The sequence below is a fragment of the Mustela erminea genome, chromosome 3 (assembly GCF_009829155.1).
Source record: "Mustela erminea isolate mMusErm1 chromosome 3, mMusErm1.Pri, whole genome shotgun sequence".
Lineage (NCBI taxonomy): Eukaryota > Metazoa > Chordata > Mammalia > Carnivora > Mustelidae > Mustela > Mustela erminea.
In genome coordinates, this window is record NC_045616.1 from 60,191,844 (window position 1) to 60,329,663 (window position 137,820).

The window sequence follows — 137,820 nt, forward strand, 5'->3', positions numbered from 1 at the left end:
TGGAACTGGTGGTGCTCTTACTTGGGGACTGAGCAGCACCTGGGATCTGCCCTTAAATGTATGCCTCTTGCATGTTGGGAGCTGTATCAAGTCAGCACTGGATAAGGGTATCGCTGCGTTCCGGTTAAGTTAGTCCTATGCTTAAGTGTAGAGCCAATAATCTCAAATTTAAATAGTCACAGATGGCTTGCTAAAATGAAAGGCATTTAAAGACCTTCCAAATTTTGAAAGTCAACATTGCCAAACTACGTGGATAGCTACACAGACAACATGTATAAGGCTTTTATTAGCATAAATTCGCAACCGTTAAACTACTTCATTATAAATAGCAGTCAGGAAGAGGCCGAAGTACAGGGGTAGAAGAGTCTCTGAAGCCTGTTCATCATGTTAGAGCAAATTCACAACTTGCTGTGCTCCTTCTCTTTGAAATGAAGTGACAATATCTACCACGAGTGCTATTTTAAACAAACAAAATGAAGTTTAACTCAATAAATATCTTTTATTAAAGAAAAAAAGGAATATTGTTAAGCACCAAAACTGCATGTTGTTACATTGCATGTACAAGAAGAGAAGGTGATTGCAGTACTTGCTGTACAAGTACTTACCTCTGAAGTCATGAGTGTAAAAAACATGAAAATACAAAGCAATACAATAATTACAACGCAGAAAAGTTGCACTAAAGAGCAAAAGGCAACAGTCAAAACAATTATTGGAGATTTCAGAGTATTGCTATAAATGCCTGCTTAGTTTTTTCTTTGTACTTTTAATACTTTAGAATATTAATGGAGCATATTTAAGTATTGTAAATTTGCAAGAGTTGGCATTTACAATACACTGTGCACACTTCCGTTTAATGTACAGTGGTAAAGCCATCTTTAAAAGCCAAGCACAATGTGCTAGTGTTTTGCTTCTACCATTATAATATTGCACAAAGCTAGTAAATGGTGAATTGGTTTGCCATTGTAGTTTTCATTTAACCAGAAAGGCTAAAAAACATGTCAGTTTCAGTAGCCCTAATGGGCTTTAATCATGCAAAATTATCTGTAGCCTTCAATTTTTCACAAACTATATATTGTGGTTTCACACTTGGCAAGACATACAGTACGAGAAACTCAATGAGACAGTGGGGATTCTGTCCAAGTCAAAGAAGTTGAAGTCACTGTCTGGGTGGTGTTGTCTATCCCTCTGGGTTCATAATTGAAGAGAAAATGCCATCTTGTGATCATGAAGACTTCTTAAAACCAATATAATTAGTACTGGGAAAAGCTAGAATAACTTGTTACACTCTTGGATAGTTAACCATAGAACATGCAAGTTTAAAAAAAAAAAACAAAAAACCCAAAACTTCCCTTGTTAAAATTCACCTCTATAACCAACACCCATATCTTTGTGTATACATCTAAAAATCACTTCTCACTGTCTTTCTTTCCTCTCCACCCTTAATTCCCCCAAATTGAGCCACCCTTAGTTATAAATGATTTTTTAAAAAACTAACAAAAAACTTTTCCTTAACTCTCAAAACAAATGACTGCTTTGAGTTTCAATATGAAATAGCCTTGATGAAGTATTTATTATATGTCAACCTCCGAGGTATTTTCTGTACATGCACCTTACAGTGGCATAATAAAAGTGGGGAAGGGGAGAAACACTTATAAATTTGAATTCAATCAATTAAACCCCTCATATACCAAGCTGTACATTTATGCTTGTGGGCAAAACAGAACATTTTAGAATGAACATATCTTCCAAATAACCCAATGGGCAAACACACCACATGTGCGCGTGCACATGCACACACAGGACCCCGATTTCTTCTCACCCTTAAAAAAAAAAAAAACCCTCTGTTTACATACATGATAGCTTAGGCAGCAATATAAACTCATTTTGTAGGAAAAACTTTTAAATTAGACTATTTATAGAATAAAAACCACCATTGCTTCAATTTACAAAGCAATTAGGCAGAGATCCCTCTCTATGTGCTTTAACTAAAGAGCACTTTGCAGCAAAGTTCAGAAGTAACTACTGAATTGTTCAGCAGCACTAACTAAACGCAACATGCTTCAACAGTAAGGTGCTTCCATTCTCTTACCTCTTCCATCTGGAATATATCTTGCCTGTCAGTCCTCTAACACTAAGCATAGCTTTTCTCATATGCTAAGCTAGAAATGTGAAATAAAATCTGCTTAAAATGCACATTTAACTTTATATTATCATTTAAATTCAGTGCAAGAATTAGGTAAAACTTGTTAAGGTTTCTGCTCTTATTATCAAACGGCTGCAAGTTAACAATGCATCTGCCACAGTTTTTAAATGTTTTTACAGCTGTTCAAAATGCTTTCTTACAAATAGCCTGGAAATAATGTTATGCAATCTGAGCTCCCTGATAAGGCCTTTAAGGAACCTCTTACTATAGAACTTGACAGATTGGTATCTGGTATTATTATGTGCATAATAATTAAATTATAAAGGTTATTAAAAAAAAAAAACAACAGAAAACAAAAACACCGACCACCCCAAGACCTTATATTTAGTGGAAGAAAAAACTTTCCTTAGGCTAAGACTAAACTGACTTAGGCATTATCTTAAATTTATACACAAATTCAATGAATGCAATTAAAAAATGGAATCTTAAGGAATGTATAAAATTAACTTTTGTTAATTGTACACTGGTCCCATTCCAAACAGAGGATGCTGCCCGTTCATTTTTGTTCCACTGATAGGAGTTTTAATTCTTAGTGCCTTCTATGGCCGAAGTATGCCTCAGAATTTAACACATTTTATGGCAAAGTGGTCATGCCATATGTTACCAAAAACTGCTGTACAGTTCAGCTTTGTAGAAACAAGGATTTTTGCCCCATTTTTACAGAGTAAATCAAAGTGCTGAAAATTCCCCGTGGTTTCACACAATGAGGAAAATCCCATATTCAGACTGTGTTAACTACTACACCTGATCAACATCATTTACAATTGCATCTAAATTTGTTAAAATGAACAACTAGGACAACTAGTGAATGATTGTTCTTAGGCTGCTCATAAACTCAAAATCTATAGATATACATCAGGTAAGGAAGCTAACTGCTCATCTTTAAAAAATCTTCTTTAGCCAGGTGTTTCATCACAAAGCTACATCACAGTACCACCCAGGTCTGAGATTAGGAATAACTTCCTTCTAAGTACCACACTGGTTATAGACACAGCACTGTGACTAAGTGGGAGAACAATTTAAAAATGGCATTCAAGTGAGCAGTAACCTTAACTTTAAAATATCCTCAAGTTATCTATTTGTTTTCCTATTTAAAATATATTACTGTCCAGGACTAGATTGGTAAACGGACTTCTAAAGGGATTCGGCACAAGCAAGCAGCTGTTTGTGGATTCTTTTGACAGAAAGGATACATTGAGATAAACTCTCAAATATTTTAAACCACAGAAATAGTATGTGGGCAAGTTTGGAACTTAAAACATGTGGTCATCTATAAATACTATCCTAATTAAATATATTAAAATTTAATATTAAGGGCAAAGACACTGTTTTTTTTAAGGGTGGGGTGGTGGTGGTGGTGGGAATTATGCTTACAAAACCGTTGGGTTCCAAAACTGCTTTAAAATTAACATGAGGAAAAAAAAATTAACTTGAGGATTCAACTGGTAATCTCATCTTGGACAACTGGACTGTAGTTATCTGAAATTTAAACATTGTGAGATCTCCCAAGGTGGATGATCTGCAGTAACTTGTAATTCTGTGGAGGCAGGAATTTGAATCTTAAGGATGGAAAATAGGTGTAGTAGAGAAAGTTTATTTAGCAGAGAATAAGCAGAGCTGGTTGTTAACGAGGCTTTGCTTTAACCTACTCATCATTTTCAAGAGAGATAATCTTCATGAAGTGCCACAGTGGGATGTACACAGAGTTTCAGATGCACCCCTAAAGGATTCACAAGGGTCTGTACCCACTCCAGAGTACTGGAGACTTAGCAGAACATGGTTCTGGAAGACAAATTACAGTATCCATTTGTAAGCGAGCCTGTCTTCTGATGGAATCCCAGCTGTAACTGGGGAGCAAATTCCTAACAGATAAAAGTTCTAGTGCTTTTGCTGTTAATTTAAAATGTTAAGTTCTGTATTTTTCTAAATATCAATGAATGAAAAAACTTATTCATATGCATCCAAAGGCTTAAAATTGATACATGATTTTTTTAAGGTTTGTAAATTTGCTTAAACATTTTTTTTCCACCAAATTATATTAATCAAACCAATCATTCTTTTGGTTGAAAAGCACTCTTCAATGTTTTACTGAAGGAAATGAGGAAAATTCCTCATCCACCTCTCCCACTGTGGGATAAAGATTGAGTCTCTATATTAGATATATATTTTAATCTTTCAAGATATAGGAATAACTTAAGAATAAAACTAATGTATTGTGAAAAAAATTGTGCAAAAGTTCCTACTCTTGTCAATAAACAGAAATTTTTCTCCATAATTATTTTAAAGGAAATACATCTTAAAGTGACAAAGGTGTAAGCATTTTTTTCTCTCTTCTGAAAAACCAATTCATATACATTGGAAGGCTTTTACTCCGGGACTGCTTTCTGGGTCTAGGACAGAGAAATGCCTCAGAAGAAATAAAAGTTCTTTTTGGTACATCAGTCCTTACTTAACTCCCTTCATATAAAGTCCAAAATCTGTCTGATGCAGAATTACACTCTACAGAATACTGTAGACTGGGTCCAACATATCTACCTTCATTCAAGCCCACAACACTCCTGCTGAGAATTCATAATGGCTCCATTCATATAAATGCGTCCTTCAGGACTCCTTATAGCAAAATCAGCACCTAGAACTACATACATAGGTTTTAAAAGGTCTACTGACAATAACAAAGGTCCTCTCCCCAAGTTCCACTCAAAACATGTTTAGATAGTGAAATGCCAGCCAAGGAGGCTTTTCTGTCTGTCTACTTTCTGCATATCTGTAGAGTGCACTTCACTGTGGAGCATAAAAAGAAAAACTTAAATGGTGCATGTTAAACAGACGAGATCTGCATCCCTATTACTGAATCCTCATTTCTGATTCTCAATAGGAAAGTCACGTTGAATTACACTAATCAAGCAATCGTTCAAACAAAAGGACTAAAAATAATCTGAATTATCAAGTTACAAAGTATTGCTTTTCATAAACAAAGCTGCACATGAAATTCAAACTATTATAAATTCACAATTATGAAGAGCTATTTAAAAGCATGGAAATTTTTACTTCAAAACCTTACAAAGTGAGTATGTGGTCTTTTAAAAATATGCATGTTTAATGTATCATGTTGTGATAAACACATTAAGTGTATCTCCATGGTTATGTATCTTTTCAGATGTTGAACATCTTTATGAAAACTCCTTTGGAGATGAGTAATGTGGAAATTTTCAGTGCATTTCCATCTGATTCTTTCCAATTCCTGTCCTATAGCTATCATGATAAACTTCTTTTTCAGAGTGTCGCACTATTTATACAAGCTGATACAGAAGAAGCTCTGTGTTTTCAAGCAGAGGACTATTCAGTGCACTTAAAGATGGATTTCAAAGCAGTCCCGACACAGCTCACAGTAGATCTCTGTCAACCCAGTGTTTTTCCAACTTGGAGCGACCCCTAGCTTGACTGGCCACTACAAGGATGAACATGGGTGGACAGGAGGGGAAGGTGCTTAAAAAACCAGGCATCTCTGGAAGGCCTTTTCTTCATTGCATCGGGAGCACTGCACATCTAAAACTCATGTTACCCACCAAATACTGGACTGACTGCAAAAGTGGTAACTTGCCAATTGTGCTTCCATTTTTTTCATACCACTGAGCCAACACACTTTGCATCTTGTGGAATCCAGCTGGGGAAATCACACATTAAACTTTTGTTTTCCAAAAACAAATCTTTGATCTTTAACTGTAGGTGTTTTTTTCTTTCTGTTGAGTCACCTGTTCACAAATAAAAAAAAATAGTGTATTAAAAAATATTGACTTATTAAAGACAGTGTGGCCTTTTATTATTTTTTTATTTTTAAAGATTTATTTATTTGACAGAAAGAGATCATAAGCAGGCAGAGAGAGAGGAAGGGAAGCAGGTTCCCTGCTGAGCAGAGAGCCCAATGCGGGGCTCGATCCCAGAGCCCTGGGATCATGACCTGAGCCGAAGGCACAGGCTTTAACCCACTGAACCCACCCAGGCGCCCCCAGTGTGGTCTTTTAAAAATATGCCATGTTAAATGTAACATGTTGTTGTAAAGACGTATGTGTTCCTGCACAACTTTTGCCGTACCTGACATGATTTTTCTTACATTCGTAAAGGTAGTATATAAGAAACATGTTTTTAAAAAAAATGCATTTGTAAAAGCAATAAAAATAAAAACAAAATAATTAGAATACAACTTTGAACACTTTAAAGGTTGTTAGATTCACTTTTATTCCTTTTACTCTAACACTTTGTCAGAACTATACAATAAAAAGGACCAAATACAGTCTAAAATATCCGCCTCATAAACTGCCAGTATATTAAGCATTAAATGAAACTTCAAAAATTCACTAGAAAGTGAGTTTTTGTTATAATGGCATTTGGAGGACAGGTTTAGTACCGATCTTCAAAGAGATGTTTTAGCTAAGTTTCAGCATAGTTGTGCTCAAGATCTATGGCTTACACACAGCACAGGAGCACTTACATGAAAAAGTTCCTTGTTAGATAAAAAGGAACACGCACATAAATCAAGTCCTAGCTTATTTTATTAGAGTTCTGCATTATCTAACACTATAGCTACATGTGGCTTTGGAGCATTTGAAATGTGGTACTATGAGAAAATGAATTTTTAATTTGATTTAAATTAAAATCTGAAGCTGTATAAAATATGTCTCCATTAAATACCATTTTACTGTTCTGCTAGGACATTTCAACTTTAACCACTGAATACTTAGCATCCAAATTGAGGTGTGCTACTAGTATAAAATGTAAAATACAAACTGGATTTTGAAGACTCGTTAAAAAAAAGTAAACTACAGCATTAATTTTTTATATTGATAGCATGTTGAAATATACTATTTTTGGATCCATTATATAAAATAAAGCATTACTGAAGTCAATTTCATGTTTCCTTTTACCTTTTCAATGTGACTATGAGAACTGTTTACATTGTATCTGTGGATTGTATTGTAGTCCTATCAGACAGTGTTATAGTTACTTCTTAAAGGAGGAACCTGCAGTAAACTAATTAGAAACTCAATATAAAGCCTATATAATTGTATTTCCTTATATAGAAATTTCCTTCAAGGACACTATTACCTACAGCTATTGCTGAGATGAATTTTATTATTTTTTTGAAAGATTTTATTTATTTGAGAGAGGGAGAGTATGCACAAACAGGGTAAAGGAGCAGAGGGAAAGGGAGAAGCAGGCTCCCCACCAAGCCCTGGGAGCCTGACGCAGGGCTCAATCCACAGACCCCAACCTGAGATCATGACCTGGGCCAAAGGCAGAGGCTTCACTAACTGAGCCACTGGGTGCCCTACTGAGAAGAGTTTTAAAGCAAGCTGTACAAGGCAGAACAGGAGATATTCACTTTTTATTTCAAGAAGTTTTGAGAAATTTTTTTCCCGAAGAGCTAATTAATGATTTAAAAACTTCAAGAAACTGATTTTTAACAGGAAATATGAATTACAGACTTTTAGCCATCTGTAGACGAGCATCTAAAAGTTTAGTCTTTATAAACAATTTGCCAAGACCCCATACAAGGCAGTGAAAATAGCTCCTTTATCATTGCCTGCTCAAATTGGTGGGGATTGCAACTAGAATATGGTTTGCTTCTCGTATAGGATACACAGTTTTATCCTAAGTAATTTTGCAGATATCTGAGCTCATGTGTTTTCTGAGAGTATTTCACTGTTTCTCTGACCATTATAATATATAAACCAGCCATAAGTAATAATCAATCAGCCAAAAAAAAAAATTTTGGGCAATTTTCAAAATGGTATTCATTGTGGATATATTAACATTGACTCTAAGGGTAAATTAGTAGCCAAAAGCTAAAAATAACCACCCAAGCACTTGAACATATGAAATGCTGTTGCCACATCTACATGCTGGGCAGGATCTGGTGGGAAGGGTGAAAACAAATGGAGATGATGGGCTGGTATGAGCAACTGCTGATGGGCCATGTACCCCACCTGGGCTACTGTGGGCAGCAGCTGTAATCCAAAGACGAAAACACTTTTTTTTTTTTTTTTTTTTTTTTTCCAAAAAAAAATTTTTTTTTTAAATTTGACTGAGATCACAAATAGGCAGAGAGGCAGGCAGAGAGAGAGAGGGAGAGGGAGAGGGGAAGGGAAGCAGGCTCCCTGCAGAGCAGAGAACCCAATGCGGGGCTCGATCCCAGGACCCGGGATCATGACCTGAGCCGAAGGCAGAGGCTTTAACCTACTGAGCCACCCAGGCGCCCCGAAAACACTCATTTCTTAAAGGCCCAACTGTGCAGTTAACTAATCAGTGCCTATAATGGTAGTTTTAGGCATAGGAGCAGCTCACTGAGAAGCTCCAAGCAAGAGACAAGGGGATAGGTAGCACTGTGAAGTGGTAGAAAATCTACAAATACCCAGTTAGACACCCTGAATTCCTAGACATAGTCACACAGTGAGTAGATGTGTGACTTCTACAAAGCACAGTGTAGATACTTAGGGCCTCTATAAATAGAGGATAGAGGGATACTAACAGCCCAATACCCAAGGCAGGATAGTGGTGCTACTATTGAATGCTGGCTGGAGCACACTAAAAAAGGTAATATACAACCACTTATCGAGGGGAATGCGATTTTTCACGACCTTTTTTGTTAAGCCTACTGATCAGTGCAGACACTGATGGGGAGAGGTAGGGATGGGAGCATAGCAGAAGAACATCTACATTTTCCTGATGGAGCCATGCCCAGAAGGTGCAGGTAAAATTGCTTTTGGTAGTATTTTATTCGACATATCCCAAACAGTATCTTTCAATATGTTAGTAATATTAAAAAACTAATGACATAATTTACCTTTTTTTGTATTAAGTCTTCAAAATCCAGATGTATGCCTGCATGTACATCAGATCTATTCAGTCAGAGTCCATGGGAGTAAAAGCCAAGAATGTGCATTTTTAATAAGCTCCCAGGTAGTTCTTATGATCAGGCATATTTCAGAATCACTTCGATAACAAGTTAAGTTTATTATTCCTTCACCTACTTCCTTTCCAGGACTATGAATCCCCCCACCCCGCCCCATGGTGAATGTTGTAAAGCCCACAGAAACACAGTCAGTCAAGAGAGCATAAGATACTTAAAAGAATATATGTGCATATTTGCATTACAGTTTGCAGAAGTTACATTTCAGTTAGGACTACTGTTAGATTCTATCTTTACTGACTCTATATTTAGCATAATTTGTGCCACAGAACTATATAATTAGCTTACTAAAATGTGTTCAAGTCAAAACTCTATTACTTTAAGAGAACCCCAAATCTGTTACCAGTACCACAGGGGTACTCAATAAGACACGCATACACTTATTAGGTATTTACTGTATTAGCTGCAATTTTATCTGCATCATGCAGTAACTAGGATAGGTCTTAAAATGATAAATCTTCATTTTATAAGCTTAGAAAGCTAAATAATCAGTGCAATAATTTTTCTAAACTGATCTTAGAAAATTCCTTTGTAGGCAGCTAAGAAGACATCAAAATTCAATATACATAATTTGTACCTGAAATACTTTAGTCAGAAAAGGCCTTTTATGTATGTATGTATGTATTCATTCATTCATTCATTTTAAAGATGTTTTTTATTTATTTGTCAGAGAAAGAAAGAAAGCACAGGCTGGAGAGCGGCAGGCACAGGGAGAAGCAGGCGCTCTGCTGAGCAGGGAGCCTGATGCAGGGCTCAATCCCAGGACGCTGGGATCATGACCTGAGGCGAAGGCAGATGCATAACTGACTGAGCCATCCAGGTATCCTGCCTTCTCTCTCTTTTTTTTTTTTAAGATTTTATTTGTCAGAGAGAGAGAGAGAGAGCGAGTGAGCACAGGCAGACAGAGTGGCAGGCAGAGGCAGAGGGAGAAGCAGGCTCCCTGCTGAACAAGCAGCCTGATGTGGGACTCGATCCCAGGACGCTGGGATCATGACCTGAGCCAAAGGCAGCCGCCCAACCAACTGAGCCACCCAGGCGTCCCACCTGCCTTCTCTGTTTTTAAAACAAGAAGTAAGACTGTCACTTTACTGGAATAAGACTGTCCTCTTTATTTGGGCTATAGCTATACTGTAGAAATTTTAATTTCTTTATATTTTTAAAGATTTTATTTATTTATTTGAGAGAGTGTGTGAACGAACAAGACAGCACAAGCAGGGTAAAGAACAGAGGGAGAAGCAGGCTTCCCACTGAGCAGAGGACCCTCCCACCTCATCCCCACCAAAAATGTTCTGGGATCATGAACTGGGCCAAAGGCAGACATTTAACCGAGTAAGCCACCCAGGCACCCCTACTGTAGAAATTTTTAACAAGCAGGATATAAACACAGCATTTATGTAACAGTATCTTTGAAAAGCATTTTATTGTAGGTTCCCAGAAACTACACAAAACCTGAAGTTCATAAATCTATGGTCCATGCTATAACTGAGCTGTATAATAATAAACCTCATGAATAAAATAGAACAGACTTCACCATTTAATATAAAAGCTGTATCACTGAATGCTACAAAAAGAATATAAGACCATTTACCTGTTAATTTTCCCAATCTGTGCAAGGCAAAGCTTCCTCTTCATCCTCTGACTCAGGGGACGCTTCTTTGATTCTTCTAAGAGCTTCATGGATGCTCCGTGTTAGAGGGTCTGTGTCAGGCAGAAGTGTGAAGGATTCTCTCAGCACTTCCTTCTGTACCTTCTTCAATTTTACCCCTTTCCTGATTTGTGCCAAGATATTATTACTATCATCTTCATCAGGAAAAGGAGGCAGAGTTCGCTGTTCAACCTTTTTCAGATGAAAACTACCACGCTTCAAGGAAGCTAGCACCTCATCCATGGGTGAGCTCACTTAACAAATGAAAGAGAATAATTACAGTTAGGATCATAATTACAGTGCAATTAGAAACCTCTAGACTTTAGGACTGTGCTAGCCAAGGACACTGAAAACAACACAGACCACGAAATGTGGACTGAAGGTTTCCCAGAAACAGATGGGATCCCAATTGTGCTTGTTTAAACAAACAAAGCCACAACACCCAGATTCCAATTCCAAGTTATTATCTCTATTATTTCCCATGTAAGAGAAGCAAGCAGATTGGGAGCTGGAAGGTGGTCTTTGGGAATATAATGGGTGAGACTCCCAAAGGATTTCCATAATGCAACAGCTCAATCTAAATTCAGACAACATCTGAGTTACAAATATAATTTTAAAGAACTAAGTTTTGGGCACCTGGGTGGCTCAGTGGGTTAAGCCGCTGCCTTCGGCTCAGGTCATGATCTCAGGGTCCTGGGATCGAGTCCCACATCAGGCTCTCTGCTCAGCAGGGAGCCTGCTTCCTCCTCTCTCTCTCTCTCTGCCTGCCTCTCTGCCTACTTGTGATCTCTGTCTGTCAAAAAAATAAAATAAAATCTTAAAAAAAAAAAAAAAGAACTAAGTTTTGATTCACTATGGTGATTTTTAAATTTTTTTCAAGAGATTTTTAAATTATTATTATTAAATAAACTCTATCCCCCATGCGGGGTTCGAACTCATGCCCCTGAGGATCAAGAGTTGCATGCTTTACTGACTGAGCCAACCAGGTGCCCGGACTACAGTGACTTCTGTTTTTTCCACTTAGCTGTTTTACATATAAAATTCTACTCCAGTTATGGTAAAAATATTTAATGTATGATCTCTCGGATTAAAATTTAATATACAAATTATTTAATATAATGTTCTCCCAATGAAAGCCATGGACCAGGATTATAACAGTTTTATTAAGGCATATATGGCATGCAGTAAATTATGTATGCTACTCCCCATTCTTCCTTGCTTTTTTATACAAAGAGTATACCAAGGCCCTCAATAAATTTGTGACCAAATGTTACATGGTCCTGCCAACGTCATCCTAGTGTGACAGTCCTGCCCAGCTAGCTTACATTTTCTGGTGTGAATACCTTACTTGTTATTTCCTAGGTTTAAAATCAGATTTTCTTTTTAACACAGAAGGAGTCACTTACTATGTATTACCAGATAGACCAAATATCACTTCAAAATATTTTTAGAACATCCCTAAGAGCTCAAGAAGGTGCACATTTCTGTGTCTGTACACATTTGCTGATGCGGACTGGGAGAATTTGTGCCAAGCTGTGACTCTGCAGACCTCTTTACTATCAAATAATGTCCAAAAAGACAATGTTTTAAGCTCTGTAGGGTGCTATGAAATATAATGTCCTTTGATTATGTCTTAACTTATTCAACACATGAATATGAACATGTCTGTTTAACTTACCTCTTCTCCTCTGTAAACCTTCAGCAGTCTTTTTCAGCTTCTTCCTGGCACTGACCAGCTGGCTGCTGTCAAAGAGATGTGCTGAGGGTGCACTCGCAGACTTTGGGATCCTCTTCTCATTCCCCTCTGTTCTAGGCAGACCTTTCTCCAGTATCTCTAGGGAGCTGTCCTTAGCAACAGGCAAAGGGGGTGGTGGAGGGGGAGGGGGAGGCGGGGGTGGGGGAGGTGGTGTTGGGGGAAGAGGTGGGGGGAGTGGAGCTGTGGTAATAGAACCTGGTTCGAGGTCAATATTATTCAAAACTGGAAGAGATACAGTGGGCGGCAGTTCAGAGGTAACACCACTGAGAGGTAATGAAGTGGCTTCAAGTTGTGCTAATGAAGTATCTTCAAGTTGTGAGAGGCTTTGGGCTTCTGTTTTCTGTGATGACCCAAGCTTCCCTCTTCCTTCCTCCACCTTTTCACTTTTCTCTTCTGGCTGGAGCGCTCCTGGCAGAGGGTCACACTGGTCTTCACAGGGCACAGGACTGGCTGTGCTTCTTCTTCTGGCATGAGCCAGTCGCAATCTGGTTGATTTAAGTATGACTTGGCCAGGGTACCTCTAAAAAATCAGAAGTTATAACTGGTCAAATTACAGTAAAACAATTTATGAACAAATGGCTATTTTCTCCTGATGCAAAATGTTATTCTGGAGCTTTTGTGATTTTTCAGGGAAAGTGCTTTTAAACAGTTAAACAGAAGACTAGAATACCAAAGCATAATACCTTTCAACAATTATCACTGAGCCCTATTTGCTTACCAACTCCTTTATCAAGGCCCTATCCCCTCTTACCCACTTAAGAAGCCAACTGTTCAGAATTATTAGAGGATTTGAAGATTTTTAATGACTGAAAGTAGTAATTTAAATGGCAAAATAGCAAGATAAAAATACGAGACATAAATGATATTGGTATATAGAAAGCTATGAAACTATTAGCTTCTTACATGTATTTTCACAAGCTTACAGTTCAAAACGTTAATTTTTCATTTTTTAAAACATTTCCTGGTATTCAAAAAACTCTCAAAACAGTATGTACATTTTTATGATGGAAGAAGAGGAAATACAATTTTAAGTACTAACATACAGAACTCTTATTCTATCTTTTACTGTAGTAAAACCTAGCATTAATGGATTTGGTGAACAACATTTACTTAACACAAGGTTTATCCTTGTCAGCACAGATAGGAAGTTAGACTCCTGAGCACTTACATAACTAGAACCATTCAGCTTCAACACAGCTCCAAGGAAATGTTTGGCCACTGTGTACTAGCATCCAGCATCCTGGATTAGCCTGGCAAGAGAACTGCCAAACCACTTCTCATGTAAGCTGATCCACTCTCTAATTCTGCCAGGGTCATTTCCATAGATTGTTACCATAGGTTACTGTATGTGCTATTAATAACAAGTCGATGCCTAAAATGGATAGTCAGTTGTGAACTAATTAATTTTATAAAACAACAACAAAAATCCAGGTTTGCCAAAGGCTGTGATGATCCTTTCATACTACTGAAATGATAGGCCAACACCACGAGGTTGCTGTTGCTGTACACAAATGGAAGAAAGGTATGGGGTGCTTGGGTGGCACAGTCACTTACATGACCAACTCTTGGTTTCAGTTCAGGTCATAATCTCAGGGTTGTGAAATCGAGCCCTGTGTCAGGCTCCACGCTCACTGCTGAAGACTCTCTCTCCTTCTCCTTCTGCCCCTGCCCCCACTCATTCTTCCTCTCAAATGATAAATCTTTAATACCTACACTAATGAATGGGAGAAAGGTAGTCCTGTAATCACACATTAATTTAAAAAAAATATTTTATTTGTTATTGTTTATTTGAGAGAAGAGAGGGGGTGGAGAATCTGGAGTATACCCTGCCAAGCGCAGAGATGGACGTGGAGCTTGATCTTTCAATCCTGAAATCATGACCTGAGAGAAAATCAAGAGTCAGACACTTTAACCAACCTACTCACCCAGGAACCCCTAAAGTAACTGTCTTTTTTTGATTTTGTTCAAATTCAAGTTTGTTAACAAATAGTGTATTATCATTTTTAGGGTAGAATTGTGGTTCATCAGTTGCATATAATATTCAGTGCTCATAACAACAAGTGTCCTCCTTATTGTCCATCACCCCATTAACCCATCCCCCCAAAATTACATTTTCTAAATTATAAAGGAAAAATTAAGGTTTTTTCTCATTATCTTCCAATAGGAGTATATATATAGCTGTTTAAAAAAAATGAAAAACAATCAATTGATCATACTTTTATTACCTGTTTAAAAGTTCGAAGTCTATCCAGTGTTCTCTGTCTCTCCTGGCTAACCCAAGCACTTTTTCTTTCTTCTTCATCATGTAATTTTTCTCTCTTCTGATAAAAAATTAATAGTAATTTCATTATGACATGTCCTGTTCATTTTTATTATTAACGGGGGGAGGGATACCTCTCAATGAGTAAAAAAGTAAAATGGGTAACTCAAAGAATGATTCATTCATTAAATAAAGTGTTTCATGGAATGAAACTACCAATTTTTAACAGAAATCATAGTTTTAAAATTCACAGTGATATGCTGACAAAACAATACCATTTCTTTTTTTGCATTTACCCACAATTAAAGATGTTTACTCTGAAAAGTAAAATCAAATCTTCTCTAGACCAAAAAATGTTCCATTTTGCGTTTCTGGCTTAGACAATTTAAGTATAAAATACTTGTAGCTGCTCTATTCTGCAAAATCAAATAGTTACCTTAAAAATAAAAATAAATAAGATCAGCAACCACCTGGCCAATAACTTAGATACCAATATAACCAGCAATTAGGAAAAAAAGTATTTCTTGAATTATACATGAATCATTTGGTTTAATATCACACCTTGAAGCTGGGAGTTATCTGCAGAGAAATTTAGAAGTTTCCCTATGTTAACGCTAACTGGTAGTAACTGTGGAAAACAGTTTGTATGGTATATGGAGACTCCTCAAAAAATTAAAAACAGCATTACCTTATGATCCAGTAATTTCACTACTAGGTGTTTACCTAAAGATTATGGAAACACTAATTGGGAAATATATATGCACCCCTATGTTTACTGCAGCATTATTTACCACAGCCAAATTATGGAAGCAGCCCAAGTGCCCATCCATGGAGAAATGAATAAAGAAGCTTTGGCATATATAAAACAGAATATTGCTCAGCCATAAAAATAATCAAAACGTGCCATGTGCAACAACATGGATGGACCTAGGGAGTATAATGCTAAGTTAAGTAAGCCAGAGAAAGACAAATACCATATGATTTCACTCACATGTGGAAATTAAGAAACAAATGAGCAAAGGAAAAAAGAGAGAGAGACAAACCAAGGAACAAATTCATAACTATAGAGAACAAACAGATTGTTGCCAGAGTGGATGTGGGTGGGAGGAATGGGTAAAAGAAGTGATGGGAATCAACAATAAACTTATCATGATATGTACTGAGTAATGTAAAGAATTGTTAAACGATCACACTGTACACCTCAAACAAACAGAATACTGTTGTTTACGATACTGAAATTAAAAAAAAAAAATTCCTTATGTTGCTGAATCACCTAAAGGTTATCTAATTAAATCTGATTTTCACAGAACAAGTATTAAATGAAAAGGCATTTTAAGCTTTGCAAATAGGCTATGACTTTATTTCCTGCTTTGTTTTAAAAACTTGGAGATACCTCCTATAAGATCAGTTAATTCCATGTGAAGAGGACAGTGGTCTCCAGTGTGTCACTAACTTGTCTTACTTCCATTTGTCCTTTTCAAAGTCAATCTTCAATTATTCCCTTACTCTATTACGTCTTTTCTTTCCCACCACCAGCTTTTTCCTGAACCATTTCTACTGACAGTTACTGCTTCATTTGTCTTGGATGATTACACTGAAATCCAAAGGGTGACTTCAATCTTCAGGCTGAAAGTGAAAGGGTTTCAGAAATCATCACCTACAATCATCACCTGGTAGTTACTAGACTTCCACAACCAACAAGAACTCATAATACTTATGAGTATCTGAACAGAAAAATCAAGTCTCATGGAGGATGGGTGGAAGGAGGGGAGACCTCAGGCCTCACACTGCAACATTCAAAGCTATAAGAAAGTGTAACAGTCTCTATACAATTTTAATAGAGAGAAAATATGACAGTATGACCTAGACAAACTGTCTCTTAGGAAACAAGCACCCCCAAAACATGCCAGAACACAGAATATATGGTAACCATGAAACCTTCCTGAAATGGCACCTCAACGAAACCTAACTCTAAGATGAAATAAACTCAGGAAGAGGAGTTGTGATAATCTATTTTAGTGGTTTTTTCTTCATAATTTTTTTCTGTATTGCTTTAATCTTTCATAAAATCACATGTCTTTTTATAAACACAGTAAGGTTTTTAAAAATGTAAGAATGGTTGAGAAGCATCTTTGCAAGCCACTAATTTTAAAATTGCTTATAATAAGAATTTTTAAAGAAGCAGTTAAAAAAAAAAAAAAGGAGTTTAGAATATGCTTTTTTAAAATCAAAATCGAGGGGCGCCTGAATGACTCAGTGGGTTAAGGCCTCTGCCTTCGGCTTAGGTCGTGATCCCAGGGTGCTGGGATCGAGCCTCGCATCGGGCTCTCTGCTCACCAGGGAGCCTGCTCCCCCCCACCCCCCGCCTGCCTCTCTGACTACTTGTGATCTCTGTCAAATAAATGAATAAAATCTTAAAAAAAAAATCAAAATTTATACACATATCAAGATACTCAATTATTCAGGAAGAAACTCACCTTGCTTATAGATAAGACAAAATTAGAAAATATTAAGACAAGGAAACTTTTTAAGATCAGAAAATAAAGAAGGATAGCATGTTAAAATACCATCTAAGAGAGTAATATGTTAGGGGGAAAGCAGCTGAAGATAAAGAAATTCTATTCTTCCATCAGACACTTGTCAATTACCTGTCAGCCAGGCCCTATATTAAGCCCTAGAAAAGCAGCAGGGATGTGTAAGTGGTGGTGACAAAGAACAGGCATGTTAAATAGACCCAGAGGTTTAGTTGTCAAGTACCAAGGGAGAAATGGACCCTGCTGGAGGTAGAGGTGGTAAAAAAGAGAAAACTCCCAGAAGAGAGCACAGGCAGCTCTTGGACAACAGCCTTAGCAACTTTTTTTTTAGATAGGTCTCCTCAGGCAAAGGAAACAAAAGCAAAAATCAAATACTGGGACTATACCAATATAAAAAACTTTGGCACAGTGAAGGAAACCATCAATAGAATGAAAAGGCAACCTACTGAATGGAAGATACCTGCAAATGATATGTCCGGTAAGGAGTTAAAATCCAAAACATATAAAGAACTTCTACAACTCAATACCAAAGAAAATCATCATCATCATCATCACCATCATCATCATCATCATCATCATGTTTTTAAGTAATAATACTTACTGCTAAAAATGGGATTTTTTCCAAAGATATGCAAATGGCCAAAAGACTAATGAAAAAACACTCAACATCACTACTCATTGGGGAAATGCAAATCAAAACTACAATGACATATCACCTTACACCTGTCAGAACGGCTAGAACAAAAAAGACAAGAGATAACAATTGTTGGACGCCTGGGTGGCTCAGTTGGTTAAGGGGCTGCCTTCAGCTCAGGTCATAATCCCAGGGTCCTGGGATCAAGTCCCACATCGGGCTCCTTGCTCGGCAGGGAGCCGGCTTCTCCCTCTGCCTCTGCCTGCCTCTCTGTCTGCCTGTGCTCGCTCGTTCTCTCTCCCTCTGTCTCTGACAAATAAATAAATAAAATCTTTAAAAAAAAAAAAGAAATAACAAGTGTTGGTGAGGATGGTGAGGATATGGACAAAAGGAAGCCTTGTGCACTGTTGGTGGGAGGGTAAAGTAGTGCAGCCACTGTAGACAACAGTATGAAGGTTCCTCAAAGAAACTAAAAATATAAATATCCTGAGGCGCCTGGGTGACTCAGATGGTTAAGCATCAGCCTTTGGCTCAGGTCATGATGTCCAGGTCCTGGGATCGAGCCCCATGTTTGGCTCCCTATTCAGCAGGAAGCCTGCTTCTCCCTCTCCCCCTGCCTGCCTCTCCGCCTGCTTGTGCTCTCTCTGTCTCTCTCATATAATGAATAAAAAATTAAAAAAATATATGTATATATCTCCTATGATACAGTAATTCCACTTATGGGTATTTATCCAAAGACTATGATAACAGTAATTAAAAAAGATATATGCACCCCCATGTTTGTTACAGCATTATTCACAATAGCCAAAATATGTAAGTGACCAAAGTGTCCATCGAAAGATGAGTAGATGAAGATGGATATGTACAACTGAATATTACTCAGCCATAAAAAGAATGATTATTTTGCCATCTGCAACAACATGGATGGACCTAGGGGTTATTATGCTAAATGAAGTAAGTCAGACAAATACTGTATGACTTCACTTATATGTGGCATTTAAAAAAACCAAAATGAACGAGCAAACAAAAAAGGCATAAACAGAGCCATCAGCAACAAAGAACAAACTTGTGGTTTCCAGAGGGGAGGGAGGTGGGCAGGTGGGAAAAGGGCGTGGAGGGCAATGAAGGTACCGGCTTCCAGTTACAGAATGACTAACTCATGGGGATAAAAGGTACAGCACAGGGAATATAGTCAGTGGTACTGTGACAGTGCTGTGTGGTGACGGGGGTACTGTACTTGTGGAAAGGACAGCATGATATATGGAACTGTCCTATCAGTATGTTGTATACCCCAAACTAACGTAACTACACTTCAATTTTAAAATATCCTCTGTTAGAAAAAAGAAACCTATTATGAACACCAAACTACCTAAGTGAGTACACCTTAACTGTTCAACACAACAAGGGACTGTAATTATGTGATGCCACAGAGATTTCAGCAATGGCAATCATACTGCAAAAGGAATATTATCAACTCAATATGCTACATCTTAAATTTACACAATGTTACATCTCAATTAAAAAAAAAAACCTGCCAGGGCGCCTGGGTTGCTCAGTGGGTTAAGCCTCTGCCTTCGGCTCAGGTCATGATCTCAGGGTCCTGGGATGGAGCCCCACTTTGCGTTCTCTACTCAGCGGGGAGCCTGCTTCCCCCCCACCCCCCCGCCTGCCTCTCTGCTTACTTGTGATCTCTCTCTGTCAAATAAATAAATAAAATCTTTTTTTTTTTTTAAAAGATTTTATTTATTTATTTGACAGAGAGAGAGATCACAAATAGGCAGAGAGACAGACAGAGAGAGAGATGAGGAGAAGCAGGCTCCCTGCTGAGCAGAGAGCCCAATGCGGGACTCGATCCCAGGCCCCTAGGATCATGACCTGAGCCGAAGGCAGAGGCTTAACCCACTGAGCCACCCAGGCGCCCCTAAATAAATAAAATCTTTTAAAAAAAACCCAAAATTGCCAAGAAATGGTTTTTAAAAAAACATTGTAACCAAAATAATCTTAAAACTTCTGATCAGTTTTCATAAACTACAGCTTAAATTATTCTGCATGTACTTTCTTGAAGTGAAACCCGTCAATTAAGAGAGTGTGGTTAATAAAACAAGAATGCACTTTTTAATGGGAAAACTGACTTGTTTCCCCACCACCATTTCCTTCTCTTACTCAATCTGTCTCTCAGCTTTAAAAAAGAGTAAGTAGCTTTACACTTTCTTTATTCTGTTTCAGAGAGTTTACTATCAAATATTAAAATAAACTTCCGGGGCGCCTGGGTGGTTCAGTTGGTTAAGCGACCGCCTTCAGCTCAGGTCATGATCCCGAGTCCAGGGATGGAGTCCCTCATCAGGCTCCCAGCTCCATGGGGAGTCTGCTTCTCTGACTTTCGCCCTTCTTATGTTCTCTCTCATTCTCTCTCCCTCAAATAAATAAATAAAATAAAATAAACTTCCTTAGTCTTAAATATTTAATTTGCAAGGATTTCCAGAAGAAATTTTTGAGACACTAACGTTAACATCTAGGAATGTGCATTTTAAACCACCCAAGTGGTTTAAGTAAAGGTGGCTTAAAACCAACTTTGAAAAACAATGATTTATTTTCATGTAAGCCAACTTGCCATTTACTACAGTTATGCATGTTAAAGATAAGGAGATGGCTAGTGGGCTCATTCTCCCACACTTAGCATTCCGCCCAAAGCTTATATTAGGCAGAAATTACAAGGCAGATGACATCTATTTTGAGATCCCCTCAAGTATCAGTTTTCTCATTTTTACTCTTCTTTGCCCTAAGAAACTCTTGAAGAAAGGATTTAATACTCATTCTAAAAAAATAATTAGGGGCACTTGAGTGGCTCTGTTAACAGTGTCTGCTAGGAGTACTGGGCTTCCTGCTCTATGGTGAACCTGCTTCTCCCATTTCCTCTGCCTGCTGCACCCCTTGACTGTGCTGTCAAATAAACAAAAATCTTAAAAAAAATTAGTTACTACATCTACCAAAGTAGTGGCATTTCACCAAAGCCAAAATCTTCATAAAATAAGTAACAATGTCTAAGCAAGGATCTCAACAGCAATCTGAGAGCACAGGTGCAGATGCTGATAGAAGGAATTCTTTTTTTTTTTTTTTAAACGATTTTATTCATTTATTTGACAGAGAGAGAGAGAGAGAGAGAGAGAACACAAGCAGGGGGAGTTGGAGAGGGAGAAGCAGGATCCCCATTGAGCAGGAAGCCGGATGGAGATGCTGAAGGACTGTGCCATCCATGCACTCCTGATAAGAGGAATTTTATTTGCCTGTTCCGCTGGCCCATTATCTACCCTTTACAAGGCAGCTTCTGATCTATGAAAAGCACAATGCAAAATAAAAATGCAAGAATTAATTTTGCTATTTCTAGCTTCATGGAGAATGATGAATCTTACAGTTTAGTTTGGCTACTTTTACATGTTTAAAATCAAGAGTAAGGGGCAACTTTAACATATGCCAAAATGAGCTTAAGAGATTAATGCAGACAAATTTAAGCCATCTGGCCTTTAGGGTGACAAAAATTACATGAGCATATATAGTGACATGGTCCTGTCAGCATTTCCACTATTTAATGAAATTTAGAATCAGTGGTTGAGGAATCTATGACACGTATGTCTGAAAAGACTGAGAGGATAATACAATGCAGACATGAGGTATAGCAATGCTGGGAGTAGATTTCTAATGCAATTTTTAAAAAGTGACCTAATGAGCTCAGTAAATGATAAAAAGAGAGTAAGTTCCTCAACTTCATAAGGAACATCTACTGAAATCCTATAGCTAAGCATGGTAGTTAATGGCTAAGAAACTAGAAGCTTTCTTGTTAAGATCAGGAAAAGACAGAATGCCCCCTCTCACCATTCCTTCTCAGTTCGCATCATACTGAAGTTGTAACTAATGGAAAAAGAGGAATAAGTAAAATGTGTATAGATTGGGATATAAGAAAAAAACCTGTTTTCATTTGCAGATGACAAGAGTGTTCCTGTAGAAAACCTGAAAGAACCAACAGAAAAAGAAAACTGGAAGTAATGAATGGATTATAGCTTGGCTGCAAGGTTGACATATAAAAGTCAAATGTTTTCTAATGTACCAGCAATGAACATATCAAGTTTAATATTAAAAACTATTTACATTACCACCCCAGAAAAGAAAGATTTAGGAACAAATCTAATAAAATATGTATAAGCTCTATATGAGGCCAACTATAAAATTAATATATTAAATAAAAAGGATCGAAGTAAATGGAGAGCTAATTCCCTGTTTATAGATAGGAAAACACAGTATCAAGGTGCTCCAAAGGTGCTCCATTACTCCAAAATTTAACCTATAAACATGATGTAATCCTAGTCAAAATCTCATTTGCATACTTTGTGGTTACTGACTAGCTTTGGAGAGGCAAAAGACCTAGATAAAAATAATAGAACTGATCTTTAACAAAAGAGCCAAGACAATCCAAAGGAGAAATGACAGGTTTTTTTTTTTTCCTTAAAGAAATGGTGTTGGAACAACTAGACATTCACATTTAAAAAGAAGTTTAGCTACAGACCCTAAACCCTTCACATACATTAACTCAACACAGATCACAAACTTAAATGCCAAATAAACTATAAAGCTCCCAAAATATAACACAGGAGAAAATATAGATGACCTTGGGTTTGAAGAGAACTTTTTAGAAACAGCACCAAAAGTACAACTCATGAAAGAAAGAAGTGGTGAGCTGGACTTCAGTAACATTGAAATTAAAAATATTCTGTTCTGCAAGAGATGCTGACAAGAGAATGAAAAGACAAGCCGCAAATTTGAAGATATTTGCAAAAACCCTATCTAATAAAGGACTGTTCTCTAGAATAAAGAATTCTTAAAACTCTATAAAAAGAAAACAAAAAACCCAATTAAAAAACCAGCAAAAGACCTGTACATAACCTCAGCAAAGAAGGTATAAAGATGACAGGAAAGCATTATGAAAGGATGCTCATTATCATACACCACCAGGGAAATGCAAACACTCATCAGATACCACCACATTCCTAATTAGAATGGCTAAAATACCAACGCTGTTAGGAATGTGGAGCAATAGAAACTTATTCATTGCTTGTAGCAATGCAAAATGCTACAGCCACTCTGGTAAACAATTCACAGTATCATACAAAATTAAGTCAGTTCTTACCTTATGATCCAGCAATCGTGCGCCTTGGTATTTACCCAAGATATGAAAACTTATGTGCACACAAAAACCTGTATGAATGTTTACAGCAACTTTATTCATAAGTGCCAAAACTTGGGCGCAACCAACATGTCTCGTTAGGTAAATCAGAAAATAAACTGTGGTACATCCAGCACTTTTTAAAAAGAAATAAACTATCAAGCCATGAAAATGCATGGAGAGAAAGAAATAAAGAAAATAAATGGAGGAATCTTAAATGCATATTACTAAGTTATGTCAATCTGAAAAGGCTACATATTGTATGAGTCCAATTAGATATTCTAGAAACGGCAAAACTGTGGAGAGAGTAAAAAGATCAATGGTTGCCGGGAATGTAAGAGAGGTTGGGATGAATACATAGAACATAGGACATTCTCAGGGTGGTGAAAATGTTCTATATGACATTACAATGGTGGATTCATGCCACTATATATTTGTCAAAACCAACAGAACACACAGTACCAAGAATGAACTTACACTATGTACTTTGGGTGATAACGATGTATCAGTGTTGATTCACTGAATGTAACAAAGGTACTACACTCTTTGGCTGGAAGGAGAAGCTCTGCATGTATGGAAATATATGGGAACTGTCTACATCATGTACTTAATTTGTCTAAAACTGTTCTAAGTAATAATATATGTATGTATATGCATACATATTAAACTACATACATTCCTATATACAGATATATGTAATTAATGCTAACATCTAGTTACTCACATTTTCTTATTCTCTATAAATCTTATTCACTTTGAGATATGTAAATATCAAAGTTTTCTTCTAAGTCTCCATAAGTTCAAACTTACTAGTTGTACTGTGTGATGGGTTCTATATTCATCTTCACTCCGAAGGCGCTGTTGGAACTTTTCATTGTGTTTTGCAATACAAATTTCCTATAAATACATAAAATATGTTTTAATATAAGTGAAACCTGGAAGACTTGGAAAACCACACCAGAGTTTATTTTATTGGGTTTAATTTTTAATCTTAACATGCACCTACATGGCAAAGCACCAAGTAGGCCATGTCTTTTCTCATCTGGAGTACTGAAGCAGCAGAAACCAAATCAGTAGGAACTGAAAAAACTACTAACTTCTCTAAAGATTCTAAGTCTTATTATACTCTTCAAACTGGTCTGAGTTTACAGACTCTTGGCTGAAAGTACATACAACTCGTGGCTCAAAGTTTGTATTCTAAACTCTTATGGGTTAAAGAACATGATTTTGCCTGGAGTGTTTAAATAGTATTATGAAGTCTGTACCTTATGGTCAGAGACTGAGTGAAAAGACCTTAAAGATAAAAAGTCAGAATGACAAAGAAAATATAGGAATGCTTATTCTAATCACATGAAAATAAAAACATAAGTGTAAACTAGGAAACACATGCCTCTTTACAAAATAATGCACTACCAACTGGCAACATTTAATGATACCATGCTATGTCTTCATTTTCCCTCAGTATTCCTAGAGAAGACCTCCAGGTAAAAAGATGGCCATTGGTTTCCAACACTCTCAAAACTATACCAAAAGATCACTCTTCTAACTGATAAAGTGATACAATGAATGGCCTTTTAAGCCAGTAAACTACATTGTAAAGCAACTGTACTGTCTTTTCCACTAACACTGGGTTGACTCTACTACCTAACAAGTACAGATCCTGAAATTAAATTCTTCAGGGCAGTCTCCAGAGGAATAACAAAGGTAGTATTATGTAAGTAACATGCTACAGTGATACAACGACTCAGGTTTCGAAATCACACAGACCTAAGACAGAATCCTACCTTTGTACCATAACTAGCTGCTTTTCCCTGGGTGATTTATTTAACTACCAGGAGCCTTAGTTCCCTTGATTACAAAATGAGAATAAAGGTCCCAAGTCCTTTATTTTTCAGATTTAGAAAGGTGGGATGTTGTATACACACTACCCAGTAACTCCAGCAGGATCTGAAATAGCACCTTATAAGAAATACTAACATTGCACAGTGAAATATATGAACAGTCAAAGTAAGTGGAGATGGACAACCTCCTCTCAGCTCAGCTCCGGGTTTGTCACCAACTATGAGAATGCTTTTGATTTCTAGAGCTTTCTTGACTTAGGCAAAAGATTATTCTCATTTGACTAGGCGTATCATTAAAGAAGATAAAAAAGCATAAAGAATAATGTTGTTTCTATTCTTCTTAAAAAGCACAATCACAAAGTATAGACTTCAAGTCCTCACGACCTGGCCAGACACCCAGTCTTTGTTTTTTCAAGAGGAGAGGCAGGACACGATTTACATACAGTCAGAACTACCCTTGGGTATGGAATTCTATTGAGGATATTAGATAAACCAAGCACCCTGTGACTGTGGGCATGCTGACACAGAGAAAAGGATTACAACAATGTTACATGGAGAGGTGGGTTTTTATCTTTTGTATGATACAGTTGATCTCATTATCTTTTTTTTTTTTTTTTAGGATATAGTGTTTCTAGTTTCCTCTCTTTCCAGCCATCTTTTGTCATTACTTCTTCCCCCTGCAGACCTACCACTCCAGGTGACAGGCTTGGAGGGATGGGGATAAGGATGGTAGGGACAAGACCACTGAGAGCCCCTGACTCCATGTGAGGGGATGGGTTGCAGCAGAGATGAGGCTGCAGGTTCTTGGGGGGTAACCTCCCCTACCTCAGATTTAGATTAATATATATAATTCCTTCAAGATTGAGGTCAGAACCAAGATTTCACTAAAGAACAGCACTGGCCTCCTTAATAATGAGCCAGGAATTGCATTACATGGGCTCCTACAGTCATGCCATTCAGCAGAGTCATGTTCAGGGTGCCATATGTAAACAGGACATCATCACTGGCTGTTCTAATGTGATTAACAGGGCTGCTCTCGGAAAACCAAAAATGTTAATATAATGATCTGAGTGTTGCGAAGAGGTAACTCTCACTTAGTTTTAAAACATGCAACTATTAGTGACAAACCAGGTTAGAATTATCAGATATGGGTCAAGGATTAAGTAATGCCTAAAAGCAAGATTTACAATTAAGGCTGTCTATTCAATAAATACCTATTATATACCTTTTTATTTCTGAGGTAGGCTTTCTTGGCTGACACCCGACCACGTCTTGCTTCCAGCTGGCGTGCTTTCTGCTGAAGTTTCTGTAGCTCTTCTCTCTGTAAGTGCATAGACGCTGCCATCTCTTCCTTCTCCAGCATGGCCTCCATGCTTTCGTAAGTGTCATAGTAAACCACTTCATCTCTCTTTTCTATAACAAAACAGCAACAAGGGGTAGTGGCTAAGAGCATAGGCTATGGAGCCAGAGAGAACAATGTTCTTATCCACTTATTGGCTCTGTAACCTCAGGCAATCCTTTTTTGTTGTTGTTGTTGTTGTTCATTAAGACTCAGTTTGATCCTAGTATATCTATTTTTTCTTTTAGTAAACTCTATACCCAGCACAGGGCTTGAAGTCATGACCTCTTCAACTTCTTTGTAGAATAGTGATTATTGGAAAATAATACCTTCTAGGGTGTGTGTGTGTGTGTGTGTGTGTGTGCGCGCGCGCGCAGTGTGCAGGAAGTGCTTAACAGTGTCTGACATGCAGTTAGACGCTCAATAAATGTTAGGTATCATCCCCAGAACTCAAAACTTTTCTGGCTAAAACAACCTAACAAAAGTGAGCATTTTGCATAGTAATAACATAATGACATTGCTAAGTATAGTTAATGACTTGAGTTTAGAAGTTCCTCTAAAAGGTTTTATGTTAGGATTTTTTTAGTCTCAACAGTTTCAAGAACCATAGCTGACATATATACGTGTGTGTGTGTGTGTGTGTGTGTGTGTATATATATATATGTATTTTTTTTCCTCTATGTATTCCATTTTTTTTTGGATTTATGTGGTTGAATGCATACCATACCCGATATAAGTCTTTTGATGCTTTCTAGTTGGGCTGTCAATAATAACTCTTCACACTTCAGGATTTCAAACTGTACTTCATACAACTGAAGTTGCAGATCATAATAATCAGCTTCTAACTGATCCAATCGTGCTATGGCTTCTGTACCACCCTGCAAACTCTGCATCTGTGTGAAAATAAAATAAAAATATTTCTAGCTGGTGGGGACAAGAAAAAAAAAATCAAGCTATGATTAGAAATGAATATTAGTAATATGGCATAAATCCATGAATCAACTGTTCCAAGAAAAAAACTTGAAGGCAAGAACTAAGATTTTTTAAAAGATAGAAAGATAGTTAATAATCAAAACATAATACAGTTTTGGAAATAACTAGGCAAGTATAGTAAATTAATTCATATTACAACTCATGTTTAGAATCTATTATTCTAATTATTATGATATAAATATTAAAAGTGTCCTTTCCTTTCAAAAGTGGATGTGCTAGGATATTCAGTTTTCTTTTCCAAATACGAATGAGATTATGTATGAATGAATAAGATTAAGCCATACTGGCATAGTTACAACCACAGGATAAAAGTCTGGTTTCCCTACACACTGGAACTATGTTTTGCTCCATGGCCACAACCTGGCTAGGCTCTGGAATCTGGTGAGTGGGGAGCAAGGTAAGTGGGTGTGAGGAAAACAATATGACAGAATTGATTTTCTAGAAATCCCTGCAATCTACTAATAATGGTAACTATTAATATCTTTAAGTAAATGCACTCAGGATCCTATATCCAACTCAGATTTCTAAGCATGTCTTATGAAGTGGTGGTTGGTCTTACATGAGGTTTGCTTGGTTGGTTGATTGGGTTTTGGTCCTGAAAAGACAGGGCGGAAGAGACTTTGCCAGGCATCAGAAGGAAATTACTCTCAGCAAAGTATGCTTCAGATGCTAGTCCCTAACCCCATTATTTCCATGGATTCCTTCTTGGCTCTATGGAGAAAGGTGGCAGTAAGAAGGGGCTGACAGAATGGCTTTTTGGGATTCTGTGAAGTACAAGCATGTTAGAGAGTAAAGCATTCCTCCCAGAACATTTCTTCTAAGAATATAGTTCTACCACTTTGGCAGTTGAAAGGTTCATGCTTAGAAAGTCCAGGATACCCCTGGCACATGTACCAGTGTGCCTTGGGTGAACTAGCAGCATTGGTGAGGAGGCCCTGGCCTCAACTGAAACCCCAGTTTAAGTGACCACCAAAGGGGTAGAGGAGGAACAGAGAAAAATGAGAGAAATGTTTTGTGACCTCATGTGAGGGGTCATCTGCAGCTTCCAGAATACTGAGGAGATACTTGGCTGGTTCTCTTAGGACAGCTGTGGCAGCAAAGATGTTCTTTTTTTTTTTTTTTTTTTTTTTAAGATTTTATTTATTTATTTGACAGAGAGCGATCACAAGTAGGCAGAGAGGCAGGCAGAGAGAGAGGAGGAAGCAGGCTCCCTGCTGAGCAGAGAGCCCAAAGCGGGACTTGATCCCAGGACCCTGAGATCATGACCTGAGCCGAAGGCAGCGGCTCAACCCACTGAGCCACCCAGGCGCCCCAGCAAAGATGTTCTTATTGCTGCAAAATATTCCTTTCAGTCTGGTGAGGTTGGTGAAACATGTTAGCACATGGAATACATTTTAAACAAGAGTCCAGCCTTTCTTGGAGTACCTGTGTGGTTCAGTTGGTTAAGCCGCTACCTTCAGTCCTGGGATCAAGCCCTGCATTGGGCTCCTTGCTTAGCAGGGAGCCTGCTTTAATCCTCTCCTCCCCAGTCGTGCTCTCTCTCGCAAATAAATCAATAAAGTCTTTCAAAAAAAAAAAAAAAAAGAGTCCAGTCTTTCCTTTACATTCTAGATACCCAACACAGTCTTACCGAAGAACATAGTATTTTTTTAAGCACGTAATTTAAAGTTCCTTTTAAAATGCAAAGCAACATAGGGTGCCTGGGTGGCTTGGGGTCCTAAGAGTAAGCCCCAAGTCAGGCTCTCCACTCAGCAGAGAATCTGTTTCTCTCTCTCCCCCAAAGTCATGAGCATGCATATGCGCTCTTTCTCTCTCAAATAAAATCTTTTAAAAAATCTCTGCAAAGCATGGGAAGAACCTAGATGTCCATCAACAGATGAATGGATAAAGAAGATGTGGTATATATACACAATGGAATACTATGCAGCCATCAAAAGAAATGAAATCTTGCCATTTGCGATGACGTGGATGGAACTAGAGGGTATCATGCTTAGCGAAATAAGTCAATCAGAGAAAGACAACTATCATATGATCTCCCTGATATGAAGAAGTGGAGATGCAATGGGGGGGGGGCTGGGGGGTAGGAAAAGAAAAAAATGAAAGAAGGTGGGACTGGGAAGGAGACAAACCATAAAAGACTCAATCTCAAAAAACAGACTGAGGGTTGCTGGGGGAAGGGGGGACGGGAGAGGGTGGTGGGGATATGGACATTGGGGAGGGTATGTGCTATGAGGAGTGTTGTGAAATGTGTGAACCTGGCGATTCACAGACCTGTACCCCTGGGGATAAAAATACATTATGTTTATTAAAAAAAAAAAATTAATTAAAAAAAAATCCCTGCAAAGCAACAGCTGGGCTATGATCTAAATGTCCGATGGTATACATTTAAAAATAATCTGGTTAATTAAATACAATGTTATTTAATAAATGTTATAAAAATATTATAAATATTTAATGAATTTATAAGCCAGAGATCCTATTGCATTAGGAAGTATTTTATGATTGACGAACAATAAATATAGAACCACAAAAGGGTTTCATTATAGTGGCTTATAGAGAAAGCTGACAAAATGAAATCCTGCTATTTTTGTCCTAAGTCATAAAATAGGAATCTACATGTGATTTCTTTCCTCAGACTCCCAGTCTCACTTTAAATTATAAACATCCCTTTGCATAATGTCTTGGGTCTCTTACCCAGCTGTGGAGACTATAATTCCAGAATCCATAATCCTCTGTTATCAGCACCAAACTTTCTGTGAGCACAGCATACAAACAAGTGAAATATGTAATGTTAGAAGCTTTATTCCCTAGGGAACTATAATTAGTTAAGATAAAACCTCAGTATAATTAGTTAAGATAAAAACCTCCTCGTGAGATCAGTTCCAGTGACAATGTTTGGACAGAAACCTGGGCTGTTAGTACCACCTTTACTATCTTTAGCTCTCTCTAGCTGGAAAGAACCATGTATGTGCCATGTCTGTAACACTGTAAAAAGGCTTCCCCTTGCACACTCTTAAGTCTGACTCTCTTGTCTACTACTTTGGGTAAGGAAAAAAGTTGGGAGCCCCCTGCTGACATACCTTTACATTGTCGGCCAATATCAAATACCAAACCAAGAAAGGATCGGTTGTTTCCTTACCAGAAGTGACCTCACCCCCAACTTTCTGGTTTACTGAGTTCTATTCAAAACAAGGGAGTCCAGAGGTGGATCTGCCATGGTGAGTTTCAGGATAAGATAAAGAGAAAGGGATAAGATACAAATCAGGGAAACCTGGAAAAGCAAAACTATCCTCTGAGGTTTATTTAAACTTTAACAGTGATGCAAAATCCTCAGTGAAAGACATGCAGAGATGTGGGAAGGCTATGCTGCAACAAATCTCGTCCCTATATTATCTGTAATTTCCAGACTGATTTTTCTCCTGGTACCTACTTCAGGTGACGGCCACAGAACTAAGGGAATAGGAATCCAGAGTGAAAGGAGTACTATTTCTGGACAATGGAGCAAGTAGGTGCCACAATTAGGGTACCTTTTTTATGCCTGAGGACACTGTTTCCCTGGCAAGAAGGAAGCCTAGAAAGTAGGTTAAGCACTCAAAGGAGACAACTGAATGCCAATGAAAACTTTGTTACCTTGAAATTTTACTTAGCTCAACGTTTACCTTCTAACAAAACAAACTTTTTTAAGAAAAAGATCTATTTATGATTTGAGAGAGTGCACCTGTGCATGCAAGAGGGCAAGAGCACATGCACCAGGGGAGGAGCTGAGGGGAAGAGAGAGAGAGAGAGAGAGAGAGAGAATCCCAGGCTGACTCCCCATTGAGTGTGAGACTGACAATCGGCTTGGTCCCAAAAACCAAAGATCACAACCCAAGCCAAAAACAAAAGTCAGATGCTCAACTGACTCAGTTACCCAGGCGCCCCCTGAATAAACAAAACTTCTGATATCAAGACCCCAAAACAAACTGCTTTCCCACTGTGACCCAAGTAATACTAGCAACATTGGAGCCTGACCCAATTCCTACAAGAAAGGCCTTTCCACTAGACAAAAGTAGGGAGTAGCATTCTAATAAGTATGGAAAAGGAAACCAAGCACAATGTTTTACAGTAAATCTGGCAAGAAAACTTAAGTACCAATGAATATCCATACATCCACATAAGTACATCATGTACAACTGAGCCCACTGATCATTCCCACCAGGCACATTAACAAAAATGGTTTTCTTGTGTACCTATTTTGACTACAGAAAATCATGAAACCAGACATAAAGCAATTTATACAAACTAATGCCCCTGTGCTGCCTTTCACCTTGCTGTGCTAGAAAAACTTTATGACATGTGAGGGGCTATGAAAATAAAGGTTTCAGCGTATCTGTGGGCAGAGTCATTCATTCAAGAAATATTCACTGGGCACCTGGTGCTGTCTGAGTTACAGAGTATGGCAGTTAGCAATAAATGAAGTGAAGGGTCAAAGAGTTGTCATGAAAACCATACATAGCACAATAGAAATAACATTAAAGACAAGTTCAGCAAGCTCTTAATCAAGCCTAGTTCTTTTATTGTGTGGCAAAGACAGTTCATAAGAAATGGTATCAGATAAACCTGAGTATACAGTTTGCACCAATAACAGCTACACAAATATGGAGAATACATATAAACAGAAGGAATTATCTGGAATTCCACATTTCAGATCTTAAAAAACTGAAACTAGCCATAATTTCTTTAATGTCAAAACCTAATCTCACAATCCATTTGTAGGAAGATAACGATCTGACCTGATGTGAATCCCTATTTATTCCATTTAATAGAAGAATGTTTCATAATTGGAATATTAACACTTGTCTGAAAGTTATATATCCTAACTTAACTGTCTAAAAAATATGAAAAGGCTAGAATTCTAAACAGATCTGGGGGCACCTGCATGGTTCTGTTGGTTAAACATCTGCCTTTGGCTCAGGTCATGTTCCCAGGGTCCTGCCAACATTCAGAAAGCCTACTTCTCCCTAACAGGTGCCCCACTCATGCTCTATCACTATGTCTCTCTCAAATATATAAAAATCTTTTAAATAAATAAATAAATAAATAGATTTGGCCTCAGGGGTTTCAGACAGTGGCTTACAGGCTTGGAGTATAAAGGGTTATGCTTGAAAGTTAAATGAGGTAATACATAAAGCACTAAATATAGGCCTAAAACATTTAAAACTTTCTGTTTACTTTTTTGTAACCAATATCAAAATATATTTAGATGGCTAAAACAGAATTTGATAAGTAATATAAATTAAAACTTTTAGAGTGGATCCCAGCTTTTTGTACTTAGGAGACTCTGAAATTTCTAGCATGCAGATATGGAACAGACTTTAAACATTTTATTAATATATAATTTATTATTTGTTTCAGGGATATAGGTCTGTGATTCATCAATCTTACACAGTTCACAGCACTCACCACAGCTCATACCCTCCCCAGTGTCCATCACCCAGTTACCCCATCCCTTCCACCCCCCTCCCCTCCAGCAACCTTCAGTTTGTTTCATGAGATTAATAGTCTCTTATGGTTTGTCTCCCTCTCTGGTTTCATTTTCTTAAAAAAATATTTTATTTATTTATTTGACAGACAGAGATCACAAGTAGGCAGAGAGAGAGGGGGAGGCAGGCTCCCGGCTAAGCAGAGAGCCCGATGCGGGGCTCGATTCCAGGACCCTGGGACCATGACCTGAGCCCAAGGCAGAGACTTAACCCACTGAGCCACCCAGGCACCCCTCTGGTTTTGTTTTGTTTCATTTTTCCCCCCCTTCCCCTATAATCCTCTGTCTTGTTTCTCAAATTCCTCGTATCAGTGAGATCATAGGATAATTGTCTCTGATTGACTTAATTCACTTACCATAACACCCTCTAGTAGAACACTTTATTAATAAACTAAAAATAAAAGAGCAGCCTGTCTGCCTGGACAAGCACCCCAGCTGCCCTCTGTTCAGACTGTGTCTACCACATCAAAGCTCCTTATGTTGAAACTTTTTGGCCCATCTGAGATGCAACTGTCTTATGCATGGGAATTAAATTTTCCCATCTTTGTATTCCCTTCCTTGATACTTGCCTAATAATGTCTAGTTTATTGCACTCTTACTCTGCATGCCAGGCATTATGCTAAATGCTTTATATACATTAGCCAGTGGAAACATAACTTTCCTAAAAGGTATACACTAATCATATTTTATAGAGAGGTTATCTAATTTACCCAAGGTTACATAAGTTAATGTTTGCAGAATCATGATCTACATTATTCTTTCTAATACAGTAGCCATAAGATGCAGATGGCTATTTTTTACAGATTAAATTAAGATTCTGTTCCTCCTGTCACATAAATCACATTAAGAGCTCAACAGATACCTGGTTAGTAGGTATACTACAAGAAAGTGCAAATATAAAACATTTCCATTGTCATAGGAACTTCTATTGAATAGCACCATCTAGAGCCTAAGCTTATGTCCCCTAGGGTATACTATAAATGTTCAATATATACTTGATGACTTATGTAAAACTGACATGGGGTAATATAACCTTAATCATACTTTAACTATATGCTTTCAGGAGAAAGACAAGAAGGGACACCTGGGTGGCTCAGTCAGTTAAGTGTCTGCCTTTGGCTCAGATCATGATTCCAGGGTCCTGGGATGGAGTTCGGCATCAGACTCCTTGCTCAGTGGGAAGCCTCCTTCTCCTCTTGCCTCTGCCTGCCTCCCACACTGTTTGTGCTCTCTCTCTTTCTCAGACAAATAAATGCAAAAATCAAAAATAAAAAAAAAGAAGACAAAAGTATGGATTGTAAGGCAGTATCCTCAAGATTGTTATATATTCAGCTCAATATTCTAGCTATTTATGTATGTTCATAAAGATGACCTCAAGGAATGAAAGTTTTTTAAAAACGTGGGGAGTGCCTGGGCAAATCGACTGGTTAAATGTCTGACTCTTGATCTCAGTTCACGGGTCGTGAGTTCAAGCCCGACGTTGGGCTACACGCTAGGTATGAAGAGTACTTTAAAAAAAAAAAAAAAAAAAAAAAAGGATGGGTAAATTCTCTGCCAAGACAAGAAGGACACGGATATATTTTTAGAACCTTCAAGAAGGACTGTCATCCAAAGAGTTACCTGGTTAATTCCCAGTTAACCAGAGAACATGGTTAATCAGAAGATAAGAGCAAACATTAAATGAGACGTGATTATATTTTCTAATTTGTTTCATTCTAGCATCTTAATTTGGTATCTCCTATTTCAATTAATAACCACAAACAAAATCCTCTTACTCCATTAATAATCCTTATTTTAATAACACTTCTAACATATATGCTACTCTAACCATGTGTGATTTTACATATTCTCATCTTGCTCCATGTTTTAGGATTTTTTTTTTTTTATTTGACAGAGGGAGAGAGAGATCACAAGCAGGCAGAGCAGCAGGCAAAGAGAAAGAGGGGGAAGCAGGTTCCCTGCTGAGCAGAGAGCCCGATGCGGGGCTTGATCCCAGGACCCTGAGATCAAGACCTGAGCCGAAGGCAGAGGCCTTAACCCACTGAGCCACCCAGGTGCCCCATCTTGTTCAATGTTTTAAAATATATGACATAATCTGTAAATAATACAGATCTGAAAGTCCAACTGTACTTGCAGAACCAGACTGTGCTATTATTTTTGAACACGGATTGGAGGGGAGGGAGTATACTATTCAAAGAATGGAGTGAAGGAGCTATAACTAGTTAAGCTTACCCTGGGTTCTTTCTAAGGTATTAAGTCAAAAAGACACTGATATTTTCAGGAGTTTGATGGGAAAATTTCAACATCAGTGGCAATCTGGGATCAGTGGTTCAGGTATAAATGATGTAGGAACCTACAAAATTTGTGTGCAGAGCTGTGTGTACATGCATATTTATCTTAGTACAGGGCTCCTACTTTTCAAATTCTTAATGGGGCAGGAGTCTGTGACCTAAAAAGGGTAAAAGACCCAGGAACATTTAAGAAGAAAACATATTAAAAGGAATGGTACATACTCTTAAAGAAATTTAAATAATTTTTTTTTAAAGCTTTATTTACTTGAGAAAGAGAGTGCATGCGTTCGTGTGTGTGTGTAGTTTGGGAGGGGCAGAAGGAAAGGGAGAAAGAATCTTAAGCAGGCAGACTCTGCACTGAGTATGGAGCCCCATGGAGGGCTCAATCTCACGACCCTGAAACCATGACCTAAGCTGAAACCAAGAGTCAGACATTTAACCGACTGTGCTACCCAAGTGCCCCACAGAAGTTAAGAAATTTAAAGGACAAAGAGAATTTTGCTTAGGTAGGTGAAATTTGTCAGAGTTCATCTGAAAGTTGGTTTCAAGTTCATCACTACACTCGTGGCAAATATTACTAAATATTTAAAAATTTAAAGTATTTTATATTATCATATCAGAAAGAAGTTTTCTATTTAAAAAAAAAACAACACCTCAAGACATAACATACTGACATTTTTTTAAAGAACAAAGTTTTCCCATAATTTAAATCATAGAGTAGTACTGTATTATAAAACCTTCACTGGGAAATCATTTTTTGGGATGGGCTTAATAATGCATATTTGCTGTTTCTCATGAGTAATGTGGTCACCTTAAATTAATGCTAATAAAACTGGTACAGTACATCACAGATATACATAAAACACAATGCGTACATTATATACACTCAAGCATTAACCTGGTAAGAATGACGGACAGGTTTACCAAACCCTTGAATTCAAACACAGTCCACAACATTAAGAAGCAGACTATTAAGGTAATGGGGTGGTCCCAGGTAAAATGACCCCACAGATTCTCATCCCATACTCTTGGGGCCCATTTTAGCCCAGCCCTTCTTCTACCACCCTAGACCAACTCCAGTAAGAACAATGTTCTTACATTAGCAAATAATCAGAATTCTTACCCTCAAGCAGTTCTTTTAGGTACCCTGTAACTCAGTGTCAGCTGGCTAGAACAACAAAGCTAGTACATGTGAGGAAGACGAAAATGCTACTCTATTCCACAGGCAATAAAATGCTAGGATTTAAAAACAAAAACCTAACAAGAATGCTAGGATTTTAAGTTCTAAAACTTCTGGAACTTGAAATTCACATACCTAGTCATATAAGGGAGAAAGCTAATCAGGAACACAAGTGGGAACACAAGTGGGACTGAAATCCTTGCCAAGAGATGCCGTATATAGTGTGAAAAAGTTCTAGGACATGACAAGTTACAATTTTACCTTTAACACTAGTAGCAAATGAAACCTAAGGGTAAAATCACAATTTAAATCATTAACAAAAGGCTTCTTTCTAGGACTAATTATAGCCATAATTGTAAGTTACCTCATACTGTTTTTTAAACAAGAGTTGATAAGCATATGCACTTTTAAAATGTCAATAAAGACTAAAAAAATCTTCACATAGTGAAGAAGAGGAGGCAGTTTGTTTTCCCCTACAGACTGCAGTACACTACTCTCAGATATAGCCAGTGTTCTAAAAACCAATATGATCAATCCACAGAATGGCAGCTAATACTTTCAAAGCATGTATCCCACACAAGAGTTCTACCTAGTATTTATAAAGAACTCTTTCAACTTAGCAATAATAATAAAAAAAACCCACCCAATTTTAAAATGGGTACAAGATCTGAGTATACATTTCTCCAAAGAAGAGGCCAGTAAGCAAAAGGAAAGATACTTAATACCATGAAGGAAATGCAAATCAAAAACCCCAATGAGATAAACACTTCAAACTCACCAGCGCGCCATAATTTAAAAGAGACAAATTTTAAGTATTAATGATGAGATGAACGATGTGGAGAAATTTTAACTGCTGTACACGGCTTGTGGGAATGTAAATGTAGAGCTGCTCAGGAAAACAGTCTGGTAGTTTCCTCAAAAAGTTAAACAGCAGTTTGGCTCTTACATATATACCAAGATAAGTGAAAACCCTGGGCATGAATGTTTACAGGAGCATTGTTCATTATACCTCCCAAAGTAGAAAGAACCCAAATGTTCATCAACTGACGGAGGATGCACAAAATGTGGTATTAATCATAGAATACAGTATCATTCTACAAAAACCTAACCTAAACACTCATGCATGCTATAGCAGGGATGAACTGTGAAAGCACTGTGCTGAGTATAAATGTTAAAAAAACAACAACAACATATATTTTATGATTCTGTTTATATGAAATATTTCCATTTATATGAAATATAGCAGATTTATAAAAGATTAATGGTCAGGTAAGAAAGTTTAGAGAGGAGATGGGGAATCACTGTTAATGGGGTCAGGTTTATTTCCAGGGTGATGAAAATGTTCTAAGGTTGCTTGTGGCGACACGCGTAATTCTGTTAGTATACTGAACAGCACTGAACCTATATACTTTAAATGAGTGAACGGTATATTTTAATTGAAGCAGAGTTTAATGAATTTTTAAAATTGTATAGTGAAATTTTTTTTTAACTTAAGTATAGCTGGCAATGTTACATTAGTTTCAGGTGTACACAAGTCATGTCTTAATGCGGTTTTAAAAAACCACTCTGGTCTACAAAGTATAATATGGGCTACATTCCAAGACCCCCAGTGGATGCCTAACACCACAGATAGTACTGAAACCTATATATACTGTTTCTCCTATACATACACACCTACCATGAAGTATAATTTACAAATGATCACAGTATGAGATTAACAGCAATAAAATAAAACAATTACAGCAGTATATTGTAATAAAAGTTATGTGAATGTGGTCTCTCTCTCAAAATATCTTCTTGTACTGTGCTCACTCTTCACCATTCAACTGTGAGGCAAATGGAGGCATTGTGATGCAGCATTGGCTACTACTGATCTTCTGGTAATATATCAGAAGGAGGATCATTTACTTCAGGACTATGGTTGACTGTGGAAAGGAAAACCATGGATAAAAAGGAAGTGTACAATAAATCTAATCAATCAAATTATTTTATTCCAACCTTTCTGAGGTATAACTGCTTTTTTAAAAATAACACAAAGTCAGATGCCTCAACAGTTCATTCTCCTTTGTCCAATAAAAAGCCACACTTCTTGCCTCCTCTAACCAGCTGTTTCAAGATGACTGGAGTACTATTTGAACAAAGGCACAACCCATGCATGTACCCTCAGGAGCCCGGGCGTGTGCAGTCTGGATCTGACCATCACCAACTTGCCTTTAATCAGTTCTTAACTACCCAGGAATGCTGTGCAAACCTGAGTAGGTTTTAAAGGAACAATTTCAGATTTCCAAAACATAAATACAGATTAAACTTTCCCCAACTCCCTACTGCCTTCAATTTAAACCTCTTTTGTTACTGAGTGAAGGGTCTACATTCCTGGTATTTACAGTCATTTTTGAGAAATGCCTTGCTTTCTACTATCAGCAATGAAACAATTAGAAACTGACTAGATTTAAGAATGACTCTCCAGTCAATTCTCTATGAACTGGTCAGAGTCATTATTTCATAAAAATAAATGTGGTTGTGCTGCTCCTTGATGAAAACATTATGGTGACTCCATACTGCTTTTAGGGTGAAATTCAAACTCCTTGGTAGGAGGCAGAAGGACAGCCCCAAATTTTGCTTAATTTTTCAACTTATCTCTCATGACTCCTGGTCTAGGTAACAAGGCTGACTCTTCCTCCCTGCCCGCTAGGGCTCCTGGAACATACTGTTCTCTTCACCTAGGACGCTCTGGTCACAGCTGAGTGCTCCTGCATTGGTCCCCTTTATATATAATGATACCTGCTTATCTCACAGCTTATTTCCACACTGTACATGTCTTGCCCCACCACAAAGAACTCTAAACATTATAGCTACGGCTTATTTAGGCTTTAAAAAGTGTTGGGGGGAAGATGGGGAGACAAGGGGTATTAATCATGTCTTTATCCCCATCACCCATTAAAATTGTTGGCCAAAAAAACCCCCAAATAAAAAACACTCCACTTAATAAATGTTTGTTTCATAAATAACTGAGTAGGGACATTTCAGTTGGGGAGAATTCCAAAAGGCAAAAAGATACAAATGAAAGGGAAGAGTTGAAGTTTTGAGCCTGGAGTATCTTGAAGAACTGTGGCTTTAACAGAAAGGAAGATTTAAGAAGATCTAGTAAGAGGAAATGAAGTGGTTTGGTTTTAGAAATACTTCACGCATACTGTATCAGCCAAAGAAAATGACTTCATATTGTTTCAAAACTTCCTTAATAAAATAAGGCAATAAATTGCCTTATAATAAATTATCAATTATCTCAAATGAAAATAATGGGAAATAATTCAAAATTTATATAATGATTGAAATATTTTTCATCTCTGAAAAAAAAATTTTTTTTTTGGATAGAGAGAACAGGAGCAAGGGGAGATAAGAAGCAGGCTTCCTGCCAGGCAGGGAGCCCGATGCAGGACTTGATCCCAGGACCCTGGGAATATGACCCAAGCCAAAGGCAGATGCCCAACCAAGTGAGCCACCCAGGCACCCTGAAATATGTTTTAATTCTTGGTACAAAACTGAACAGTCATGCCTAAACCATAAAGTCTTACTACACATTATATACAATCTAGAACACCCTCTTAGGTTCATCCTTAACACCAGCTTTAATCTTTAGTCACTTTTAAAACTACACTTGACCCTTGAACAAGATGGAGATTTGTTGCTTCCCATACTTAGAAAACGATCAGCAAAAGACCAATGTAGATATTTGAGTACTCTCTCGTAAAAAGCAATCTGTTCTGGCCCAACTTAATAATAAAACATAACATGTTTAATAGCATTTAAAAATAATGGCCTGGAGGTAATGAAAACTAGTATACCTCTAATGGTTTTAATATTTTCACCAAGAGCTGGGCATCAATGGTATATTCCATGTTGCACTGGACAGTATGAGTAAGAATACTAAAATCACTGGTGAACAGGATGACCATGAAAAAAAGTAATTAGGTTTTTTTTTTTTTTTTTTAAGATTTTATTTATTTGAGAGAGAGAGAGAGAGACAGTGGGGGGAGGGAGAGGGAGGATCCCATGCAAATTTTATGCTGAACTCAATGTGAGGCTCGATCCCATGACCACGAGACCACCAGTCAAAATCAAGAGCCTGATGATCAACTCACTGAGCTATCCAGACACCCAAAAGCAGTTAATTTTTAAAAAATCATTTTAGATACATTTTAAATATGAGCAATCTTCTCAAGGACTTCTAAAACTATTCCTTTCTGCAGGGGTATTCATGAAGAGGTTTTAATGAGTGTAGTCAAGAAAACTGGACCTCTGCTGCAGACCTTTCCTGTTTTTTGTTCCAGCAGGAATAAAATGGGAAGCTCCAAAAGGAAAGGGTTTGAATATAATATAACCAATTCTAACAAAATTCTACTGCCTTAAAATTTTTCTATATTTCTCTGGGTGCTGAAATTTTCTTAATAAAGCACTGAACCTTACAGTACAAAAAAATTTAAAAACAACAAGAAAATTCTAATGTCAACCTCCTTTTTGTTTTAATAGTGTACTGCAGCCTACAACCACACTGTGATGCTGCTAGAGTACCTCATATGTCTAACTACTCTATTAGGAGGATAACTCCTGTTACCATCTCATGGAGACAATGCAAAATTAACAACTGCCTGCAGTGTCAGAAAAACGCTACTCTTGTACAAAGATAAAAAACAAATCACAAATCTTTTTAAATTTTATGTGTATTTTTTTTTTACCTCTTCTTTTAGTGCATGTTTCCTCTGCTCCAAACAGATCTCCTTCGCTCTCATCATCTGCAGAGTCTCCTTAGAAACCGCGTATTGGAGTTTTTCCATACGTTCTGCAGCTGCTGCCCATGATGCTTTACCAAATTTCTTCTGATCTGCTCGCATTCGATCGTACACAGCTATTAATAATAATTTTTAGAGACATTAAGACACAAGACAACTTGATATTAAAAATTTCAAAGTTTTAGATCTCACTGACCGTACACATAAACATATAAATCCTACTCCCTTAAGTTACCTGTTAGCAGTTCTAAAATATAACAACATATCTTAGAGTCTATTATCTTCAATAAGAATACTAAATAATTGGGGTGCTTGGGTGGCTCAGTGGGTTAAGCCTCTGCCTTCGGCTCAGGTCATGATCTCAGGGTCCTGGGATGGAGCCCTGCATCAGGCTCTCTGCTCAGTAGGGAGCCTGCTTCCTCCTCTCTCTCTGCCTGCCTCTCTGCCTACTTGTGATCTGCCAAATAAATAAATAAAATCTTAAAAAACAAAAGAATCCTAAATAATCATCCTCAGAAATAACTTGTGAAGATAAGGAACTGAGTTGTCAGATTTTAAAACTTTCCTTTTTATTTATTTAGTTTTTGAAGATGTTATTTATTTGACAGAGCACAAGCAGGTGGAGCAGCAAGCAGAGGGAGAGGGAGCAGACTTCCCAACAAGCAGAACCCAACGTGGGGCTTAATCCTAGGATCCGGGGATCATGACCTGAGGCAAAGAAGGATGCTTAACAGACTGAGTCACTCAGACACCCAGATTCTAAAAACTTTAAAAATGTTCTTACACATGTTTAGTGTTATTAAATTTCAAAGGTTTTTTGTTTTTTTTTTTTACTTTTTTAGATTTTATTCGTTCATTTGTCAGAGAGAAAGGGAGAGAGAGAGAGAGAGCACATACATGTGAAAACAAGACAGAGGAATGGCACACAGAGGGAGAACATGCTCCCCTGCCTGATGCAGGGCTCCATCCCAGGACTCTGGGATCATGACTGGAGCTGAAGGCAGATGCTTAATCAAATGAGCCACCCAGGCATCCCTCAAAGGTTTTATACATACTTTATAAAGGTTTATATTTCTTATTGGGTACATTAACTAAAATGAGAATCTTAACTATTCAAGATTATTTGAAATTATTTAAATTCACATGTTAATCTTATTCTGAGTTCCTCCAAAAATACTATAATGATCTGATGAAGGAAAAAATAAATCCTAGGTGTTAGCATGGAGCTTATTCTGAGGTTAGAGTTGGAGCAGTACAACCAACACCCAACTTCCTCTCCCACAGCCCCCAAAAAGGAAAAGAAAAAAGTAACTTTTTATTTGCCACAACAGAGCCCTATCTCAAGAGATACTTTTTGAGAATCAAAGAGATAGTATTTTCTCCAGTTAAAGATTTATCACTGATTGTACAGTCGTGGCTTATCCTGGGTCCTATACAATTAAACCAACCACCCTTATGCCTAACCACTTTAACAGGTCAGAGACACATTTATTACAAAAGAGGGAGCAGTCTGTTTAGCACTGAACTAGTCTGGCTCTTTAAGTTACTACACATTCACTAGTGGTATCTTTTATATGTAAGTGGTAATTCTGTACTGCTACTAAGTCCTAACCATCTTTTGCAAGGAAGTATATCTCATTAAATCTCTGTCTCTGAGTTTTATGAAATCTTAATTTTTTTTTACAATAATACATTTACATACATAAAAATTAAAACTGTATAGGCAGTCTTTTAAAGAAAAAGAGCAGTTTCTCAGGCTCAGCTCTCCCTAACCCCTTAATCTCAATGACCGGATATAAACAATTTTTAATTATTTCTGGTGGTTACTTCCATATAGAAATAGGTTTTATAAACCAGTATTTTTCCCTAAAAATTGACTGCTTCTCAATTTAGTCTTTAAAAACTACCTGTTGAGTTCCTATTATAACAGATGAGGAACTGTGCTTAGATTCTCATTCTCCTCTCAATATAGTTAAATCGGTTCTTTTGGTTTCAGATTTTCTGTAGCCTTCAAGTGCTGACATCAAAGGGATTTTTCCAATGCATAGTCTTGCTCTGAATCTCAATTTTAGGCTTTCTAACAAAATCTACTCATTGGCTGAATATCAAATGATTTTGCCATTTTTAATTTCTACCTATCTTTTAAAACTGTATTATACTATTTTTGCAACCATAAGATCAATATAGTAGTATAATGTAGGAAAACAAAAATCAGAGGATTTGGAATGAAATAATAAATTCCCAAATTCACTTGTAATTGACATGTAACTTTTGGCAAGAAACTTCATTGTTCTGGGGCTCAATTCCCCTGCTAATGACAAAAGGAAATATAGTATCTAGTCCAAAAGTTTTTGTGGAAAGTACATGAGATAATGACAGTTATTCAAACATTTCTTTCACTTCACATGACACCATCACTCTCTTATTCTCCATTTTAGTGTCAGGAGCAGCTTCCTGTCCTAATTCAGTCTCATGTTGTTACCACAGGAGCTAATCAAGATACTTTGTCCTCTAATACCTTGGCTAGAACATATTCTTACATCTCACTGTTATTCTCTTCACTTGAAATTATTTTCCCCAAAAGTTCAGAAATACTAAGAGTAACAGAGAAAAACTGTTTGTGACTGTAAAATGCTTGGAATACTCCTAGAACACTATTGGGATATCTCTAAAACAGATTCTTCTCTCCCTCTGCTGGCAGTCATAAAGATTTTTGCTAAGTGGACCTTTCACATTTTCAGAGAAACAACTCTCTAATAATAGTGTATGATAATCTGTATGTGTAAAAAAAAGCTCTGAAGGCAACGCAGTTCTGGTGTTCACAAAATAAGTTATGTTTATTTTTAAAAAGTTTAACATGATAACATGTATACCTGTCAGAAATGAGCCCATTTAAGATAGTTTTAAAAGCTAAGGATTAGGGGCGCCTGGGTGGCTCAGTTGTTAAGCCCCTGCCTTCAACTCGGGTCATTATCCCACGGTCCTAGGATCGAGCCCCACATTGGGCTCCCTACTCAGTGGGGAGTCTGCTTCTCTCCCTCCCACTCCCCATGCTTCCGTTCCTTTCTGTGTCTTTCTCTGCCAAATAAATAAATAAAATCTTAAAAAAAAAAAAAAAGCTAAGCAGTAATAGGGGCAACTGGGTGGCACAATTAAGCGTCTGACTCTTGATTTCAGCTCAGGTCATAATCCCAGGATCTTGACATTGGGCCCCACCTCCAGCTCTGTGCTCAACACAAGGTCTGCTGAATATTCTCTTTCCTTTTCCCCTTGCCCTTCCTACTCACACACTCACTCCCTCCTTCCCCCCCTCTAAAATAAATAAATCAATCTTCAGAATAAAAGCTAACAATAATACATGAAATTAGGTGGACATCTGCCTCTGCAAATGAAAAAAAGTAAAATAAAAGGGCATGTTTTACTCTTCCTCTAAAATGAGAAATTAGAAAGTTACCTTCTGATTGGAAATATAAAGGACAGCTATTACTATCAGCAGCATAAAGCCACAGAGAGTTCATTCTGTTTCCCGACATGGGAAGAAGGAAACACACTCAGAAAAGGAAAATAAAGGAAAATTAAATGGCCAAGCAAATATATCTCTGTTTGGGTTCAAAAGCTTCCTGCCAGGATAAAGTCAACAGAATTGAGACATAAAGAAGTTTACAGTGACTCTAATGAAGAATTTGGAACCCTATAATGATGGCAGTCATAGACAGAAATGTTTTGCTTAAAATTGGAGAAGTATAAAATAAGAGCAATCATCAAAATTGTATAGAGCCAGAAATACAAATCATATATAAAAAATACATATGGAATCACTGCAATTCTGTAATAAGTCATATATAGGAAAAAAACAGGACAGAACCACAAAGCGGTTGCACAGGCAGAAGAATTACAAATTACTAATTACTAATATTCTAAATTTTCTATAATTCATACATATTTTCTATAATGCTTACATATTTTAAATTTTATTTATTTGAGAAAGAGAGAAGGGAAGGGGCAGAGAGAGAGAGGGAATTTTACTTTTTTTTCACTTTTAAAAAATTGACATAATTTATTATTTGTTTCAGGGATACAGGTCTGTGATTCATCAGTCTTACACAATTCATAGCACTCACCATTTAGCACATACCCTCCCCAATCACCCAGCCACCCCATCCCTCCCACCCCCTCCACTCCAAGAACCCTCAGTTTGTTTCCTGAGATTAAGAGTCTCTTCTGGTTTGTCTCCCTCTCTGGTTTCATCTTGTTTCATTTTTCCCTCCCTCCCCCTATGATCCTCTGTCTTGTTTCTCAAATTCCTCATATCAGTGAGATTATATGGTAATTACCTTCTCTGACTGACCTATTTCACTTAGCGTAACATCCTCTAGTTTCATCCAGGTCATTGCAAATGCCAAGATTTCAATTTTTGATGGCTGCATAATATTCCACTACATACATACATATATACACACACACACACACATACTACCTCTTCTTTATCCATTCATCTGTTGATGGACATCTAGGCTCTTTCCATAGTTTAGCTATTGTGGACACTGCTGCTTTAAAGATTGGGGTGCACATGCCCTTTCAGATCACTGCATTTGTACTGTTAGGGTAAATACCCAGTAGTGCAATTGCTGGATTGTAGGGTAGCTGTTTTCAGTTTTCTGAGGGAACTCCATACTGTTTTCTAGAGTGGCTACACCAGGCTGTATTCCCACCAACAGTGTAGGAGGGTTCCCCTTTCTCTGCATTCTTTTTTTTTTTTTTTCTTAAGATTTTATTTATTTATTTTGACAAAGAGAGAGAGATCACACAAATAGGCAGAGAGGCAGGCAGAGGGGTTGGGGGGAAGCAGGTCCCCTGCCGAGCAGAGAGCCCCCAATACGGGGCTTGATCCCGGGACTGTAAGAGCATGACCTGAGCCGAAGGTAGAGGCTCAACCCACTGAGCCACCCAGGAGTACCCCCCCACCCCGCTTCTCTGCATTCTTGCCAACACCTGTCATTTCCTGACTTGTTAATTTTAGCCATTCTGACTGATGTGAGGTGGTATCTCACTGTGGTTTTTATTTGTATTTCTCTGATGTCAAGTGATGTTGAACACTTTTTCATGTGTCTCTTGGCTGTTTGGATGTCTTCTTTGCAGAAATGTCTGTTCATGTCTTCTGCCCAGGTCGTGATCTTGATTGGAGTCTTTGTTCTTCCAATGTTGAGTTTGCTAAGTTCTTTATAGATTCTGGACACTAGCCCTTTATCTGATATGTCATTTGCAAATATCTTCTCCCATTCTGTCTGTTGCCTTTTGGTTTTGTTGACTGTTTCCTTTGCTGTGCAAAAGCTTTTTATCTTGATGAAGTCCATCAGTTCATTTTTGCCCTTGCTTCCCTTGCCTTTTGCGATGCATCTAGGAAGAAGTTGCTGTGGCTGAGGTCAAAGAGATTGCTGCCTGTGTTCTCCTCTAGGATTTTGATGGATTCCTGTCTCACAGTGAGGTCTTTCATCCATTCTGAGTCTATTTTTGTGTTTGGTGTAAGGAAATTGTCCAATTTCATTCTTCTGCATGTGGCTGTCCAATCTTCCCAATGCCATCTGTTGAAGAGATTGTCTTTTTTCCACTGGACATTCTTTCCTGCTTTGTCAAAGATTCACTGGCCATAGAGTTGAGGGTCCATTTCTGGGTTCTCTATTCTGTTCCATTATCTATGTGTCTGTTTTTGTGCCAGTACCATACTGTCTTGATGACAGCTTTGTAATAGAGCTTGAAGTCTGGAATTGTGATGCTGCCAGTTTTGGTTTTCTTTTTCAACACTCCTCTGGTTATTTGGGGTCTTTTCTAGTTCCATAAACATTTTAGAACTATTTGTTCCATTTCTTTGAAAAAAGTTGATAGTATTTTGAAAGGGATTGCATTAAATGTGTAGATTGCTCTAAGTAGCATAGACATTTTCATAATATTTGTTCTTCCAATCCATGAGCATGGAACGTTTTTCCATTTTTTTGTGCCTTCCTCAATTTCTTTCATGAGTATTCCATAGTTCTCTGAGTACAGATTCTTTGGAGAGGGAGAGAATTTTAATCAGACTCCCCACTGAGCAAGGAGCCCAACATGGGGCTGGATCCCAGGAGCCTGAGATCCTGATCTGAGCCGAAATTAAGAGTCAGAAGCTTAACCAACTGAACAACCCAGGTGCCCCTATAATGGTTATATATTTTTAACCATAATGCAAACTTTCTCTTTTAAACAATAATGTACCTAAAAACACAGAAAGCAGACTCTAAACCAAATTTACTGAAAATTATTTCATAAATTCAGTGTACAGTAAGAAAAGACATCTTTAAACCTTAAAATGAACTATTATTAACATTTTTTTTTAAAGATTTTATTTACTACCTGACAGACAGAGATCACAAGGAGGCAGAGAGGCAGGCAGAGAGAGGGGAAGGGAAGCAGGCCCCCGGCCGAGCAGAGAGCCTGACACGGGGCTGGATCCCAGGACCCTGGGATCATGACCTGAGCTGAAGGCAGAGGCTTTAACCTACTAAGTCACCCAGGTGCCCCTATTACTAACATTTTAATGTACTGTAGTTATCATTTATTTTTTAAATTGTCATTATGCTCTAAGGTGAATACCCACAAATGCGATTCTTAGTTCATACAGTAAGCACATCTTTAACTTAGCAAGAAATTGCACCAACCTGGGTGGCTCAGTTAGTTAAGCATCTACCTTGGGCTTGGGTCACGATCCCACAGTCCTGGTATTAAGCCCCACATCAGGGAGTCTGCTTTTCTCTCTCCCTCTGCATGTGCTCTCTTTCACTCTATCTACCTCAAATAAATAAATATTTTAAATACTGCATTCATTTTCCAGAGACTGTACAATTTTACATTACAGCCAGCAATAGAGGAAGGGCTCTTTAGTTATTCTACATCCTTGTCTACCCTTGATATTGTTAGTATTTTTTTTTATTTTAGCCATTCTAACAGGCATGTGTCGCTACCTCATTGTGATTTTAATTTGCATACTAATGACTGATGGCCTTGAACATCTTTTCTGGCGCTAATTTGCAGAGTAAATGACCATGTGTTGTGAGTTTATTATTCTCTATTCTATCCCAATGATTCACAGTCTATCCCTTCCATTATACCATGTCACAGTGGCTCTATAATTTATAAAGTCAGGTAACATGTCTCTAGTTTTCTATTTTTCTAAACTGTTTTAGGTATTTTAGTTTCTTTGCTTTTCCATGTAAATTGGAATCAGCCTGTTTATGTTTATAGGAAAAAGTCCTGCTTTTTGGCAGGTACTGTGCTGAGTCTATAGATTGCTTTGGAGAGAACAGACATCATTACTATGTTGGATGTTCCAATACATGAACACAACATGTCTATCCATTTACTTAGATCTGTGATTTCTTCCTCATGTTATCTAATTGCAAGCACTATGAATCCTGTACATGTTTTGTCGGACTTTTATAAATGGAATTTTTTAAAAAATTTCTATTTCCAACTATTCATTGCCTATATAAATAGGATGCATTTCTGGGTGCTGACCATATTTTCTGTTACCCTGAGAAAGTCACTTGGTAGTCTGAAGTTTTTAAAAATAGATTCCAGGGGGGGCGCCTGGGTGGCTCAGTGGGTTAAGCCGCTGCCTTCGGCTCAGGTCGTGATCTCAGGGTCCTGGGATAGAGTCCCGCATCGGGCTCTCTGCTCGGCGGGGAGCCTGCTTCTCTCTCTCTCTCTCTCTCTGCCTGCCTCTCCATCTACTTGTGATTCCTCTCTGTCAAATAAATAAAATCTTTAAAAAAAAAAAAAAAAAAAGATTCCAGGGGGGCCTGGGTGGCTCAGTGGTTAAGCGTCTGCCTTTGGCTCAGGTCATGATCCCAGGGTCCTGAGATCGAGCCCTGAGCATCGGGCTCTCCGCTCAGCGGGAAGCCTGCTTCTCCCTCTCCCACTCCCCCTGCTTGTATTCTTCCTCTCACTGTGTTTCTCTCCATCAAATAAATAAACAAAATCTTTTAATAAATTAATAAATAAATAGATACATATTCCATACAATTTTCAACATGAACAGTATTATCTAAAATAGGAACCACTTTATTTCTTCCTTTCCAACTGGAAGCTGATTTCTTTTTCTTGCCTTATTATAACTAAGATTTATTATATTACGCTGAATAAGAAAGAGGGGTCAAGAGTAAACATCCTAGACTTTGTACCTATTTTGGGGGGAAGCATTCAGTCTTCCACATTAAATGCAATGTTGGCTATAGGGTTTTTGCAGATGTGCTTTATCAGACTTAAAGAAGTTCTTTTCTATTCCTAGTTTGCTGAGTGTTTTCATCACACACAGCATGCTGTATTTCGTCAAATGATTTTTCAGCATTAACTGATATGATTAACCATACTTTTTTTTTTTTTTAAAGAAGACTAAAGCTTCTCAAACTCAGCACTTTAGACCTTCTGAGCCAGAAAATTCTTTGTCATAGACTGGGCTGTCCTATGTAACATAAGATGTTTCACATAATCCATGGCTCTACTAAATGCTAGTAACACTCTTAGTAGTTGTGACAACCAAAATGTCAGAGACTGACCAGAGACTTTAATCCAGAGACTGTTAAATGTCCTTTTGCATGGCGCAATCACCTTTAGTTAAAAACCACTGCAGTGGGGTGCTCGGGTGGCTTAGTTATTTGAGTGTCTGCCTTCAGCTCAGGTCACAATCACGGGGTCCTGGGACCCCTGCAACGGGTCCCCTGCTCAGCAGGGAGTCTGCTTCTCCTTTCTTTCTCTCTCAAAATAAATAAAATCTTTAAAAAGAAAAAAAGAAAATAAAGCATTTACTCTTCCCATGAATATGAAAATCCTCTTGTCAAAGTCTACAATATTGCAGTTCTGATAAGAATTACATTAGTCTGGGAAGAAATGATTTTTCAAAAAGGATGATAGTATTATCTTAGAGAAGAGTAACTGACTGGGGCGCCTGGGTGGCTCAGTGGGTTAAGCCGCTGCCTTCGGCTCAGGTCATGATCTCAGAGCCCTGGGATCGAGTCCCACATCGGGCTCTCTGCTCAGCAGGGAGCCTGCTTCCTCCTCTCTCTCTGCCTGCCTCTCTGCCTACTTGTGATCTCTCTCTGTCAAATAAATAAATAAAAATCTTTAAAAAAAATAAAAAAAAAAAAATAAAAAAAAAAAGAGTAACTGACTATACACCCAAAAGATTTCTGAATAATAATGAGGGTTAATTGATAAATGTAGGTAATAAATTTTATTATGAAGCTATTATCATTAATCAGAGCATAAGAAAAGGCTTATCATTGGAAAAGAGAGTCCAGAAAGAAATCCAACTACATAAAAGAATTTTACTAGGTTTTGACTATTTGGAAGAGTACAGAAACTAACTTCAGGTATAAATAACAATTCAAAGATTAAACTGCTATTGAAGGATTTTCGTGGCCACCCATGGAAGGAAGTTGAAAGGAATGGACCTTCAAAGACCTTGCCCTATGACTCTCTTCATTTGGCTTGTCTTGATTTTTATCATTTATAAACTGTAATTCTAAGCATGTACTTTCCTGAGTTCTGTGAGTCATTGTAGCAAATGATCAAACCTAAAAAGGCCGTGCAAACCCCCAAGTTTGTCATCAGTTGGTGAGAAGTGCAGAAGGCCCAGGGACCCTCTAAGGTTCCAAGTAGTGTCTTAAATGTGGGCAGTTTCATCGCATAAGCTGTGGGGTAACAGGTTAGTGTCAGAATTGACTTATGCTACACTAATACCCAATTACTAATTTTTAAAGGTGGAGTATGTGTAAACACATGCCCAGAAAAGACTGAAAGGATCTACCATAATTTACTAATAGTGATCTTTTTTATCTACTAGGACTATGAGTAGTCTTAATACATTTTTCTATAGAACTCCTGCAAACATGAAATATTTCAGTCATTTTCAAAAATATCTAACAAGAATAACTTTACTAGGAAACTCACCTTTTTGTGCTTTCGCTGTGATTTCAAAATACTTGACAGTAAGATCTTGAATAGACAGCACAGCCATGTGAGCTTTTCGCTGCCAATCAGCATCTTCTTTTTGTAGACTTTCAATTCTTCGGGGACCCAGATAATCATTCTCCATGGAAATCTTTAGACAGAAAAAAGGAAAATTAAGAGGGCCATTTCTTTCTTTTCTTCTTCCTCTCTTTTTGAAAGATTTTATTTGACAGAAACAATGAGAGAGGGAACACAAGCAGGGGGAGTGGAAGAGGGAGAAGCAGGCTTCCCGCTGAACAGGGAGCCCCATGCGGGGCTGGATCCCAGGACCCTGGGACTACGACCTGAGCCCAAGGCAGATGCTTAAGGGCTGAGCCACCCAGGAGCCCCTTTCTTTTTCTTTCTTCATTCCTTAAACATTTACTGAATGTTCACAATCAGGCAGGCATTGTGTCTCAGGCTAAAACAAACAATACTTGTTTTCTCTTGCCCTAGAGTATAAGCCATTAACTTATTAAAAAAAAAATTAATTAATAATGTTAAAGACCTGACACAGAAATTTGTTCGCCATTCCTTTCTCTATCTTCTTTTTCACCCTTCCCCTCCTCCATATATAAATAAAGTACATACAGCAAAATCTAAAGATGTTATTTTGGGGTGCTGAGATAACAAGAAATATATTTCCTACTTTATGATAATTATATTTTCAGGTTAAAAATTATTTGTATCACTAAATACTTATTTTATAGCTGACATAAATAATTGAAAACTCAGATTTTTAAGACTGATAATTTATAAAAATCAGCCCATCTATGCACTAAAGATCTCTGGACAAAAGTAACAGACAAAATTAATGATTACTTGCAAGAGTTACAAATAAAACAAAAGAACAAAGCAGAGCTAAAAATCGAATGATGGACAGGGAGGTACTAGATGAATGCTAAAGTAAAATTCACAGACCTGACAGTATTAATATAAAAACATATAAAAACACTACACAGCTATGTTTAACATGGAAGAAAGGTGAAATACAGGAAGACTAGGAATGGATCCTCTGTGCACTCCATCCTGCTTTATCATATAGTGTGAAAAGACTGCTTAAAAAATTAAATGAGAACATCTTCTTAGGATGATAAAAAAAAACAGAGAGAAAGGTATTAATCCACCCTGGCATATTTCTAAAAAACTAATCAACTATCATGAGCCACCAAAAAAGTTGTAAAAAAAATTTTAAGAGGTAGAAATAATACAGGCCATATTCTCTAAATGGTGCAATTAACAAATTAAAAGAACAGTCTGAACCCAAAATAAAATTTTAATCACCAGGAAATATAACCTAGAGGAAGATAACATTTGGTTTTGATCTTGAAAATATACAAAAATATACAAATATACAAAAATATACAAAAAACAGTATACTGCTCCTTAAGCAAATGAAGAGGTTTCCAGATAGAGGGGGAAATACACTAGGTGCAAGCGCACCTGGTTCAGAAGCCAGCACACAATGAGCAATTTCTAATAAGCAGTGTTATGAACGGACAATAGCAAGGCACAAGAAGGGATCAAGAATGACTAGAGGGGCATCTGGGTAGCTCAATTAGACTAAGCTTCTGACTTTGGTTCAGGTCATGATCTGGGACAGAGCCCCACGGGGGCTCTGCTTCTCCCTCTACCACTCCACCTGCTTGTGTGTGCTCGGTATGTGTACGCTCTCTTTCTCTCTCCCAAATAAAAATCTTTAAAAAAGAAAGAAAAAAAATGACTAGAAAAAAATTGGGGGGTGCCTAACTGGCTCAGTTGGTGGAGCATGAGACCTCATCTCGGGTTGGAAGATGGAGTCCTACACTGGGTGTAGAGATTAATTAAAAAAATAAATACAATCTTAAAGAAATATCTGTATATAGAACTGCCATTTCCTCAAGAATTAAACAATGAAGGAGTAGTTGGTTTCATTAAGTTTGATTCTGCAAAAGCCAAGGCTAGAGATATAAATTTAGGTGGCTTGCCATATAGATGACATTTACAGCCATCAGAGTGAATGAGGTTATCTAAGGAAGTCATGAGAAAAAGGAATACTGACTGTAAAGCTGGGTCAACAGCCCACAGAAATAAAGCCAGAGGAAGTGGGTACACCAGTCAAGTGTGGAATCACATAAGGAGCAAGAGTCAAAGGAGGAGAAATTGAACCTGTCCAACACTGCTTAGGGGTTAAGCAGGATGACAACCAGTACCAACAGATATAACAGCAATAAGATCACTGAACTTAGCAACAACTTAGTTCTAGAGTATAAGCAAATTTTCTTTGCCTATTAACACCCATGACATCTTCAGATCTCAGTTCAATTACTAGTTCATGGAAGTCTTCCCAGACTTCCTGTTACAATCTCTTCAGTGCAACACATACCACTTTCCTGCAAAGCGCTTATAAGATTTTGTGAATTTTAACTATTAACTGTTTGCCCCCTTTAAAGTTCTATGAGGACACAGGCATTTTTTGAGTGTGTGGCTTATTTATTTATTTGCTTCTCACTAGCATACTGCCTGGCATGAAATATGCAATCTAAAATATTTCCTAAATGAGTAATTAAAAATTCACTCTGCACCTGTTTTTAATGAGAGGTGAGAGATGTAGACATGTGTATAAATAAATATTCTTTTGAGGGATCTGAATAGAGAAAAAAGGGTGGTGGTAGGAGAGGACAAACCTCAATGGGTTTTAAATTTTATATTTTATTTCAATGGGAGATCATAGAACAGTCTGAGAAGTGAGGGGTAAGAAGTATCTAGCAAAAGGAAAACAGAAAGATGCCAGGGGAAAATAGGGCAAATTATAGTAGAAAGGTCCTTAAGAAGAACATGGGAAGGAACTGGAGTACTGGTGTAGGGAATCTGCTCTTGGCAAATGTAGGGAAAGTTCTTCCGTGGGCATAAAGAAAGTCAAGTTTTGGATTTGGTAGGATGAGGGGAATTTCTTTTTGATAATCTCCATTTTCCCCTGTGAAGAAAAACGTCCAGATAAGAAAATGTAGTACAGGAGAATGGAGGAAAGATGACACAAAATAGCTGTTTTTACATAGTAGGATAAGAAACCATTTAGAAAAACTCATTAAGTAAATATTTTTTTAAAAAAGTAACCAGAGTTATTGTGGTCATGGTGAAACGGGCACAAACTCATACACTGCTGGTAGAACTATAAATTGATGAAAAACTTTTCATAAAGAGTATGATACCATACTCTTTAAAGGCATTTTCTTATATACATATCTTTTTAAGATTTTATTTTTTTATTATTATTTTTTAAAGATTTTATTTATTTGTTAGAGAGAGAGAGAGAGGGAGAGAGAGAGCGTGAGCACAGGCAGACAGAATGGTAGGCAGAAGCAGGCTCCCCGCCAAGCAAGGAGCCCGATGTGGGACTCTATCCCAGGACGCTGGGATCATGACCTGAGCCGAAGGCAGCTGCTTAACCAACTGAGCCACCCAGATGTCCCTATACATATCTTCTTACCTTAAGAAAATACCTTCAAAGAATAATAACCAAAGATGTTCACTACAATGCTACTCAAAATAGAAGAAAAAAAACGTGTCACAAATATCTAGTAATAGAGAATGATAATACTTATATAATTCTGTGCAAAAATAATGCTTATGAAGTTTCTAGTAACAAAGAACAATCACTTTTATAAGATTAAGTAAAGACACATCAAATCCTAGACATAATTTCAACTATATAATGTCCAGAAAAAAGGAGAAAATATATAGAATATATTACTGAGGTCATCTTTTGTTAGATTGTGGGTGATCATTTTTCTTCCTGTTTGAAATCTGTACTTTCCAAATCTTCTTTAGAGTGTGTGTGTGTGTATACATACCTACTGCTTTTATAATCATGAACCAAAAAAATGCTTTATCTCTTCATTTCACAAACCATACCAACCAGACAAGATGAGGACACATTACCCCAGAGGCTTCCTGTTTCTAGTCAAGCAAACAATGAACTCCTGTTTCCATATAGGAGGAACAGCAAGAGGCAAAATTATGAGACTTACTTTTTTTTCCAGTGTGTGTGGGAGGGAGGGGAAATGGAGATATGATCAAAACCTAAATGTCTTCCTTAATAGCTGGAAAACAGAATTATGTTGAGCTCCATTTCTGGGACCATAAAAATAGTGCCAAGTAAGGGCAATTAAATCAGTAGGAGAAGCTTAGATGCTTGATACCAGATTCTGTACTAACCAAGACTGGAATTTCTTAATTCTCAGAAGACAATTACTGTATCTCCAGTCACATACTGCAGGAGTTAAACTTACATGATGCTACTGGATATGGTTGCTTTTTTCTCCCTTTTAGACTTTACCATGGCTAATATCTGGAATCATTCAATTATGTAACTTGAATAAAGATCCCATTGTACTGGGTACTTCAGGGGATGTAACGTAAGACACACATTCTCCGCCTAAGAAATTTATGATCTAATTGGAGGGTGGGGTAAGCAAAGATAAAAGTGCTGCAGAAATGTCTTCAAATTAGGAGAACTGGCTGTGCTACTATTAAGTGTGAGAGCTTTGACACAATCACTTAACATTCAATTATTCACTCAAAATGATGATGTATTATTATTATTATAGTATTTTCTCACCATCACTATTGTACTAGGCAGCAGGCACAGAAAGATACTCAGTCTAGTGGAAGACACAGACACTAAAATAAAGAATTACAATAGAGTATAAAAATCTATCAAGACAGAGAATGCCTAGGATACTCGGGTAAGCACCAGCCATAGAGGTTGCAGTACTGAGTCTGGGAAGAAAATTTCTAATGGGAATGATGAGTAACTAAATTCTTAAGAAATTTAAACTGGTGGCCCCACCAGTTTAGTGTCTGCCTTTGGCTCAGGTCATGATCTCAGGGATCTGGTATGAGCTTGTGTTGGGTTCTCTGCTCAGTGGGGAGTCTCTTTTCCCTCAGGAGGTCCCTGTCAACCCCTCTCCACCATGTGTGAGCCTCTCTCTCTCTCCCTCAAATAAATAAAACTTTCAGGGGAAAAAAAATAGAGAACAAGTAGAATTCTTAATTAATCCAGGTATTAATAATGGTGAAGGGTGTCTCTGTGTAAAAAGAATAAAGGTATTTTAAGACCTTTAAGGTAAATGAAACGTTTGGTAAGAAGAGAACTCATTTAGCTGTTCAGATCAGGATTTACTTTACTGAGGTTGAAAACTGCAGAGGGATCTAAAGGAGGGGTATGATTTTGAGAGATACATGGTATATGGAGAAAGAGAACCACCCAAAAGGTCTGCTGGAGGCAAGAATTAACCTGAGCCTTTTGCAGTTACGTTCAGTGTCTTAGAAGACAGAATAGTCCAGCATGGCTGGAGTTTAGGTAAAACAGATAAAGGCAATGTGAGATAAGACTAGAAAAGGAGGTTGTGGTCACTATTAGGAGGACTTAAAACATCAGGCTGAAATTATACTTAGTTTGAGAGGCACCAGGAAGCCACTGTGGGACTCTTAGCAGTAAGTGGCATATTTAGACTTCAGCTCAGATAGAAGGACTCAGAAGACTCGTTTGTATCTAACAAAACCATCATAGTTTGTGCTTTGTTGTGATTACCTCTGATTTTTAAACACTCAAAAAGTATAAGATTAATATTCACAAATATGGACCAAAGATTTAGAAAATTTAACACTGCAGCCAAATTTTAAACTCTTACTCAGCACGTTAGGAGAGAACGTCTTTTCAATGACATGATTAAACTTTATACCCTTTCAAGGACTTGGTATATTGTACCTAAAACCATAAGCTAGGTTCCTAGGGTTTTTTTCCCCCAACTTTGAAATTTTAAAGATATATGTAAATTCTTGTCCATCAGTTTCCAAGTTCACCTTATGCCTTGTGATGCTAGAGTTGGAGCTTGTGAACCACGTCTAGCCTTTGCCAATAGAAAGGTCTGGGGGAGGGAGAAGAGATTTGCTTCTTCCTATGTGTATCACTGGACTTTCTTGTTTGCTGTTCCTATGGGTATCAGCAGAGACTCACTTCATCCCAGCATCTGCAGTTCCTTCCTGAAGCAGTTCACAGAATCCAGTTCGCAGTTTGTCAGCCTTAGCAGAACTAGCCTCACTTTCTGCCCACCCTCTCGGCAAGAGGAACCAACACTGGGCTGCTCTATTCCCAGTAATCTGAGTCTCTCCTTCCAGCTGAGACATACCAGCCCTGATTACACTATGCTGCCTTCCCCAGAATTCAGCTCCACACAGAGTCCACCCTCCATACTAAAACATTAATAACTGCCACCAATCCCAGGGGTGGTGGCTGTTTTTACAATTGTTAGTTCTGATATCTTAGCTGCCTTCTTAACCATCTGGTTAACAACTTTATGCCAAGTTAACAATTCTTTGTATTAAATTCTCCCCAGCTATTTCAGCTGGTTTACTTTTCCGATCAAACTCCTATAGACACAACTATGGAACAGAAATCTAATAAATAGAACAAGCAATGTTCAAAATTAAAAAATCTTAACTCAGATCATTAACCAAATCCTTTTCACTTGGAAGCCTAAACACTATACAGAAGTAAGAAACTTACACTATGGCTTATTCAAAAGAGAAAACTTTTAAAAATCTGCTGGTAATTATTTGAAGATAACTTGTCCTTTGTTGGACCATCTTTACCTTCACTGTACAGGTATATTCAAATATACGCAACACAAACATGTTATGCATGTTTTCTAAGTGCTGTTTAAATGGTTTCTAAAACTCAGTAGTTAACACTGCAACTACCTTTTTAAAAAATGTTATTATGGTTTCCTGTACCTAAGACATTAAGTCAGGATACTAAGTTCTTTTCCTATCTCGGCAAGTCTGAAAAATGTACAGCACTGGTCAGCTGGATCATGAGCTTAAAAACAATGACATCTCTGTTTTCAATTTCAGGGCTAGACGGAAAACAGTGCCTGCTTTTGAAATGGAAAAAAGTATGTGTCAGTTTAGGTGGCTATAGTGAGACTAATTTATAAATACAAATTTCTTGGCATCAATTACTTATTATGAAGTACATCACTTCCTTGGATACTGGGTTTTATATAAGAAACCTTAAGTGTAACTCCTGTCTACTGCTGGGTTAGCAGGTGAAGAAGAGAAAAATAAAACAAAACAAAACCTCCAATTCTCATGTGAAAAAGATGCCAAGATAAATCTGTATATATACTGACGTTGTAGTACCTTTAATACAAATTTTCTGGGCCCAGGAGTCACCTGAAGGTGACTAAGATTAACAAAATAACATGATCACATTTGGAAGTATTTAGTCATGCATTTTTCTGGATTCAAAGTAAATCAATATTCTCAAGAAGTGTGATCTGATAATTTTTTTTTAAAGATGAGAGAAATCTGGGGCACCCTGGTGGCTCAGTGGGTTGGACATCTGACTCTTGATTTCAGCTCTGGTCATGACTTCAGGGTCATGAAATCAAGCCCAGTGTCAGGCTCCATACTCAGCAGGGAGTCTGCTTGAAATTCTCTCCTTTTGCCGGTCCCCACCACTCTCCTGCATGTTCTCACTCTAAAAATAAATAAATCTTAAAAAAAAAAAAAAAAAAGCAGAGAGAGAAATCTAAAAGGCAAGGAAACCAAAGAAAAAATAGCTCAGGTAAGAGGTAAGTGATGGCACTATACAGTTCACAGTTGATATGTGATAGTATATAGTGATCCAACAGTGTAAAAACCACCCTGTACAAAGTGCCCCACAAAGTGGGCAGAGTGGAGACTGAAAACCAGCCCATCTTTTGCCAAGCTATGTATACTGCTGCATCTGCCCAGATGAAAACCCTCTTCTAATTTGTCCACTGGAACAAGGGCTGGGGAGTGTGTATCTTTCTATCTCACACAATGATACTTACAGATTTGCTTGGTCCTGGGGAACAGGAAGGGTGGAAGAGCACATTTAAGATGCAGTGGGACGATAATTGGCAAAACGAGGTGCCTGGCTATGAAGGGGAGAAAAGAGCTGAGGCTGCCTACTAGATCCTTGCTTATTTCTTTCAGCAAGTATAAAAAGTCAGCCAATGTGCCTGAAGTGCTTTTAGCTACGCAAAGACAAATCAGTGGGCCAACTCAGTAACCAACCCTGACTCATTAATATGCTGGATTTAAAAATCTAGACAGAGGGGGCACCTGGCTGGCTCAGTGGGTTAAAGCCTCTGCCTTTGGCTTGGGTCATGATTCCAGGATCCTGGGATAGAGCCCCACATCAGGCTCTCTGCTCAGCAGGGAGCCTGCTTCCCTTCCTCTATCTCTGCCTGCCTCTCTGCCTACTTGTGATTTCTGTCAAATAAATAAATAACATCTTAAAAAAAAATCTAGATAGAGGCGTGCTCATTCGGTGTGGACCTAGCACCTCTTTTGTGAAGTGGCAGCTGAGGATACTCTAGTGCTCGCCATGGCCGACAAAAAGCCCAAGGAAGGAGTCAAGACTGAGAACAACGATCATATTAATTTGAAAGTGGCGGGGTGGGATGGTTCTGTGGTGCAGTTTAAGATTAAGAGGCACACATCACTTAGTAAACTAATGAAAGCCTACTGTGAACGACAGGGTTTGTCAATGAGGCAGATCAGATTCCAATTTGATGGGCAGCCAATTAATGAAACAGACACACCTACACAGGCGGAAATGAAGAATGAAGATACAATTGATGTGTTCCTGCAGCAGACAGGTGTCATCTACTAAAAAGGGAACCTGCTACTTTACTCCAGAACTCTGTTCCTCCAGACCAAGCAGACATTCTCAACTAGAAAGCCGCAATTTGGTTCCACCACATCCCGACTACTACAGTATAGTTTTCTCTATTCTTTCATTTTCCCCTTCCCCATTCCTTTATTGTACATAAAGTAACTGTGTATGTGTACAAGCATATTGCATTTTTTTAAACTAAATGGCCAGTGGTATGTTTTGATCGACAACAAATGGAGATGGGATGGGGGAAAATACTACTTCTGTGAAAATACCCCCTCTCTCCATTAGTGGCATTCTCAGTCAGCTCTTAACCTTTATATTCCAATAAGTTATTTTGCTCTCACTGTTTAACAAAAAAACGAACAACATAAAAATCCTTGCATACCTTTTTCAATTGGAGAATTTTAATGTTTTTCATTTATCATTGTAAAACCAAGGACAATTTTATAACTTTTTTGTATGTAGTGTTACATGTACAGCAATCTGTCTTTAAGTAGAGATAAATTACTCTAAAAGAAATGAATCCTAGATACTTTTCCCTTCAAGTCAAGCATCTTGTTGTTTAAATAAACTTCTTGTTTAAAAAATAATAATAATCTAGATAGAATCATCTAGTTTGAATCTCACTCTGTGGATGCCAAAACTGAGTCCCAGAGAGACTATAACTTTGGAGTTCAGTGTGTTCCATCCATGAGTGGTTTCAAGTTCTTCTGAACTTGGGGTTCTTAAACTTAAGTATCATAATCACCTGGGAAGGTTGTTTCAATGAAGACTGCAGAGCCCCTCCCCCTAGTTTCAGTAGATATCTGAGGTATGGACCAGGAATCTGTATTGGTAACAAGGTCCCAGATGATACTGAGGCTGCCAGTCGGGGGTTACTTTTTTTTTTTTTAAGATTTTGTTTATTTATTTGACAGAGAGAGAGATCACAAGTAGGCAGAAGAGGCAGGCAGAGAGAGAGGGAACCAGGTTTCCCGCCGACCAGAGAACCCGACATGGCACTCGATCCTAGGACACCGAGATCATGGCCCAAGCTGAAGGCAGAGGCTTAAACCACTGAGCCACCCAGGTGCCCCTGGGGGTTACATTTTTGAGTGCCAATATATTAGACATAGAGTCTGGTAACTCTGTCAAGGGGTGTGGGTCTTAGAACAACCTTTAGGCCAAAAATTCTGGGTAGGGAGGAATTGCTTAATGCTTATAGATGAGACAGAGGATTAGTGAAAAATCTTTATTAATTACCATTTACAGGGATGCCTGGCTGGCTCAGTTGGCTAAGTATCTGTCTGTGGCTCAGGTGGTGATTCTAGGGTGGAGCCCCACATCAGACTTCCTGCTCAAGAGGGAGTCTGCTTCTCCCTCTCCCCCTCTCTCTGCTCATGCTCCCTCAAATACATAAATAAAATTTAAAAAATCAGATACCTGTATGAGGCATTAAAACTAGGAGACAGAGCAATATTACTTTCTGCCTTGAGACAAAGCTGGATCTGAACAATGAGTAAAGCTGTATGGTTGAAAGATCAAAGGCTTTCCATAAGTAATAAAGGATGCTTTTAAGAATACCAAATTTAAAAAGTTTTTAATTACCATTTATATAAATATAATTAAGACTAAAGTATATTTAATATAAAATATAAAATATATAGTAACTCTATTATAATAAAATGCTAATATATAAATATTTAAGAAAATATCAAGGTATATTAAATATGTATCTTATAAATATTTTATAATACAAATATAAATATACATTCAGGGTACCAAGTTAACTTATTTTCTTTTTTTCTATCATGTTTTAGTATCTAGTTTAAAAGCACTGGAAATTAAGTTCTTTCTAAAGAATCCAGAATACAGGTCAAACTCCACAGGATGCGACAGTGTTCTAGCCCTGGACCACCTTTCCTCTCATTTCCTACAAATCCTTAAACGAGAGACATACCAACAGTTTACACCATGTGGTTTAATTAAAACAGCAAGCTTTGCAGTCAAACTGATATGTGTTTTAATCCCGGCCATGCTATACTGGCATCAACAATGGTGCCATGTAGGAGCGAAGATTTTATAATTTATTCAATATTTTGACGAAAAGCACAAGCACATGCCTATTCACAGTACCATTCCGGATTGTATCTGTATCTGGGGTACTGTCTATTCCAATCTCCAGTGCAGACATATGTACCCACTTTCTATTGAATTGGTATTGATTCTTTCAATATAAGATAATTGATTTCCCTATTTTTCCATCTATCCTTAGGCAGTGTTGATCACTCCAGTTTGTGTGCCTCTACATCAACTTTTACATAATACATTTTTAAAAATTACCTTAAGTTATAATTTACATACAGCAGAATATTCCTGACATAAGTGTAAATTTTGATGAATTCTGACAAGTTTACATATCTATGTAAAAACCACTACAACCAAAATTTAGAGTGTATCCATCACCCAAAGGATTCTGTTACACCTGTTCCCTCTCAATCTCCATTGGCCAACCCGAGGCAAGAAGTGCTAAGCTTTGTCAATATAGATCAAAACCATCAACTCCAAAATTTCACATTAATGGATTCATATAGTTTACACTGTGTCTGTTGCCTTTTGTTCAGCATACTTTTTGTAAACTATTAATAAAAGTTTAATTTACATAAAAATTAATCCATTTAAAGTCAATTTTTGATGAGTTTTAATAGCTGTATACACCCAAGCAACAACCACTACAATCAAGACATAAAACATTTCTATCACCTCCAAAAAGATTCCTCATGCCATCCATCCCTTCACACATGAATATATGCTTTTGTACTTGGTTTCTTTGACTTAGCAAGATTTCAGATTTATCCATGTTGTTGTGACTATCAAAGGTAAATTCCTTTGCATAGTGACTATTCTGTAACATGGAAATACCCCATTTTGCCTATCCATTCACCCACTGATAGTTATTTGGGCTATTCCAGTTAGGCGCTACTGTGAAGAAAAGTGGCATGAGTATTCCTGTACCTGTCGTACGAGCAGATGTTTTCATTTCTCTCTTTTTGTTTTTTATTTTAAAGATTTTATTTATTTTATTTGACAGAGAGAGATCACAAGTAGGCAGAGAGGCAGGCAGAGACAGAGGGGGAAGGAGGCTCCCTGCTGAGCAGAGAGCCCGATGCGGGACTCGATCCCAGGACATTGAGATCATGACCTGAGCCGAAGGCAGTGGCTTAATCCACTGAGCCACCCAGGCGCCCCTCATTTCTCTTTTATAACCAGGATTTGAATAGCTGAGTACTGAAGTATGTCTATATCTAACTCCTCAAGTAACAGCCAAACTGTTTACCAAAATGGGTTACACCACTACAAAATATGCTAGGAATATTTGAGAATTATAGTTACTCTATAACCTCAACAGCCCTTGGGAATGCCACAGCTTTATTTTTTAAGATTTTATTTATTCATTTGACAAACAGAGAGACTAGATGGGGGGTGGGGAGAAGCAGATTCCTCACTAAGCAGAGAACCTGATGTGGGGCGGGATCCCAGGACCACAGGATCACACCCTGAGCCAAAGGCAGATGCCTTAGCAACTGAGCCACCCAGGCATCCTAGTGCCAGAATTTTAAATGATACTCACTCTAATGGGTGTGTGTCTTATTATGGTTTTAATCTGAATTTCCAAGATGACAATTTTAAGCTTCTCTGCATGTGCTCATTAGCCATTTCTTTAAGGTCTTTTAAGAATTTAGCCAATTTTAAAATTTTTTGGTTGTCATTGAGCTGTATAATTTCTTTTTCAGATGTATTACAAGTATTTTCTCCCATTCTGTGAGCTTGCCTTCTTTTTCTTAACGATCTTTCAAAAGTAAGTGTTTAACTTTGGTGAAGTCCAATTTATCAACAAATTTTTTTAAGTTTATGGTTCATGGGAACGTCTGGGTAGCTCAGTTAGTTAGGCGGATGCCTTCGGCTCAGGTCATGCTCAGCCAGGAGCCTGCTTCTCTCTCTCCCCCTCTGCCTGCTGCTCCCCCTGCTTGTGCTCTCTCTCTCTCTCTCTGTATCAAATAAATAAATAAAATCTTCTAAAAAATTTTTTAAAAAAATAAAGTTTATGGCTTAACTTTTCTGCATCCTAAAAAGTCTTTACCTTTTCTTTCCCAAAATTGTCAAAACTTTCTACATTTTCTTACATTAAATTTTTTTTTTTTTTTTTTTAAAGAGAGAAGTAGGGGAGTGGTGGCAGGGAGAGGAAGAGAGGTAAAGATCTTAAACAGGCTCTACATCTAGCACTGAGCCAAAACAGGGCTTGACCTCATGACCTTGAGATCATGACCTGAGTCAAAATAAAGAGTTGACACTTACCGAGCCACCCAGGCACCCCTCTTAAACACATTTGAGAACATGAGAGTCTGTTTAGGTCTAAAATGGATTTGAAGTTAATTTTTCCATATGGTATAAGAACTGAGATCAATTTTTTTAAATGTGGGTATGCAGTTGTTCTGGTACCATTTCGTGGAAAGATTATTCCTTCCCCCACTTAACTGCTCTGTCACCTTCATGAAGAACTTACTATATAACCATGTATCTGTTTCTGGATTTGACTAGTTTTCCAAAAGTTTTCAAGTCAGGTAATAAGCCCTCCAATTTTATCTTTTTCAAAATTGTTAAAGCCATACTCTGCCTTTCCATAAAAATTTGTAATTCGTTTGTCAGTTTCTGGGGGGAGAAACTTACTAGAATTTTAATTTGAATCTAGATCAACTGAAAACTGACATCTAAACATTACTGAGTCTTCCAAACTATTAACATGATCTTCCCATTTCTTACGGTACACTTAGTGTCCCTCAGCAAAGCTTTACAATTTTCAGAAGACAGAACTTTCATATATTTTGTAAAATACATTCCTGAAGAGTTCATGTCCAGAGATGCTTATAATGGTATTTTAAAGTTTCTGTAATTTTCTTTTCTAAAGACTTTTATTTATTTGACAAAGATCACAAGTAAGCAGAGAGGCAGGCAGAGAGAGAGGATGAAGCAGGCTCCCTGCCGAGCAGAGAGCCCAATGCGGGGCTCGATCCCAGGACCCTGGGATCCTGACCTGAGCAGAAGGTAGAGGCTTTAACCCACTGAGCCACCCAGGCACCTCTGTAATTTTCATTTCTAAAAGATTAGAAAATGCAATTGAATTTTTAACATTAACCTTGTAACTAAATTTACATATTATTTCAACAGGTTTTTTGGTTAAAGGTCCCTTAGGAGAGGGACAGCTGAGTGGCTCCCCATGCTTGTGTTCTCTCTCTCTCTTTCCCTGTCAAACAGAGAAATGGAATTTTTTTTTGGGGGAAGATTTTATTTATTTATTTATTTGAGATAAAGCAAGAAAGAGAGCACAAGCATGGGGTGGGGTGGTGGGCAGGGGTAGAGGGAGAGGGAGAAGCAGGCTCTCAGCTGAGCAGGGAGCTTGATGTGTGGCTTGATTCTGGGACCATAGGATTATGACCTGAGCCAAAAGTAGACGTTTAACTGACTGAGCCACCCAAGCACCCCATAAATGGAATCTTAAAAAAAAAAAACCCTTCGTACATTTTATATACATGATTACATTATCTGTAAGTACAGATAGCTTTATTTTGTTCTTCTAATTTATATGCCTTTTACTTTTTCTGGCTATGAACTCCAGAAAAATACTGAATTAAAGTGGTGAGAGTAAACAATCTTGCCTTGTTCCCAATCACAGGTCTAAGAATTTAGTCATTCACCATCATATATGATGTTAGGTAGGCTTTTCATACACACCCTGTCAGGTCAAGGAAATCCCTTTTCTTCCTAGTGTGCTGGGTTTTTACCATGAATGGATACTGAATTTTGTTAATTGCTTTTCTGCACCCATAGAAATATACTGGTTTTTTCCCTTTAGTCTAATATGGTAAATTATACTGGTTTATTTCTGAATGTTAAAACAACCTTGCATTTGAGATAAACCCTATTCATATATACTGTATTATTTTTATAGATTACTAGATCTTATTTTTTAAAAGATTTATTTATTTCAGAGAGAGTGAGGTAGGGAGGAGCAGAGCAAGGAGAAGCAAACTCCCTGCTAAGCAGGGAGCCCTACACAGGGCTCGATCCTCAGGACCCTGGGATCATGACCTAAACTGAAGGCACATGCTCAATGACTGAGTACCCAGATGTCCCTATTAGACCCTATTTTTTAAGATCATGTTAAGAATTACTGCATCTATATTCATGAGGGTCATCTATCTCTAGTTCTCTTTTTTCTGTAACATCATTTGATTTTGGTATCAGGGTAATGCTGGCCTAAAAAATTAGTTGGGAAGTATTCCCTCCCTTGTTTTCTGAGTTTGTGCAGATTTTGCATTATTTCTTCTTTACATGTTTCATAAATTCTCCAATGTGTTCTGGACTTGTCGATTTCTTTATAGGAATGTTCTGAATTATGAACTCAACTCTGTTAATACAGTGCTCCCTATATTCTTCTATTTCTCCTTGAAATTATTTTGATAACTTTCATTTTTTCTAAGAAATGTATCCATTTCATCTAAATCAGACCATGTATTGGTACCAATCTGTTCATATTTCTTTATTAACTTTAACATTTATAGAATCTGTAATTATATCTGTACTTTCAGTCCTAACAGATAATGTGGGGCTTTAAAAAAAAAAAAAATTCAGCTAGGTTTATAAAATATAGAGTTCCCTGCCCCCCGCCCCAGACAACCAGGTTTTGGTTTCAGTGATCTTTTCTTCAATCTATCATTTCTTTTTTTCACGGACCCCACTCTTAGTTTTTTGGGTTTAACTTGCTCTCTTTTTCTAGCTTCTTAGGGTGAAAGTTTGGATGACTGATTTTAGAACTTTCTTCTCTAATAACTAAAAATTTCTCTATAAATACAGCTTAAGCTTCATCCCTTGGTATCTTGCCAAAGGTTCAGGATAAAACTTTACACAGCTAAGGCTGTATCTCTGTAATTTCAACAAAAACATAGATTAAAAAAAAGAGAAGCTAAAAGAACACCATGCAAAGAAAAACATCAGAACACCTGCCTCAAAAATGTAAAGCACACTTTACCCATGAAAACTAAATCTCATAGATTATTTTTTTAAAAAGATTTTATTTATTTTACAGAGAGAGACACCAAGAGAGGGAACACAAGCATTATTTGACAGAGAGAGACACCAAGAGAGGGAACACAAGCAGGGGCAGTGGGAGAAGGAAAAGCAGGCCTCGCAAGAGTAGGGAGCCTGATGTGGGGCTTGATCCCAGGACCGACCTGGGCTGAAGAAAGACGCTTAACAATTGAGCCATCCAGGTGCCTCTTAAGTATCTAATGGGTTGCCCTGGTAGCTAAGTAGGTTTAGCAGCCCAGTCTTGGTTTTGGCTCATGATCTCAGAGTCCTGGGATGGAGCCTTCCGTCAGGCTCCACCCTTAGCACAGGGTATGCTTAAGATTCTGTCTCCCTCTTCCTTTGCCCACTTTAAAATAAATAAAACTTATAAAAACATTTTTGGAAACTCTGACATTAAATTCTTATAACTTTTTTTTCTTTAAGATATTTTTAAAGATTTTTTTCTTTAAGATTTTATTTATTTATTTGACACAGAGAACACAAGAAGGGGGAGTGTCAAGCAGAGGAAGAGAGAGAAGCAGGCTTTCTGCTGGGTAGGGAGCCCAATGTGGGGCTCAATCCCAGGACCCGGGGATCATGACCTGAGCCAAAGTCAGATGTTTAACTGACTGAGCCACCTAGGCATCCCTTTATTGTAACTTTCAAAATAAGGCCTTCCCAGAAGAAATGTTCCCAAAACTTCTGGTAAAGAAATATAAGGCCACACCGTCCCCAAAACACTGTATGGGAGGAACAGAGAAGAAAAGTACAGGATAAAGGGGGAAGATGGGGATTTCTCAATACATCCACAACTTCACTTTCTAGGCTCTTCTCATTCCTGGTTACTCAACAGAATCACCATTGAGATACTCTAAAATGAGGGGCGCAGGTTCTATATAATTTGAATCGACCAAAATAGAATCTTTGGGGACAAAGGATCAGCCATCTGCATTTTTAAAAAGCTCCTCTATGGCCAGCCAGTCTGAGAACTATGAAACAGGCAGGGAATCATGTAGGTCTAAAAAAAAAAAAAAAGATACCTTGATCTGTTGTCTCCGTAGCATGGCAAGCTCTCTCATGTCTCGGAATGGCTGTAGTAAATACTGATATAATTCAGTTGTGGCTTCTGCAAGGCTGCTATAGGCTTCATCCTCCATCTGATACAAGTCCAGAAGCTCCACCATGCTTTCTGTATTCTTGTGCTTATCCAAGAGCTGTGGAACGAGAAGGTTTTATTATAAAGAATCTGATTATAATAGCCTATAAATACTTCTTTTTAACTCCCTCCTTTATTTTGGGATGTTGGAATACTGAAACACAGAAGAAATGAAAAGCACTGAATGCTTTTCATCACTCGTCTCCATGTGGAGACATCTTACTACTCAAGACTGCCTGAATCATCCTTTTCAAACTGCTCTCATCAGATATGATACTCTGTTCAAATATCCTGTTCTGTGTATTTTCTGGGTCTCCATACTATCTAACCGCCTAGACTTAAGTCTTTAAAAATATATTTCCACATATCCTATAGCCTTTCTGTATTTATAAAAAAACTTTTTCATTGCTAATATACAAAGTAGTTATCAACTCTTACCAGTATTATTCTACTAATTTTCCCAAATCTTCTTGCCACTCCACTCCTCCTCCCAATTTGGAACTGTCCTACATTAACTTTCAACTCACGCCTATGACATCCCTCAAATCTAGGTTAATAAAAACCTCAACTGTACTAAAGAGTTTTAGACTGACTATAACAGATTTTTGTAACTCTTACTTGTACTCCTTGGTACTCTGTGTGTGTGTTTGCACACACATGTGCACACATGCGTGTACTTGTTTTCATTCATTCCTCAACAAATATGGACATCTAACATGTGTCAGGCACTGGGCCAAGAGCTGGGCATACAAAAACATGGTATCTCTCTTCATGAAGCTTACAGTATAGTAAATAAACAGAAACTAAGTTTTTAAAAACTACAAACTGTGATGATATGAAAATTATTTTTTAAAGCTTTAAAAAAGTGAAGAATAAAAATAATACAGTGAAACAAGCAGATGTTGACACTGTGTGACCTAATTTATAAAAAGAGAGAGTAGGCAATCTTTTCCCAAGGATCCAAGGAAGCTTACACTAAAATTTAGGGGCACCTGGGTGGCTCAGTGGGTTAAAGCCTCTGCCTTTGGCTCAGGGCATGATCTCAAGGTCCTGGGATCGAATCCCACATGGGCTCTCTGCTCAGCAGGGAGCCTGCTTCCTCCCTTCTTTCTCTGCCTGCCTCTGTGCCTACTTGTTATCTCTGTCTGTCAAATAAATAAATAAAATCTTAAAAAAAAAAAAAAAAGGTAGAGAGAGTAGGCAATCCTTTTCCAAGGATCCAAGGAAGCTTACACTAAAATTTAAAGAAACATGTAGACAAGACAGTTTATGTATTTATTCTTGGTGCCCATTTACCTGCTGACAGTCTCATCTCAAAGGCACAAAATTCTGCTTTTCATTCCATATCTAAAGTTTTCACTACTACCTTCCTCCCCAACTTTTTGCTTTAGTTACCATATCCGAATACACATCTTAAATTCAATTTAGAATCCAAATTCACTTCCTGCCCAGATTCTTAGCACTAAATGTAGTAGCACATACGCATTGGTCTTTTGCCTACTATATTATTAACAATCATGATGGATCAGATAATCTACCTTAAGCTCTTTTTATGACAAGGAAGTACTATATAAATACTAGTTATTTTAAGGCTACTGTAATTCCAACTTCCACTGCTACCATGGAGAACTTCCACTATCCAGTATCAGCTGAATAGTTCCTCTTAGATCATTTCTCCCACTGATGGAACTATAAATCCTGGGCAAAATATTACAACACTACTACCCGAATACACTGTAAAGTGACCACAAGTAACTAAAAACTGGAGAGAACATCAATACTTAGAAGACAGAAGACCCTAAACTTTTTATTTACAGCACTTGGCCTGCAGGGAGGCCCCAGTGGCTGCCAGAGGAGAGAAGTTTGGCTAAACAGAGAACTACAGTCTTGGTGCTTGAAGAATCAGAGGACAGAGTTAAGACAACCACAGCATATAGAAAAGGGGAGAAGTGCAGAAAAGGAGAAAGCCAAAGGAGGAAATCTCGGACTGGTATATACACTCTACTCTCCTCAAGGGGCACCTAGGAGGCTCAGTTGGTTAAGCGTCTGCCTTTGGCTCAGGGCATGATCCCAGGGTCCTGAGATAGAGCCCCACATCAGGTTCCCTGCTCAGCAGGGAGACTGCTTCTCCCTCTCTCCCTCTGCCTGCTGCTCCACCTACTTGTGCTGTCAAATTAAAAAAAAAAAAAAAAATCTTAAAAAAAAAAAATCAACAATCTCTGGAGGAACATAACACAGACAGGCTCTGTTAGGTACCACTTATAGTGTCCAGAATATAATCCAAATTTCACAGACCTGTAAAGAAATAGGAAAGCAAAACAATGTTCAAAAGGGAATCAAATGTAGGCAACTTTAAGATGAAATACTTTTGATGTAGCACAGATTTTAATTTTTTCTTTTTTAAGATTTTATTTATTTGAGAAAGAGAAAGTGAGCACACAAGCAGGGGTAGGAACAGAGGGAGAGAGAGAATCAGGCTGTCCTCTGAGCAGGGAGCCCAATGCAGGGCTCAATCCCAGAACCCTGAGATCATAACCTGAGCTGAAGGCAGATGCTCAACTGGCTAAAACCACCCAGGTGCCTCTCAATTTAGCACAGATTTTAAAGCAATTATTTTAAATGCTAATGGACACAATTTGCTCATGAAGAATAAACAAAATCTCAAAGAATAAATAGCATTTTAAAGATTTTATTTATTTGAAAGCGAGCAAATGAGTGAGCATAGGGGAGGTGGGCGTGGGTACTAAAGGGACAAGCCAAATCCCCACTGGATGAGGGCAGTGGGTGAGGGGGATATGGGGGTGCCTTGATCCCAGGGCTCCAAGATGACCTGAGCCAAAGTCAGATGATTAACCGAGAGAACCACCCAGGCACCCCTAAAGGACATTCTAGAACAAAAAATATAGTGTCTACAATAGTCCGGGGCACAGACACAGTAAAAGGTTAAAAGATTAAAAAGCAATCATCTATGATTAGCACTTCCTATTCCCCTAATTCCTTACTGTTGCATCAGTAGAGCTCTTATGAAACTGAAAAAAACTTCATTTTTTAAAAGATTTTAAGTAGTAACTAGGGAAACCCAAAACACCACAGGAGACAAAACTGAAGACACCAGAGTAAATCTTAGCCTCTGACACCTACAGCAACTGCCTAGAATAACACAGTCGAGCCTTTTCTAGGTGGATAAACAAAATCTCACTCTAAAGGCATATTTATCTCAGCTCCTTTTGCCTAGTACCATCATGTCCAGCTTTCAAAAAAAAAAAAAAAAATTACAGGGCATATTAAAAGCGTAGTCTGAAGAGACAGAGCAAGCATGAGAACCATACTCAGGTATAGCAAGGATACGGAATTATCAGACTAGGAATTTAAACTATGATTAAAATGCTAAGTAATCATGGAGTGCCTTGGTGCCTCAGTAGGTTGAGCAGCCAACTTGGGTTTTGGCTCAGGTCAGGGTCTCATGGGTCGCAGTATAAAGCTCCTTGCTCAATGGGGGAGTCAGCTTGAAGGTTCTCACCCTCTGCCCTTTTCCCACTCCTGCGTGTGCCCTCTCTGTCACACACTCTCTCTCAAATACACAAACAAATCTTTTTAAAAATATGCTAAGGAGGGTGCCTGGGTGGCTCCGTTGGTTAAGTGGCTGCCTTCGGCTCTGGTCATGATCTTGGAGTCCCGGGATGGAGTCCCACACTGGGCTCCCTGCTCAGCAGGGAGTCTGCTTCTCCCTCAGACCCTCTCCCTTCTTGTGCTCTCTCTCTCACTCTGAAGTAAATAAAATAAATAAATCTTTAAAAAATATATGCTAAGGAATCTAATGGAAAAAGCAGACAACATCCAAGAACTTATGTATATAACATAAACAGAGGGTTGGAAATACTAGGAATCAAAAGGAAATGCTATAAATCAAAATCGCTAAAATGCAAAAATGCCGTCAATGGGCTTATTTTTAGACTGGACGCAACAACAACAACAAAACAAACTAACAAATGGGCTTGAAGAAATGTCAGTAGAAACTTCCAAAACTGAAATGCAAAAACAAAAACAAAAAAATTTCAAAGAACAAAATATCCAAGAAGCAAGGGACAATTACTTATAAAAGAGTAAGGAAAAATTCTATCAGAATTCTCTTCAGAAACTATGCAAACAAGAGAAGTAGAGCGAAATAATTAAGAGTTGGCTGGCTGGCTGGCTGAATCAGAAGAGCATACCACTCTTGATCTTGGAGTTGTGAGTTCAAGTCTCACACTGTGTAGAGATTAGTTAAAGAAAAAAAAGAAAGAAAGAAAGAAAAAGTAAACCTTAAAAAAAGTTAAAAATCCATATACTTAGAATTCTGTATTCAGTGAAATTACCTTCAAAACTGAATGAGAAATAAGAGATCCTCAAGCAAATATAAACTGAGGAAACCTATCTTGCAAGAAATACTAAAAGATTATTTGTCAGAAAGGAGGAAATTTATATAGGTCAGAAACTTGGATCTAGATAAAGAAAGGAAGAATATTAGACAAGAAATTAATAAAAGTTAAATAACACCTTTCCCTATTATTCTTTAAAAAAAAAAAGATTGATTGATTGATTGATTTGACAGACAGAGATCACAAGTAGGCAGAGAGAGACTGGGGAAGCAGGCTCCCCGCTGAGCAGAGAGCTTGATCCCAAGACCCTGAGATCATGACCTGAGCTGAAGGCAGAGGCTTAACCCATTGAGCCAACCAGGCACACCTCCCTATTACTATCCTTAACAGATCTAACATAATAGTTTCCTCAAAATAGGTGCCACAATATATCCAGTGATTACACCTTGCAGATTAATAAAATAATTAACAGGTCAAAAGGGACAGGACTAAAGAATGGAAATACCTTGTTATAAGGTACTTGTACTATATGTAAAGTACAACAATATTTGAAAGAAAGCTTGGTTAGTATTGCAAACGTTATTATTGCAAACTTCAATGTAACCACTAAAGAAAGTTTTAAAAAGTATCACAGACATGCTAATTGAGGATATACTGAGAAAAAAAAAAAAAAAAACTAACAGAATATAATACCAGAAGTTAATACCAGAAGTCCAAAAGAGTGGAAAACAAAAAAAGGACAAAAACTGGACAATAAACAGAATTCAGTAACAGATATGGTAGATATTACTCCAACTGTTTCAATCACTCTGTAAAAAAATCCAAAGGAACAGACAAAAGAAAAGAAAAGAGAAAAAAAGAAGCCTTCCAAAAATAACTTATGTTAGTACACAAAAACTGAAATACTTTGGTATAAATCAATGCACAAGATCTAAATGAAGAAAACTACACAACTCTGATGAAAGACATCAAAGATCTAAACAAATGGAGAAATATTCCATATACATGGATTGGAAGACTTAACTACTGTCAAGATGTCAGTTCTTTCCATCTTAATCTATAGACTCAACACAATGCCAATCAAAGTATCAGCAAGTTATTTTGAGGCCATCAACAAACCACTTCTAAAGTTTACATGGAAAGGTAAAAGTCTCAGAATGGCCAACACAATATTGAAAAACAAAGTCAGAGTACTGACACTATCCAACTTGACTACTACAGTAGTCAAGACAGAGGGGTTACTGATAAAAGAACGGATCAACAGAACAGGGTCCAAAACAAACCCACACAAATACAGCCCAGTGATCTTTTGACAAAGGAGCAAAGGCAATTCAACGAATAGTCTTTTTTTTTTTTCTGAGATTTAATTTTATTTACTTGACAGAGAGAGAGAGTGACAGTGAGAGAGGGCACAGAAGCAGGGGGAGTCGGAGAGGGAGAAGCAGGCCCCTGACTGAGCAGGAAGTCTGATGTGGGGCTCGATCCCAGGATGCAGGGATCATGACCTGAGCCAATCACAACTCAGCCACCCAGGCGCCCCTGAATACTCTTTTCAATAAATGGGCATCCATATGAAGGAAGGAAAGGAGGGATGGAGAGAGGGAAATCCAGACCTTACAAAAAGATTAACTCAAAACTGATCATGGACCCACACGTAAAAATACAAAACTATAAAACTCCCAGAAAATAACTAAGAGAAAATCTTAGTGACCATGTGTTTGATAGATGTTTTAGACACAACACCCCACACACAATCCATGAAGAAAAACATTGGTAAGCTGGACTTTGTTATAATACTTACCGGAAGACACTCAAGGAGCACCTGGGTGGCTCAGTCAGTTAAGTGTCTGCCTTTGGCTCAGGTCATGATCCCAGGGTCCTGGGACAGTGCCTGGCATTGGGCTCTCTGCTCAGTGGGGAGTCTGCTTCTCCCTCTGCCCCTCCCCCTTGCTTAAGCTCTCTTTCTCAAAAAAATAAAATCTTAAAAAAAAAAATGAAAAAAGAGAAATTACAGAGAAAACACTTGGAAAATACATTTCTGACAAAGGGCTGTTATGCAAAATATACAAAAAACTCCCAAAACTCAACGTTAAGGAAACAACCCAATTTAAAAGTGGGCAAAAGATCTGAAGAGACCTCACCAAATAAGCTATACAGATACCAAGTAAGCATATGAGGAGATGATCAACATCACACCATCATCTGGGGACTGCAGATTGAAACAATGAGATGCGATTACACACCTGACAATACCAAATGCTGGCAAGGATATGGCACAACCAGAATTCCCATTTATTGTTGGTGGCAATGTATTCTTATGATCTGTTGTTGGGCACATGCACATCAATGATTATTAGGTCTTCTTAGAGAATTAACCCTTCTATTATATAATTATCCTCTTTACCCTTAATAATTTCTCTTGGTCGAAAGTCTGCTTTATCTCAAATTAATACAAGCTACTCCAACTTTCTTTTGATTAGTGTTAGCATGGTGTCTCTTTCTTACAAAACTAAATATTCTCACCATAAAATCCAGCAATCATGTTCCTTGATATTTACCTAAATGAAGTGAAAATCTAATCCAAACAAAACTTGCACATAAAAGTTATAGGAGCTTTATTCATAAATGCCAAGACTTAGAAGCAATAGAGATGTCCTCCAATAAGTAAATGAATAAACAAACTGTGTATATTCACACAATGGAATATTCATTCAGCACTAAAAAAAAGAAAGAGCTGTCAATCCACCAAAAAAAGGCGGGGGAGGGGGGACCTTAGATGCATATTCAAAAGTGAAAAGCAGCCAATCTGAAAAGGTTACATATTTTAGGAAACCAATTCCATAACATTCTGGAAAAAACAAAATACAGAGAAAGGCCAGAAAAAAAAAAAATCACTAGTTGCCAGAGGCTAGAGAGATGTGGCACACTCCAGTGAATGAATAAGGGAACCACGAGATTTTTAGAGCAGTGTTTACTGCTATGTATGATACTGTAATGATGGATACAGACATTCTCCTTTCGTCAGAGAATCGCACAACCCAAAGAATGATCACTTATATAAAGTATGCTCTTTAATATTAGGGGAGACTGTAGGCAGGAGGGGAATAAATGGGAACTCTATGTATTTTCCGCTCAGTTTTTCTGTAAACCTAAAATTCATATAAAACCAAAACTACCGGGGTGTCTGAGTGGCTCAGTCAGTTAAGCATATGACTCTTGACCTCAGTTCAGGTCTTGATCTCAGGGTCTTGAGTTCAAGCCCCACCCCAGGCTCCTCACTAGATATGAAATCTACTGAATGAATGAATGAATGAATGAATGAATAACTAAAACAAAGTCAATTAATTTTTATATAATACAAACCGACTTAAAGACAACATTGTATTTCACAGTACATGCGCTTATTTTCATTTTTTTTTTAAAGATTTGGTTTATTTGTTAGAAATCAGGAAGAGTGGCAAGCAGAGGGAGAAGCAGGCTCCCCACTGAGCAAGCAGTCAGAGGGAGAAGCAGGCTGCCAGCTGAGCAAGAAGCCCCATGCAGGACTCAATCCCAGGACCCTGAGCCAAAGGCATATGCTTAACCATCTGAGCCCACCCAGGCATCCCTGTATCCCTATTTTTAAAGAAAAACAAAAAAAGATTAAAACATAATAACCAATTAATATCAATTATTGTCTCTGCTAAGCCCTTATTATTTTATAGGGTGATCAGATTAATATCTTTTGGCTTTGTTAACAAGTGGTTTTTGTTTAGGTTTTTAAAATTTATTTATTTATTTATTTATTTATTTATTTATTTATTTATTTATTTATTTGACAGGGCACAAGCATGGGGAGCAGCAGGCAGAAAGACAATTCTAGAGACTTACTAAGAGACCCTGCTGACTCTGAATTATATACTACAGTGATGAGAAAAGCTTGGAAGGGTATCAGAGTGCATGCAGAGAGATCAGTTCACAGGCTCCCAGGTGTGTCTATGAAACTTGGTAGAAGTTTATACTGGGGGACAGAACAAAGATTCAAGAAATGTTCTGGAGATAAAAATCAGTGGTACTTAGTGAAAGACCAGATTTTAAGACAGAGAGAATTAAGGATGACTACTAGGGTTCTGGCATTAACTGAGACAAAAAACAAAGGAACAGAGACAGGTTTTTAGTGGCAAAGATTAACAGACTCGGAGACACCATCCAAATTGCTTTTTAGATACCCAACAGGAGAGTCATGTAGGGGATACAAAATGTCCAATGTTCTTATCCTTAAGAATTCTAAAATCTAACTAGGGAAGCAAACTAACAGACATAAAAATAAAACACTAATTATAAAAGAAGTAAAATGTTACCGAAAAGGTGGATCAGAGTAGGCTAATGCAGCTGGAAAAGGTGTTCTAAAGCCAGGATTTGAACTGGGTTTTGAAGGATGAGAAGTGCTGCATAGGTGAAGGAGGGTAAGCCAGACTTGGGAAATCACATGAATAGAAGCATCCTGGATAAGGAATCTGGGTGGGATGAGGGGTAGCTAAGTTATCATGTTCCCTTAAGTCTGGAGGGTACACGCTAGGGAACAGGGCATCACACTGAGTTTGTAAATGCAGCACATTCTCATAAGCAGTGAAAATACCTATGGAGAAGGAAAAAAGACGACGTATGTGGCCAACCTGCCATCTTTAATTTAGTTGGCTATGTTCAACTCAACTAAATAACCAAATCAAATAGATGGTCATTTAGTGTCTGGTTACTCAAAACATGGTCTGTGACCAGCAACACCAACATCATGTTCGGAACCTGTTATAAATATGGAACCTGAAGGCCCACTCCAGAAGCACAAAATCAGAATCTGAATTTTAGTAAGATTGCCATTTAAAAGCACACACGCCAAAGTTTGAGACACTCTATTTTAGGAACACCTTAATATACCCTTATTAACAATGAAGTGAGGCAAAAGTCTCTCTAAAGTTATAGAAATTATGGCAGGTGACTTTTCTTTAATCAGAAACAATATTTCCCTCTCACTCTCTCACTACATTTATTGTTAGATCAATTAGCACTACAGGCACACCTCGTTTTATTGTGCTTCACTTTACTGCACTTCAGATACTCTTTTTAACAAACTGAAGGTTCGTGGCAATCCTGTCTGTGTCAAGCAAGTCTATCAGTGCCATTCTTACAACAGCATTTGCTCCGTCTTATCTGTGTCACATTTTGGTAGTTTTCACAGTATTTCAAGCTTTTTCATTAGTATCTTTGTTAGGTGATCTGTGATCAGTACTCTCAGATGTTGCTATTCTAATAATTTTGGGGACCATGGACCTTGCCCATATAACACAATGAGCTCAACTGATCAATGTTGTATGTTCTGAGGGCTCAACTATCCAATCCCCCATCTCTCTGCCTCTTCTGTGGCCTTCCTACTCCCTGAAATACATTAACATGAAGATTAGCCTAACTGATAACCTTACAATGGCCTCAAAGTGTTTAGGTTAAAGTGAACTTTAAATCAAACACTAGAAATGATTAAGCTTGGTGAAGTCATATCAAAAGCTGAGAGTGGCTTCTTGCATCAGGTAGCCAAGTTGTAAATGCAAAGGAAGACTTCATAAAGGTAATTAAGAGTGCTACTCTAATGAACACACAAATGATAAAGAAAGTGACAGAGCCTTATTGTTGATAAACAAAGCTTCTAGTGGCCTGAGTGGTTCAAACCAGTCACAATATTCCCTTAAGCCACAGCCTAAATCCAGAGAAAGACCTAACTCTTTTCAATTCTATGAAGGCTCAAAGAGGTGAAGAAGCTTCAGAAGACAAGTCTGAAGCTAGCAGAGGGTGGTTCAAGAGATTTAAGGGGAGAAGATGTCTCCATAAGGTAAAAGTGCAAAGTGAAGCAGAAAGTGCTGATATAGAAACTATAGTCAGTTACCCAAGAAAGATCCAGCTCAAGCAATTCATGAAGGTGGCTATATTAAATACCAAATTTTCAATGCAAATGAAACAGTCTTACATCATTACAGTGGAAGAAGACGCGTCTACAACTTTCACAGCTAGACAGAATTCAGGGCCAGGCTTCAAAGCTTCAAAGGATAGAGACTAACTCCCTTGTTAGGGGCTAATGCAGTTGGTGACTCTAAACTGGAGCCAATGCTCATTTACCATTCCCCAAATCCCCAAATCCCCAAATCCTAGGACCCTTAAGAATTATGCTAAATCTACTCTGTCTATGTTCTACAAATGCCAAATGCCTGGATGACCGCACATCTATTCACAATATGGTTTACTGAATATTTTAACCTCACTGCTTAAAGTATCTACTGCTCAGAAAAAAAAATTCCCTTCAAAATCTTACTGTACACTGACAATACGCCTAATTACCCAAGAGCTCTCACAGAGATGAAGAGTGAGGGTGGTTTTCAGGCCTGCTAACACTAGAACTATTCCGCAACCCATGGATCAAGGAGTAATTTTGACTCTCAAGTCTTATTCTTTAGGAAATACATTTCGTAAGGTTTTATCTGCCATAGTGATTCCTCTGATAGATCTGGACAAAGTTAACTGAAAACCTCTGGAAAGGATTCACCATTCTAGACACCATTAAAAATACTCAGGATTCATGGAAAAGGTCAAAGTATCAACAGGAGCAGGAATTTCAAAGCAGTTGAGTCCAACCTTCATGAATGATTTTGAAGGGTTCAAGACTTTAATGGAGGAAGGAACTGCGGATGTGGTGGAGCAAATAAAGTGGTTTCTTGAGACAAAATATACTCTTGGTGAAGATGCTGTGATGACTGCTGAAATGACAACAGAAGATTCATAATATCACATAAACTTAGTTGATAAAGTAGGGCAAGGTCTGAAAGGACAGACTCCCAATTATGCTAGAAGTTCTATTGTGGGTAAAATGCTGTCAATCAGCATCACATGCTATAGAGATATTGTTCATAAAAGGAAGAGTCAATCAATGCAGCAAACTTCACTGTTGTCTCATTTTAAAAAATTACCACAGCCACCTCAACCTTCAACAACCATTACCTTGATCAGTCTGTAGCCATCAGCATTGAGGCAAGACCCTTCATCTCCAAGAAGATTACAACTCACAGAAAGCTCAGAAGATTACCATTTTTCAGCAGTAAGGTATTTTTTTTTAAAGATTTATTTATTTATTGGGGGAGGGGGAGCAGAGGGAGAACAAGAGAGAATCTTAAGTAGACTCCACACTGAGTGCAAAGCCTGACATGGGGGTTGATGTCACAACTCTGAGATCATGACCTGAGCTGAAACCAACAGTAAGGCACTAACTGACTGCACAGCCCAGTGGCCTGAAGTTATTTGTAAATTAAGGTATGTACATTGTTTTCTGTTTTTGGTTTTTAGATAAAACACTATTACACACTCAACAGACTACAGCATAGTGGAAACAACATTTATATGCACTTGAAAACCAAAATATTCATTTCATTTAACTTCTTTTATTGTGACATCTGCTTTATTGTGGTGGTCTGAAACCGAACCCACAGTATCTCTAAAGTATGCCCATGTTTAAACTAAAACTGAGCCAAACCCCTCATTTCTCATGGTTCAGTTTTCTATTAAAGCACTTTTAGTGGATGGAGGCCAGTGGGGGGGCGCGTTTTTAACTATTCTAAGGGGAAAAAAACCACAAAGTTATGACTGAAGTCAATCACAGGATGATCTTTATTAAGACGGGTACAGAATAACAAAAATCAGCCTGATCTTATCTCCAGCACCAGCAGAGATGATATATCCAGTATGTAAGCCATTCCATGAAAGTGGATGTTGAAAGGCAATGGCCACTGAGGAGCCTGGGTGGCTCAGTTGGTTAAGCACCTGACTTGGTTTTGGCTTAGGTCATGATCTCAAGGGTCCTGAGATTGAGCTTTGCTCAGCTCCCCCACTCAGAAGGGAGTATGCTTGAAGATTTCTTTCTGCCCTCCCCTGACTCACACAGGAGTGTGCACATGGGCACGCTCTCAAATAAATAAATCTTTAAAATATAAGTAAATTAAAATAAAGGCAATGACCACTGGTTTGAAATCATCCAATTAACTCTTTTCATTCTGATGAAATGCTTTACTTTAAAAAAAATAATAATTTGGCTTTTTTATTCTTACAAAGACACAATAAAATGATGATAAAGATATTCTGGTTCTGGGGTGCCTGGGTGCCTCAGTCAGTTAAACACATGCCTTTGGCTCAGGTCATGATACCGGAGTCCTGGGATCAAGCCCCACATCCGGCTCCCTGTTTAGCAGAGAGCCTGCTTCTCCCTCTCCCTCTGCTGCTTACCCTGCTTGTGCTTCCTTTCTCTCTCTGTCAAAAAATAAATAAAATCTTAAAAAAAAAAAAGATATTCTGGTTCTGTTGACAGATATCTGCCTATTAATTATAAAAATGGCCATTTAAGAATCCAATTTAGAATAAACTGAACAACTGCAATAGAAAAAGAATTCAATAAGCTTAGTTATAATTTATATGCAGAAACCAACAGCCCTGTTATAGTAAAAACAACTAGGAAGGATTCCATTTACAATAGAAACAAAAACAACAAAATACTTTGTACTATTAACAGCCACATAAATAAAATGTTTAAAAGTACCAAAAGAGGGCATAGCTCAGTCGGTTAAACCTCTGCCTTCAGCTCAAGTCATAACCCCAAGGGTCTGGGATTGAGTCCTGCCTTAGCCTGCTTCTCCCTCTCCCTCTGCCATTCCCCCCTGCTTGTGCTCTGTCAAATAAATAGATGAAATCTTAAAAAAAAAAAAAAAAAAAAAAAAAAAAAAAGGTACCAAAAGATGATATAAATAAACGGAAGACTAATAATAAAAATATCAATTCTTACTAAATTAATCTATAAATTTCACATGGTAATAGCTTCTTTATATATTTATGGCATAAGAAAAGGACGATTTTAAAGTTCACATGGGAAAATAAGAGGACAAAGTATCAATAAAATAATTTATAAAGAGTAATTGTGGAGAAGTAAAGCAAAGGCTTTACTATATATTATAAGTATCTGATAAAAGCATCAACTACAATGTAGTATTACTAAAGAGTTTAGATACACAGACATTTACTGCAGAGTAAGTATCAATCACTCAAGAAATCATGTCATAACTGTCATTTAATCAGGAAATAAAACAGGTTGGATCCCTACACCAAAATAAATCCCAGGGGCATCAAGAAACTTAAAATGGGAATAATAATACCATAAAAGTAGATGATGTGAGGGGGGTTTTGTTTGTTTTGCTCTAAATAATCTCATCATGGGGTACTTTTAAAAGCATGACTCAAAATCCAAAACTATCAAAACAGACTAATAACTTGTGCACAAAGTTTTAAACTGGCTACAAAGGCAGACAAAATAATATCAAGAAGTAAATTATAAAGGGAAAAATACTTTCAACACAGACAATTTCCACAAATACAGTAAAAATATAGGGGAAGAAAGTAAGGGGTTCAAAGAAATGACTCCTGAACAAATGAAGATTCACTCATAAAAATAAATTAAACTGAAACTTTTCACAGGTAAGACCAAAAAGGTTTTGAAAATACAGTCTTGTGGGGGTGCCTGGGTAGTCAGTTAAGCCTCTGCCTTCAGCTCTCGTCATGTCCCAGGGTCCTGGAATGGAGCCCCAAATGGGCTCCCTGCTGAGCAGCCTCTCCCTCTCTCCCTTTGCCCCTCCCCCTGCTTGTGCTCTGTCAAATAAATAAAATTTTAAATTAAAAACAAAAAAGAAAATAGTCTTGGGGTGAAAAGGATATAGAAACAAAAGGCAATCTCCTTGAGTTTGAGAGCCAGTAAACTGGTATATCTCTCCAGAAAACAACTGTATTAAAATGCATATTCTTGTTACCTGGAAATTCCTCTTACAGAAATTTACCTACAGATATACTTGCATATATGGGAAAAGATCTGCTACTTTACCAGGAACAGTGTAAGATCAAGGTGGGGGAGGGGGAGCTATGTACCAAAACAAATCCATTCAGTGTAGTTTATTTAGCCATTAAAAGAAATACAGCCTGTTACGAGAAAAAACAAACAAACAAAAACAAACCACTAGACATGTCTCTGGAGGCAAGGGAAACAAAAGCAAAAAGGAATTATTGGGACTTCATCAAGATAAAAAGCTTTTGCACAGCAAAGGAAACAATCAACAGAATTAGATGATCTACAGAATGGGAAAAGATACTGGCAAATGACATATCTGATAAAGGGTTAGTATCCAAAATCTATAAAGAACTTACCAAACTCACTAAAAAATATATAATAATAATATTATTAATAATAATCCAGTTAAGAAATGCACAGAAGACATGAACAGACATTTTTCCTAAGACAGATGGCTAACAGACACATAAAAAGACACTCAACATCATTTATCATCAGGAAAATACAGATCAAAACCATGATGAGATATCACCTCACTCCCATCTGTCAGAATGGCTAAAATAACAACATGGGAAACAGAGGTTGGCAAGGATATGGACATAGGGGAACCCTCTTTTATACTGTTGGTGGGAACGCCAACTGGTGCAGACACTCTGGAAGTATGGAGGTTCCTCAAAAAGTTAAAAATAGAACTACCCTATGATTCAGCAATTGTACTACTAGGTATTTGACCAAAGGATACAAAAATACTAATTTGAAAGAGTACATGCACCCTGATGTTCAGAGAGCAGCATTATCAACAATAGCCAAATTAAGGAAAACAGTCCAGATGTCCATCGACAGATGAGTGGATAATGAAGATGTGGTGCACACACAATCGAATATTAGTCAGCCATAAAAAAAGAATGAAATCTTGCCATTTGCAGCAATGTGCATGGAGCTGGAGTGTATTATGCTAAGCAAAGTAAGTTTGTCAGAGAAAGACAAATACTATGTAACTTTTTTACTCACATAAGGAATTTAGGAAACAAAACAGATGAACATAAAGGGAGAAAAAAGTGAGAGAGACCACTAATTATAGCAACTCTTGACTACAGAGAACAAAGGGCGTTGATGGAGGGAGATGGGTGGGGCATGGGCTGAACGGGTGACGGGTATTAGGAAGGGCACTTGTGATAGCACTGAGGGTTAAGTGATGGGTCACTAAATTATACACCTGAAGCCCATTTTACCATATGTGTTAACTAAATAGAATTTAAATTTAAAAAATGGAAATTAAAAAAAGGAAAAAACCCAAGATATAGAACAGAGTATGTATATGCTACCATTTGAGTTGTTAAAAAAGTAGAGAATATCTATGTCCTATGTTTCTTTTATATGTACTGAACCTGAAAGACACACAAGAAACTCAGGGGTGGTTGCCTCGGAGAATGACAACCGTAGATCAGGAAACAGATGTAAGTAAGGAGCAGATGTATATTCCACTTACATTTTTTTCTTTTTAAGATTTTACTTATTTATCTGACAGAAACAGAGAGAGAGAAGAGAGAGATCACAAGCAGGCAGACAGAGAGGGGAAGCAGACTCCCTGCTGAGCAGAGAGCCTGATATGGGGCTTGATTCCAAGACCCTGAGATCATGACCTGAGCCGAAGGTAGAGACTTAGCCCACGGAGCCACCCAAGCACCCCAACTTACACTTTTTTTTTCAATCATGATCTATCAAATAAATACATGCACTTTGTTTTTAAAGATTTTTATTTATTTGAGACAGAGAGTGAGTAAGAGAGCGAGCGAGCGCATGAGCAGGGGGTAGAAGTAGAAGGAGAGGGAGAAGCAGATTCCCCACTGAGCTGGGAGCCCCATGTGGGACTTGATCCCAGGACCCTGTGATCATGACCTGAGTGGAAGGCAGATGCTTAATCAAATGAGCCACCCAAGTGCCCCATATACTTGTTTTTTTTAAAGGAAGGTTTTATATTCATTTCTTCTCTATTTCCACCTCTAAGGTACTCTGGCTTATACATCAAAAAGGAAAATTAAATTATCCCCTTTGGCAAAATATCCAAAATATATGTGTACATGTAACTTTTCAAAGGATGAGGCATGAGAAATATGAAAATGGGTTGCCTCGTTGGCTCAGTCAGTTAAGTGGTTGCCTTCAGCTCAGGTCATGATCCCAGGGTTCTAGGATGAGTCCTGCATCGGGCTCCTTGCTCAGCAGGGAGCCTGCTTCTCCCCTGCCTGTACTTGCTCTCTCTCATTCTGTGTCAAATAAATAAATAAAATCTCTCTAAAAAAAAAAAAAAAAAGGAAGTGTGATAATGATACATGCTTCTCTTCTTGTGCCTACCTACCTATTATTCAGAAGTAGCTAAACCCTATGTTGAGCCATCTATTTTAAGCTATATCTACTTTAAGTAGAATTATGAAAGTGGCAGGAGCTGATCAATTTCTAATTACAGCACTGAAGTCCAAGAATTCAGTTCTAACTGGTGGCAAAGGTGCTCACCTCCATCACAGCTTACCACCTCAAAGCTGCAGGCATATTAGTAATAACCAGTGTAAGGAAGGATAGATAAGATAACTAGGGGGAAAAAGTGAATGTATAATAGCAACAAAACAGTGAATTAAAATGAGTTTTTAAAATGAATTATAAACTACCTTTATAATTTTAAAGGCAGTCATTCTCTCCTTGCCAGAAAATGTATATTTAAAGCCCTTTATCTTTTATTCCACTTGAAAATGGGAGATTTTTCAAGGCGCCTTAGTGGCTAAGTTTGTTAAACATCTGACTTTTGATTTTGGCTCAAGTCATGATCTCAAGGTCACAAGACTGAGCCCTGAGCTGGGCTCCACGCTGGCCTTGGAGCTTGCTTAAGATTCTCTGTCTCTCTTCCTCTCCCTCTGTCCCTATCCTGCAGCTTGCACATGCATGCGCATGTTCTTCCTGTCTCTTAAAAAAAAAAAAAAAAAGGAAAAATTTTCAAGATAATGATTTTCTATCAAGTTTTAGGAATGTGAAACTACTAAAAGAATAAGAAAACAAAAGTGCAGAACATCTCTCAATAACAAAGTTCCTGGAGTCATTTACCAGTGATCAAATGCCACCATTCAACAGTAAGACAATCCTCAGACGCTAGGCTTCTTTGAGCTCTTCTTACAGAGACACTAAAGTAAATGTAATACACCAAACAGATACTATTTTCTGCCAACACAAAAATATCAGGTCATTATATACTTATTAAATAAATCACAATACCATTCTACACAGATATGTGCAATTGACAAGACAGAAAATAAGTCATTCTGTTCACGTTAATATATTTATATATTATTTCCCACATGCTTTTTATCCTCAAACAGAACAGTATGTTACAAAGGTATTGTGCAGGCAACTAAACTTAATACTCTTGCAGAGAAGCCCAAGACATCTCACCTAACACTGCTAATTTATTAATCTATCCTCTTTGCTATAAAGTTTCATGTTTTTCCAACATTAGATTACCTTAAAACCAATTATAACTTCAACTGGCAATCTATTTTAATCTGTATATATGAAAATAATCTTAAAGCAAATGCATTTTAAACCTTCAAAAGATGCAATTTACTATAAGCATTAGACTTTTTAGTCTAAACCATTTCCTATAATCTATGCTAAAAGAATTTAACTAATAAAAGAATATAATCACAGGGGCACCTGGGTGGCTCATTGGGTTAAACCCTCTGCCTTCAGCTCAGGTCATGATCCCAGGGTCCTGAGAACGAGCCCCACATTTGGCTCTCTGCTCAGCGGACAGCGTGCTTCCCCCCTCTCTCTCTCTGCCTGCCTCTCTGCCTACTTGTGACCTCTGTCAAATAAATAAATAAAATCTTTGAAAAAATATATATAATCAATAACCTATTATGAACAACATCCAAGTTTCTATCTTGCTAACCAAAACTGATGAAACCCAGGGAATAAATAACCTGAGCTGCAGACATCTGCAGGTTATCAACTGCAAAATGTGCAAGGTGCTCTGAATAATATACACCCAGAAAGAGTACAAAGAAATTGGAAAGAGCTGGATTATTTAGGATTAAGGACGTTTGGCATGTTTAAAATATGGAAAATGCAGGTTTACTAAACTTGAAAAGAGTTGCTGATGGACACAAACTGAGACAGAATGTAGATGGATCTGAATGAGAATTATAATACTCCTAACAAAGGATGGAAAGGCTCAAGTGCAGCCAACACAATACAGAGATGCTCACAGCAGAAGAAAAAAGGATGAGCCAGGGAACAGGGGCCTAGAAATAGCAAGTTCAGTTGAATTATTTCTGCTTCAAGGCCTGACACATCTCGTGCAATTTTAGAAAGTTATTTTGCTCTACTGATTCACTTAAAAGAAATGGAAGTACAACTGCATAAAGAATCAATTAAACATATTAGCCTATTAAGAACCCTTCTCTTTCCCTTCTTTCTAGCTTCCCTAATGGACTTTTTTTTTTCCTCCCTTGATCCAATCGTGATTAAGAAATAGGCTATTAACCTCTGAGGTCTCACTTATCTGAAACAAAACTCTGCTTTTTGCAAAATTTTTCTAGGGCAAGGACTGACAGACTTTCTATCTTTTTTTTTTCTTTTTTAAATATTTTATTTATTTATTTGACAGAGATAACAAGTAGGCAGAGAGGCAGACAGAGATGTGGAAGCAGGCTCCTGCCAAGCAGAAAACCCGATGCGGGGCTTGATCCCAGGATCCTGAGATCATGACGGGAGCCGAAGGCAGAGACTTTTAACCCACTGATCCACCCAGGTGCCCCCAGACTTTCTATCTTAGAGGAGTCAGCGACAACAGTTAAAAAAAAAAAATTTTTTTTTAAAATACTCCCTATTATTGGTTGCAGCAGAGAAAACCTCGAAACGACAACCCTGCACCATACTTCTCTCCCCAAACCTATTCCACTTGGTTTCTATGCCAATGATCATTCCAGTGAAGGAGAAAGATAGAAGACACCTTATGTGCTTCATTATGGAGTTCCTCCCTATAAGTTCCCAATCAGAGTTAGTTCAAGTTAGTTCAGGCTCAATCCTAACTTCAGGATTATAAAAATGCTATTATCCTTGGAGATCATGGAATAATTTTTAAAGCCGCATATATAAAATTTAGAGGCTAAAAACTCTCCTGTGTACAGTTTCATAACTTTCTTCCCTACTCTAATCTGTCAAACACAAGACAGAGTGTCTTATATTTATTTAATTAGAAAGATGTTAAAGAAACAATTTAACAAAATCTACAAATATCTTCACTATTAAATTATTAAGACATTCAAATAATTACCTGCTTGTGAAAAAGGAGTGACTCAGGACTAGCACTAGGGAGGTCTGCAATCTGTTTCTCCAACTGAAAGTAAGGACTAAAGCCAAACATATCTTCCAGATTCACAAAGCACACTGCTCGGAGCACCTGGGTGACTCAGTTGGTTAAATATCTGCCTTCGGCTCGGGTGGTGATCCCAGGGTCCTGGGATTGAGTCTCACATTCAGCTTGCTCACTGGGATGCCCATTTCTCCCTCTACCTCTGCCTGCTGCTCTACTTACTTGTGTTGTGCTCTCTTTCTCTGGCAAGTAAATAAATAAGCCCTTAAAAAAAAAAAAAAAAGCACACTGCTCAATTCTATTCTTGTTATAATAAAACTGAATTGTTTCTATATTATTTTGTAAGTTAATCACTAATTATCTATTAATAATAGTTAATGCTAAAACCCAGTTTTAGCTAAATGCTAGATCACATTAGCAGTTAGCATTTACCCTTACACAAAGTGTAAGGGCTACTGACAGTAATAACTCATTCTGAAATTTTAAACATTGATTTCTAGATTCTTTACTCCACAGAGAAGTGGTACATTTTATCTCATTTTACTCCTGAGGAAACACGTACCTTTAGTCAAATGTTAGCTACATGCATACATGTCATGTAAAGAAGTCAATTTTTTTTAAGATTGAAGAACATCTATCTACTGAGCACCAACAGTATACACAGGCATGGGGGAATATGAAGCATTAGAACAGTAGCCAGAAAATCTGTCTTTGTCTCCTAGGAACTATAATGCATTTCAAAGGGCAGGAGCTGTTCAAAAACAGAAAAACACAGGGCAGCAGTTATAGATGATATGAGTCATACATAACGTAAGGCCTCTCTGATCTATGGATTTCTGAGAGAAATTACTCTGACAGTGGTCAGAAATGACTTAATCTGGCCCTGGAAAGAAGGGTAGTTAGACAAAAAAAGGAAGACATTAGAGGGCGGTCTACTGTATAGTGGAACATGGTATTGTGAATTCAGCAAATAATGGGTAAAAGACCTTGGCTAGAATAATGAAAGGTTAATGTAGAGAAGAAAGAGTTAAGACTGGCAGGCTAACCAAAATGTGGATGGCTCTGAATGCCAGGAATTTGGGCTCTGTCTATAGCACAATGGTAAGCAATGGAAGAGTACAGTTTGTTCCCTGTATATGTTTAGTTCTTTAGTTCTAAAATCAATATTTAATATTTCTGAATCAGTATGCATTTACAAATCAATGTGTACATATAACAGCGTTTCTTTTTCCACACTGAACAAAACCTGTCTTAAAATCAAACATGTGTCATAATCAATAGCTTCTTAAGACCAACAAACACCAGATTGGGAAGAAATGAGCAACAGTTTTGGGAACTGAGGGAAGTGAGGCATTTTCAGGGAAATAGCAAAGACTCAGATTAAAGGCACTGCTTCACAGAGATTCACACACCAAGTCAGGGATGGCAGGTGGGAGGATACACTCTGGATAAATGCAATGAAGAGAAATCCGCAGAGCATCCAGATGCAAGTGAAAGTTGGAAATGCTAAACTTAGAACTCTAGGATGAGAGATGACCACAGGGCAGAAGGAGAGTAAAACGCCACTTAATAATAGCTTAGGACCTAAGCACACACACCCAAACATGCAAAGACATCAAAGTAAGTTTTAAAAACAAATTATTCACACAGTACAGGAGTACTACAAAAACTCTGATCTGTGACTCAACAGTGATTTGCTGTAATCCTCCCTTTACCAATTTATTCCACTGCGCTTATCAAAATGGCTACTTGATTCTAACAGTATTGCAGTGTATCCACCCTGCTGTACTTTTCAAGTCATTAAGCTAGAAAAGAGGTTTATGAGTATCTCCAGAAAAAAAAAACATTTGCAGGGGTGCCTGGGTGCCTCAGTTAAACAACTGCCTTTGGCTCAGGGCATGATCTTGGGTCCTGGGATCAAGCAGGGAGCCTGCTTTTCCCTTTCACTCTGACCCTCCCCCTTGATCATACGCTCTTCCTGTGTCTCAAATGGACGAATAAAATCCTTTAAAAGAATAAGTATTTTTGGGACGCCTGGGTGGCTCAGTTGGTTAAGCAGCTGCCTTTGGCTCAGGTCATGATCCCAGCGTCCTGGGATCGAGTCCCACATCGGGCTCCTTGCTCCGCGGGGAGCCGGCTTCTCCCTCTGACTCTGCCTTCCACTCTGTCTGCCTGTGCTCCCTCTCACTCGCTCTCTCTCTGACAAATAAATAAATAAAATCTTTAAAAAAAAAAAAGTATTTTTAAAAATCAGGGGCACCTGGGTGGATCAGGTGGTTGAGCACCCAACTCTTGATCTCAGCTCAGGTGTTCATCTCAGGTTCATGAGTTCAAGCCCCATGTTGGGCTCCATGCTGTACAGGGTACAGGGCCTACTTAAGGAAAAAAAAATCAATATACAAAAATACTGAGATCATCCTTGTAAGAAATAATTCTGGATCCTTTGAAAATATCCTAAATAAGTAAAGGTGGAGAGAAAAGTCAACTAGGTAGTTCTTTATTAATAAACCTATTGTACCTTAAAGGCCCCCTTTTTTCCCATGAAGACATTATTTTAAGTGGTGGCTGGACTTCTAACCACACAACCCACTATAAAATGACTACCCAAAACAGAGGTAAATTTGTACAAGTGTAATGAAAAATATGACAATATTTTACAAGAACAAGCTATTAAAATACTCATCAGAAATGCCTGCCCTTAAAAAATAGAGACAATTCGGGGCGCCTGGGTGGCTCATGTGGTTAAGCATCACCTTCGGCTCAGGTTGTGATGCCAGGACTTTCATCAGGCTCCTTGCTCAGTGGGGGAGTTTGCTTCTCTCTCTCTTTCTGCCCTTCCCCCTGCTTGTGCTCTGTCAAATAAATAAAATCTATAACAACACTAACACAACATAAAATAAAGACAGTTCAATTAGAATAAGCAGAATTTTTAGTGAACCTTAAGGAAAGGGGCTGTTTCGTTTTCTATAGTATGCCTAGCAGTAGCACCTGGCACAAAAATATGCTGAATAAGTGACTAATGAGGAGCCTGAAAGGCTGTAAGGACTTTCAGAGGTTAATCCTTAGAATTTTCTTAAATAATTACTTCAGCAGGAATAGCCACAAATGTACTGTGATCAGGGTTGTCTGGGATGCTTACAAACATAAGGGAAGAAGAGCTACAGAAAAAAATGGAAGAGTTACAGAAAAAGCTGTCTTTAAAAAGAACCATCCTGTCCTGTGAAGTCAGCCAAAATAATACTACTCACATGAAACAGCAACAAGTGCACTTGGGAACCATGGATTAGGAGTTTCTTTTTTCTTTTCTTTTTAAAGATTTTATTTATTTATTTGACAGACAGAGATCACAAGTAGGCAGAGAGGCAGACAGAGAGAGAGGGGGAAGCAGGCTCCCCACCAAGCAGAGAGCCCGATGCGGGGCTCGATCCCAAGGCAGAGGCTTTAACCCACTGAGCCACCCAGGCACCCGGATTAGGAGTTTCTACTGCAGACCATTAAGAGGCTTAACAAACACACTTTTATTACTGTTTTGACATTGTTTTTAGTTTGGAAATCTTTTACCTGTATGGCATCAGCCTCCCTTAAAACCAACCTGGTTTGTAGTAGAAACGAATTTGGATCTAGGAGGAATCCAGCAATCAGTATCCATTTGCTTCAGGAAAAACTCAAGAATATCATAATAGCTGGTATTTACTGAGGGCTTCTAGTACCAGGTATTCTGCTAGACTCTCTACACACATCTCTGTTACTCTTCCTGTATGATAATAGGCATAACTATTACACCAGTAACTTGCCTAAAGTTAGGCAGAGACGAAAGGAAGAAAGTATAAATCCTCAACAGCCTAACTCAGGCTCCTAACCACTGTCCTTTATGTCCCTATTCACAACCAGTCTATTTTTCCCTTACAGGAAACATGCCAATCTGTTGAGTGTAGGAAGACAAAGTACGATGAAATATTTCATGGGAAGAGGGTAAACTGAAAAAAATTAAGTGGGGAGTCATGCAGTCAGACAAGATGAAAAGAGAATGAAATTGTTACTTAATTTTGGAATTCTTTCCAAAGCTCAATCTGTAAAAGAAAACGTTCTCAAACGCCAACTCCATGGTCCTCCAAGGAGCCAGAGACTTTTTAACACATGATTTACAAAAGCAAGCACCTACACAGTCTTCATTGTGGGCTGGCACATAATTTACTTTTACTTAAATAAGTTTATCCAAAAGAAGATGTGGTATATATATACAATGGAATACTATGCAGCCATCAAAAGAAATGAAATCTTGCCATTTGTGACGATGTGGATGGAACTAGAGGGTATCATGCTTAGCGAAATAAGTCAATCAGAGAAAGACAACTATTATATGATCTCCCTGATATAAGGAAGGGGAGATGCAACGTAGAGGGTTTGGGGGTAAGAAAAGAATAAATGAAACAAGATGGGATCGGGAGGGAGACAAACCATAAAGACTCTTAATCTCACAAAACAAACTGAGGGTTGCTGGGGAGAGGGCCTAGGGAGAGGGTGGTGGGGTTATGGACATTAGGGAAGGTATGTGCTATGGTGAGTGCTGTGAGGTGTGTAAACCTGGCAATTCACAGACATGTACGCCTGGGGCTAATAATACATTATATGTTAATAAAAAAAAAAACGGTTATCCATTTCCACTAATTTTTCAAGTTTAAATATTGTTCAAGTTCATTCTCACTCCCTTTCTTTCTTTTTAAAAAATTTCATTATTTTTAGGGGCACCTGGGTGGCTCAGTGGGTTAAAGCCTCTGCCTTCGGCTCAGGTCATGATCTCAGGGTCCTGGGATGGAGCCCCACATCGGGCTCTCTGCTCAGCAGGGAGCCTGCCCCCCCCCCCGCCTGCCTTTGCCTACTTGTGGTCTCTCTCTGTCAAATAAATAAATAAATAAAATCTTTAAAAAAATAAAATAAAATTTCATTATTTTTAAGTAATCTCTACACCCAATGTGGGGCTCAAACTCATAACCCCAAGATCAAGAGTTACATGCTCCATGACCGAGCCAACCAGGCACCTCTCATCTCCTTTCCCCCTTAATCCTTCCTTTCATTAAACCAACTTGTCCTAACTTTTTCATTTGCATTTAGGAACTCCAATACCTAAATTCACATAATCTAATATAGAAGAAAAAAAAGGGGGCAGGATTTCCAACAAAAATAAAGAGAAGGTTACACACTTAACTGCCCTCCTCCCCTGTCTAACCAGAAAAATCTAGCCAATGAGATACTATTTAGTACTATTAAGGGGAAAGGGAGTGTAATAGTCACTATTCGGTGTCATGAATGAATTATTTAAATGGGAGTAAACAGTGAAGGAAGGAGGTAAGATTTCAGGTCTCAGTTTAGACTATACCAAATTCTATAGCTCTCCCATGGAGCGGAGCAAAAGAGCACTGGAAAATATTTTGGGGGTGCCTGGGTGGCTCAGCTGGTTAAGCGTCTGCTTTGGCTCAGGTCATGATCCCAGGAACCTGGGATTGAGCCCCACGTCTGGCTCTCTGCTTAGCGGGGAGCCTGCTTCTCCCCTCCCTCTGCCTGCTGGTGCTCTGTCAAATAAATGAATAAAATCTTTTAAAAAAAGGGGGGGAAGAAAATAAAATACACATGTGAAAACTTAGGGAAAATTATCATAATGTTCTGAACACTTAGCTTATATAGATTTTACAAGAGAATATTTAAGCTATCAGTTATTATTCCTGTGGTTTAGAAAAATTATTTTTATAAATGAATTTTTTTTTTAAGATTTTATTTATTTATTTGAGAGAGAGACAGTGAGAGAGAGCATGAGTGAGGAGAAGGTCAGAGAGAGAAGCAGACTCCCCGTGGAGCTGGGAGCCCGATGTGAGACTTGATCCGGGGACTCCGGGATCATGACCTGAGCCGAAGGCAGTAGTCCAACCAACTGAGCCACCCAGGCATCCCTATAAATGAATTTTTTTAAGAGAAAGAACAAGTACGAGGAGGGATGTGGGAAGGTGCAGGGTACAGGGACGGAGAGAATCTCAAGCAGGCTCCACATCCAGTGTGGAGTCCAAGATGAGGCTGGATCTCACCCTGAGATCTGACCCAAGACAAAATCAAGAGTCGGATGCTTAACCCACTGAGCCACCCAGGTACCCCTATAAATGATTCTTTTAAGAATGACATGCATTGGGACACCGGGGTGGCTCAACTGGTTAAGCATCTGCCTTAGGCTCAGGTCATGATCTCAGGTTCCTGGATCAAGCCCCATGTCAGGCTCTCTGCTCAGCAGGCATTCTGCTTCTCCCTGTCCCACTGCCTCTCCCCCTATTCTTCTCTTTCTCTCACATACTCTCTCTCAAATAAATAAAATCTTTAAAAAAAAAAAAAAAGAGGGGTGCAGTTGGCTCAGTTGGTTAAGTGTCTGCCTTCAGTTTAGGCCCTGATATGGGATCAAGCCCTGCATGAGGGAGCCTGTTTCTCCTTCTCCCTCTGACTGCTGCTCCACCTTTTATTCTCTATCAAAAGAAAAAAAAAAAAAAAAACCAGACAGACAGACATGCATTCTGTCTCACATTAGAACCTCATGTATCATATATGCACAAATTTAAATTAGCCTCCTTTAGGATCACCATGTTCTCTAATTACAGACAACATTATTACAGTATTACGGACATAATCAAGGTTTTCCAAAAACAATCAGCAGCCAGACACTGTTAATGTTTTTGTCTGGTTATGAGAAACTGACCAAGTATTTCAGTTTGCCAATATTTATCAGTTAGCTTCTCTCCCTGTCCGTGGTCCAACAATTAAGAAAGCAGGGTAGAATTGGACTTGGGTTTAAATCCGGTTTGCTTACACGCCCGATATTTTATCTTCACAAATTTATCTGATCTCTTTGAACCTATATCCTCTACTGTAAAATCCCTACCTCTTAGTTTGAGATGCAGATTAACATTAAGAGTTCACATTTACCAAGTGTTTGCTGGGTACACAGCACTGTTCTAAGTACTAACATAAAACCTATTTTTAAAGGCAGCAGCGTTCTCTCACTTTACAGAAGCAGCAGCTAAGGAAATAAGACAATTAGGTAGGCCCATGTTCACAAAGCTATCAGGTAGAGGAGCCAAGACTCAAAAGTCAAAACACTACCTCTTAACTCCTATCTACATGCTAACTGAGGTAATTTAGACCTCAGCATAGTGCTTGAGCCACAGGAAGCATTCAATAAAGGTTATTTCGATGACTGAAAATTTAAAGCCTCACGTATTTCACTACACACATGTCCCTCCCAACATGGCCCCACTGGTGTCAGTGAAGAGGAGATAGACTCACCTAGACAGGAAGGTGAAGATGAAGAAGTTTTAAAGAAATAATTTTAGGGGTTCCTGGGTGGCTCAGTTAGGCATCTGACTTTGGCTCGGGTCATGATCCCAGGGTCCTGGGATCGAGCCCCACGCTTTGCTCCCAACTCAGCAGAGAGCCTGCTTCTCCCTCTCTCTCTGCTTGCCTGTACTCTCTCTCTCTTTCTGTTGCTCTGCCTACTAGTGCTCTCTGTCAAATAAATAAAACCTTAAAAAAAGAGAGAGAAATAATTTTAGTAGCTAAATATTTGCTTTGTAAATGTAACTTCAAGTTTTCAAATGGAAAAGCAGTTTTAATACTAGAAACCACAGGGAAATGTAAAGAAACTTTGGGGGAAATGGGGAACACCTTGAGAACAAGTAATGAACAAAGTGAGGCCAAGAAAACAAATATAAGAACAGGAAAAAACACTTCTGCCCTCTTCTAATGCCCTGTGCAGTCAAAAATGAATTTAGGGCTTTCTTAAAGCCTTAAAAAAAACTCTAGCAAAATTAGAAGTGCTGTGACTTGAACAGTCTGAATAGCCAGTTTATAGCAAGAAGACCCTAAACCTGGATACAAACACATAAAACAAGTGGCTCAAGTTCCAACACTTGCCATACTATACCTGTTAACCACCCTGGGGATCCTTAACTTCTAACCTTGGTCTTACCTGGGACACAGAGACCAAGGACCTTAAGTGACAGTCTTTAAGGTCAAGCTACTAGTATCAGAATTAGCACAAAAACAGATTTTACTGAGTCGTATTCAATAAGTTTTCTTTCCCCTATGCACTTACCATAGTGTAGTTAGAGCTTCTTAAAAATACCATGCCTCAACAAACGAACAAAACCCCTGCCTCAACTAATTCCTAGCAGCAGGCCAATTTGATAACCAACTTTATTTAAAACCTCTTGTAAAGAAAAACACCATTTTTGTTTATCACTCTAGTCTCCCTATGCTTATGTTACCTGAATGTACTACTATTTGTTAAAGCAACTAAGCCCCTAGCCATCACCCTCAAATGCTAACGTTAAAAATAAAACCACACATCATTAAGTTAATTTCATATACTTATCCTTAAAACCATTCTCCTCTAGCCCATCAGGCCTATTTTTATTTCATAGCCTATACCACAAAACCTTTACTAGAGTACAAAAAGTATCTATCATGTGCAATTATAACCATATAAAATTTAAATTCAGGGGCAAGCATAGGGGCACCTGGGTGGCTCAGTCAGTTGGGTGTCAGACTTGATTTTGGCTCGGGTTCTGGTCTGGGGTCAAGGGATGGGGCCCCAAAGCCAGCTTGGTGCTCAGCAGGGAGTCTGCTTGGGATTCTCTTCCTCTTCCCTTACCCCTCCCTTATGTGCTCTCTCTTTCAAAATAAATATAATCTTTAAAAAAATAAAGACCAAAAAAAAAAAAAATCCAAGGAAAAGCATAAAAGGGGATTTTTCCACATTGAAGAAAACTCATGAAATCTTCCAGCTTTCTGCTGAATGAATCCTTCTCTGCCTTTCTGGAGCTTTAATAACTTACTCTCTGTTAAGGCTACTTAGTATTAACAATCCACTACAAAAAGCTTGAAAGTCCAAAGGAACTTCACCCCTATCAAAAAACAAATAGCACCAAGAACTATTAGTCTTCATTACATTCTCTCAGCCTTGCAACTTAAATTTTTTCCCATCAACAACTGAGGGAACTGGGCAGATTAAAGGGGAACAGATCTGGCCTACTAAAGAGTGAAAAGAGCCATAGGAAACTTCCCATTACAAAAAAGTAAGCACACAGGCATTTAACCATCAATGGAAGGCCAACTTTTGCTTTCAATTCTCACTTCCAGCAATATTCCACAGTCAATGAAAGGTCAAATAAAGCAGCAATGGAGAACAGTGAGAGACTGATTAAAGTTACATGTGAAGATTTGGGGAGTGAAGATTGCTAACTCAAACATAACAATTGTTATGTTTAACAAACCAAACAGCCCACTCACCTTCTCCCCTTCTTCCCTGCACTACCTCCCACCCAGCCCCACCCCCACACTCCTGAACTCACATTGGTAGAGTGTTTGTCCAAGCTGGCCTGGTTTTAGCAGGGAGGAAACATGCCTGATTTCAAGACTGTGAAATACCTGGTGGATGGGGCATCATGTAACGTTAAACAGCAAGCAGAGAAAGCATCACATTAATCAGTTATCATGAAGGCTGCTGCTCTCCTGCCACCAGCCTCCATGCCTCTGCATTATAGATGCACTAACCTAAAAGGATATATTCATCTTTTTTCTATACTTCTCTCTTTTCAGTGATGTGAAAAATGACCAAGTTTATTTGGGCACAGAAATGAAGAAAAAGTTAGTATCTAAATCATTGTTTTCATGGCCTCTACCTTTTAAGTCTTTCTTAACTTTCAAGAATCCTCCAAAATTCACTTAGCTTCATTATTCCGTAACTGTGTGTGCCCTATTTTTATGGGAAAATACAGCCATACAGCTCTCTCGGCTACAACTACATTCAATCCTTCCTGCGTCTACTTCTACTATTTATACCTAATCATGGGTAAAGGCACACTGTCCCAGCGAAAGGCTAGCATCCTCAGGCTCTAAAAAGACTGATTTCTCTAATACATATAGTTGGGATATCAGTGTGGCTCCAGAGTTTTATAACTAATCCTAGTTTTTCAGAAAAATTACAAAAGTCGTAATTGGCTGGAGAGATGGTAAGCTTTCTTTCTAGAGCTCCTGTCCCTTACGTTAGTTAATTACATCTGAGTCATTTTAAGTTACAAAGGAAAACAACAATTGGGCACTCTTGTCTACCATAAACCCATCCTTGCACCCCTAGGCAACCCTTCTTCTATAACACAACAGGAGACTCTGCCCCACAGCATGCCTATCATAGTTCATTTGAAATAAAAAAAATGAGTTATCTCAATTTAAAAGCCATTATTGAACTGACTAGAAGTTTTAAATATAGCCACTCTCCCATTCTCAGGAGTAGAGACTGACATCCTTTCTATTGTCTTCAAAGAAACAAGGCATGGCAGAAAATGCACATGTTTGGATTAAAAAAATCTACACTTGAATCTCAGTTTGGTCACTAGCTATTTAAGGTTGGCCAAATCCAACATCTTTAAGTTTCAACTTCTGCTTCAGTAAAACAGGTATAAAACACGACTTACTTGAAAAGAGAGTGTGAAGGATGAAAGGAAATAGTAAACATGAAACACCAATACCTAAGTAGTGCCAATAAATATTAGTTACATTCCCTTAAAGAAATGCTGAGGTGAAAAAACTCTGGAGAATCCTCATTACAGGAAAGAAGAGAACACTTCCTGGAAGCCTCCTTTATACGTGCCACTTTGTTAAGCACTCTTTCATAATATCTTACTTAAATCTTAGATATCTTTTAAGTATCTTCCCCATTTCCCTGTTTTAAGAAGGTTAACTAAGTAGGTCACGTAAGTGTTGACTTCTATTTGGAAGCCAGGTCTTTCTGACTCCAAACATTAGGTAGGCTCTCTCTGCAGCATTCCTTACATGGTTACTAACAAAAACACATACTGCTCTCAGTGCTTTTTTGTTTGTTTGCTTTACTAGCAATAAGTTAAAATCAACTGGGAAGAAGTTAGCTGAGCAACTGTATAAACATAATCTCTTCTCCAAAGAGAAGACTATTTTAGATCTTAACCACACCTACCATCATAGTTAAGGTTCACTCTCTAAAGGACCACAACTATTTCAACAATAGTTGTCCTTATACGGAAACCACTATTTACAAAATCGAGGTCATCAGAGGTAAGTAAGCCACGGTACTGGTCACCCATGCATATACACTATAATATGATCCCCAGCTCTAACCAACAACTAAGACTACTGCTCAAAACCATCCCCAGCGGCCTTGGTGGCACCTGATTCATTCAAATAGGGTGCTATACAAATAGCACTCCTTACAGCAAACCCTTGTAAAAGTCTAAAACAAACCTACCATTTAATAAATTACTAACTTCATTTAAGATTAAGGCCCTAAGTAACACAGAACCTTACAATTCCTATGTTATCTAAAAATTTCTCATTAGTGGGGCACCTGGGTGGCTCAGTCAGTTAAGCATCTGACTCCTGTTTTCAGCTCAGGTAAGGATCTCATGGATTATAGGATCCAGTCCCATGTCAGGCTCCTTGCTCAGCAGGAAGTCTGCATGCAAGATTCTCTCCTTCTGCCCCTCCCTCCTCCTCCTCTCAAAATAAATAAACAAACCTTTAAAACTAAATAAAAATTTATTATTAGTATCACATAAATTATAGCTTCTCACAAGCTATAATTCCTAGCCAACTGACCAAATCTGTGAATCATTAAAATGTGTAGTAGAAAACTTAGTATTTTATTCTTCAGTATTTCACAAAACTGATATAGAAGTACTTCTTATAACCCCATATTAAACTGTAAGTATATTCTAAAACTTAAACTCCAATAGAGGTACGCCCAAAGCTTACAAAGCAAATGACTTACAACTATGGTTTTAAAGCTCTTTCTGAAGAACACCTTAAAGAATTTGATAAAAGCCTCTCTGCAGAAAAGCAAATGTCTATGCATATAAAACTTAGTATGCTACTTTATGGCACCCCATTAAAGTCCATCTGTAGTTTCCCTCAATTTATAAGGAATTCACCAGCCCCAGATAAAGACCCCTTATTTAGAAAGTTATTTACAGTTTTATAAGGTTTAACTCTGTTTCTTTTTTTTTTTTTTTAAGATTTTTATTTATTTATTTGACAGACAGAGATCACAAGTAGGCAGAGAGGCAGGCAGAGAGAGAGAGAGAGAGAGAGAGAGAGAGAGGAAGGAAGCAGGCTCCCTGCTGAGCAGAGGGCCAATGCGGGCTTGATCCCAGAACCCTGGAATCATGACCTGAGCCGAAGGCAGAGGCTTTAACCCACTGAGCCACCCAGGCACCCCTAACTCTCAGTTTCTAAATAGCATGGTCCCTTATGTGGAATTTACATTTAGCAATTTATAATAAAATTTTATTTACCCACATTTTAAAATTTCTTCTAAATCCTCTGAATTCTTGTAATACTAAAAAGTAACAACAACAACAAAAACACCTCTGGTGTCCTTGCTCCACAAATATTAAGAATGCTCAAGATGTGTGGCCCTGAACTAGGGATGGCAGCGAGAATTCCAAGATACTGTCCAAGGACAGTGACCTTGAGAAGTTTACAATCTAGTTGTACAGTCTGTTCTACTAAAACAAAACAAAAAATCACCTCCTTTACACAATTTATGGACCATTTTGAACAAAAACAGGTGTGGTCTTTAGTCTAAAGCCTTTATAATAGATAGGAAAAGGGATACTGGAGGGAAAAAAAAAAAAAGCAGAAAATAGATCCAGAGAAAATAAAGAAGGAAAAAGACAACCAAAAGTTTAAATCTTCTAAGTAATATATACCTAAGAATGTGTTTGATTTACCAGATATACCTGGCTTGAACACCTTTATAACCACTTCCACAAGTCAACTGCAGACTTGGGAACAAAAAAACCATTATACTAAATTTAATAAAATCAATAGCACAAAAATTACGCATTTCTATAAATATTCTACCTAAAAAAGTTACTGCAAACTATTAAAATAGTAAAACATTTTAAGCAGCTAAGAAAAAACAAAATAACATGGCTGCCATGCTCTTACACTCCCATTATCATGCCCATAACAGAAGTCGCTAATTAAACCCACCACCCTTTCTCCCTATTGAGCTTCATTTCTTTCAATATAAACTTCCAGTAGATACCAGAGTGAGCACTAAACTGCATCCATTTCTTGTCTTGATAATTACTTTTCAAATACTGTTCAAATCTTCTAATCGAAGCACCAAAAATTTATATATTTAATGTCAAATGAATTCATAATAAACTTCTTTTGACTTGTTTTCCAGAACACAAAATACTCTATAAAACATTAAATTCTGTTTGTTAAAGAGAACGCAACACCATGGTCAACATAACATTAGGAAAAGATATTTTTAAAAAATGTAACCCTCCACCCCCATGGAAAAGTTCCAGAAAACTGTATCTATTTTTTGGCAGCTCTCATTTTTGACCCTATTTGAATGAAACCAGACAAAATTACTCTTTCAAAAATCAGTAAAATTAAAATTAAACAAGTCTACATCATTTAGAGATATAAAGTTTAGGAGTTGCCTGGGTGGCTCAGTCAGTTAAGCATCTGACTTTGGCTAAGGGTTCTAGGATTGAGCCTCTTCAGGCTCCCTGCTCAGCAGAGTCCACTTCTGTCTCTGCCCACAGGGGCCTGCCACCCACCAGCTCATGCGCACACTCTCTTGCTAATAAATAAAAAAGTTAAAAAACAATAAAGTTCAACAAAAAATTATGAGAAAGAAATATTGATATTGTCCACATAGTTTAAAAGAAATCCAATATTAATCAAATCAGTATTAACAAAACTTTAAAGAGAATATATGTGACCATTTAAAATTTACCACTTCATTCCACAAAGAATTATGGTAGAACACAGATTCCAGATGTAGATGATAAAGAGGGAAAACAGGGGCACCTGGGTGGCTCAGTAGTTGCCTGTCTGCCTTCTGCTCAGGTCATGATCCCAAAATTCTGAGATCAAGTTGGCAAGAGTGGGGCTCCCTGCTCAGTGGGGAGTCTGTTTCTCCCTCTCCCTCCCTCCCACTCATGCACGCACAAGCTCACTTTCTCTCTCAAATAAATAAAAAATCTTATTTAAAAAAAAAAAAAGAAGAAGGGAATAAAAGCATCCCCAGAATTCTAGGGATCGCATTACAGGTGGGTGATGCTTAGGACAAAGTAAACTAATAGGAAGGAGCAAAAATCTGGATTCAGGAAGTTGTATGAAAGCATTGTGAGTTAAGCAAGAAAAACGCCCCAATGCTAGCAATGAAAAATACATAGGATTCCATGGATAAACCATGAGGTACCAGCTTCCTAGCCTTAATAGCAGGATTCGAGTCTTTTATAAACACAGGCAAGGTTAACAGATGACAACACAATGTCAGGAATATAAACATCATAAAAAGGGGCATTTCCCGACGCCACCTCTAACCTCAATGGTACTAATACTAAAAATAATAGCTTTCAGGAAGTATCTGTTAGTGCCCATTAGGGAAACTAAAATGTATCTTTTTTTTTTTTAATATTCATTTTTAAGTAATTTCCACACTCAACAGAGGACTCAAATTCACAACCCCAAGATCAAGAGCTGCATGGTTTATTGACTGAGCCAGCCAGGTGACCCAAAAACTAAAGTACATTTTAAAATACTTTTTTTCCTACTGTTCTTCGAGCAGAAACTCTACGGTAGGCATGACCGCAAATTATGTATATCCTACAAATCACAGACCTCCTCATATATACCCATGCAGTCCTTGTACATTATTTCCTGTAATTTTAAGTGTAAGATGGTTTGAAAAAGCTTTGTACTACTTTTACAAGTACGAAAGCATAATAAACATTCCTGCTCAGGACCTTTTTTCTCCCTAAAACAGGAGTTAAACATCAGCCAGCTATAAAGAATCGAGACTACTCATTGGCCCTTAAAAATACATTCTCATGGTGCTTTTTCATTTGGATAGGCCACTCATTTGAAGGAAAATGAATTTAAAATTTGCCTAAGTTGCCAAACTACAAACGGAGACTTAAAAAAAAAGACAACTGTATTCCCTAAGACAAACTATTTTGAATAAATGAACAGGACATCAGAAAAGTAAGATTAATATCTGAGCAGTTATTGGTGGAAAGAGAGGCAAAAGAGATAGGAATGCTCAGTGTATATTTATGGGTCCCCTCTTTTCTTAGTGGCTTTATTACCTGCAGCACTGAGTAGAAAACACACCACTTACTATATACAGCCTATTTGATAAATGTTATGAAGAAGTCTAAAGACAATCAAAGTTCCTTCAGAGGGCCAATTAAGAAAAGTCACGGTTTTCCCACCACTGAGAGGAATTAAGGAGTTGATCGGTGAGGAACCCATCTTCTTCCTCTTCTCCTGTCCAGAAGAAAAAGTCTCCCATATGGTCATGGTCACAGCCCAGACAGAGGCTCCAGCCTCCGGCAGTGAGTAGCTAAAACCAATGAGTGCCGCCCAGAGTAGGTTCTTACCTCCTGGATGCGCTTCCTGGCCCGCTGAAGCACTTCTTCATAGCCCTTCTGCCGCAGCTCGCTAAGGCTTTCGTAATACTCCTCGGGATCATCGGTCTCAGTGAAAAGTACCTGGGAGAGGATCTTCCAGCCGCAGGTGTCCAGGCCATGGCCCAGGTAGACCTGGAGCTGGTAACACAGAGTGTCGATCTCCTGCTCGGTCATCTCTGGGGCGCCCCCGAACAACACGGTCCACATGCCCGAGGGCTCCTCGGGGAATACGGGCAGGCACGGCTCCAGCTGCGAGTTCACAGAACACAGCTGCTGGTGCACAGCACGGAGATCCTGGAAGGAGAAGAGCCCGGCCCAGCTACACTCCTCGGCCGGGGACTCCAGCTCGACGGTGGAAGGCGGCTGCTCCGCGTCGGACAGCGCCAGGGCCGCCGGGGCCACCTCGTCCTCCCTCACCATTTCCAGCACCTCTATCTCCTCGGAGACCGCCCCGCAAGCGCTCACTACTCGCACGGAGGACAACGGGGCCTCCCTGGGCGCCGGCGGGGTCGCTGCTGCAGCGGCCCCCGCCACATCTTTGCCTTCAGATCCCCTTCGGACCGGGCTGGTCTTGGCCCGCACTGGGCTCCTGAGGGGGCTCTCCGCCCCTTTGCCGGCGGGACACCGCAAAAGCGGGTCCCCACGAAGGCTGCGCGCGCTCCGCGGAGAGCCGCCCTCCGCCCAGGCCGCGCTCCTCCGGGACCCCGGGCTTCTACCCAGAGTTGCAGAGGCCGTGGCCTCTGGCCGGCCCTTGCCCGCTGGGCTGCCTGGCGCGCGGGTCCCGTCGGACGCGGGTGCTCCCGGCTCAGCGCCTCCTCGTGCCCCCGCCTGCTCCCGGGAGCCGCTCCTCTGCCTCTGGGCCGTCCGGTTGTGGCAGGTTATGGCAAACTTGCCCTCAATCTCGTTCCAGGCCACAATGAAGACGAACTTGTGCTTCTCGCGCTCGTCGAACACATGGGGCCTCACGGCCACCCAGTCCGACTCGAGCGTCTCCTCCAGCGCGAACGACATGGTGGCTCCGGTGCCAGGCCGCGGGGGAGGCGCCGCTGGCCCTGCCCGCTCGAAGACTCACCGGCTGGCTGCACCGCGCCCCCCGCTCACCCTCGCTGGGCGCCTTCGGCCATCTTAGCGCGCCAGCCGGCTCTCCCCGCTTGCTCGCCGGGCCCTCCTAACTTGAACCCGCCGCGCTCCTTTGTGGCGCGGCTCGCAGGAAAGACAATACGCGTCCCCGGAGCAGGTAGTTCACATGGTCACGTGCGGCTGGATCTGTTTACAAGCCCGGTGCTGCGGCAGCGCCTCGCGCCCGTCCCGGCCGCCCCCAGCGCGAGGCCGCGGTGCTGCGTCTGCGGCTCTCTGAAGGTGAGGAGCGGGTCCCGCGGGGCCGGGCAGGCCGGTAGGCGATAGGAGCCGGCGACGTGTACGTCTCCGCCGCTCGCCCAGGCAGATCTCCCTGCCCCTCCTCCTTCTCCTCCTCTTCCCTACCGCCCGGAGCCGGCCTGACGGAGAGACGCGTCTCCTAAACTCTAAGCCTCAGTATCGCCACAATGTTGCCATTTGGCTGCTGACGTAGGCTGCTCCACGAGGGACGTAAACACGGGCACGTGCCGCACGCTGGTGACGCGGCGGCGGCGGCGCGCACCCCCCGCCCGCGCGCGCCGGCGCCGCCCCTCACCGTCCCCCGCCCCCGCCCGCGAGCGGCCGCGCGCGCGACTCCTGCCTTCTGCGCAGCCTCCTTCCCCAGCGGCTGGAGCAGGCTCTCCACAGACGGCAGGTTGGGCAGACGGTGAGCGTGGTACGTGTGTCTTGCGGGACAAGTGGCTTCTGAGCCCCGGGGGGAGTCGGTATATGTAACCCCTCTATTCAGAAAGTGCTCTGTAGCATCACATGAACTATGTGCTAAACTTTATTGGGATGCCCCAGACTGTTGAATTCTCCTCTAACACCCTTGAGAAACAATTTAAGATGTGAAAGGGAGGGGTCTGAAGACAGCCAATAGAACTCCAAAACCAAATTAAGTAAGTGAAAATTCAGTCATGTCCTAATAGGATGAGTGTTTACATTTCAGTTCATCGGCGCTTTATTGCTTCAGGTTTCGTCATTGTGTACTGTTCTGGGAACCTCGTTTTGAGGTCATTGGCTTAAGTCCTTTTGAAGTTGGATTCAATTATCTAGAGACTATCAGAATGCACATAGAAAAAAAATCATGTAAATCTGAAGAATTTTGCTATTGATATATATTTTTCATTAAAAAAATGAAACACATTTTTAAAATTGCTAGGTGGATCTTATAATCTAGTTTATATTATAGCCATTCTCTTTACTGTTAGCTCCCAATTCATAGCACAGGTATTCTGCATCCACAGTAAAGTACAATGGGAATTATTCTTTTACTTTTATAAGTGTTTCTCAAATTATGCAAAACCATTTGGATTAAAGATGCATTGTTAGGGGCACCTGGGTGGCTCAGTGGGTTAAGCCTCTGCCTTCGGCTGGGGTCATGATCCCAGGGTCCTGGGATCGAGCCCCACATCGGGCTTTCTGCTCTGCAGGGAGCCTGCTTCCTCCTCTCTCTCTGCCTGCCTCTCTGCCTACTTGTGATCTCTGTCAGATAAATAAAGAAAAAATCTTAAAAAAAAAAATGCATTGTTAGCTACACTTACTTCAATACACTGGCATCCGAATAAACAATCTAAATTTTTAGTCCTGTCGCTCAGGTGGACCTTGTGGACCTATAGATCTGCTTGGACCAGAAAAAAAAATACATTACTTTGGGCAGGATGAGCAAAAAGGGAAAAGGACAGTTTTTTAAAATGTTCTTTTACAATTCTTTATGTAGAACCACAAATTTGCAAAGCCTGTAACTGAACATGTCCCAACTCTCAAATGCAAATCAGAGATAAAACTTTTGAAATCTGAATCACCAGCTAAGCAAAAGATAGCATATTAAGAAAACTTACCTGTCTTTTCTGCTAAAAAGTTACCACTAAAAGTTTTTCATAAAAAGTGATGACATGATCACTAGCTCCTTCTCGTAATACATTATAGATTACTTTGAATACCAATAATGAGCCCTAAAAGAATGCTTATAGGAAATATTTTTATTTACATATAAATTAAAACTGCAATATCTATCCACAGATACTAAATTATATCTTCTCACAATAGTGCTAGAAAAAACTGTTTCATGGCCACACAGGTTTTAAATATTTTTTTCCAAAGACTCTGACCTCTGTGTTTTGTCAAAGGGGTTGTTCAGTGTATCTCATTTCCTCTATCTTAGTAATTGTTATCCTAGAAATGAAAAGAAACAAACCAGAATTCCCATGGCAGTTTTCTGTAGTACTCTACAATTCTTTATCTAGCTGTGTATTTGATTGCCAAGCTAGACCTCTGAGTGTAAAAATAATTCCCTAGGAATAAGTAACACCACAGAAAGCCACATACACCTTACCAGCTTTGAAAAGGCTTGAAAATAATTTTCTGTGTGAATTTTTTTTTAAACTATTGAGGATTGCGAGGTAATATGGGAAGTGCTTGAACTCTTGAGGCTTTTTAATAAAAACTGTAATCATTTACATAGCAGCTTTCAAAGTACATAGGATTTTCCTGCACATTTTTATTTTATCCTCACAACACTCATATAAAGTACTTAGGAAAGGGATAAGTCTTTAATTTTACATGTGAGAAAACAGCAGTTCTGATTACTTAGTCACACATTCCAGGACTGAGAACAGGGAATGAATGAATGAATGAATGAATGAATGGAGTTCAGGGGCCTAATGGATGCATCTGTCCCAATTAGAGTCTCCCAGAAGGAGACACTAAAAAGAAGTTCAAAATGCAAAAGTTTATGAGAGTTAACACTTGTAAAAGAAAGGGGGCAGAAGCAGAATTGCGCAGACTACCCCAACAGGGAGCTCCAGAGCAAAGATTACTCCTTAAAAAAGTTCCCCCATTGAGTAAAAATGACAAGGCCTTGCCCAGTCATTGACTTGGGACCACCTTGAGAAAAGCATCCAATGATAACCTGAAGCTGACTCTGAAGACACAAACAGCTGGACACTCAGCCAACCACATGCCTTGCAGATGTGGAGTGAATTTTTTTTTTTTTTAAAGATTTTATTTATTCATTTGACAGGCAGAGATCACAAGTAGGCAGAGAGGCAGACAGAGAGCAAGGAGGAAGCAGGCTTCCTGCTGAGAAGGGAGCCCGATGTGGCGCTCGATCCCAGGACCCTAGGATCATGACCTGAGCTGAAGGCAGAGGATTTAACCCACTGAGCCACCCAGGTGCCCCTCTTTTTTTTTTTTTTTTAAGATTTATTTGTTTATTTTGGAGCAAGAGCAAGAGTGGAAGGGATAGAGGGAGTGGGAGAGAGAATCTCAAGCAGACTCCCTACTGAGCACAGAGCCTGATGTGGGACTCCCTCTCATGACCCCAAGATCACAACCTGAACCAAAACCAAGAGTTAGATGCTTAACCAACTGTATACCACCCAGGCATGCCAGAGCAAGTCTTTTCTTGTTAATATATATATTTTTTAAAGATTTTATTTGTTTGACAGACAGAGATCACAAGTAGGCAGAGAGGCAGGCAGAGAGAGAGAGAGAGGAGGAAGCAGGCTCCCTGCAAAGCAGAGAGTCCGATGTGGGGCTCAATCCCAGGACCCCGGGACCATGACCTGAGCTGAAGGCAGAGGCTTTAACCCACTGAGACACCCAGGCGCCCCAGAGCAAGTCTTTTCTTAAAGGATGATGTGATTGCCACATCTCTACATCTGGTACAGTTTACCTTCTGTGCTCCATGGATCCACTTCATAACATATTTGGGGAGCAGCTCTGCTCTGGTCAGCCCCTCTTCCTGAGGGCAAATTTAGAAGAGGCAAACTGTAGCCTCCACTGCTATGGTCGGTATCATGGCCAAAACTGGTACTCATCGTCTCTCTCCTCCACTCTCTGTTCTAAAGTCCTTCACTCTGCAACTTTAGTGGCTCACATGGTGGTGTTTTCTAAACTCTCATTCCTGAGGAGTCTGAACTCCTGGTGACCTTACCCATGTATAGCCTCCATTACTACATCATTACATTTGTCACAATTAGGCAAGAGCATACCAAGAGGCATCTAGGGGGCCAACGGAGTTCAGTGCACATTCCTCCCTGCTCCCATCATGTAACACAGCCCTGCTTCCTCTCACTGATCAGTGTTAAGTACCCCTGACAAGGTGGTGATTTCTCTTCTTGCCTGCTACTTTCTGACCACAAAGAGCCCAAAGTGTCGAAGTGGTAGCTGTAGCTTCTGGGTCAATGAGATCTTTACTATCTCATGACAAGAACATACCCACTTTAAGATCAGGACCTCTCACCTTAACAGAATTCAGCTGGTCACTCAAAATTATGCTGAGGCCACTTATGCTTTCACTCCTCGGTTCCTGCACCCGTGTATTCTTCCCTTTGGGGACATAGTGCTACATGAAGTTCTGAAATTAAGTGTTTATACATGTTTTGGAGAATGGTATCCCCATCCTTGGAGGGCGTTGCTTCTGGGCTGGTGCTGCAGCTGTGCCTTCATCATGCCATGAACACTCTATTTAGCCAGCAGCCTCTGGATGTCACAGTATGTGACATGATGAGTGGATCTGTAAAATGAGTTCTCTGATTAGATACTACATTGTTTCGTGTCTGTAAATCAAGCATTCTGTTAAATGGCTTGATCATGCTGACAGGAAAGGCAAACCCATACCCAGATAAGTTTCTATTCCTTTGAGAAAAACCGCTGCCTCTTCCGGGATGAAAATGGTCCCAAGTAGTCTATTTGCTGCCAAGTGACCAGTTAGCCTCCTTAAGGAAGAGTGCCATACTGATGGCTCAGTGTTGGTGTCTGTTGTTGGTATGTTGATCACTCAAAGCGGGCAGTCACTAGATTGGCCTTCATAAGTGGAAGTCATGTTTTTTGACCCTTGAAAAGCCTCCATCTCTTTCACTGTGGTCATGTCATCTGTTTGCCTATCATGCCAGAGAATGTCAACTAGTCAAGTTACTTTGTCTGCTTGGTCATTTGGTTCCCAGACCACGTCGACACTTTCTGATGGTTATTAAAATACAGTATAATAATCTTCACACCTTGTTCCCACTCTCATATGTCTGTCTACGGGTCTTTTTTCCAGACTTCCTCTTCTGTAACATTTGAATTTTTCTCCTTCCAGGACCCAGACCATTCCCCATTGGTGAGAGCTCATATGTGTTTTGACTTTAGGCCACTTTCCCTTTCATATGAAGTGGTTGACCAGATGCATCTCCTGAAGCTGTGCACATAGGCAAGATTTATCTTTCACAAATTGTCTCATCACAGGGCACTTGGGTAGGACAGTCGGTTAAGCATCTGACTCTTGATTTCCGCTCAGGTCACAATCTCAGAGTCGTGTGATGGACAGCCCCATGTCGGGCTCCGTGCTGGGTGTGGGACCTGCTTAAGATTCTCTCTCTCTCTCTGCCCCTCTTGCCCCACCCTCTTGCCCTCTCTTAAAACAAACAAACAAACAAAACCCAAATTGTCTCATCACTATTTTTCACAGCCACGCTAAATAAATTATATAATGCAGGCAGCATCCACTTTTGATTTTCACCTAATACCAAATCAACCCACCCATAAACCAAGCTGTTGAGGGGAGGGGGCGGTTCCGCCTTCTTCAGCTGATTGAGCGGGAGGTCCCTACGGTCACTAGTATGAGCTCAGAAGGGACATTCCTACATAGTGGATGCCATGATAGGACACAGTAGATGCCATGAGGTTCTAGACCCACTCTTCATGGCCCTTGCAGTATCACCTCTTCTTGCTCATGCTCAGTCTCACATGTACCATTTCCATCTTATGATCAATTGCTCCTGGGCCTATCTTACTTTATGACTTATTCTCAACACACGATGGACAGTTCCAGACTTGTGGCTGCTTGCTGTCCCAAAGTCAAGCATTCCAGCTCTCTCAGAGCATCTTAGCATGTTAGGAGCTGTTTTACAAAAGTTGTATAACTCTTTGCTGCAGACAGTCTAACCTTGCTCCATAATCCCAGGATGCAGAGTTGTGATTCTTCCCCTGGGACGTGTCATAAACTTCATACCATCTCCTTTTCTACCATTAACATCTCAAATACCATGGAGTGTGCTGAGATCATTTGTTCTAAAGAGGAGTTCTACTTGCTCTACAGCTAGGACTGTTGTCTCCAAAGCCCAAGAAGGCTTAACAGTTGGGGCGCCTGGCAGGCTCAGTTGGTTAAGTGTCTGCCTTCAGTTCAAGTCATGATCCCAGAGTCCCAGAATCAAGCCCCACATCAGGCTCCCTGCTCAGCGGGTAGTCTACTTCTCCCTCTGACCCTCCCCCATCTCGTGCTCTCTCTCTCACTCGAATAAATAAAATCTAGAAGAAAAAAAAGAAAGCCTAATAGTCATTGTACTTCATTCATTGTAATAGTGGATACATGATACAGCAATTTGCCCTTTACTTTGAAGGGAATGCCCTGGCATTCACCTGATTATGGGATGTGCAGAACTTTACTAAGCTGGCAAGTACCTGAATTTTTGTAGAGTCTCTCTCCTTCCCTTTGGAGTACATGTGTCTTATCAATTCTCCAGCATACTAGTACCCTCTTACTTATTTATCTGCTAGATCATCATGATGTCGTCAATGTAATGAATCAGTAGGAAGTTCTGTAATATGTCCAGATGGTCCAGATGTCTTCAGGCTACATTATGACAGATGGTGGGAAAGTTAACACAGCCCTGCAGCAAAGTGTTTCTGATCTTTCCTGACCAAGATAGAAGAATATACATTCAGCAAGCCAGTGGCTGCATACTACATACAAGAGACCATATTATCTGTCCTTACAAACTACATCTGGCTGGGCAGCTGTGATCAGGGCTATTTCTTGGTTGAGCTAGCAATAGTCTCCAGGATCCATCTGGTTTCTGCAAGGACCAGACCAGCAAATTAAGCAGAGATATGCTAGGGACCCACCAGGCCTGCAACTTTAAGAGTGGCACTAATTTCTGCCATCTCTCTCAAGGGTTACACCATTTTTAATTTACTATCTTCAGGGAAGGGGGCAATTCTGGGGGTTCCTGCTTGGCCTTCCACACATTGATAGCTCTTACCAACAGGTCCAATGTGTGGTTTACTTCAATCACCACATATGCCAATCCCAATTAAATATTGGAGGACTAGGAAAATGAGTACCAGATGAGTTCCCAGACCAAGTGGACCCAGACTTTTGCTAAGACTCTTTTTGTCACCTGGCTCTTGTATGTATATCCTCACTGTAACACAGAGCCTGTGATAAGTTTTGGGTCAATGATATCCGTGCCAACTTGGACCCTGATCTCCAACAGTACTTGAAATGTCTGAATGTTTTCCTTTCCCCAGTGAGCAGACACCCAAGTACATGGTCTAGATCCCATTGGGGAAGCACTGGGGAAATCATTATGTATTACAGGGCCCTTCTCCCTCAGATCCAATTACCTCATCAATGAGTGCCAGATTTGAAAACTGAAAAATATTTCAGGTTCAGAAACTGGGCAAGAGACTTTTGGGGTAACTTCCTTCAACCTCCCCCTTATCCACTCTTGCTCTGTGTGGATTATGTATATTAAGCAGTGTATTTTGGCTGCTCAGCAATTTTTGCCCTCAAGACACGGTGTTCTATTAACTCCCATAACTGTGGACACTGTGGCCCTCTAGCTTCTGATGGTGAAATGCTACCACCAGGGCCCTCTCATCCTCACTGCTATCAGTGAGCCAAATTCTACAACCGATTCTCTTGCCCTTGACTCTGGCCTACAGAGGAGAGTCGCACTACATTTCATAGTGATGCTGGGGCCCCACGCTTCAGATCATTTCTAACACCCTCAGTGAATGATGAATCCTTTGGGCCTTCCCGGGGAACATATTTCTTCTCCTAGCCTCATGTAACATTTAAGTCGTCATTACTTATATCCTTGAGCTAAGTTCTGATCCTAAATATTTATATCCTAAATCTTTGGACACAATTATCTCTCTTTTCATTCTTAATGATCTATCTAGAGAATCCTTGGAACCCATACACTTAATCACTGTGCTCCTTAGGATCTTCCAAGCAGATTCCAAGATGAGAGTAGATAAGCTAAAGATTTTGGGGGTGGGGTGAATAACTGTGAGGGAAAATGGAGAGGAAACCAGAGCTAGGGGGAGAAGGGGTAAATAGTGATAGAGAGAGAGGAAAAAGGAAGTTTCAACAGAAAACATCTTAGAGCACGGGGTAGTCTAAGAAAGTTTTCACTAGGCCAGTGGGGAGTCCTCAAGCCCCGTCCCCTATCAGAGGAGTTCCTGTCTCCCTGCCTCACTCAGTCATTGGCTAGGAGCGGCCTGTGGGAAGTGTGGTGGATTCATAACACGGCAGCATGGCCCGTGAGTATTATGCTTGGAGATCTGAAAGGCATATTCTCATGGCTGCTGCAAACACCATCTGTGCTTTTAAAAAAACTTGGTACTATTTATTCATTGATTCATGACACATCGAGGACACAAATATGAGTACGATGGAGTGCTCACACTCTAGCAATTGGCATCAGTTTGACTGGATTATGAATAATTTTCAGAAATTAGGAATAAGGCATAGACAGATTGCCAGAATCTCTGAGGCAGATTTTTAGGCTAAAGCTTCATTATTTTGTTTGAAACAATTTGAAATTCCTGAGTAGGTTCTAAGCTTAACCAGTAAATGAGGTTTTGATTCTTCCCCACTTGCCCAGGAAGCTACAACTGTACCTGAAAATTCTGTGGCTTTGGAAAAGATCTGAATTAGTGTGGGATTATGGCACAATGCTAATATATGGTGAAATTTGGTGTTGAATACATAAATGCTTATTACATTATTTTTTCTGTATTTATTTATTTGAGAGAGAGAGAGAGCGCATGAGCCTAAGCAGGGGGAAGGGCCAGAGGGAGAGAAAGAAGCAAACTCCCTGCTGCTCTGAGCAGAGAGCCCCATGGGGGCTAGATCCCAGGACCCCAGGATTATGACCTGAGCTGAAGGCAGACGCTTAACTGACTGAGCCACGAAGGCACCCATTTTTTCTGTATTTCAGAAATAGTTCCTAATAAAATTAATAATTTAAAAAATACCATTCAGTCATTAAAATTAATCACAGCTACACATATTAACATGGATATATTTCAAAAACAATGTTGAAGGAAAAAAAGAAGAACTTGTAGTTGGGTATATATGTTATGAGGCCATTTCAATATATCTTTTTTAATGCTACTTATTTATTTGAGAGAGAGAGAGGCCAAACAGGGGAGAGGAAGAAGCAGTCTCCCTGCTAAGCAGAGAGCTGGATTCAGGGCCCAACATGATTCTAGGACCACCACCTGAGCCAAAGGCAGATACCCAACCAATTTAGCCACCCTGGCGCCCCACCATTTCAATTTTTTTAAATAAGCAAAGTGACATTCTATATTATTTACAGATATATACTTATGTGTTAAAAATAATATATATATATATATATTTTTTCTTTTTTTTCTTTTTAATGCGAGGGCAGGACACATACCAAGATCCAGATAGTTTTCCTTGGAGGAGAGAAGGAGATGAATAGGATTGGGGAGGGATACAAAGAGGATTTCCAAATATTCACATTGGCTAAATCTGGGCATTGAGTGCATAGGTGTTTGTTACAATACACTTGGTACTTCTTGGTATACTTACGATAGTTCATATTTTGAAAGGAATTAAACATTGCATTCCAGTTGGTCTTTTCTTTGGTTATAACAAAAGTAGCCATGGAAGAATATGCCACCGTTTGATTGGCATGAAAAGGAAAGGAAAAGAAAGTCTTCTATAAATCTGCACTTGCCATTTTTTCCCAAATGATCCTTTGCTGCACCCGTTTTTCAAAACACTGGCTTGATGTCACTGATTAAAACTGCTCCCCTAGGCGCCTGGGTGGCTCAGTGGGTTAAGCCGCTGCCTTTGGCTCAGGTCATGATCTCGGGGTCCTGGGATCGAGTCCCACATCGGGCTCTCTTGCTCAGCAGGGAGCCTGCTTCCTCCTCTCTCTCTCTGCCTGCCTCTCCATCTACTTGTGATTTCTCTCTGTCAAATAAATAAGTAAAATCTTTAAAAAAAAAAAAACAAAACTGCTCCCCTAGGTGTGCCTGTGTGGCTCAGTGGGTTAAGCCTCTGCCTTCAGCTCCGGTCATGATCCCAGGGTCCCTTCCTGTCTCTCTGCCTGCCTTTCTGCCTACTTTTGATCTCTGTTTGTCAAATAAATAAATAAATAATCTTTAAAAAAAACAAAAACAAAACAGAACTGCTCCCCCAGTGCGTATGTGTCCACTTATTTCTGTGGGTGCTAAATCTGCATTGCCGTGGTGGAGAAACGTACTGGTGTAGTCAATCACAGAAAGTTAAAGAATAATCATGGTTGTAGTTAATTCTCCTACAGGCAAATCCTAGATTCTGCCTCCCTCCCCACTGATTAAAATTCCAGGTGTTAAATTTATGGAGAAAGAATATTAAGTGACAACTATTTACATCCCTTTATATTACCTGCTCTCTGATCTTTATTAATTCCCATATCTCTGATTTGCACAGTTGCCATCCCTTCATAGGGATTTTGTTGTTGTCTTTTTATTCAACTTCAGTTAATATTTTTGTGTACCCACTTAGTGTTGTATAGTTTTCCAGCTTGGTGATATACTTCAGTTTATTTAGCCTTAATGCTATTATTGAATTTTTGAGATTTTTCCAACTTCCCAGTATTATAAATATTGTTTCTATGACCATCTTTGTACAAACTACTTTTTTTTCTTTCTGGTCATTTCCTTGAGGTATAATCTGAAAGTGGAATTAGGCCAAAGGGTATGAATAGAGTATGAATACGACCCTAAGTTCATATTTCATTATAATATCAATTCCCTGTAAGCCCAACAGTACTGGATTTACACATTTTAATACATCCTAAAACTTTAAGTAGGTATATAATGAGTGTTAAGAGTTACCTAATTAAAAATCCTTTCGGATGCTTTTTAATTTTAATTTTTTTTTTGGTCTAATCATTGTGGAAAAATAAAATCAAGCAAGTGAAAGTGCCCTCTCCACCCCTCATGGACTCCCAAGTGCCAGTTTGGTTTCTATTCTTTCATGTTATTTTAAATGCATGGCGATAGTTTCATTCTTGAGACTTCAGGCAACATTTGTTAATTCTTTAGGGACCCACCCAACTAGTACATCCTATGTGTTTGGTACTTTTCCCCCTTGACTTTGCTGTTTTTTGATGATTTCCTTTCTCTTCAAATTTACAGCACTATTCTTTTCACCAGCTCTTTCCTCTCAAACTTACAATATAAGCCAATCTCCCAAAACCTTCATTTCCTGCCCTTGGACCTTTCAGCTACGGCTTATTTTTAAGCTTCACAATCTGTGACTCTAATCCTTAGCAGTATCTCAAAACACTATTCTTTTTTTTTTCTTTTTTTAAAGATTTTATTTACTTATTTGACAGAGAGAGGCAGTGAGAGAGGGAACACAAGCAGGAGGAGTAAGAGAGGGAGAAGCTGGCAGGCCTCCTGCTGAGCAGGGAGCCTGATGCCTAATGCCCTGCTTGATCCTAGGACCCCGGGGATCATGACCTGAGCCAAAGGCAGACTCTTAACAACTGAGCCGCCTAGGCACTCCTCAAAACACTATCTTGACCTCACCCCAGATTATTTATATTAAGATCTTAGAGGGTGGGACCCAAGAATCTGTATTTTCAAAATCCCCCAGGTGATTCTGAAATAGATGTAGTGTTGAAAACCACTGTGTGGCTCTAGTTTCTGGAATGGTTGCTCTATACTTGCATGTTTTTACTTTTTCACTGATTACATTCTCCTGAATTCTCTATAAACTCGTCTCTGAGTCTTCTGCTTTCCTGAAACTAGCATCCTTTTGATCAAATTCAACATCATTCAGTCATGAAAATAGGTGTTAGGTCTAGAAATTGGCTCTCTGCCCCTGGTGTAATTTCCCCGTTACTTTAGAAGTTTCATATTTGTTTATTTCAAAGTTTCATGTTTGTTAATATATGTTATCTCTTGCTGCACTGAAAATTGTCCTTAAGTTCACTGGCTTGCAACCACAAAAATCATGTCTTTGTTCTGATTCTGCAGTGTGGGAAAGGCTGGGTAGGGACTATTGGTCTCTGCTCCGTGTGATGTTGGCTGGAGAGCTTAACTGGGGTTTGAGAATCCAAGGAGTCTGAGTCACATGTCTGGTGCCTCAGCTGCCTCTTGTTCTCTAACGGAGAGGTTGTACTTTTTTATACAGTGGCTTGGGACCCTCAAGAGAACAAAAGCTGAAGTTTGCCAGATTTTGTAAAGCCCAGGACTGGGAGCAGGTCACGTTTTGTTGGTCAGAGCAAGCCACAGGCCAGACAGATTTGAAGACAGAGGAAATTGATTCTACTCTGGATGGAAAGGAGTAGCATGTGTGGAGCTGTGGGAGGTTTCAAGCAGGAGAAATATGCCAGTCATGGGGAAGGCAAGTAATCTCAGTTGGAATCATTGAGGGAACAAAGGAATAAATGAAAGAATAAAATAATAAAAAGCATAGGACAGAATATTTTAAAATTTATGGATAGCATGTAAATAATTAAATCTTTCATATAAAGGAATATATTCAATAGTAGAGACTGATTACATTCAGTTTTGCATCAGAAGAGAGGCTGAGGAAATTGATGGATATTCTACATCAAGACAGATTGTGTCAGGCCAGGCTAGAGTACATTAGGCAAGAATGAGAGACACAGAAGGGACCCAGGCCAACAGGAGACAAGATTCTGGGCATAAGCATTAAGCATGGTGCTCAGCCTAGCCAGTCTGGAGTGGAGTGTAGGTCAATAGGGGTCGGCCTGGTGCTGGGCTGGTCATGTTCTCTTTTCTATTTCCTTACCGGGTCATCTGTTCTCCCTACCCTAATCTGCAGAAGAAGCAGCTCTTAGTATTGAGGAAGGATAATTGGAAGGCAGGCAGACAGGGACAAGCCTACCACCCACTGTCCTAAGAGGAAACCATCTTTAAAAGGATTTTACACTCCCCTTGAAGGGGCCCCTCTACCTTTTCACGGGTGATAGGTAACAAAAACCCAATTAGATGACAGGCACAGAGAGGGTTAATCAGATTAAAACAGCCCTCCAACAGCCCATAAAAAGCCCTAGAATTAGAAATTCCAGGTCCTCTCCCTCCTCAGGAACTTTGTACTATCCCTTTGCTGTCGCTCAATAAACCTTGCTTTGCTGCCTGCCACTCTGTCTGATCTACCTCTTCATTTTCCAAAGTGGCATGACCAAGAACCATGGGCACTGATGGAGAAAAGAATCCTGTAACAATATGAGTTGATATTAATCATTTTTGCCAGGATTACTGAAAATATACTGTGGTAGCCAGCATCCAAGATGGCTCCCAAGGACCCACACTTCCTGGTATCACACCCTTGTCTAGTTGTATCCCACATTGTATGAGGATTGGTCTGTGTGACCCATAGAATATGGTAAAAGTAATGGTATGCCACTTCCAAGATTAGGTTTTAAAGACTGGCGGTTCCATCTTGAACACTCTCTCCCCCTCCCTATCTATCTATTTCTGGCCACTCACTCTTGAGGGGGAGTGTGTCATCACATTGTGAGCAGCCCTGTGGAGAGACTCACGTGGCAGGGAACTAAAGCCTAGGCCAACAACCTTAAGAGTGAACTTAGAAAACCTATTGTCCAGCCTAGTTGAGCTGTTAGCAGTTATCTAACAGCTCAACTACGGCCTCTTGAGACTCTGAGGCGCTTGCATCCACCTAAGTCACTCCAGAATTCCTGACCTTTAGAAACTGAGAGATAATCAGGGGGTGTATGTATGTATGTATGTATGCATTTTTCACAAAAGAGGGAGAGAGAATCTTAAGCAGGCACCATACACAGTGCTTAGAGCAGAGCTTGATCTGATGACCCTGAGATCATTATCTGAGCCAAAATTAAGAGGCAGATGCTTGAGGATCTGAGCCAACCAGGCATCCCAATGAGTATGGTTTTAAATTGCTAGGTTTGGGTTTTACAGCAATGAATGCTTAATACATGTGGTCTCTGTCAGGACTATCTGGAGAGCTTATTTAACGTGCAATTCCTAGGTCACATCTGAATGAAAAATTCTTTTGGACTAGGGGCCAGCGTTGCGTGTTTTTCATGTACTTCTGAGGCAGTTCTTAGGTACTCTTAAATTTGAGAACTACTGCCGTATGCATTTAATTGATTAGTATTCCTTCTTCCAAATGAATTTGCATTTTAACCTAATTTCTAAGACTTTAAGCAATAGGTATTATTCAAGGTTTAAACACTAAGCCTAGAGATTCTTGATGTTTTTGAGTTTAAGGCACTATTTCATAAATATTATAACCTTTAGTGGTATGTTTGAAGCAGTTAAAACAACTGAATGAACACTAAGCAAGCCAGCATTGACTATAACCAGTCACTGCTGTGGTATAGCCTTGTCTGTGAAAGTATCCACACTAACTCTGTCACTCTGCTGGTCACCCTTTAGCCGTGAGCTGCTGTTTGGGCAGCACAATTTATTGCTCTGATTGTGCTCACTCATAAACTCAAGAGGCTAAATTTTTCTATAGTCCAGCAATAACATGCCAAGTTTTGTGCTAGGTGTGTGTTAGACCTCACCATTATTTTTACATTACCTCTTATGCCCTATCATATGTTCAACTCAACTCAATGTCCCACCAGTGAAAGATTCAAACTGGCTCAGAACCATCGTCCAAACTCTTGATAATACTCAGTAATAGAGATGGTTGTTCTGTTAGTTGGGGTTCTACCATGAAAAAGACTGATAATTCAAGGAAAAGTTAATGAGTAGAGTAGGAGCAAAGTGGGCAGGGTGTAGGGAATCCACAAGGCATAGCGGTAGCAGAGCCATCCCAAGAACAAGAGGGCAAGGGGAAGGATTGATGCTAGAACTGGAGAAACAGAGAGGGCTGTGTGGGGAGAACTACCTTACAGGAGCTGAGATCTTTGGTGGAGGGAGGAATCCAGCCCCTCGCCACCTTTATATGGAGGAAACAGGAGAATATTCTCTAACCACCTTTCCCTTCATCTTACCTTTACCAGTGCTCTCCAGGGGCCGGTATTCACTTTGATGAACACTGCTCTAGATACATTTTTCTTCCTTATTATTGTTTTGAAGATGCAGCATATCAAACTGAGCATGTTATCTCTCATGTAACTAACCATTTAAAAAAATCCTATTGTAAGATATAATTTCAGCTTTATTAAAACAAAGTCCTTCAACACACTGATAACTGAGATAAATCTTTACTTTTGGGGGTGTGGTACCAGGGACCTCTGTCTGTAGCCAGCCTCTATTCTGATATTGACAGGGGGAACCACACATGATGTAATAGGCACTAATATTTTTTGAGCGCCCAGATTTCTTAGGAAAATTTCCTGAATAAAAATAAAAGCACACTTTATAGTTGATAGAAATAATAAGGATGTGGGGATTAATTTTAAAAATGCTGAATCAAGTGTTTGTATCATAATGCCAGGAAATTCTCTCTCCCTTTGTTTTAACTCTGAATAAAGTTGCAAGATTTTATCACTTAACTTCCCACTGATTTAAGCTCAATTTGTTTAGGTTTCATATAGGCCTGTCTTTGTGGTTAGATTTAACATAAATACTGAACCAAGAGCCCTGAATGATAGACTATAGCTCTCAGCTTCCTGAAAACTATGTTCATTTATTTACATGAGTTTTTTTTTTTCTTTCTCCTTCCTTGCCTTGTATTTCTTAAAATGGTCAGAAAAGTCTAGTTTGAGGTATTAAGGTAATAGCACAAAAATGGAATCTTAGGAGTTCAAAATTGTTTAGTTTTAAACGTTTTTGAAGGAATAATGGGTTTTCACTTCCCAATTTGTTTTGGTAGAGAATTGAGCTTAAATCCGTAATACACTTAATAATCACAAGCCCATTTCATAATAACAAGGACTCAATTCTTAGCAGAAAGGGTATGTTTTAATACTTTACATGCTTTTATCTTGTCGATTCCTCCTTTCCCACTTAGAAACTACACTGAAGTTGCTTGGTGTGAGATTATAGAAAATATGTGTATTGTTGTCTACCCCTGGTTCCTGGCCCAAGGCTTTAAAAAACTCCTGTAGTTTCCTAATTGGTAAGAGTGCTATGAGCCTGTCTCGTTCTAATATTTGTCTTTCTCCCTGTCTGTGACAGAGAGCTTGAAAACTCTTATAAACTCCTAAGTGATAAGAGCACTAGGAACATCTTTTGTTCTATTGAGGTGACTCTGGGTGGGCTCCTGGATGGGGACTGGTCTCCAGAAAGACCAAGCCCTGATCAGAACCTTGGAATTTTAAGCCCCACCCCTCATCCTCCACTCCAGGAAGGGGGGCTGAAAATGGAGCTGATAATTGAACATGCTTACATGAAGAAGCCTCCATAAAACCTGACAGTACAGGGTTCAGAGGGCTTCCAAGCAGGTGAGTATATCCACCAGAAGCATGATGCCCCTAAACTCCATGGGGACAGAAACTCTAGCACTTGGGACCTTCTCAGACATCCCCCTCTGTTTCTGGATAACAGCTATCCATAGCTTTTATCATATCCTTTACTAAACTGGTAAGCAGAGGCACCTGGGGGGCTCAGTCGGTTAAGCATCTGCCCTTGGCATAGGGCATGAACCCAGGGTCCTGGAATCAACCCCCTCATTAGGGCTCCCTGCTCAGAAGGGAGCCTGCTTCTCTCTCTCCCTCTGCCTGATGCTCTGCCTACTTGTGATCTCTCTCTCTCTCTCTCTTTCTATGTCAAATAAAATCTTAAAAAAATATAAAAAAATAAACTGGTAAACAGAAGTGTTTCTCTGGTTCTGTGAGCCATTCTAGCAATGGAACCTGAGAAAGGAATCATGGGAACCCCCTGTTTGTAGCCAAATTGGATGGAAGTTGAGGGTAGCCTGGGGGCCTATTACTTTGGATTGACGCTTGAAGTGGGGTCAGAGTAGTCTTTGGGACTGAGCCCTTAACCTCAGGTTGGTAGTGTTAGAATTGAGTTTAATTATAGGATGCTCAGCTGAGTGTCCCAGAGAATTGTTTGGCATGGGGAAAACCCCACAATGCATATTTGTTGGTTGTGTCAGAAATGTCAGAAGTGAAGCTTCTCAGTAGTAAAGGAGATACACAGGAGAGAAAGCTAGGAGGGAAACTAAGGTTTTTCCAAAAACTCTTGCCAGGAATCTTTTATTGGCAACATAGAAAAAGGTGTCAAATTAAAGGTGAAAAATGAGGGGCGCCTGGATGGCTCAGTGGGTTAAGCATCTGCCTTCAGCTCAAGTCATGATCCCAGGGTCCTGGGATCCAACCCCATGTCAGGCTCCCTGCTCAGCAGGGCATCTGCTTCTCCTTCTCCGTCTCCCCCTCTTCCCCCTTATGCTCTCAACTCTCTCTCTGTCTCAAATAAATAAATAAAATCTTCAAAAAAAAAAGATTAAAAATGAGAGAAAATTTAAAGGAGTACTTTCTCATCTTCCATCAAAAAAGGACACTCACAGAGATCCATGGAAAAGATGATTCTAGGTACTCTATGGCCCAGGCGGGGGTCGGGGGTGGGGGGTTTTGGTCCAATGGCATCACTTAAATAGCTTTGAGAATATACCGGTATGGTTTTTGGAGTGGTGTGTTGTTGGGGTCAAGAGCCAATGGCCAAGAAAGAATCTCAAGACATCTTTGGTGCAAAAAGGTGGTTTTATTAAAGCACAGGACAGGACCCCTGAAAGAGCTGCTATACTAGGGGTTTGAGGAATGGCTGATTATATAGTTGGGAGTAAGGTGGGGGCTCGGAGGTAAGGAAAAAGGGAGGTGTCCCAAAGGATTTTCATATGCTGAAGAAGACTGTCAGGAAGCTAGAGGTCTTGCTATTGTCAAACTAAAGTGGTTTTTCTCTCTAGCAAGGCATTAACAGTAAGACAACTGGGAGTTTCCTGGAGGAGCATTATACTCTGCCTGGCTCAAGTCCTTATCAATGGGCTGCAGGTTATGAGGATGTTTAATTTTATCCACATTTCCTTCTGCCTTTGTTTCCCATAGAAATACCACTGGATTGAGTCAGGATTTCTAGAACTTCAGTGGAGAAGCTGAAGGGTTCAAGAGATTGCTTACCCAAGATTGAGCAGAATAGAATTAATTATATAGGACTGACTGAACTGAGGAAGGATGATGGGTTTTGTTTGTAATATGGTGGATGCTACTCTCTTTTTTGGATATAAGGAACCCTTTTCTTTTTCACTATCTGTAACTTATAACAAATTCATAAATAATGCTTTTGTAAACAAATGAAACATTTGTGTCTTTTTCCCCCTTGCTTGAGCCCTCCAGAATTTGGAGATTCTGATGAGTGTTCTTATTTTCATGGCAACATAATTATTTGCGTAGGCTAAGTAAGAATCCTTCCCCTTTGTTAACAGTACATAATTGGAAATATTGGCTATATATCCAAGGCTTTGACAGGAATGTCATATTTTGAGAATGATAGTTACAGAATCAGAAATGACCCAGTACTTAAAGGAGCTAAGATTAGTTTTATGAACTAATGCCTACAAAGGTCTCTTGGGAAAACCCAGCCTGGTACCAGGCTTAAAGAGTTTCTAGCCTTACATGAGAGTAAGAAGGTCACATCTTAGCAGGCCCAGGAAACGGATGATATTTTGGGGATCTTGAAAAGAGAATGATTCATCCAAATCTAAAGGTAATACAGGTAAAATCTAGGGTTGAGTTCTTGGCTTGGCCTCCCAGTCTTGTAAGATATTTAAAAGTTCAATCTGAGATTCTTTATGAAAACTTCCAGCAAAACAAACTTTAAAAGGTCTATTAAAAAAAAAAAAGGTCTATTTTGTTAAATTACCATTCTTGGTATACCTATGTACATAATCAAGCCAAATCTACTGAGATCAGCCCTGTTGTATGATAAAAAATAATTCATCTTTCAGATTATCTTTGATCAAAGTGTGTGGGGGGGTGGAAACTGTTGAAAGAAATTTTGTTTCGTTAGAAAACATATCATTCTTGTGTGTTATCAGATTCTAGTCCTATGATATAATGAACCTTTTTATTAACTGGAGGTAAGTGATGGCTATGAAAAAATATGTCTAAAACATGTTATCTACCTGTAAATTGAACTAGATCATCTTTCATTCATTGCCAAGTTTTACCAAAGTTTTAATTCTTCCATTTTTCTTCAGTGCCTGGCCACAATTCTCCACACTAATGTTTCCAATTTTTCTCCCTCCTTTCTTGACTTAGTGTTGAGAATTAAAATCTGACTACTCAGGGGGCTCCTGGCTGGCTCAGTCAGTAGAGTATGTGAGTCTGGATCTTGGGACTACGAGTTCAAGGCCCACGTTGGGCCTAGAGCTTACTTAAAAAATAAAAATAAATTAAGAATAAACTAAAGGACAACTTGGTGGCTCCGTTAAGTGTCTCAGCTTGGTGTCGGCTTAGGTCATGATCTCATGGTTCTTGGATTGAGCCCCACGTTGGGCTTTGCAGTAGGCAGAGAGGACTCTTCAAATCAGCTCCCTCTACCCCTCCCACCACTCGCATATGGGTGGTGGTGGGTACGTGCTCTCTCTCTCTTTCTCTCAAATAAATAAATAAATCTCTAAAAAAATAATAGTAATGAACTAAAAAGAAAGATCTGATTGTTCAGGTCCTTATTAGAACTCTTATAGCTGGCCTTTTTCTTTAAGATCTGAAGAAGCATTGAGAATTAAAGCCCTGCTGTTTCATGTGTACCTGGAAGAACTTATCACAGTGATCTGTGCACGGGTTGGTTTTCTCTTTGGACAAGCCACTGTCTGGGCTACTGGGAAGCCTGGCAAAAATGCTCTAGTCAGGGTCACCGGGGTGGCTTAGTGGGTTAAAGCCTCTGCCTTTGGCTCAGGTCATGATCCCAGGGTACTGGGATCGAGCCCTGCATCGGGCTTCCTGCTTGGTGGGGAGCCTGCTTCCTCCTCTCTCTCTCGACCTGCCTACTTATGATCGCTGTCTGTCAAATAAATAAATAAAAATCTTTAAAAAAAAATGCTCCAGTCCTGCATGCCCTAAAATGAAAAGTAACCCCTACTGGGGGCAGCACTGCTCAAATCATCTACTTCTTAGCTTCAGTGAACACTGCTATATAACCGAAAGATTTTCATCTACCAAACAGTCTGTAATACAATTTTTTAAAAGATTCTATTTATTTATTTATTTATTTATTTATTTATTCATTCATTCATTTATTTACTTGACAGAGAGATAAGAGAGGAGAGAGCACAAGTAAGCAGAGCAACAGGCAGAAGGAGAGGGAGAAGCATGCTCCCCACTGATCAGAGAGCCTGATGTGGGGCTTAATCCTAGCAACCTAGGATCATGACTTGAGCTGAAGGCAGATGCTTAACCGACTGAGCCACGCAGGTACCCCATAGTACAATTTTTATATTAATGTTTATTTTTCATATTAGGCATCCTTCTTTTAAGATGACTGACCACCTCTTAATAGGTGGTTCGACTGATTTTGCAGGAATCACACCAACAAGAGATGATTTCTTAGGCACTACTTCACCCAGTAAGATTTATGATCCCCTTAAGTGGTTTGGTTGCAAATGATATGATTGTCCTGAACAAGACAGGGGACTGACAATATTTAGTGACCTAAACCCAGTGTTAAAAAGAAAACCACAGGCACAAGATGGAGTCTCTTATGCTACTCCAAGTCATCACATGGGCTTAATCCCTAACCTAATTGTAGTTTCAACCACCCGCAGAAATGTAGTCTTAACCGGTCAGTCAGGAATTTTCTAGTCAGTACCAGTGAGGTAATCTGTCACATGTGTCCTCCCCATCCCCCAAAGGAAGATGAGGCAATCTGCCGGGTAAAACCCCCTGCTCTTCCACCTTCCCCCTCCAAGGGAAAGTGGCTCTGCCTGAAACAATTCCTTGCCTGCAACAATTCCTAATCAGTTCCTTGCCCTGCCTCCTTCCTATAAACACTTTTCATTTTTAGTCAACTCCTAGGAGCTCCCCCCTCCTTCCTGGGTGGAATGCTGCCCAATTATTGAACGGATTAATAAAGCAAATGAGATCTTCAGATTTACTCTAGTTGAATTTTTGTTCTTTAACACTAGTGATTCTGGAAAACAGATTAAAGTTAAGAAATCCCTGTACCTTTGGTGTTGTACAAATTTGCTTATTGCAAAGAACCAAGCTTCCACACATAACTTACTCACTGATGCCCCTAACAAGGCCCCCACAGACCCACTGAATTTCCTTATTGTCTCATAAATGACTAAACTGCTTATCCCATGAAATTAGAAAGAAAGTTCTTGTTAATTAAATTTAGGTTCTGTTTCCCTTTCCCCCAGGCTTCTAAACTTTCACCCACGCTCAGTCTGAGCCAGCAAAACCCTGCTTTAAGGATCCAGCTGAAGGGGCACCTGGGTGTCTGAGTTGGTCTGCCTTTAGCTCAGGTCATGATTGCAGGTCATGATCTCAGGTCATGATCTCGGGGTTCTGCTCAATGGGGAGTCTGCTTCTCCCTCTGTTCTGCCCCCCTACTCATGCTCTCTCTCTCTTTCTCTCCTCTCTCTCTCAGATAAATAAATAAAGTTTAAAAGAATAAAAAAGGACCCAGCTGAAAATAGGCTGACCTCAGCATAAGACATTCTGTGATTTACTATCCAATCATACCAGCTCACCCTTTCATCCCATTCTTGTTTACTCTTCCCTAGAAAAGAAAAATCCTTTCTAACCTTTGAGACACTTGCGTACTGTCAGAAAGTTCTCCCTATTGCAATGGCCCCTTCCATCCTTCCCACCCTGCATTAATTTTTTTGAATAAAGTCTTTCCTTACCTAAGGTTTGTTTTTTTTTTTTAATTTGACACCACAAACTGTTTTATTCACTTGAAAAGAATGGCTTAGCTGGAAACATGTATCACTATAGTGAAAATTTCTAAGTATGCAAGAGTGAAAAGTTTCAAAGATCTGCTTATGGTAGTGATGAAGGATAGTTGGAAGAGAGATAGGCAGGGACAAGGGCCCCTGCCCGAAAAGGACTCCACCCTAAAATGATTATACACCCTCCACCCCTTCCCATGTGATAGGTAGATGATAAGAACCTGATGGGGTGACAGGCACAGGGAAAGTTCATCAGATTAAAACAGCCCTCCAACAAGCCCACAAACCCCCTAGATTTAGGAATTCTGGTAGTAATCCTCTTGGGTCCCTCACACTTTGGGAGCTTTGTACTCTTGGTAAACCTTGCTTTGCTGCCCACCATTCTTTGTCTGGTCTACCTCCTCATTCTTTGAAATAGCATGACCAAGAACTTTGGGCACTGAAGGACAAGAAATCCTGAAACACAGTAACTGGGAGACTCGGAAAGGAAAAGGAGTGTGAGTGTTGGCTTTGCTTGGGGGTCTGGAGTTTTTATTGAGGAAGATGGTCTGGCATGTATTAGTCCTCTCAGGCATCTAGGACCTGGTTGAGCAGGGATAAGTCCTCAGGTGTCCTCTATAAATCAGTTATGCCATGGAACCAGGGGTCTTGGTGTCAAGGTGTTTGGAGTCCGTGGTCTTAGAAAAGGTTTATGATGATCTCACCTAGGCACTCCACCGATGTTATCTGTTGTGTTGGAAGTCTCCAAAGAAATCATTAACTCCTTGACCTTTATAAGGAGGACATAAATTAAGGCATGTGTTAAGAAAGGGGTGCAAGTCCCAGCAAGAATAGAAGCAGGGAAAGGAACGAAGGAAAAAAACAGCTTTTTTTCATGGGGTTTCTTCAGTTTCTCGGTCTCAGTATTGTGCTAATGTAATGGTAAAGCAGCAGGGTGGTCTGCCCTGGGTGCAGGCAGTAACAGGGTGCATTGTTGGAAAGGATAAAAAAACTACAATAAAAACCTTCAATGCACTGGCAATTCTAAACAATGTCAGTGATAAAACACTTTTCCCCCCAAATTTTGTTTAGTTATAAACAATTGCTGGATATAGATGAATAATATGTAGTTAAGCTTCAAATTAGCACTTTTTATTACTTATTTTTATTTTTATTTTTTAATTAATTAATTTATGTTTATTTTTAACTTATTTTTTTAAAAATTTTTATTTAGGTGGCTCAGTGGTTTAAGCATCTGCTTTCAACTTCTCCCTCTTAAAAATGAATAAATAAATAAAAGATTTTTGTTTATTTGAGAGAGACAGAGAGCACAAATGAGGGGAGGGGCAGAGGGAGAAGGTGAGGTGAGGGACAGGCACAGGCAGACAGTACCTCCCCCCGCCCCAAGCAAGAACAGGCTCCATCCCAGGACGCTGAGGTCATGACCTGAGCAGAAGGCAGACACTTAACTGACTGAGCCACCCAGGCGCCCCTTTTTGCTGCCACTTTTTTTTTTTTTAAGATTTTATTTATTTACTTGAGGAGGGAGAGGGAGAAAGCAGGGCTCTTCACTGAGCTAGGAGCCCAACCTGGGGCTCGGTCCCAGAACCCTGGGACCATGACCTGAGCCAAAAGGCAGACGCTTAACTGACTGAGCCACCCAGTCACCCCTTTACCACCTATTTTAAAATAAACATTTTAGTTAGAGAATTTCCAGTTACACTGGCCCCTGGCATTCCTAATGGTTTGGAATCACTGGGCTAGGTTGGGAGGGTTGGAGATGAGGGAAAAATAGCTTGTGTTAGAAGCCCCTGGGAGGTATTAATATTCTTGCATCTAAACAGATTTGAAATGAATGTTGGCGTAGTCAGTGTAAAGACAAAGAAAGAGAAGATGACTTCAATTCCGCTATTCTATGTGACCACTTGCAGTCATTATTTGGGTTTAAAATTTAAAACAGCAAGACAGAGTTCAAACTGCAAGGTGAAATATTTTTCTTTGGTAATTATACATTTTCTAGTAATGAAACAGTTTTAGTCTTGTGGACAGAAATCAGATACGGGCCAGTCCTGATTTTATAAAGACTAGATCTCATAAATGGTTTATAGCAAACGTGGAAATGCATGACTTGGAGCAGACTGGAACTCTTGAGCAAAATGCTAATAAGTTTTAGTTCATACATAAAACATCTCAGTTAAGTTGAATAATATCTTTATTTTAGTTGGCATTTTTATTTAATAATTGCAATTAAACTCTAACATTATTATTCAATAACATACACAATAGACAGGTATAATTTCTTAACCTTACAAATTAAATTAATGTAATTCATAGAATTAATCCATTACATTTTTTCATTTTAATGCAATCTTTGTTGTTTTTTTTTTTTAAATCTTACTGACATGTTTTGTATACCCAAAGTTTAATAAAATAAAAATTCACTATTTTTCTGGCCATTATTATTATCAGTTTGATGACATGATTATTACTGAAAATAATTTAATCATGTAGAGATTTAGGGTTTGAAAACGTTCAGCTTCAGATGTCAGATGAAATAGATAGGCCATTGATCACGTGTAAAAAATAAACAATAATTCCCAATTGTTATCAATATCCAAAAAGTAGCAGTTTTTAGGCTCTAGATTTTGCAGAACTTGATCAGATTCAGGGAGAGGGTGAAGGAGATTGCATATTTCTACTATCTTATTCCCCCTCAAAAGTAAGGTAGAGCAAGAGAGAAGAAGCAAAATTACCAAAGTACTTGTAATATGATCATAATAGCAGTAACAATGGCCACAATAATAATGTATCTAGAAAGCTCTTGCTAGTTGATCTAGCAGAAAATAAATCACAACAATTTTGCAGAATTTTACAGTCTTGTTTCATCTAGAAATAAAAGACTGCACAGAATGGAATGGGCAATCTCTGGGGATTTTAATAGATTGAGACTGAGGTAGGGGCTCTTGGCTGCTGCCCCAGTACCAGCCCAGGGTAACCACATACTCTACTGGCAGCAAGAGGATAATTCTAGGAGGCAAGAATGTTCTTTCTGCTTCCGCCGCAAAAATCCCTCAAGTTAGTGAAGAATGAAAAAGTGATTCAGTTCCTTCCTTATTTTCCTGATTTGCAGGCATAACTCTGGGAAATCCATGTTGGCTTTGTTTAACATTTCTTCTACTTGGTCTCCCCCTCCCCCACTCCCCAACTTGGGGAGTGCAATAGAGAGAGAATTCTGGGTGGATTTGAATCTTCACTTACTGAATAAATTGTGGAGTCCAGTTTTATCTTATTTTTCCAAAGATTTTATTTATTTGAGAAAGGGAGAGAGCACAAGCTGGGGGAGATGCTAAGGAGGACAGACAAGCAGATTCCCTGCTGAGCATGGAGCCTGACATGCGGCTCAGTCTCAGGACCCCGAGATCATGACCAGATCCAAAGACCAATGCTGAACCATCTGAGCCACCCAGGTGCCCCCAGAACTATTGCGTTTACAAAGAAACTGAAGAAAAGTAACTTGCCTGAGGTTGTCTTTTTTCCTTTTCTTCTTTCTCTCTCTCTCTCTCTTTCTTTCTTTCTTTCTTTCTTTCTTTTGGTGGGCAGCAAAGCAAAGTCTACTGAGCGATGATAGTACTGAGCGATGATTTAGTCCCCAAAGAGGGAGGGGACCTGAAAGGGTTGCCCTTGCCCAAGTTTGTCTTACTGGTATCCTCTTAACCACTCTATATACTTTGCAAGCAGAGATGTTGAGAGGATTAAATAGGAAAATACATGTGAAACTCTTAGACTAGTGCTGATGCTGTTGAATTTTACCTGAGCCCTATGACCCTATGAAAACAGCAATGGTTAAAGAAATCCCCCCACTTACTGTGTTCTGGAAAATGGTTTACTGCAGAGAACCATCCTTACCCTATAGGACTTAACCTAAGACTCATGACTGCTCCTTGTTTACTTATGATAAAGTCCAGACACGGACCCTCCAAATTCCCATTCTTTGTCTCATAAATAATTAGCTGAACTATTTTCTCCCCACTAATCAGTCAGAACAAAATGCTTGTTAAACAAACTTTGATTAGGATTGTCTCCTTCCCCCAGGCCCCTGGACTTTGACTCATCCTTGGCCTGAACAGCCTCTCCCAAAAATAGGTGAATCTCATGGTAAAACATTCTCTAATCTACTCCCAGATCAGGCACTTCATCGTTTTATCCCACTTGGCCACTACAGATTCCTTCTCGTCTATTTACCCCCTCTATAACAGAAAACATTTTGCCTTACCCTGAAGAAACTTAGAAACTTACTGTCTGTAAATTCTCTTTTGTTTCTAGAGTCCCTTCCTCCCCTACTTCCCATCTTTCAAACTTAGTCTTTCAAACAAAGTCTTTCAAGTCTTTCCCATCTTTCAAACAAAGTCTTTAAGGCTGGGTTGGTTGTTTGTTTGACATTACTGGCACATGACAGGCACTCAGTAAATATTAGCTACTATTACTGTTATGTCCTTGCCTCTTTTTCCTTTGTCCTATGTTAAAATGTTGCCACTATAGGGAGGAAGCCCTGGGGGAATTCAGCTTGCTCCTTACACCTGATGGGTGTACATTAATCTTGGTCCCAAAAGGAAATAGATGGAAGAATCAAATCTGGATAATTTTTTTTTTAATCAAATCTGGATAATTTATGGGGCATTTATTTACAAGGAAGATTAGTTGAAGAGGTATGACTGAAAAAAAAAAAATAACAAAAGGTATGGCTGATATAGAGGACAAGTGGTAGTGGCAATAGTTTTCACCATCTGTAGGTTTGAGGGGATAAAAGGAGGCAGATGGTGCCAGAACATGAAAGGACAGAGTCATGTAGAACAGGCCAATTTAACATCAGCATTGACCTTCTGTCAATGAAATGACCCATCCAACTTGGGTCAGGGAATAAATATCCAACCTTAGTCTTCTCCCTCCCTCAAATCTTCTGTGGCATTCCATTGGCTAAATCCAACAGAAAGTCAGAGGACAAGAAATCCCATAATGTATTCCATCCAAGTGAGCCTTCCAGGACAGAAAGCCAGGTGGGAAAGTGTGGAGATCTCTAAGGACAAGGGGAAAATACCTATCACAAAGAGGTTCATAGATTTCTTTGTGTCAGAGTTTGGGATCCTTGGAAACAGACTCTGAGACAGAATCACATGCAAAATATTTATTAAGAAGTACTCTGAGGAGATATACTGTAAGGAATGGGGGAGGCAGACCTGGGACACAGGGAGAAGCTGACTGACGAAGCACTTGCAACCCATGGCCTCAGCCTAGTTTGTGAGGTGCCATGGAACTGGGATGGTCCTTTAGAGGTGTCCCTGAACTGAGGCCTGGGGGACACCCCTTTGCATTCATATATCAGCCTGTCATGGTACAACCCAAGAGCTAGTCATGCTTCATAGGAAACACCAGCCTCCTTCCCACAAAGGTCATCATGATTATTTTATATTGTTCTGGTGGTAGTAGCTATTGCAGTATAAGAAAAGAAATAAAAATAGGAAAGGAGGAATAAAATTTTCATTTGAACTGTAAAGATAAAAAAATTTTTTTCACCTATCAGTTTAGCAAGGACAACAGTTTGCTAACATATTTGATTGGTCACAGTGTGGAGAAGCAGACACTCAGATACAGCAGTGGTGGCATACTGATGACTCCGCCCCCTGGGAGACAATCTGGCAACCATCATTAACATTAAACACAGGCCTGTTCTTCCGCTAGTGATTTCCACTTCTAGAAACTGATCTTGTGGAAATATCACATACGTAGGCAAGAAAAAACCATAAGGATACTAACCTCAGCTTGCTTTCTAATAGCAAAGGAAACAACCTAAATGTTAGTGTCTAACCATGAGATGAAATGATATGGAACTTCTATTTATTTATTTATTTATTTATTGCCTTTTCTTTTTTTTTTTTTTAAAGATTTTATTTATTTATTTGACAGAGAGAGATCACAAGTAGGCAGAGAGGCAGGCAGAGAGAGAGAGGAGGAAGCAGGCTCCTTGCTGAGCAGAGAGCCCGATGTGGGACTCGATCCCAGGACCCTGAGATCATGACCTGAGCCAAAGGCAGCGGCTTAACCCACTGAGCCACCCAGGCGCCCTATTTATTACCTTTTCTTAAGATTTTATTTATTTATTTGAGAGAGAGAGAGAGCACACACGCATGAGGCGGGGAGGATCATAGGGAGAAGCAGACTCTCTGCTGAGCAGGGAGCCTGATGCGGGACTTGATCCTGGGACTCAAGGATCATGACCTGAGCCTGCTTAACCAGGCGCCCCATATTTATTTATTTATTTTAAAAGATTTTATTTAAGTAATTTCTATATCCACCGTGGGGCTCGAACACAATCCTGAGATCGAGAGTCAATCGCTCTACCCACTCAGCCCGCCAAGGGCCCCAGTATGTAACTTTTAAACTTTTAACATGAATGCAGCAGATTTTTTTTTTTTTTAAGGATTTATTTATTTATTTGACAGTCAGAGATCACAAGTAGGCAGAGAGGTAGGCAGAGAGAGGAAGAGAAGCAGGCTTCCTGCCGAGCGGGGAGCCCCCTAGGGCTCCATCCCAGGACCCTGGAATCATGAGGTGAAGGCAGAGGCTTTAACCCACTGAACCACCCAGGCGTCCCTGCAGCAGATTTTTTTACACTAATACAAAATGATGGTCGAGGCATACTGTTGAGTAAAAAGAATCAAGAAGCAGGGAAAAGTGTATGCTCTACTATTTTTGTGTTGTATATATGTGTTGTTGCTGCTCTTACTGTTTTTGAAAAAAATGAATGCATAGAAAATCTTAAGAAGGATATGTAAGAAAACTGGAAACCATGGCTACTTCTGGAGATCCAAATGGGATATTTGGGGGGGATATATAAGAACATCTAAGAAGGAAATATTTTTATTACATTTGTACCTTTTGAATTTTATACCTGTTCAAACATTATTGCAAATAAATCAAAAAGAGATGAACCCAAATCAAGCAAATACTTAACACAATTGACCACAACTTTTCATGAACAGCATCTACGGGAGAATATGTCAGAGATGGATTACAGAGATTTATCACCTTCTAGCCTATAGCTCAAGGAGGGAGGGCAGATATTCCTTCTGTGTTTTGCCCAAGAAAATGACTGTTCCAACATTCTCAGGTCTACTCAGTTTTTCATTCTGTGGCTTATGAGGCCATGTCTCACAATGAACATGGGGTAAACACCAGGATGCACCACTTTTGAGCAGGTTGGCAGTTAAACGAGTCTGTCAGTATTTGCAGAAAGGCACATTTGTGCTGGGGTGTGTCTGAACCCACCATGGGACCTACCTTGGCAGCAGGACTGTGACCTCCATTGTTCTCCTGTTCTATGCGGCAAGCATAACAGAGTCTCCTATGGCTCAGGGACAAATGTACCTTGGCAGAAGCAGTCTGAACATAGGTGGTAGCTGTCCAGAGCCTGGAGACTTTGCAGGGGTCACCATTCCCACCACTAGCCAGAAATCAAGTTTAAGGGTAGCCCTTCCCCCTGACAGAAAAAAAAAAAAAAAAAAAAGCATTTGCCCTACAAACCAATTCAACCCTGTTCGCTCACCAGGCAGTCCTTACTGTTGGTCTTCACTGGGCTTAATATAGATCCCGAACTATGAGACTTTAAATAGTTTTCTTTTAATGCCCTTTCAGAATTTAAGGGAGCCAAGAAAAGGTTTTGAAATCAAACAACAATCTCTAGGAGGCCACTTTTTGATGACTAGAACATGGGGTGGTTTTTTGTTTTTTTTTTTTTTTTTTTTTGCCTTAGCAAAGCATACAGCTATGCCTCTGATGATTTTGATGTAGTTTTAATAGCATGAATTATGGGCTTGGGGGAGGGGATCACCATATATAATTGTTTCCAGGATCTAACTTCTGCCAGAGCGAATGGCTCAAGTTTCAGTTGCTGCCTTCTGTGGTCATTCACCAGAATTCAAAGAGCTCCATGGAGCAGGTCAAGTTCTGCAGGTGCCTGGCTGTCTGTTTTGCTGCTAATTCACTCTGGCAGGCACATCAGGAAATTATGCTGTTAGGAATCAAATGTTCCACAGGAACATTACTGGACTTATTTTTATGGCTGAGTGGCAAAACTGATGATACCTGCTCTGAAAAATTTCCAGGTCAAGCTTATGTATGTCAGGCTCTACCCAACCACGCACAATTGTTGGGAAGATGAGTCCCACTCAGTCCTTCATACTTGGATGTTTCTTCAGGAATCTCACCCAGGTCCTAGAATGGAGGCAGGGGTGTCCCTTGGAGAAAAATGCTGACTCTGCCTCAGGTATTCTGCAGTGGGCCTTCCCGCAGAGCAGAAAGTTCAGGGCGGGGTTTTTGACGTGCTTAATAGAAGAGCCCCCTTGCCACTGGCTTGCTTGACATACAAGATTTATAATATCCTCTACCGGTCAGCAGCATAAAATCTTAACACTACAATTTAGGTGGAGAACAACCTTAAATTATAATTATTTCATTCTTTTCAAAACCTAAGCAGAGAGGGGCGCCTGGGTGGCTCAGTGGGTTAAAGCCTCTGCCTTCGGCTCAGGTCATGATCCCAGAGTCCTGGGATCGAACCCCACATCGGGCTCTCTGCTCGGCAGAGAGCCTGCTTCCTCCTCTCTCTCTGCCTGCCTCTCTGCCTACTTGTGATCTCTGTCAAATAAATAAATAAACAAAATCTTTAAAAACAAACAAACAAACAAAAAACCTAAGCAGAGAAAGGTGACATAGAGATTATTTAAGGGGCTTGTTATCCATCTACTTTTTGGTGACTTAAGGTCCATCCTTATGTCACATTAGATTATTGTAAAGCTATGTACTAATGCAACATTAACTTAGTCCTCTCTGCAACCCCCATTACTGAGTTTATCTTTTTTTTTTTAAGTTTTTATTTATTAATTCCAGAGAGAGCGAGCAAGCTGGGGGAGGAACAGAGGTAGAGAGACAAGCAGACTCCACACTGAGCGTAGAGCCCCATGCAGGGCTTGAGCTCACAACCCTGAGATCCTGATCTGAGCTAAGACCAAGAATCAGACTCTGAACTGACCGAGCCACCCAGACGCCCCCTAAGTTTATCTTTTAGAGAGTAAAAGGACCAGATTTTCTGTAAAACTATTGAAATTATTGACTACCATATCCTACAACATCTCCTTACATAAGGTAACACATGATGTGTTTATTTTATCATAGGGTTTAGTACTAGGGGGAAAATCTCTCTGAAAAACTGGTTTCCTCCTTGCCATTCTAAGAGCAATACATTGTGTTACTATTCTTCCTTTTCTGGTTGGCAGAAACAGAATTAATAGTCATACACAATCCCCTGCTAGTCTTTGGGGCTAGAGTATATACTTCCTCCTTATTTTTGTGGTTTTGGTATTATATTACAATCCAAATAAATATGTTACATATTTATATCTTATTGGAAGCTACTCTATGGCCTAAATTTATTTTTAGAAAAAGTAGGGCTATGAATTTATATTACAAAAAATACTCTCATAAAAATAACACTATGCTCATTAAAAAAATAAATAAAACAACAATCAAAAACCCTTAAACAACAACAGACTATACCCAGACAAGCAACAAGATTTTAAAAATTAAAGAAGTCTGATAAAGAAAGAGGAAAAGTATTCATTATTTGTTTTGCTTTGTTTCATTCATTAATTCCTATTTATTTATTTATTTATTTATTTATTTATTCGTTTATTTGACAGAGGGAGATCACAAGTAGGCAGAGAGGCAGGCAGAGGGAAGAAGGGTAAGCAGGCTCCCTGCTGAGCTGAGAGCCCAATGCAATACGGGGCTGGATGCCAAGACCCTGAGATCATGACCTGAGTCGAAGGCAGAGGCTTCCCCTACTAAGCCACCCAGACACCCCTCATTCATTAATTCTTGAATTCATTCATAATAGTTAAATATGAGGTAAATTTGTTGATTCTCTAAATGCAGTAGTAAATATTGGTTATGCCAAATTCCATACTGGAATTTGGGAGATCCTGAGAAAGGAAAAGAGTCGGGAAAAGGATGGGAGTAGGGAGGGGCATGGTTGTCCTGCGGTCACTAAACATGCAGCTGCTCAATTTAAGCTGCCCTGGGGGGTCAGCCTTAACTCTTCCTGACCTGGTTAAGCAATGATATAAACTCTGTGAGGGCAAGGATTTTTACCAGGCACAAATGAGCTCAGCTTTTCCATTGAATGAATGAAAGAAAGAATGAGTGAATGAATGAATGAGTGTACCTCACTGTGATGATGGTAAGCCAAGTGTTTGGAAACTGTTTCCCAGAGAGTCTTTGCCTCAGTAGGTTGTAGGTCTTAGAAAAGGGATTCACATCTTTTCTCTACCCAGACTCTATGCCTATAAATACAAAGTTGGTTGTATTTTAAAATATTATGCTCTTTAAAAATACCCACAATTGCCCAAATACCTTCCCCTAATTTTTCATAGCTATGCAAGATAATGTCTTGTGAACATTACCTTGGGTCCTTTGAAACTTTATGATAAAAACAACACATCATCCATTTAAAAAGCATCAGGGGGCGAATGGGTGGCTCAGTGGGTTAAGCCTCTGCCTTCTGCTCAGGTCATGATCCCAGGGTCCTGGGATCGAACCCCGCATCAGGCTTTCTGCTCAGCAGGGAGCCTGCTTCCTCCTCTCTCTCTCTCTTTGCCTGCTTCTCTGCCTACTTGTCAAATAAATAAATAAATAAATCTTTAAAAAATAAAAATAAAAAAAATAAAAAGCATCAGGACATTAGAGAATCAGTCTAATTCAGTGACTTTCAAATTTCAGTGTGTATCACAATCACCTGGGGTGTCTGGGTGGCTCAGTGGATTAAGCCTCTGCCTTCGGCTCAGGTCCTAGTCTCAAGGTCCTGGAATCGGGCCCCACATCGGGTGCTAGGCTCAGCAGGGAGCCTGCATCCCCCTATCCTTTCTGCCTGCCTCTTCGCCTATTTGTGATCTTTCTCTCTCCATCAAATACATAAAATCTAAAAAAAAAAAAAAAAAAAAAAAAAAATCACCTGCAGGGCTTGTTAAAAACTCAGGTCGCTGGACCCCACTTGCAGAGTCTCTGATTTGCTAGGTCTGGGGTGCCACTCTTGAATTTGCTTTTTTTTTTTAAGATTTTATTTATTTATTTGACAGAGATCACAAGTAGGCAGAGAGGCAGGCAGAGAGAGAGAGAAGAGGAAGCAGGCTCCCTGCGGAGAAGACAGCCCGATGAGGGGCTAGATCCCAGGACCCTGGGATCATGACCCAAGCTGAAGGGCAGAGGCTTTAACCCACTGAACCACCCAGGCGCCCCTTGAATTTGCATTTCTGACTAGTCTAGTTCTCCTGTGATGCTGGAACGGCTGGCTCAGGGATCACAGTCTGAGAACCACGGCTTTAAAACCAGCTTTTCTTACCCAGCTCTCTGCCTATTGGGACCCTTTAGAGGCTTCTGTCTGAACACTATTGGCAAACGAGCAGAACGGTGTCAGGAGTATGAGGCTGACTAACCTGGTGACCGTGACCCACGTTATCTGCAGCTGGTGGCTGA

General features: G+C 39.2%; 2 protein-coding genes across 2 annotated transcripts; one reads left to right on the top strand and one right to left on the bottom strand.

Annotated features, from left to right (window-relative positions):
• Positions 1-479: 479 nt before the first annotated feature.
• Positions 480-104,573, bottom strand: JMY (junction mediating and regulatory protein, p53 cofactor). The gene is made up of 11 exons (XM_032335881.1): positions 103,233-104,573; positions 68,023-68,196; positions 51,145-51,295; positions 41,113-41,282; positions 27,122-27,287; positions 26,281-26,468; positions 24,025-24,111; positions 14,797-14,892; positions 12,494-13,091; positions 10,759-11,069; positions 480-5,955 (listed from the first exon to the last, which is right to left on the bottom strand). The coding sequence occupies exons 1-10, from the start codon at positions 104,271-104,273 to the stop codon at positions 10,762-10,764; spliced, it is 2,979 nt and encodes a 992-aa protein (XP_032191772.1). The 5' UTR covers positions 104,274-104,573; the 3' UTR covers positions 480-5,955; positions 10,759-10,761.
• On the top strand, positions 59,558-60,053 carry LOC116586201 (small ubiquitin-related modifier 2-like). The gene has a single exon (XM_032335883.1). The coding sequence runs from the start codon at positions 59,585-59,587 to the stop codon at positions 59,870-59,872; it is 288 nt and encodes a 95-aa protein (XP_032191774.1). The 5' UTR covers positions 59,558-59,584; the 3' UTR covers positions 59,873-60,053.
• Positions 104,574-137,820: the final 33,247 nt, after the last annotated feature.

Excerpts from the sequence above, each read along its gene's own strand:
- LOC116586201 (XM_032335883.1), top strand. The coding sequence starts at position 59,585 with ATGGCCGACAAAAAGCCCAAGGAAGGAGTCAAGACTGAGAACAACGAT.
- JMY (XM_032335881.1), bottom strand. The coding sequence starts at position 104,273 with ATGTCGTTCGCGCTGGAGGAGACGCTCGAGTCGGACTGGGTGGCCGTG. Across the intron at positions 51,296-68,022 it reads TACGGAGACAACAGATCAAG|ATTTCCATGGAGAATGATTA; the intron begins GTATCTTTTTTT and ends TTCTGTCTAAAG. Across the intron at positions 27,288-41,112 it reads AACATGCACTAAAAGAAGAG|ATGCAGAGTTTGCAGGGTGG; the intron begins GTAAAAAAAAAA and ends ATTTTCACACAG.